This window comes from Ranitomeya imitator, chromosome 5 (genome assembly GCF_032444005.1).
Source record: "Ranitomeya imitator isolate aRanImi1 chromosome 5, aRanImi1.pri, whole genome shotgun sequence".
NCBI lineage: Eukaryota > Metazoa > Chordata > Amphibia > Anura > Dendrobatidae > Ranitomeya > Ranitomeya imitator.
This window is the reverse complement of record NC_091286.1, coordinates 695335499-695457361: the sequence shown is the minus strand read 5'-3', so window position 1 is coordinate 695457361 and position 121863 is coordinate 695335499. Positions and strand designations below refer to the sequence as shown.

General features: G+C 44.9%; 2 protein-coding genes across 6 annotated transcripts; both read right to left on the bottom strand.

Annotated features, from left to right (window-relative positions):
- Positions 1–22435: 22435 nt before the first annotated feature.
- LOC138638833 (fucolectin-4-like) lies at positions 22436–67011 on the bottom strand. Of its 4 annotated transcripts, XM_069728485.1 has the most exons (5): positions 66510–66945; positions 35433–35505; positions 35310–35336; positions 23297–23582; positions 22436–22877 (listed from the first exon to the last, which is right to left on the bottom strand). In XM_069728485.1, exons 2-5 carry the CDS (start codon positions 35491–35493, stop codon positions 22712–22714), a joined length of 540 nt encoding a protein of 179 aa, XP_069584586.1. In that variant the 5' UTR covers positions 35494–35505; positions 66510–66945; the 3' UTR covers positions 22436–22711. The 4 variants fall into 4 exon arrangements, with proteins under 4 accessions (XP_069584586.1, XP_069584583.1, XP_069584587.1 ...); XM_069728482.1 differs by having other exon boundaries at positions 35310–35505; positions 66510–67011; XM_069728486.1 differs by lacking the exon at positions 35310–35336 and having other exon boundaries at positions 66510–67004.
- Positions 67012–76412: 9401 nt separating this feature from the next.
- Positions 76413–94784, bottom strand: LOC138638834 (fucolectin-5-like). Of its 2 annotated transcripts, XM_069728488.1 has the most exons (5): positions 94627–94751; positions 93903–94066; positions 86069–86141; positions 78361–78643; positions 76413–76682 (listed from the first exon to the last, which is right to left on the bottom strand). In XM_069728488.1, exons 3-5 carry the CDS (start codon positions 86124–86126, stop codon positions 76535–76537), a joined length of 489 nt encoding a protein of 162 aa, XP_069584589.1. In that variant the 5' UTR covers positions 86127–86141; positions 93903–94066; positions 94627–94751; the 3' UTR covers positions 76413–76534. The 2 variants fall into 2 exon arrangements, with proteins under 2 accessions (XP_069584589.1, XP_069584588.1); XM_069728487.1 differs by lacking the exon at positions 93903–94066 and having other exon boundaries at positions 94627–94784.
- Between the last annotated feature and the right edge of the window lie 27079 nt (positions 94785–121863).

The window sequence follows — 121863 nt, the reverse complement described above, 5'->3', positions numbered from 1 at the left end:
GCCCTCATGAGTATCCATCCTGCCCCATATGATCTCCCCATCCTGCCCCATCTGTCTCCATCGTATCCATCCTGTCCCATGATCCAATCCTGCCCCATGTCTTTCATTCTGCCCCGTGTGTCCAATCATGCCCCGTATCTTCATTCTGCCCATGCCTCAAGTCCTGCCCCCAGTGTGTCCAGCAATCTGCCCCAGTGTGTCCAGCACATTACCCCCAGTGTGTCCAGTAACCTGCCCCAGTATGTCCAATATATTGCCCCAGTGTCCAGCAATCTGCCCCAGTGTGTCCAGCATTGCCCCCAGACAGTGTGTCCAGCAATCTGCCCCAGTATGTCAAGCATATTGCCCCAGTGTGTCCAGTATTGCCCCTGGACAGTGTGTCCAGCAATCTGCCCCAGTGTGTCCAGCATATTACCCCCAGTGTGTCCAGCATATTACCCCCAGTGTGTCCAGCAATCTGCCCCAGTGTCCAGCATTGCCCCAGTGTGTCCAGCAATCTGCCCCAGTGTCCAGCATTGCCCCAGTGTGTCCAGCACTCTGCCCCAGGGTGTCCAGCAATCTGTTCCAGGGTATCCAGCATTTCCCCAGGTGTGTCCAGCATTGCCCCAGTGTGTCCAGCAATCTGCCCCAGTGTGTCCAGCATTGCCCCAGTGTGTCCAGCATTGCCCCCAGTGTGTCCAGCGATCTGCCCCAGTGTCCAGCATTGCCCCAGTGTGTCCAGCAATCTGCCCCAGTGTCCAGCATTGCCCCAGTGTGTCCAGCAATCTGCCCCAGTGTGTCCAGAAATCTGCCCCAGTGTCCAGCATTGCCCCAGTGTGTCCAGAAATCTGCCCCAGTGTGTCCAGAAATCTGCCCCAGGGTCTCCAACATTGCCCCAGTGTGTCCAGACATCTGCCCCAAGGTCTCCATCATTGCCCCAGTGTGTCCTGAAATCTGCCCCAGTGTGTCCAGAAATCTGTCCCAGGGTCTCCAGCATTGCCCCAGTGTCCAGAAATCTGCCCCAGTGTGTCCAGCATATTACCCCCAGTGTGTCCAGCAACCTGCCCCAGTATGTCCAATATATTGCCCCAGTGTGTCCAGCAATCTGCCCCAGTGTGTCCAGCAATCTGCCCCAGTATGTCAAGCATTTTGCCCCAGTGTGTCCAGTATTGCCCCTGGACAGTGTGTCCAGCAATCTGCCCCAATGTGTCCAGCATATTACCCCCAGTGTGTCCAGCAATCTGCCCCAGTGTCCAGCTTTGCCCCAGTGTGTCCAGCAATCTGCCCCAGTGTCCAGCATTGCCCCAGTGTGTCCAGCACTCTGCCCCAGGGTGTCCAGCTTTGCCCCAGGTGTGTCCAGCATTGCCTGTTATGATGCGGTGGTCTAGGAGCAACATGGAACGAGCTCTGAGGGAAGTGGTAACTGTACTGACCGCAGACCCTAAGCTCAACACAACACTAGAAGCAGCAGTGGAATGCTCCTAACTCTCCCTAGGCATCTCATCACAGCCTAAGAGCTAACTACCCCTGAAGACAGAAGCAGAAAAACTATCTTGCCTCAGAGAAAATCCCCAAAGGATAGATTAGCCCCCCACAAATAATGACTGTGAGTGGAGTGGAAAAAGACATACACAGAATGAAACCAGGATGAGCACAGGAGGCCAGTCTAGCTTGATAGATAGGACAGGATGGAACACTGTGCGGTCAGTATAAAACACTACAAAAATCCACGCAGAGTAAACAAAAAATCTCCACACCTGACTAAAGGTGTGGAGGGTCACTCTGCTTCCCAGAGCTTCCAGCAAGCCAGAAAATAATTCAAACTGAAAATGCTGGACAAACAAAGAAAGCACAGAATAGATAAGTCCACAAACTATGGACAGAAAAAGTAAGCAAAAACTTAGCTTTGCTGAACTGGTCAGGACAACAGGGAACTCCAAAGAGATGTGAATCCAACCAGGAACCATTTACAAGTGGCACTAGCTGAAGGAACAGCCAGGCTTAAATAGGCGAGAGAGGAGACGATAAGTGGAGGCAGCTGAATACAGCTAACTCCAAGGAGCAGCCATACCACTTGAAACCACAAGAGGGAGCCCAAGAGAAGAACTCACAAAATTGCCACTTACAACCACCGGAGGGAGCCCAGAAGCAGAGTTCACAACAGTACCCCCCCCCCTTGAGGAGGGGTCACCGAACCCTCACCAGAGCCCCCAGGCCGATCAGGACGAGCCAAATGAAAAGCACGAACCAAATCGGTGGCATGGACATCGGAGGCAACAACCCAAGAATTATCCTCCTGGCCTTACCCCTTCCACTTGACAAGATACTGAAGCCTCCGCCTCGAAAAACGAGAATCCAAAATCTTCTCAACCTCATATTCCAACTCCCCCTCAACCAACACCGGGGCAGGAGGGTCAACCGAGGGAACAACGGGCTCCACATATCTCCGTAACAAAGATCTACGGAAAACATTATGAATGGCAAAAGAGGCTGGAAGAGCCAAACGAAAAGACACCGGATTAATAATTTCAGAAATTTTATAAGGACCAATAAACCGAAGCTTAAACTTAGGGGAGGAAACCTTCATAGGAACATGACGAGAAGACAACCAAACCAAATCCCCCACACGAAGTCGGGGACCAACACACCGACGGCGGTTAGCAAAACGTTGAGCCCTTTCCTGAGACAACGTCAAATTGTCCACCACATGAGTCCAAATCTGCTGCAGCCTGTCCACCACAGAATCATCACCAGGACAATCAGAAGGCTCAACCTGCCCAGAAGAAAACGAGGATGAAAACCAAAATTACAAAAGAAAGGTGAAACCAAAGTAGCCGAACTAGCCCGATTATTAAGGGCAAACTCGGCCAACGGCAAGAAAGCCACCCAATCATCCTGATCAGCAGACACAAAGCATCTCAAATAGGTCTCCAAGGTCTGATTAGTTCGCTCAGTTTGGCCATTAGTCTGAGGATGAAACGCCGAAGAAAAAGACAAATCAATGCCCATCCTAGCACAAAAGGCCCGCCAAAATCTAGAGACAAACTGAGAACCTCTGTCAGAGACAATATTCTCCGGAATACCATGCAAACGAACCACATGCTGAAAAAATAATGGAACCAGATCCGAGGAGGAAGGCAACTTAGGCAAAGGTACCAGATGTGGACCATTTTAGAGAACCAGTCACAAACAACCCAGATAACAGACATCTTCTGGGAAACAGGAAGATCCGAAATAAAATCCATGGAAATATGCGTCCAGGGCCTCTCAGGGACCGGCAAAGGCAAAAGCAACCCACTAGCGCGGGAATAGCAAGGCTTGGCCCGGGCGCAAGTCCAACAGGACTGCACAAAAGCACGCACATCACGCGACAAGGAAGGCCACCAAAAGGACCTAGCAACCAAATCTCTGGTACCAAAAATCCCAGGATGACCAGCCAACACTGAACAATGAACCTCAGAAATAACCTTACTTGTCCATCTATCAGGAACGAACAGCTTCCCCACTGGACAGCGGTCAGGCCTATCAGCCTGAAATTCCTGAAGCACCCGCCGCAAATCAGGGGAGATAGCAGAAAGAATCACCCCCTCCTTAAGAATGCCAACCGGCTCAAGGACTCCAGGAGAATCAGGCGAAAAACTCCTAGAGAGGGCATCAGCCGTAACATTCTTAGATCCCGGAAGATACGAGACCACAAAATCAAAACTGGAGAAAAACAGGGACCATCGAGCCTGTCTAGGATTCAGCCGCTTGGCCGACTCGAGGTAAATCAGATTCTTATGATCGGTCAGGACCACCACGCGGTGTTTAGCACCCTCAAGCCAATGTCGCCACTCCTCAAACGCCCACTTCATAGCCAACAACTCCCGATTGCCGACATCATAATTGCGTTCCGCAGGCGAAAACTTTCTGGAAAAAAAAGCACACAGTTTCATCAAAGAACCATCAGATTCCCTCTGAGACAAAACAGCCCCTGCCCCAATCTCAGAAGCGTCGACCTCAACCTGAAAAGGAAGAGAAACATCCGGCTGACGCAAAACAGGGGCAGAAGTAAATCGGCGTTTAAGCTCCTGAAAGGCCTCAACAGCCGCAGAGGACCAATTCGTTACATCAGCGCCTTTCTTCGTCAAATCAGTAAGGGGCTTAACCACACTGGAAAAGTTGGCAATAACGGCGATAAAAATTAGCAAAGCCCAAAAATTTTTGAAGGCCCTTCACAGATGTGGGTTTGATCCAGTCATGAATAGCTTGGACCTTAACAGGATCCATTTCTATAGACGAGGGAGAAAAAATAAAACCCAAAAAAGAGACCTTCTGAACTCCGAATAGGCACTTAGACCCCTTCAGAAATAAAGCATTGTCACGAAAGATCTGGAACACCATCCTGACCTGCTTCACATGAGACTCCCAATCATCGGAAAAAAATCAAAATATCATCCAAATATACGACCATGAATTTATCAAGATAATTGCGGAAAATATCATGCATGAAAGACTGGAACACAGATGGAGCATTAGAGAGCCCGAATGGCATCACAAGATATTCAAAATGGCCTTCGGGCGTATTAAATGCAGTTTTCCATTCGTCACCCTGTTTAATACGAAAAAGATTATATGCCCCTCGGAGGTCAATCTTAGTAAACCACCTAGCCCCCTTAATCTGAGCAAACAAATCCGTAAGCAAGGGCAAGGGGTATTGGAATTTGACCGTGATTTTATTAAGAAGACGATAATCAATACAGGGTCTCAAGGAGCCATCCTTCTTAGCAACAAAAAAGAAACCTGCTCCCAAAGGTGACGAAGACGGCCGAATATGCCCCTTCTCCAAAGACTCCTTAACCTAACTCCGCATGGCGGCATGCTCCGGCACAGACAGATTGAAAAGTCGGCCCTTAGGGAACTTACAACCTTGAATCAAGTTAATGGCACAATCACAGTCCCTGTGCGGAGGACGGGAACTGGACTTGGGCTCATCAAATACATCCAGGAAATCTGACAAAAACTCAGGAACCTCAGGAGAGGGGGAAGAGGAAATTGACATCAAAGGAACGTCACTATGTACTGCTTGACAACCCCAACTAGTCACCGACATAGTTTTCCAATCCAGCACCGGATTATGTTCCTGTAACCATGGAAATCCTAGTACAACAACATCATGCAGGTTATGCAACACTAGAAAACGGCAATCTTCCTGATGTGCTGGAGCCATGTACATAGTCATCTGTGTCCAGTACTGAGGTTTATTCTTGGCCAGGGGTGTAGCATCAATACCCCTCAAGGGAATAGGGCTTTGCAAAGGCTGTAAGGAAAAACCACAGCGCCTGGTGAATTCTAAGTCCATTAAGTTCAGGGCAGCGCCTGAATCCACAAATGCCATGACAGAAAAGGACGACAATGAGCAAATCAGGGTTACAGATAAGAGAAATTTAGGCTGTACAGTACTAATGGTAACAGACCTAGCGACTCTCTTAGTACGCTTAGGGCAATCAGAGATAACATGAGCAGAATCACCACAGTAAAAACACAGCCTATTCTGACGTCTGAATTCCTGCCATTCTGCTCTAGTCAAAATCCTATCACATTGCATAGGTTCAGGACTTTGCTCAGAGGATACTGCCATATGGTGCACAGCTTTGCGCTCGCGCAGACGCCGATCGATCTAAATGGCTAGAGACATAGATTCGCTCAAACCGGCAGGCGTAGGAAAGCCCACCATAACATCTTTAAGGGTTTCAGAAAGACCTTTTCTGAAAATAGCAGCCAGAGCCTCTTCATTCCATTTAGTGAGCACAGACCATTTTCTAAATTTCTGGCAGTATAACTCTGCCTCTTCCTGACCTTGACACAGGGCTAACAGGGTTTTTTCTGCATGATCCACAGAATTAGGTTCGTCGTACAATAATCCGAGTGCTTGAAAAAATGCATCAACATTCAATAATGCCGGATCCTTTGCTTCAAGAGAAAAAGCCCAGTCTTGAGGGTCACCCCGCAGCAAGGATATAATGATTTTAACCTATTGAATGGGATCACCAGAAGAACGGGGTTTCAAAGCAAAAAACAATCTGCAGTTATTTTTAAAGTTCAAAAACTTGGATCTGTCCCCAAAAAACAAATCAGGAGTAGGAATTCTGGGCTCTAAAGCCGGAGTCTGGACAACATAGTCCTGGATGCTCTGTACTCTTGCAGCAAGTTGATCCACACGAGAAAACAAACCTGACTAAAGGTGTGGAGGGTCACTCTGCTTCCCAGACAGAAAATAATTCAAACTGAAAATGCTGGACAAACAAAGAAAGCACAGAATGGATAAGTCCACAAACTATGGACAGAAAAAGTAAGCAAAAACTTAGCTTTGCTGAACTGGTCAGGATAACAGGGAACTCCAAAGAGATGTGAATCCAACCAGGAACCATTTACAAGTGGCACTAGCTGAAGGAACAGCCAGGCTTAAATAAGCGAGAGAGGAGACGATAAGTGGAGGCACCTGAATACAGCTAACTCCAAGGAGCAGCCATACCACTTGAAACCACAAGAGGGAGCCCAAGAGCAGAATTCACAACAATTGCCCCAGTGTGTCCAGCAATCTACCACAGGGTCTCCAGCATTGCCCCAGGTGTGTCCAGCATTGCCCCAGTGTGTCCAGCAATCTGCCCCAGGGTCTCCAGCATTGCCCCAGTGTGTCCAGCATTGCCCCCAGTGTGTCCAGCATTGCCCCCAGTGTGTCCAGCATTGCCCCCAGTGTGTCCAGCATTGCTCCCAGTGTGTCCAGCAATCTGCCCCAGTGTCCAGCATTGCCCCAGTGTGTCCAGCAATCTGCCCCAGTGTCCAGCATTGCCCCTCTGTGACCAGAAATCTGCCCCAGGGTCTCCAGCATTGCCCCAGTGTGTCCAGCATTGCCCCCAGTGTGTCCAGCATTGCCCCCAGTGTGTCCAGCAATCTTCCCCAGCGTGTCCAGCAATCTGCCCCAGCGTCCGGCATTGCCCCAGTGTCCAGAAATCTGCCCCTGTGTCTCCAGCATTGCCCCATTGTGTCCAGACATCTGTCCCAGTTTGTCCAGAAATCTGCCTCAGGGTCTCCAGCATTGCCCCAGTGTGTCCAGAAATCTGCCCCAGGGTCTCCAGCATTGCCCCAGTGTGTCCAGAAATCTGCCCCAGTGTGTCCAGAAATCTGCCCCAGGGTCTCCAGCATTGCCCCAGTGTGTCCAGAAATCTGCCCCAGTGTGTCCAGAAATCTGCCCCCGGGTCTCCAGCATTTTCCCAGTGTGTCAAGCATATTACCCCCAGACAGACAAGAGTCAGATATAAAGAAGAAAAAAAAAGTAAAATCCTCACCTCTCCCGTTCCCAGCGCAGGTCCGGTGCATTCAGCGTCTCTCCGGCTCTGCAACGCTCAGGACAGAGAGGCTGAGCGCGCAGTGATGACGTCACCGCACCCTCTGCCCTGAGACGTCGCAGAGTCAGAGGGAGCTGAAGACGCTGCAGCTGCAGCTACCACGCAGCCGCAGGAACCAGGAGAGGTGAGTATTAGAAGAAGGGGGGCCCAATGCCAGCGCTGTAGAAGGGGGGCCCAATGCCAGCGCTGGCATCGGGGAGGGGGGCCCTGATCGTGGCGGCGGTCGGCGCCGCCCGAATATTTAAAGGGCCCACGTCTCATTGTGCCGCCCGGGGTGGCCCGCACCCCCCTCCCTACACCACTGCCAGTATTAAATCAGATAGACAGGGTGAACAGCAGTGTGAGCAGCCTCTCCTTACCTCAGCATCCCTGGTATCTCCAGTATTAGACCAGATAGACAGGGTGGACAGCAGTGTGAGCAACCTCTTCTTACCTCAGCACCCCTGGTATCATAGTTATTAAGGTTGAAGGAAGACTATAAGTCCATCTAGTTCAACCCATAGCCTAACCTAACATGCCCTAACATGTTGATCCAGAGGAAGGCAAAAAAAACCCCATGTGGCAAAGAGTAAGCTCCACATTGGGGAAAAAAATTCCTTCCCGACTCCACATACGGCAATCAGACTAGTTCCCTGGATCAACGCCCTATCAAGGAATCTAGTGTATATACCCTGTAACATTATACTTTTCCAGAAAGGTATCCAGCCCCCTCTTAAATTTAAGTAATGAATCACTCATTACAACATCATACGGCAGAGAGTTCCATAGTCTCACTGCTCTTACAGTAAAGAATCCGCGTCTGTTATTATGCTTAAACCTTTTTTCCTCCAAACGCAGAGGATGCCCCCTTGTCCCTGTTTCAGGTCTATGATTAAAAAGATCATCAGAAAGGTCTTTGTACTGTCCCCTCATATATTTATACATTAAAATAAGATCACCCCTTAGTCTTCGTTTTTTCCAAACTAAATAGCCCCAAGTGTAATAACCTATCTTGGTATTGCAGACCCCCCAGTCCTCTAATAACCTTGGTCGCTCTTCTCTGCACCCGCTCCAGTTCAGCTATGTCTTTCTTAAACACCGGAGACCAGAACTGTGCACAGTATTCTAAGTGTGGTCGAACTAGTGACTTGTATAGAGGTAAAATTATATTCTCCTCATGAGCATCTATGCCTCTTTTAATGCATCCCATTATTTTATTTGCCTTTGTAGCAGCTGCCTGACACTGGCCCCTGAATATGAGTTTGTCATCCACCCAGGTCTTTTTCATTGATGGTTTTGCCCAGAGTTTTAGAATTAAGCACATAATTATACATCTTATTACTTCTACCCAAGTGCATGACCTTACATTTTTCCCCATTAAAGCTCATTTGCCATTTATCAGCCCAAGCTTCTAGTTTACATAAATCATCCTGTAATATAAAATTGTCCTCCTCTGTATTGATTACCCTGCAGAGTTTAGTGTCATCTGCAAATATTGAAATTCTACTCTGAATGCCCCCTACAAGGTCATTAATAAATATGTTAAAAAGAAGAGGGCCCAATACTGACCCCTGTGGTACCCCACTGCTAACCGCGACCCAGTCTGAGTGTGCTCCATTAATAACCACTCTTTGTTTCCTATCCCTGAGCCAGCTCTCAACCCACTTGCACATATTTTCCCCTATCCCCATTATTCTCATTTTATGTATCAACCTTTTGTGTACTGGTATCTCCAGTATTAGACCAGATAGACAGGATGGACAGCAGTGTGAGCAGCCTCTTCTTACCTCAGCACCCCTGGTATCTCCAGTATTAGACCAGATAGACAGGGTGGACAGCAGTGTGAGCAGCCTCTTCTTACCTCAGCACCCCTGGTATCTCCAGTATTAGACCAGATAGACAGGGTGGACAGCAGTGTGAGCAGCCTCTTCTTACCTCAGCATCCCTGGTATCTCCAGTATTAGACCAAATAGACAGGGAGGACAGCAGTGTGAGCAGCCTCTTCTTACCTCAGCACCCCTGGTATCTCCAGTATTAGACCAGATAGACAGGGTGGACAGCAGTGTGAGCAGCCTCTTCTTACCTCAGCCCCCCTGGTATCTCCAGTATTAGACCAGATAGACAGGGTGGACAGCTGTGTGTGGAGCCTCTTCTTACCTCAGCCCCCCTGGAATCTCCAGCATTAGATCAGAGAGACAGGGTGGACAGCAGTGTGTGGAGCCTCTTCTTACCTCAGCACCCCTGGTATCTCCAGTATGAGATCAGACACGGTGGACAGCAGTGTGAGCAGCCTCTTCTTACCTCAGCACCCCTGGTATCTCCAGTATTAGATCAGATAGACAGGGTGGACAGCTGTGTGTGGAGCCTCTTCTTACCTCAGCATCCCTGGTATCTCCAGTATGAGATCAGACACGGTGGACAGCAGTGTGAACAGTCAATACTTACGTTATAATTTTTTATATTTTTATATCTACAGTATTACATCGGATAGGAAGGGTGGACAGCAGTGTGAGCGACCTATTCTTATCTCAGCACCCCTGGTATCTCCAGTATTAGATCAGAGAGACAGGGTGGACAGCAGTGTGTGTGGCCTCTGCTTTATTCAACATTGCTGTTATTTCCAGTATTAGATCTGATAGACAGGGTGGACAGCAGTGTGAGGAGCCTCTTCTTACCTCAGCACCCCTGATATCTCCAGCATTAGATCAGACATACGGTGTGTACAGCAGTGTGTGTGGCCTCTGCTTTATTCAACATTGCTGTTATTTCCAGTATTAGATCTGATAGACAGGTTGTACAGCAGTGTGAGCAGCCTCTTCTTACCTCAGCATTTCTGGTATCTCCAGTAATAGCACAGATAAACAGCGTTGACAGCAATGTTAGTTATAATTTTTTGGTATTATTGGTTTTATATATCATGTTAATGAAATTTGAGCAATAACGATTGAAACATTTGCTACATCTAAACACACATTGGCACCTTTGGGTTGAAAAAGAAATCATGACTGTGACATAAGAATGTTATATGACATGAAGGACATGGTTAATAATGTATTATTATATATAATTATTTTATAATCACCCATGATATTTGTATACTCATAATAATTAAATTTGATATTACTGATTGCGATGATATGGTGTGATATTATTGGTTAGTAAATGATTGCTAGAGATAAGCGAGCAGGAAAATGCTTGAATGGTCATTACTTGAACAGAGCAATTCCTAATACATTTTCATATCTAGTAACGAGTATAATGGGAGTCAATGGGAAAGCCGAGCCGAGACTCTACAAAGAGGTCTAGGGGGCAGTGAAAATGTTCAAATGGATGGAAAAGGTGCTGAATGGATGGAGAACAGCATGGGGGAGACTCCTGGAAGCATCTCTGACCCCCAGATCTCTGCTGAGAACAATGGGGTCAAACTTTTACTCCACTTTTAACCCCTTCACGACATGTGCCGTAACATGTACTGCACAAGTTGTGTTCCTCCCTTTGATGTGGTCTCCGACGCTGAGCTCACATGTTTCCACACCACAAGATCGTATCCATATACCAAAATGGTATCAGTAAAAACATCAGCTCAGCATGCAAAAAATAAGCCCCAGATCACGAAAAATGGAGGCGCTATGGGTCTCGGAAAATGACGTTTTTTTAAACAAACTTTGGATTATTTTTTCATCATTTAAATAAAAAACAATCTATACATGTTTAGTATCAATGAACGCGTAATGACCTGGAGAATCATGTTGGCAGGTTAGTTTTAGCATTTGGTGAACATGGTAAATAAATTAAAAAAACAGTTGTGTATTTGCGTTTTTTTTTTTTTGCAATTCCACCGCATTTGGAATAACCCCAGACTACTCGCTGCCAACACCAGTCTTTTATTCAGGCTGACTGGAGGCCTGATTTCTGTTTCTGGTTACAAGCCTTGGAGACCCGCTCCTTATCATTGGGGGTAGTTTTTAGTGAGGCCTTCCTCCACCTCTCATCATTCTCCACCACTAGATCACCAGGGTTCACGTGTTCCGTGTTGCTACAGACAGTCAATTTTTTGGCAAGTGTGTTTGTGATCCCAATTAAATATTTTTAAAAAATTTGCTCCCCATGGGGAAATGTTTGTCAGCCCATGCATTTAGTGTATGGGCATTACGAGTCTAGGAGACCCGCTCCTTTGCAATGGGACAGTTTTTTTATGAGGCCCTCCTCCATGTTTCTTCCAAGGGGGATTGGGGTGTGTGCAAATTTGTGTCAAGGCGGCTCCTGCATTCAATGCATAAGGAAACAGTATGGCAGGACCAACTGAACAATGTGAAGCGGCTTTTCCTGTGGCCTCCAGTACCTGGGTTCAAAGGCTTATTGTGGTGCATATGACTTGATAGCAGGGCAGACCCTGCATTCAATGCAACATTTTTCCAGGAAGCCCTCCTGTACCTCTCGCAAAAGGGGTTTTGGGGTGAAATGTAATTGTTGGCAGCCCAGCCACTCACTTCAAAGGCAATAACAGCATAGGAGACCCACTGTTTAATAATGGCCGTTTAAGAATATTAATGCTGCCTGATGCCCCTCTGAAAATAGGCTTTGAGACTTCAAGACAGAGTCCCACTTTCATAAATGAAACAAGATGGGTCTCCTTATGTGTCACACACCACAGGGCCAGCTAGGGGGGTTACATGTTACAATGACATTTCCCAGTGAATGCATTTGTATTGGTTGAAAGCAATGTAAAAGTTGAAAAATGCATCAAAAATGCTGCGTTTGAACATAGCCCAAGTGGTGGAGGAACATTTTGGTCTGGGGTTAATTATTTTGCCTTATATACAAGTCAACACCCTGGAAAGGATGTACCTTAGCATATTTCCCAGCAAAATCCATTTTGGTTTTGTTTTTGTATGTTTTTTGGTGCACCTGTAAAAATGGCGTGAAACTCTGACAACATTGCTTACAGCTGTGACCTTGGAGACAGAAATGCTTCCAGGGGCGATCCCCATGATGTTCCCGTGTCATTTGAGCAGTGTTTTCATCATTTTCAGATGTTTTTAGACCTTAAAAGGACCCCTGGGGGGGAATCGAGGTAAAAATACATGGGTTTCCCATAGACTTACATTGGGCTTGTTGCTTGGGTCGAGTACCCGAGTATTCCAACATGCTCGATCCGAGCAATGAGCACCTGAGCATTTAAGTGCTCGCTCATCACTAGTTGGTTCAATTAAACTCTCAAAATGGCCAGAAAAAGAACTTTCATGTGAAACACGACAGTCTATTCTTGTTCTTAGAAATGAAGGCTATTCCATGCGAGAAATTGACAAGAAACTGAAGATTTCCTACAACGGTGTGTACTACTCCCTACAGAGGAGAGCACAAACAGGCTCTAACCAGAGTAGAAAGAGAAGTGTGAGCCCCGCTGCACAACTGAGCAACAAGACAAGTACATTAGAGTCTGTAGTTTGAAAAAATTGACGACTCACATGTCCTCAACTGGCAGCTTCATTAAATAGTACACGCAAAATGCCAGTGTCAACATCTATAGTGAAGAGGCGACTCCGGGATGCTGGCCTTCAGGGCAGAGTGGCAAAGAAAAAGCCATATCTGAGACTAGCTAATAATAGGAAAAGATTAATATGGGCAAAACAACACATACATTGGACAGAGAAAGCTAGGAAAAAAGTGTTATGGACAGACGAATCCAAGTTTGAGGTATTTGGATCACACAGAAGAACATTTGTGAGATGCAGAACAACTGAAAAGATGCTGGAAGAGAGTCTGACGCCATCTGTCAAGCATGGTGGAGGCAATGTGATGGTCTGGGGTTGATTTGGTGCTGGTAAAGTGAGAGATTTGTACAAGGTAAAAGGGATTTTGAATAAGGGAGGCTATCACTCCATTTTACAACGCCATGCCATACCCTGTGGACAGCGCTTGATTGGAGCCAATTTCATCCTACAACAGAACAGTGACCCAAAGCACACCTCCAAATTATGCAAGAACTTTTTTAGGGAAGAAGCCGGCAGCTGGTATCTATCTGTAATGGAGTGGCCAGCGCAGTCACCAGATCTCAGCCCCATTGAGCTGTTGTGGGAGCAGCTTGACCGTATGGTGCAAAACGTGCCCATGAGGCCAAACCAACTTGTAGGAGGAGCTTCTGGAAGCATGGGGGGAAATGTCTCCAGATTACGTCAGTAGATTAACTGCTAGAATGCCGAAGGTCTGCAATGCTGGAATTGCTGCAAAGGGAGCATTCTGTGATGAAAGCAAAGTTTGAATGAGAAAATTATTTCAAATTAAAATCTTTTTTTTGAACCTTGTCAATGTCTGGACTAGATTTTACATTCATTTGGCAACTCATTTGATTAATAAAAGTATGAGTTATCATAGAAAACACAAAATTGTCTGGGTGACCCTAAACTTTTGAACGGTAGTGTATAGTGAGTTGTTTAGGATAGAACATAAGATAATTATGTCATGATATGTACTTTTGCCCTGTCCTGTATTTGAATAATATGCCATTTGATGTATGTAACTGTTCTCTGGTTTCTATTAGCTGTAATTTATGTATTTTCTTGGCTGGGAGTTCACCTATAACAATGTCTCCTTCCCCCAATACTTGCAGCCCTAAGCTCTAATGTAATTAAGCTTTGTCAACATCACTAGTGGAGGAATAGCCATTCTTCCTCACAGCAGGTGGCTAGTCAAATGTACATATTACATAGACTGCCTGGAGCCCACCAGTCTAGAATCTTGGAGTACTGTGTCCAGTTTTGGGCACCGGTGCTCAGGAAGGATATAATGGAACTAGAGAGAGTACAAAGGAGGGCAACAAAATTAATAAAGGGGATGGGAGAACTACAATACCCAGATAGATTAGCGAAATTAGGATTATTTAGTCTAGAAAAAAGACGACTGAGGGGCGATCTAATAACCATGTATAAGTATATAAGGGGACAATACAAATATCTCGCTGAGGATCTGTTTATACCAAGGAAGGTGACGGGCACAAGGGGGCATTCTTTGCGTCTGGAGGAGAGAAGGTTTTTCCACCAACATAGAAGAGGATTCTTTACTGTTAGGGCAGTGAGAATCTGGAATTGCTTGCCTGAGGAGGTGGTGATGGCGAACTCAGTCGAGGGGTTCAAGAGAGGCCTGGATGTCTTCCTGGAGCAGAACAATATTGTATCATACAATTATTAGGTTCTGTAGAAGGACGTAGATCTGGGTATTTATTATGATGGAATATAGGCTGAACTGGATGGACAAATGTCTTTTTTCGGCCTTACTAACTATGTTACTATGTTACTATGACCCAACCATTGAATAGAAGGTGTAACCCCTACCCCCTTCATGGGCGGATCCCAGGAGCTCAGACAATCCATTCTTATTTTGAGATCAGATGTGAGTTGATCCTTGAAGGAGAAGGAGTGGGGATTCTTAGCTGAGGCAAGACCCCACGCCCATCTGGGACTGCGGAAGCGAATGGGGCGAGACTTGAGCTGAGGACATATCTCGTCGTTCGTGAGATTGTTTTGGGATCCCTTGGACTAATTGTGGACTATTGCTTTGTTACCTGGCACAAGGATTATCGGGAGGTGCCCCCGAACCTGTTCCATTGGACTAATTGTGGACTCTGTAGATCTACCTGCATGTGTTGTTCCAGCGTTCTTGATAATAAATCTGTTGAATCATCCCTCGGCCTGTTGTCCCTTCTTGCTCTGCCGTACACCCCGTCACAAACTGGTGGCAAGCAGTGGGATCAGAGCAGAAGGAATGGAGGACAACGGCCCATTAACATCGAGAACCAGCACCACAGAGTACAAGAACTGGAGTTTGGGGAGCCTACAATCAAAGGCCCGGGAAGTAGGAGTCCGTTTTAAAGGCTTATTGAGGCTTTGGAAGGAGTTCGCCTGCAAGATGACGCTGAGGAAGGATCCTCACAGCAAATGGAGGAAAGAAGGCAGCCGGAGGTAAATACCCAAAAAAGTCAGTGGGTTGTGTGGTACGAGGAGGAGTTGGCATTGCTGGGAGAAGAGGTCACCATAGACTATAAGATGGAGGCCATTCACAGAGCTCAGGAGAGGGAGGCCATTCACAGAGCCGAGGAGAGGGAGAGGGAGGCCATTCACAGAGCCGAGGACAGAGCTCAGGAGATGGCATTGCTGGAGAGGCAGATCGCTTTGGAAGCAGCTAGAAGCTTCAGACAGACTCTAACCCCAGCACCCACCATGAGGGAACTCCCCAGAGTGTCCCGCAAAGACTTCAAGCCCTTTAATGAGGCTGCAGGCGACATTGAGGGCTTCTTCCAGGACTTTGAGCATCAGTGTCGATTAATGGAAGTCCCGGAAAGGGACCGAGTCCGACATCTGATGGGGCTCTTAGAGGGTGGAGCTGCCGCAGCCTATAGAGCTATGGACCCTCAGGGGAACTGTGAGTATGCGGAGATTAAACGGACTATTCTAGAACATTATGCTGTTACCCCAGACACTTACAGGACTCAGTTCCGTACTTTAGCCTGTGATGAGGAAGTGTCTTTCAAGATGTATGCCCACAGACTCAAACAGATATGTCATCGCTGGCTGGAGGCAGATGAGGCCTTAACCTGGGAGACCTTCCTCCAGGTTATCCTAAAAGAGCAGTTTTACTTCAAGTGCCCTGCTGAGATCCGGGAATGGGTGCGTGAGAGGAGGCCAGCCACTGTGGAGGAAGCTGCAGCTCTAGCTGATGAGGCTCTCACCATCAAGCCTCAGTGGAGGGTTCTGTTGGAGGATGGAGAGAGGCCTACCAGCTCCACAACACCGGTGGCCCCCTGTTCTTCTGTCCCCATTGTTCCCCGTTCCTCTAAGCCACCACCTCATGCTGATACCCGTGTAAATGTGCCTCCAGTTGCTTCTACTGCGTTTTCTGGAATACGACAAGGAGAGGAAGTAGCAGAGCGCAAGTGTTATGGTTGTGGGCATCTGGGGCATCTGCAGGCCTCATGCCCAGCCATCTCATGGAGAAGTCGTCCTCAAACCCCTACAGCACCTTCAGGTGGAAGCCGGCCTCCAGGTTCCCTTACCCCTCGCCCAAGAGGACGCCTTGGATGGAGTGAGACCCAGCAGAGATGCTATCGATGTGGACAGCCGGGGCATCTGCAAGCCTCCTGCCCAGCTGTTCAAATGAGGATTAATCCTGTACCCAGTCGTATTATTAATTATGTACACCCAAGTGCCATGGAGGACGACGTGTCACCACTACGTGAGGACTGGCCTAGTGCCTCACCCACCCATGTTGCACCACTAGGAGTTTATGGTGTGCGACCCGCAGCTATGACGACTTCTGCTCATCGAGGTAAGCACTTGCAGGAGGTCGTGCTGGATGGACAGAGACTTATTGGATTTTGTCACTCAGGGGCTTTCCTCACACTGGCTGATCCCCGAGTGGTTCGGCCTGAGGCAATCCATCGAGGACCTGGGATGGTCATTGAACTGGCTGGTGGACAATGGAGGACTATTCCCACAGCCACTGTGGATCTGAACTTTGGTTTTGGGGTCAGGCGATGTATTGTTGGGGTGATGGGTGGTCTGCCTGCAGATGTTCTCCTGGGCAATGATGTGGGAGAGCTACGATGCCAATTTGTGGCTGCATGAAGCCACATGTAAGTTACGCTCTGCCTGTGTGTACTTAACCAGCGACCTGTAGAGGTCCCTGGTACGTACACAAATTGGGAGGGGAAGGGATTGTCATGATATGTACTTTTGCCCTGTCCTGTATTTGAATAATATGCCATTTGATGTATGTAACTGTTCTCTGGTTTCTATTAGCTGTAATTTATGTATTTTCTTGGCTGGGAGTTCACCTGTAACAATGTCTCCTTCCCCCAATACTTGCAGCCCTAAGCTCTAATGTAATTAAGCTTTGTCAACACCACTAGTGGAGGAATAGCCATTCTTCCTCACAGCAGGTGGCTAGTCAAATGTACATATTACATAGACTGCCTGGAGCCCACCAGTCTAGAATCTTCTGGTGGACCCAACCATTGAATAGAAGGTGTAACCCCTACCCCTTCATGGGCGGATCCCAGGAGCTCAGACAATCCATTCTTATTTTGAGATCAGATGTGAGTTGATCCCTGAAGGAGTGGGGATTCTTAGCTAAGGCAAGACCCCACGCCCATCTAGGACTGCGGAAGCGAATGGGGCGAGACTTGAGCTGAGGACATATCTCGTCGTTCGTGAGATTGTTTTGGGATCCCTTGGACTAATTGTGGACTATTGCTTTGTTACCTGGCACAAGGATTATCAGGAGGTGCCCCCGAACCTGTTCCCTTGGACTAATTGTAGACTCTGTAGATCTACCTGCATGTGTTGTTCCAGCGTTCTTGATAATAAATCTGTTGAATCATCCCTCAGCCTGTTGTCCCTTCTTGCTCTGCCGTACACCCCGTCACAAATTATAATAGGTTCAATCTACAGGATAGAATATAGTTAATGTATAGAACTAGTGTGTAACAATTATAGTGGTACACTCAGGAATCTCTTGGCTTGAGACAAATAAGGCAGCTGAACCAAAGTGCAGTGTAAAGTCTGTATTATACAAAATAAAACACAGGTGCAAGGCGTGAGAAAGTTCAAACACAGCAAACAAGATGATATCAGGAGAAGTGCCTTAGCAGCTCTGCTGCAAGCAAAGTCAGTGTTTATATGCACAAACATGGATGCAGCATGTGCACAACAGTTCAAGTAAATAGCAAACAAGGTCCTTCTTAGGAGTAGTTCATTTGCAGCTCTGCTGTGGGCAAAGTCTTATGGGTGTAGCACCCTCTGTGGTGAAGCAGATAATAAGGCCATGTTCACACAGTGCGTTTTTTACCGCGGAAACGCAGCGGTTTTGCCGCTGCGGTTCCGCAGCTGTTTTCCATGCAGGGTACAGTACACTGTACCCTATGGAAAACAGGACCCACTGTGCACATGATCCTGAATTAAAAAAAAAAAAACGCACTGATTAGCTGCGGTAAAAAAGAAGTACCATGTCACTTCTTTTTGTAAAACTGCAGCGGTTCTGCACCCATAGACCTCCATTGTGAGGTGAAAGCCGCAGTAAAACCCGCAGATGAAAAAAATATCTGCGGGTTTTACTTCGGTTTGTGGTGCAGAACCGCTGCAGTGTGGCTGCCCCCCCGTGCCCCAATCCCACCCCCCCATGCTCCGATGCCACCCCCCGTGCTCCGATGCCCCCCCCCGTGCCCCCATCTCCCCCCCTTATACTTACCCGGTCCCGTTGTCTGTCCGGCCGTCTTCTCCCTGGGCGCCGCCATCTTGCAAAATGGCGGGCGCATGCGCAGTGCGCCCGCCGAATCTGCCGGCCGGCAGATTCGTTACAAAGTGCATTTTGATCACTGAGATATAACCTATCTCAGTGATCAAAATAAAAAAAAAATAGTAAATGACCCCCCCCTTTGTCACCCCCATAGGTAGGGACAATAAAGATTTTTTTTTTTCCACTAATGTTAGAATAGGGTTAGGGTTAGGGGTAGGGTTAGGGGTAGGGGTAGGGTTAGGGGTAGGGTTAGGGGTAGGGTTAGGGGTAGGGTTAGGGTTAGGGGTAGGGTTAGGGGTAGGGTTAGGGGTAGGGTTAGGGTATTTTCATCCATTTTAACCCTAAAAAACTTCCTAGAAAACACACAGGCTCTGGCTAGAAAACTGCATCAAAAAACGCATCAAAAAACGCATCAAAAAACGCATCAAAAAAGCACCAAAAAAGGACCTGCGTTTTCTGCCAAGAGCTGCGGTTTCAGTCCTGAAAAAAAAAAGGATGGAAATCAGGAACGTGTGAACATACCCTAAGACACAGTTCATACTAGGTTTGGCAGTCACTAGAAAAGAGTCCAGAAGCAGTGCAGAGCTTCGAGTCCAGAAACAGTCAAACTGGAAGCGGATACCAAACTAGATTGGCTGTAGCCGGCAGGAGCCCAAAGTCTGGTATAGCGGCTGCCGGGCACATTTTACCTTTGGCATACAGGGGAAGATGGAAAGGGACCTGCCAAGACGGAAGGTAATGGATCCCGGGTGCACTGCCGAATGTGAAGGGAGATCCCTTGGCCTAACAGAGCCAGTGGGCGAAGGGATGCTCAAGGACAAATGGTAGGGCTGAACATCTGTTGTGATAAGTATGGAATATAAAGTGTTGTACCCTACCCCACGTGTTACAACTTGATGAACTCGAACATTTGCTTATTGTAAAGAACTTGGTGTCCCCTAAATTGTGTGCAGTGGCTCCTGAAGTTGAAGGCCTGGAGACAGAGAAGGCCTGTGGCCTACAAGTGAGTGTTATGCACCTCACACCTGACAGCACACTGTGACTGGGACACTGTTTTCCTGTAAAGAACCAGAGCAAAACCGGACAGCCACTTGGCCATGTCTACCGCTCTTGCTCAATTTACAGAGATCCAACCATTTGACTGTTGGGGCTGAAAAGATGTATGATGTCACAAAGATACAGAGTTCCGTGGAGACCAAAAAACCAACCAATGCGTTTCGGGGAAGCTCCTTTTGCCTTTTTCAGGGTATCTTACACAGGTTCAACAGGAGAGTATTTTATAGTCTGTAGTTACATCCCCTTCCAGCGAGAATCCTCAAGTAGCAAAGGAGAAACAAACTAACAGGAGAACATTGAGCATTCCAGAATGGATTTCATAGATGAATCATATTTGACATTAATAACTAAACATGGGTGTATAAATGACCCAAAAATCAGGGGAAAGGAAAAAGTAAGAAAAAAATAAAGAATGATAAATGAGAAACATATTTGATTGCTGTGCTGTGTTTTAATACTTTTTATTAGGTTAAAAATCTATAGATACATATGTGGAAAGTAAAACCTTCTTACCTCTGCACCCCTGGTATCTCCAGTATTAGATAAGATATACAGATAGGACAGCAGTGTGAGCAGCCTCTTCTTACCTCAGCACCTCTGGTATCTCCATTAATAGACAAGATGGACAGTGTGTGAAGCAGTGTGAGCAGCCTCTTCTTACCTCAGCACCTCTGGCATTACCATTATTAAATCAAGCAGGGTGGACAGCAGAGTGAGCAGCCTCTTTTTAACTAAGCACCTCTGCTATTTCCATTATTAGATCAAACAGCATAGACAGCAGAGTAAGCAGCCTCTTTTTACCTCAGCACCTCTGGTATCTCCAGTATTAGATCAGATAGACAGGGTGTACTGCAGTGTGAGCAGCCATTTCTTACCTCATCACCTCTAGTATCTCTATTATTAGATTAAACAGGGTGGACAGCAGAGTGAGCAACCGCTTCTCACCTCACCACTTTTGGTATCTCCAGTATTAGATCAAACAGGGTGGACTGCAGAGTGAACAGCCTCTTTTTACCTCAGCACCCCTGGTATCTCCAGTATTAGATCAAACAGGGTGGACAAAAGAGTGAGCAGCCTCTTCTTACCCCAGCACCTCTGGTATCACCATTATTAGATTAAACAGGGTGGACAGCAGAGTGAGCAACCACTTCTCACCTCACCACTTTTGGTATCTCCAGTATTAGATCAAACAGGGTGGACTGCAGAGTGAACAGCCTCTTTTTACCTCAGCACCCCTGGTATCTCCAGTATTAGATCAAACAGGGTGGACAGAAGAGTGAGCAGCCTCTTCTTACCCCAGCACCTCTGGTATCTCCATTATTAGATCAAACAGGGTGGACAGCAGAGTGAGCAGCTTCTTCTTACCTCAACACCTTTAGTATCTCCAGTAATAGATCAGATCGACAGGATGGACAGCAGTGTGAGCAGCCTCTTCTTACCTCAGCACCCCTGGTATCTCCAGGATTAGGTCAGATATTCAGGGTAGACAGCAGTGTGAGCAGCCTCTTCTTACCTCAGCACCCCTGGTATCTCCAGGATTAGGTCAGATATTCAGGGTAGACAGCAATGTGAGCAGCCTCTTCTTACCTCAGCACCCCTGGTATCTCCAGTATTAGATCAGATAGACATGATGGACAGCAGTGTCACCTGCCTCTTCTTACCTCAGCACCCCTGGTATCTCCAGTATTAGATCAGATATTCAGGGTTGACAGCAGTGTGAGCAGCCTCTTCTATCCTAGGCACCCCTGGTATCTCCAGTATTAAATCAGATAGACATGATGGACAGCAGTGTCACCTGCCTTTTCTTACCTCAGCACCTCTGGTATCTCCAGGATTAGGTCAGATATTCAGGGTAGACAGCAGTGTGAGCAGCCTCTTCTATCCTAGGCACCTCTGGTATCTCCAGTATTTGATCGGATAGAGTGGACAGCAGTGTGAGCAGCTTCTACTAACCTCGGTAACTCGGGACTAGTTTCCACATCGCCTTTTTGTAGCCCACTCCTTCTAGCTGTCTAGAGGAATTGCACCTCCCTCAGATCTGTCTTTGCTACACCAGGTACTCACTGATAATGAAAGAAATCTTCTTGCAATCGTTGCCTCTATCTCTGCACCCTATAAAGGATAATTTACATTAGGACTTGTTCTTGAACGTATTAACCCTTCAATTCTTCTGCCTCTGCACACACTCTCCAACTTGTGGCCTTCTAAACAATAAAACGTCCTATTTCTTCACTATGTCCTTCCTAACTGCCTCAAAAACAGGAACTAGCTTCCCGTGTGCCCATGTAACTCCTCCCAACTTGGGCTGGCTTCTGTTAGCCCTGGCCTATACTAACTAAAGTGCTGCTGCATACAGTATGTACAATTACAAGCATGAAACTTGTCATTGCAAAGCATTAAATCTGCAGAGAGGGTGTCAGGACAACTTCTCCACCTTTACACATCTGCCTGATCCCTGTAAAAGTGAAGACCCGCAGCAGAGGAAAACTTTATAACACAGCATAAGCTGAGCAGTGCCTATAAGTTCATGAGAAATCCCCAATATATGGGCACCACATGTGGCCACACCACTCTTGCTGGCGTTTCTCCTCAATGGTCACAGTCCCAAGCTGTGGCTATAAATCCCACTCCATTACGTGAAAATGTGATGAAGAACTCATAACATGTACTGTTGCGTGTATGAAGGATCAGAATGGCCAAAATTTATGACATGAGGATAAATGTAGAAAATAAAAACCCCACACTCCGATAGATCATTTTAATTGTTAAGCAATTCAAAATAAACCCAAGTAATGCTTGGGTCTCACATTACCTTTGTCAGATAAACCATGGTGCAAAATTATCAAAAGATTTGTCCTAACAAATCCTGTATATGATATTAATAGCAAACCAACATATCAGAAGGGTGCACTGATTCAGAAAAGAGAAGACATTTTCAATCAGGTCATAGTGTCTCTCGGGAAGGCTATTTTACGCCGTTTCTCTGCCGATACTGGACAGAGCGGTCTTGTTCTTCTTCATTATGTATAACAGCGATAATTAACAGGAGTTGCGAAAACCTCAACCTCACAGAAGCTCAGAAATCCCGTAATTCCAGGTCTTATGATGTTCACGTATCGCCCTATCATGCCTTCACATTGGAAGGTCTGACTAGCGGCCAGCGGGATTGTTGTAATTGTCACACATCTATGGAGAAACACAGATTATTACACAGACATCCAGGTCAGTTTCTTTTTTCAAACCATTTCAAGTAATTGCTTCTGCAAATATGCCATTTTCTGCTTGAAAAACTGTTCCACAGTGATGAACACCAGGTGTCTCCCTTCTGTCTAGCTTGCAATTTACTGCCTGTTGTCAAGTCCAATCAGTCTGATCAGTGACATCAAGACAGATCCTTCCTGGTCCTTAAAAGAGGAGGTGATTCAGATCAGACCAGCATACCACTGAACAATGAGGAGCGTTGCATGCTGGAAAGAGAGGCTAAGGAAGTGCCAGTACCAATTCCTCACCTTCTGTGTGTAACTAGACAATGAGATTACTACACAATTTGGAAGGCTTTATGCTACCTTAAATATATATCTTGCTGTCCTCTGTAGATTGCTTACCTGGGGTTGTTATTCCCATTATTAGCCAACGAGTCTCCAATAAGAATTTCGGCTCCACTTATCATTTCCGGACAGCAGTCGCCTCGGATGGTGATTGTTATGTGTGATATTCTGTATGCTTCCAATAGATCCACTCTCCACCAAGGTGACGGCTCAGATTTAGTAGAAAAGCAAGATCCGTGGTGGTAGAGAGAATCCACATTTCCATCAATGGCATTAATGGAGGCACTTAGGATTTCAAAATTTGTAGACTGTGTTGACCGTCCCCGAAGGGCCACATTCTGCACTGTAATTCAATGAAAAAAAATAAATAAATAAACTGAGCAACTGATGTACAGTACAGACCAAAAGTTTGGACACACCTCATTTTAAGATTTTTCTGTATTTTCATGACTATGAAAATTGTACATTCACACTGAAGGCATCAAAACTATGAATTAACACATGTGGAATTATATACGTAACAAAAAAGTGTGAAACAACTGAAATTCTGTCTTATATTCTAGGTTCTTCAAAGTAGCCACCTTTTGCTTTGATAACTGCTTTGCACACTCTTGGCATTCTCTTGATGAGCTTCAAGAGGTAGTCACCGGAAATGGTCTTCAAACAATCTTGAAGGACTTCCCCGAGATTCTTAGCACTTGTTGGCCCTTTTGCCTTCACTCTGCGGTCCAGCTCAACCCAAACCATCTGGATTGGGTTCAGGTCTGGTGAGTGTGGAGGCCAGATCATCTGGTGTAGCACCCCATTGTAACATAGTAACATAGTAAGGCCGAAAAAAGACATTTGTCCATCCAGTTCAGCCTATATTCCATCATAATAAATACCCAGATCTACGTCCTTCTACAGAACCTAATAATTGTATGATACAATATTGTTCTGCTCCAGGAAGACATCCAGGCCTCTCTTGAACCCCTCGACTGAGTTCGCCATCACCACCTCCTCAGGCAAGCAATTCCAGATTCTCACTGCCCTAACAGTAAAGAATCCTCTTCTATGTTGGTGGAAAAACCTTCTCTCCTCCAGATGCAAAGAATGCCCCCTTGTGCCCGTCACCTTCCTTGGTATAAACAGATCCTCAGCGAGATATTTGTATTGTCCCCTTATATACTTATACATGGTTATTAGATCGCCCCTCAGTCGTCTTTTTTCTAGACTAAATAATCCTAATTTCGCTAATCTATCTGGGTATTGTAGTTCTCCCATCCCCTTTATTAATTTTGTTGCCCTCCTTTGTACTCTCTCTAGTTCCATTATATCCTTCATGAGCACCGGTGCCCAAAACTGGACACAGTACTCCATGTGCGGTCTAACTAGGGATTTGTACAGAGGCAGTATAATGCTCTCATCATGTGTATCCAGACCTCTTTTAATGCACCCCATGATCCTGTTTGCCTTGGCAGCTGCTGCCTGGCACTGGCTGCTCCAGGTAAGTTTATCATTAACTAGGATCCCCAAGTCCTTCTCCCTGTCAGATTTACACAGTGGTTTCCCGTTCAGTGTGTAATGGTGATATTGATTCCCTCTTCCCATGTGTATAACCTTACATTTATCATTGTTAAACCTCATCTGCCACCTTTCAGCCCAAGTTTCCAACTTATCCAGATCCATCTGTAGCAGAATACTATCTTCTCTTGTATTAACTGCTTTACATAGTTTTGTATCATCTGCAAATATCGATATTTTACTGTGTAAACCTTCTACCAGATCATTAATGAATATGTTGAAGAGAACAGGTCCCAATACTGACCCCTGCGGTACCCCACTGGTCACAGCGACCCAGTTAGAGACTATACCATTTATAACCACCCTCTGCTTTCTATCACTAAGCCAGTTACTAACCCATTTACACACATTTTCCCCCAGACCAAGCATTCTCATTTTGTGTACCAACCTCTTGTGCGGCACGGTATCAAACGCTTTGGAAAAATCGAGATATACCACGTCCAATGACTCACCGTGGTCCAGTCTATAGCTTACCTCTTCATAAAAACTGATTAGATTGGTTTGACAGGAGCGATTTCTCATAAACCCATGCTGATATGGAGTTAAACAGTTATTCTCATTGAGATAATCCAGAATAACATCCCTCAGAAACCCTTCAAATATTTTACCAACAATAGAGGTTAGACTTCCTGGCCTATAATTTCCAGGTTCACTTTTAGAGCCCTTTTTGAATATTGGCACCACATTTGCTATGCGCCAGTCCTGCGGAACAGACCCTGTCGCTATAGAGTCCCTAAAAATAAGAAATAATGGTTTATCTATTACATTACTTAGTTCTCTTAGTACTCGTGGGTGTATGCCATCCGGACCCGGAGATTTATCTATTTTAATCTTATTTAGCCGGTTTTGCACCTCTTCTTGGGTTAGATTGGTGACCCTTAATATAGGGTTTTCATTGTTTCTTGGGATTTCACCTAGCATTTCCTCTAAACAAAATCCTCTAAACTGCATGCTCGCAAACGCCAGAAGCCTGACAAACAAGATGGAAGAACTAGAAGCAGAAATATCTACAGGTAACTTTGTTACCTATGTTACTATGTTTTGTTCCAATCTCCTCACTGTGGATTGTTTTAGAAATGTTCTTACCTCCCTTCTGAGTATGTTTTCCTGGGTCGTCTTTGTTCGAGTCTAATGTTTTTCTTCCCGTCCCCTCTTCTTCTAGTTTAACGCCCTCCTGATGAGTGTAGCGAGTCTTCTGGCGAATGTGTGTTTCCCAGGTTTGTTGAGGTGTAGTCCGTCTCTGGCGAGGAGTCCATCATACCAGTAATTCACACCGTGGTCCAGGAATCCAAATCCTTGTTGTCTGCACCATCGTCTTAGCCAGTTGTTTGCATCAAGGATCCTGTTCCATCTCCTGGTGCCATGCCCGTCTACTGGAAGGATAGAAGAAAAAACTACCTGTGCATCCAGTTCCTTTACTTTCTTCCCCAACTCTTCAAAGTCCTTGCAGATTGTCGGTAGGTCCTTCCTTGCCGTGTCATTGGTGCCAACATGTATCAGAAGAAATGGGTGGACGTCCTTGGAGCTGAAGAGCTTTGGTATCCTATCGGTCACATCCTTGATCATCGCACCTGGAAGGCAGCATACTTCTCTTGCAGTTATGTCCGGTCTGCAGATGGCTGCTTCGGTGCCTCTCAGTAGTGAGTCTCCCACCACCACCACTCTTCGTTGCTTCTTGGCTGTACTTTTTGCTGTCACTTGTTGCTGTGTGCCCTTTTCTTTTTTGCTTGCTGGTATTGCTTCATTCTTAGGTGTGCCATCTTCATCCTCTACAAAGATTTGATATCGGTTCTTCAGTTGTGTGGTTGGTGATTTCTCCATGGTCTTCTTGCTTCTTTTGGTCACATGCTTCCACTCATCTGCTTTTGGAGGTTCTCTGACACTTTTTTCACCTTCTGTGACCAGTAGAGATGCTTCTGTTCTGTCTAGAAAGTCTTCATTCTCTTTGATGAGTTTCAAAGTTGCTATTCTTTCTTCCAGACCCTGCACCTTTTCTTCTAAAAGGGCCACTAGTCTACACTTCTGACAGGTGAAATTTGATTCTTCTTCTGGTCGGTCTGTGAACATGTAGCACATGCTGCAGCTCACCATGTAGGTTGTCACATCTGCCATGTTGCTCCTAGATCCTGCTGACTTGCTGTGTGTTTTCCTTCTTGTGTAATCTACTCAGCCAAGCTCTCTTGCAATAATGTCCTACAGGCAAAAATTTGGTTTGGTGATGCTTTCGAAGCAGCTGGTCCCGGCTGTACCCAACGATCTTCTAGCTTAGGGAGACTTCGCTTCTCCCAGAAGGCACCTGGAATATGCAAATTAGCCTCCTGAAGCTTGAATCCCTGGTTCCATCACTCTCCTTCTTGGTCAAATAGCCCTTACACAGCCTGGAGGTGTGTTTGGGGTCATTGTCCTGTTGAAAAATAAATGATGTTCCAACTAAACGCAAACCGGATGGAATAGCATGCCGCTGCAAGATGCTGTGGTAGCCATTCTGGTTCAGTATGCCTTCAATTTTGAATAAATCCCCAACAGTGTCACCAGCAAAGCACCCCCACACCATCACACCTCCTCCTCCATGCTTCACGGTGGGAACCAGGCATGTAGAGTGTCATGATCCCAATTTCAGGGGATCACTAAAGGACAAGCACAGATACAAACAAGCTCTAGGGCGATGGAACCTGAGCTGACCGCGACCCTGAACCTAACACACAAATAAAAGTAGCCGGGGAACGTGCCTACGATGATCCTAGACGTCTCGCCCAAAAACAGAACTCACAACAGTACCCCCCCCTTGAGGAGGGGTCACCGAACCCTCACGAGAACCACCAGGGCGACCAGGATGAGCCCTATGAAAAGCGCGAACCAAATCATCAGCATGAACATCCGAGGCAACCACCCAAGAATTATCCTCCTGACCATAACCCTTCCACTTGACCAAATACTGGAGTTTCCGTCTGGAAACACGAGAATCCAAGATCTTCTCCACAACATACTCCAATTCTCCCTCCACCAGCACTGGAGCAGGAGGCTCAAGCGAAGGAACAACAGGTACCTCATACTTCCGCAACAACGACCGATGGAACACATTATGAATAGCAAACGATGCCGGGAGATCCAAACGAAACGACACAGGGTTAAGAATTTCCAAGATCCTATAGGGACCGATGAACCGAGGCTTGAACTTAGGAGAAGAGACCTTCATAGGAACAAAACGAGAAGACAACCACACCAAGTCCCCAACAAGAAGTCGAGGACCCACGCGGCGACGGCGATTAGCAAACTGCTGAGCCTTCTCCTGGGACAACTTCAAATTGTCCACCACATGACTCCAAATCCGATGCAACCTATCCACCACCATGTCCACTCCAGGACAATCAGAAGGTTCCACCTGACCAGAGGAAAAACGAGGATGAAACCCCGAATTACAAAAGAAAGGAGAAACCAAGGTAGCAGAACTAGCCCGATTATTAAGGGCAAACTCGGCCAGCGGCAAAAAGGTAACCCAGTCATCCTGATCAGCAGAAACAAAACACCTTAAATAAGTTTCCAAGGTCTGATTAGTTCGTTCAGTCTGGCCATTCGTCTGAGGATGGAATGCAGACGAAAAGGACAAATCAATGCCCATCTTAGCACAGAACGTCCGCCAAAATCTAGACACAAACTGGGATCCCCTGTCAGAAACGATGTTCTCAGGAATCCCATGCAAACGAACCACATTCTGAAAAAACAGAGGGACCAACTCGGAGGAGGAAGGCAACTTAGGCAAGGGTACCAGATGAACCATTTTAGAAAAGCGATCACACACAACCCAGATGACGGACATTTTTTGAGAGACAGGGAGATCCGAAATAAAGTCCATGGAAATGTGCGTCCAAGGCCTCTTCGGGATAGGCAAAGGTGACAACAATCCACTGGCCCGAGAACAGCAAGGCTTAGCCCGAGCACAAACCTCACAAGACTGCACAAAAGAACGCACATCCCTCGACAATGAAGGCCACCAAAAAGACCTGGCCACCAAGTCTCTAGTACCAAATATTCCAGGATGACCTGCCAACGCAGAAGAATGGACCTCGGAGAGGACTCTACTGGTCCAATTATCCGGAACAAACAGTCTCTCAGGCGGACAACGATCAGGTTTACCCGCCTGAAACTCCTGCAAAGCACGTCGCAAGTCTGGAGAGACAGCAGACAAAATCACCCCATCCCTAAGGATACCAGAGGGCTCAGAATTTCCAAGGGAGTCAGGCACAAAACTCCTAGAAAGAGCATCCGCCTTCACATTCTTTGAACCTGGCAGGTATGAAACCACAAAATTGAAACGAGAGAAAAACAGTGACCAACGAGCCTGTCTAGGATTCAGACGCCTGGCAGACTCAAGGTAAATCAAATTTTTGTGATCAGTCAAAACCACCACACGATGTCTAGCACCCTCTAGCCAATGACGCCACTCTTCAAATGCCCACTTCATGGCCAAAAGTTCCCGATTACCAACATCATAATTCCGCTCAGCCGGCGAAAACTTTCTAGAAAAAAACGCGCATGGCTTCATCACTGAGCCATCGGAGCTTCTCTGTGACAAAACCGCCCCCGCACCAATATCGGAAGCATCAACCTCAACCTGAAAAGGGAGCGAAACATCAGGCTGACGCAACACAGGAGCAGAAGAAAACCGGCGCTTAAGTTCCTGAAAGGCCTCCACAGCCGCAGGAGACCAATTAGCAACATCAGCACCCTTCTTAGTCAAATCCGTCAAAGGCTTAACAACACTAGAAAAATTAGTTATAAAACGACGATAGAAATTAGCAAAGCCCAAGAACTTCTGTAGACTCTTAAGAGATGTAGGCTGCGTCCAGTCACAAATAGCCTGAACCTTGACGGGATCCATCTCAATAGTAGAAGGGGAAAAAATATACCCCAAGAAAGAAATCTTCTGGACTCCAAAGAGACACTTTGAGCCTTTTACAAACAAGGAATTGGCCCGCAGGACCTGAAACACCTTCCTGACCTGCTGAACATGAGACTCCCAGTCATCAGAAAAAACCAAAATATCATCCAAATACACAATCATAAATTTATCCAGATATTCACGGAAAATATCGTGCATAAAGGACTGGAAGACTGAAGGAGCATTAGAAAGTCCAAAAGGCATTACCAAATACTCAAAATGGCCCTCAGGCGTATTAAATGCGGTTTTCCACTCATCACCTTGCTTTATTCGTATGAGATTATACGCACCCCGAAGATCAATCTTAGTGAACCATTTAGCCCCCTTAATGCGAGCAAACAAATCAGTCAACAATGGCAAAGGATACTGATATTTTACGGTAATCTTATTCAAAAGACGATAATCTATACAAGGCCTCAAGGAACCATCTTTTTTGGCCACGAAAAAAAAACCTGCTCCCAAAGGGGACAAAGATGGACGGATATGTCCCTTTTCCAAGGACTCCTTAACATAATCCCGCATAGCAGTATGCTCTGGCACTGACAGATTGAACAAACGACCTTTAGGAAATTTACTGCCTGGAATTAAATTTATAGCACAATCGCAATCCCTATGAGGAGGAAGCGAACTGAGCTTAGGCTCCTCAAAAACATCCCGATAGTCAGACAAAAACACAGGAATCTCAGAAGGAGTAGATGAAGCGATAGAAATCGGAGGTGCATCATCATGAACCCCCTGACAACCCCAGCTTAACACAGACATTGATTTCCAGTCAAGGACTGGATTATGAGTTTGTAACCATGGCAGACCAAGCACTAGGACATCATGCAAATTATACAGTACCAGGAAGCGAATCACCTCCTGATGAACAGGAGTCATACGCATGGTCACTTGTGTCCAGTACTGAGGTTTATTCATAGCCAAAGGTGTAGAGTCAATTCCCTTCAAAGGAATAGGGACTTCCAGAGGCTCCAGACTAAACCCACAGCGATTGGCAAATGACCAATCCATAAGACTCAGGGCAGCGCCTGAATCCACATAGGCATCGACGGAAATGGATGATAATGAACAAATCAGAGTCACAGACAGAATGAACTTAGACTGTAAAGTACTAATGGCAACAGACTTATCAACCTTTTTTGTGCGTTTAGAGCATGCTGATATAACATGAGCTGAATCACCACAATAAAAGCACAACCTTTTTTTCCGCCTATAATTTTGCCGTTCACTTCTGGACTGAATTCTATCACATTGCATTATCTCAGGTGACGGTTCAGATGACACCGCCAAATGATGCACAGGTTTGCGCTCCCGTAAACGCCGATCAATCTGAATAGCCATAGTCATAGACTCATTCAGACCAGTAGGCGCAGGGAACCCCACCATAACATCTTTAATGGCCTCAGAAAGGCCATCTCTGAACTTTGCAGCCAGGGCGCACTCATTCCACTGAGTAAGCACCGACCACTTCCGAAATTTTTGACAATAAATTTCTGCTTCATCTTGCCCCTGAGAGAGGGCCAACAAAGCTTTTTCAGCCTGAATCTCTTGGTTAGGTTCCTCATAGAGCAAACCCAATGCCAGAAAAAACGCATCCGCATTAAGCAACGCAGGGTCCCCTGGTGCCAATGCAAATGCCCAATCCTGAGGGTCACCCCGCAGGAAAGATATAATTATCTTGACTTGCTGAGCAGGGTCTCCAGAGGAGCGAGATTTCAAAGAAAGAAACAACTTGCAATTGTTCCTAAAATTCAGAAAACGAAATCTATCTCCAGAAAAAAACTCTGGGACAAGAATTCTAGGTTCAGACATAGGAGCATGTACAACAAAATCCTGTATATTTTGAACCTTAGCGGCAAGATTATTCAGGCTGGAAGCCAAACTCTGGACGTCCATGATAAACAGCTGGGATCAGAGCCATTCAAAGATTAAGAGGAGGAGGAAGTAGCCAGGCTGCAATAAGGCTAAGCAGCAAACTCTGAGGGGAAAAAAAAAAAAAAAAACTTCCTCAGACTACTTATCCTCCTACTTCAGCCAATACAATTAACACTTTGTGGGCCGGTTATACTGTCATGATCCCAATGGCAGGGGATCACTAAAGGACAAGCACAGAAACAAACAAGCTCTAGGGCGATGGAACCTGAGCTGACTGTGACCCTGAACCTAACACACAAATAAAAGTAGCCGGGGAACGTGCCTACGATGATCCTAGACGTCTCGCTCCAGCCGAAGATCTAACTTCCCCTATTAGAAGAAACACAGACCTCTCTTGCCTCCAGAGAAACACCCCACAGAAATAGCAGCCCCCCACATATAATGACGGTGAAATGAGAGGAAAGCACATACGCAGTATGAAAACAGTTTCAGCAAAATGAGGCCCACTAAAGCTAGATAGCAGAGGATACAAAAGTGATCTGCGTGGTCAGCGAAAAACCCTTCAAAAAACCATCCTGAAATTACTTGAACTCATGTGCCAACTTATGGTACATGAGGAGCAATTTCAGCCCACTAGAGCAACCAGCAGCAAAGAATCAAATATCTGCAGGCTGGACTAAAAACCAAATTAAGCAAAACACCAAAACAGGAAAATCCAAACTTAGCTTGACCAGAAGGTTCTAGGAGCAGGGAGCAGAGGTAACAAGACACACTGGATACATTGATAACCGGCGAGGAAATGCCAGCAAAGCCAGGTTAAATAGGAAACTCCCATATCCTGATGGAACAGGTGGAACCCAGAGACCCAGGAAAGACAAGTCACCCAGTACCATCAGTAACCACCAGAGGGAGCCCAAAAACAGAACTCACAACAGTAGAGTCCATCCATTCATCTTTTCTGCGTCGCACAAAGACACGGTGGTTGGAACCAAAGATCTCAAATTTGGACTCATCAGACCAAAGCACAGATTTCCACTGGTCTAATGTCCATTCCTTGTGTTCTTTAGCCCAAACAAGTCTTTTCTGCTTGTTACCTGTCCTTAGCAGTGGTTTCCTAGCAGCTATTTTACCATGAAGGCCTGCTGCACAAAGTCTCCTCCTAACAGTTATTGTAGAGATGTGTCTGCTGCTAGAACTGTGTGGCATTGACCTGGTCTCTAATCTGAGCTGCTGTTAACCTGCGATTTCTGAGGCTGGTGACTCGGATAAACTTATCCTCAGAAGCAGAGTTGACTCTTGGTCTTCCTTTCCTGGGGCGGTCCTCATGTGAGCCAGTTTCTTTGTAGCACTTGATGGTTTTTGCCACTGCACTTGGGGACACTTTCAAAGTTTTCCCAATTTTTCGGACTAACTGACCTTCATTTCTTAAAGTAATGATGGCCACTCGTTTTTCTTTACTTAGCTGCTTTTTTCTTGCCATAATACAAATTCTAACAGTCTATTCAGTAGGACTATCAGCTGTGTATCCACCAGACTTCTGCACAACACAACTGATGGTCCCAACCCCATTTATAAGGCAAGAAATCCCACTTATTAAACCTGACAGGGCACACCTGTGAAGTGAAAACCATTCCCGGTGACTACCTCTTGAAGCTCATCAAAAGAATGTCAAGAGTGTTCAAAGCATCAACCTAGAATATAAGAGATAATTTCAGTTGTTTCACACTTATTTGTTAAGTATATAATTCCACGTGTGTTAATTCATAGTTTTGATGCCTTCAGTGTGAATGTACAATTTTCATAGTCATGAAAATATAGAAAAATCTTTAAATGAGAAGGTGTGTCCAAACTTTTGGTCTGTACTGTAGATGTAAAACTGGATGAGAATGACATAAAAACAGGAGGACCTAATTGTTGGAGTGAGGAAGGAAGAGTCTTTCACTGCTTCATACAGATGACAGGTGGCGTTAGCAGAGCCCTTACATCCCTGTAACCCTTGCTTGACCCATTATTTGGGTTGCACTAAGTCAGCAAATGGTAACTTGATTACTTGCTGATTGTTTGGGGTCCCACTTATAGGATCCCCACTAATTCATTGCCACAGGAGAATGGAGCAATGGTGTAGCATGGGACTGCTGGAGACAGACGAGGACAGCATCAGGTTATCTCCATCAGGCAATGAATAGAGTGGTTGTGACAGTACTCCATCTCCACTCGAAAAGGCACAGTAAAGACCTGCTCTCAGAATCTGTGGGGTCCGAGCACTCTAATTCTCAGTGATCAGAGAGTTTTCACCTATCATGTGGAGACCTACCCAAAACCTGATATCTCCATGCTCACAGGAACCCTGGAAGCTGAATTTCGGGGAGATGTTGATGGGATTCTCATTCTGTGGCGTTTCTTTACCTGTCACTTTGCAATCTCTAATCTCCTTTCCTTGAAATCTTATAGAGGTCTAGGAAGCTGAGACATGAGGAGCTGATCGATGGGGTTCTCACAACGTCTAGCTGCCGCCTGAATGACTCAGAGGACATATTTTGAGCTTCATCTTACCAAACAAAAATACCCAAGAAGAAAGGCCAAGAACTAAGAGGGATAATCCCAGCAAATATAAAAAACCGATAAAAAATGGAAGTGGAACATCCAAATCACTATGATAAACTTTACTGATACAATCAGAACAATAGAACTCTGTATATATGGTTAGATATCTTAATGCTGCTATGTATCCATTGTATATAGGGAGAGTGCAGTACTCAAGTTATCCCACTAGAGCGGGGCATTTTAGCACACTTGGTTTAGTATGACAAATAGTTAACATAGGAGGTGCCGACTGTGGGCTAAGATAGAAATCTTCCTGCTTTTAGTTATTAGGGCCAGGGAGCCCAGGCAGCCCAGAATGGCCAGGGAGCCCAAACAGTCCGGACGAGCTTTCGAGCCCTTGAACAGCATAGTGACTCCGCAACGTTGAATAAGCTAGGAGCCCATCCGTCCAGGGTCTTTAGTGGCCAGAAGCTACAGGAGAAGGCTGCTGCAGAAGTCACAGCAGGATAGAAAAGCAGGCCGTTCCAAGATGTGGCAGCTTTCTACATGGGTGGATGCCCATATGTCTGTTGTGAAACGGACAGGGGAATTCCTCAACTGAGTTAAGCCGTACAGGCTGCGGTACCGAGTGTAACGGTACGACCCGGGAGCATACCCAGAGATGTGAGGAGGAGCACATGGAGAGTGAAGGATGTGCACTGTGTGGAATCCCAGGTCAATGCTGTAGCTGATCTGGACATGCTGCGTACGGAATCAAATAAAGTTGATCATTTAAAGTTGGAACTGGACTCTGTCTCTTTACGCACTAATGAGAAGGAAGAAGTTTCCCTGCGACTCAGAGAGGACCCTGGGCGCCAGGCAAGTCAGACAGTGGAACTATGTGTATTTGGTGTTGGTGGCCAGGGCGCACTAAAGCAGACATCTATGCGGGCCATGACTATGGCCCTGGCTGCCGCTTACATAAGCTTTGTGCAACAATGATGACATTGATGGGGATGCCAGCAGGTTGGAAGTACGTACAACAACAACTATTTTTGGTAGCTATGAAAGAGAAACTCAGGGACTTTGTGTGTGCAGTTGGTTTTTGCTATAACATTATTTTGATGAACGGTCTGATTACAGTAGCGAGAAGTGAAGGACTGAACTCACAAGTCTTGGATCTTGCCTTCAAGATGCCTGAGAAAACAGAAGATGGTACAAAAGACAAGCTCTGCCAGAATTCGTCTTTTTCGTCCCCCCGACTCATCATTTTATTGTTATTACAGAACTCACAGTGATCTGTGCCACTGGACACGGAAATCCATAAGAAGACGAAGATGAGGAACAACATCATTATTCCGCAACACTGGAAAACAAGCAAAATAATTACATTAGGATCAATGGAAGATGAACTTGAATCGAATAGATTGTTGGAGCCTTACCACCACCCGGAGCCGGAACACTCTTCTCCAACTTAAAATTCATACAAGGAAAACTAGAAGTCTTCAAATTGCTAAATTATGTCACCAGTAAAGAGTACCTCTACTTTCACAAGAAATCGAAAATAGTGTAGGACTCTGCATTTTCCTTAAATCAGTTTATTAGTGATTTTTGCAGATAACCCGCTTCAAGGACCTCCCGAACTCTGTGCTTCTGACAATGATGATTTAGGAAATTGATTATACTACAGAGTTCTGCACTGCAATCACTTTCTTGTGAAAGTTCCTCTTAATCAGGAATGGTGACATTTTGTACATGCGCTACAGAAATTGACATGCTACAACTCATAAACCAGCACCGCGGGGAAGCTTGCGCAGCGGTAAATAGAAGCACAGTTGACATGGGATTTTTATAAATCCATCCACTGTACTTGTAATGTAGAATGCAGTGCAAATGCGCCGCTCCCAAAGCGCTACCATTCCTGATCGTGGGCACATAATGCTGAGTTAGAGTATACGCAGGTACATGCAAACAGAATGAACAGTTATATGGGAGAAAAATACAATGTGATTAACCCTTTCTATGCATTAATCAATAAAATGGCAGTGTTGTGCCAGTACTTTAGTAATTGCCTATGCCGAGCATTTTTCACATGTCTCTTACAAAAGAAGCCTTTTGTCCTAACTAACCAGACCTCTATAAGTCTATTTATATATGAGCATATATATTCAGAGAAAACATAATACAGGTACAGTACAGACCAAAAGTTTGGACACACCCTCTCATTTTAACCCCTTTACCCCCAAGGGTGGTTTGCACGTTATGGACCGGGCCAATTTTTACAATTCTGACCACTGTCCCTTTATGAGGTTATAACTCTGGAACGATTCAATGGATCCCGGTGATTCTGACTTTGTTTTCTCGTGACATATAGTACTTCATGATAGTGGTAACATTTCTTTGATATTACCTGTGTTTATTTGTGAAAAAGACGGAAACATGGCGAAAATTTTGAAAATTTCGCAATTTTCCAATTTTGAATTTTTATGCAATTAAATCACAGAGATATGTCACACAAAATACTTAATAAGTAACATTTCCCACATGTCTACTTTACATCAGCACAATTTTGGAACCAAAATTTTTTTTTGTTAGGGAGTTATAAGGGTTAAAAGTTGACCAGCAATTTCTCATTTTTACAACACCATTTTATTTTAGGGACCACATCTCATTTGAAGTCATTTTGAGGGGTCTATATGATAGAAAATACCCAAGTGTGACACCATTCTAAAAACTGCACCCCTCAAGGTTCTCAAAACCACATTCAAGAAGTTTATTAACCCTTCAGGTGTTTCACAGGAATTTTTGGAATGTTTAAATAAAAATGAACATTTAACTTTTTTTCACAAAAAAATTACTTCAGCTCCAATTTGTTTTATTTTGCCAAGAGTAACAGGAGAAAATGGACCCCAAACCTTGTTGTACAATTTGTCCTGAGTACGCCGATACCCCATAAGTGGAGATAAACCACTGTTTGGGCGCATGACAGGGCTTGGAAGTGAAGGAGCGCCGATTGACCTTTCAATGCAAAATTGATAGGAATTGAGATGGGACGCCATGTTGCGTTTGAAGAGCCACTGATGTGCCTAAACATTGAAACCCCCCACAAGTGACACCATTTTGGAAAGTAGACCCCCTAAGGAACTTATCTGGATGTGTGGTGAGCACTTTGACCCACCAAGTGCTTCACAGAAGTTTATAATGCAGAACCGTAAAAATAAAAAATAATTTTTGTGAAAAAAAAGATCTTTTCTCCCCCAATTTTTTATTTTCCCAATGGTAAGAGAAGAAATTGGAACCAAAAAGTTGTTGTACAATTTGTCCTGAGTACGCTGATACCCCATATGTGGGGGGGAACCACCGTTCGGGCGCATGGGAAGGCTCGGAAGGGAAGGAGCGCCATTTGAAATACAGACTTAGATGGAATGGTCTGCAGGCGTCACATTGCGTTTGCAGAGCCCCTAATGTACCTAAACAGTAGAAACCCCCCACAAGTGACCCCATATTGGAAACTAGACCCCCAAAGGAACTTATCTAGATGTGTTGTGAGAACTTTGAGCCCCCAAGTGTTTCACTACAGTTTCTAACGCAGAGCCGTGAAAAAAAAAAATTCCCCCCAAAATTATTTTTTAGCCCCCAGTTTTGTATTTTCTCAAGGGTAACAGGAGAAATTGGACCCCAAAATTTGTTGTCCAATTTGTCCTGAGTACGCTGATGCCCCATGCGTGGGGAAGAACCACCGTTTGGGCGCATGGGAGGGCTCGGAAGGGAAGGAGCGCCATTTGCAATGCAGACTTAGATGGAATGGTCTGCAGGCGTCACATTGCGTTTGCAGAGCCCCTAATGTACCTAAACAGTAGAAACCCCCCACAAGTGACCCCATATTGGAAACTAGACCCCCCCCACGAACTTATCTAGATGTGTTGTGAGAACTTTGAGCCCCCAAGTGTTTCACTACAGTTTATAACGCAGAGCCGTGAAAATTAAAAAATCTTTTTTTTCCCACAAAACTTATTTTTTAGCCCCCAGTTTTGTATTTTCCCAAGGGTAACAGGAGAAATTGGACCCCAAAAGTTGTTGTCCAATTTGTCCTGAGTACGCTGATACCCCATATGTTGGGGTAAACTCCTGTTTGGGCACACGGGAGAGCTTGGAAGGGAAGGAGCACTGTTTTACTTTTTCAACGCAGAATTGGCTGGAATTGAGATCGGACGCAATGTCGCGTTTGGAGAGCCCTGATGTGTCTAAACAGTGGAAACCCCCCAATTATAACTGAAACCCTAATCCAAACACACCCCTAACCCTAATTCCAACGGTAACCCTAACCACACCTCTAACCCAGACACACCCCTAACCCTATTCCCAACCGCAAATGTAATCCAAACCCTAACCCTAACTTTAGCCCCATCCCTAACTGTAGACTTAACCCTAACTGTAGCCTTAACCCTAACTGTAGCCTTAACCCTAACTGTAGCCTTAACCCTAGCCCTAACCCTAGCCCTAACCATAACCCTAGCCCTAACCCTAGCCCTAACCCTAGCCCTAACCCTAGCCCTAGTCCTAACCCTAACCCTAGCCCTAACCCTAGCCCTAACCCTAACCCTAACCCTAGCCCTAACCCTAATGGGAAAATGGAAATAAATACATTTTTTAAATTTTTTTTATTTTTCCCTAACTAAGGGGGTAATGAAGGGGGGTTTGATTTACTTTTATAGCGGCTTTTTTAGCGGATTTTTATGATTGGCAGCCGTCACTCACTGAAAGACGCTTTTTATTGCAAAAAATATTTTTTGCGTTACCACATTTTGAAAGCTATAATTTTTCCATATTTGAGTCCACAGAGTCATGTGAGGTCTTGTTTTTTGCGGGACGAGTTGACGTTTTTATTGGTAACACTTTCGGGCATGTGAAATTTTTTTATCTCTTTTTATTCCGATTTTTGTGAGGCAGAATTAGCAAAAACCAGCTATTCATGAATTTCTTTTGGGGGAGGCGTTTATACCGTTCCGCGTTTGGTAAAATTGATAAAGCAGTTTTATTCTTCGGGTCAGTACGATTACAGCGACACCTCATTTATATCATTTTTTTATGTTTTGGCGCTTTTATACGATAAAAACTATTTTATATAAAAAATAATTATTTTTGCATCGCTTTATTCTGAGGACTATAACTTTTTAATTTTTTTGCTGATGTTGCTGTATGGCGGCTCGTTTTTTGCGGGACAAGGTGACACTTTCAGCGGTACCATGGTTATTTATATCTGTCTTTTTGATCACGTGTTATTCCACTTTTTGTTCGGCGGTATGATAATAAAGCGTAGTTTTTTGCATCGTTTTTTTTTTTTTTTCTTACGGTGTTTACTGAAGGGGTTAACTAGTGGGCCAGTTTTATAGGTCGATTCGTTACGGAAGCGGCAATACTAAATATGTGTACTTTTATTGTTTTGTTTTTTTTATTTAGATAAAGAAATGTATTTATGGGAATAATATTTTTTCTTTTTTTTTCATTATTTAGGATTTTTTTTTTTTTTTTACACACTTGTACAATTTTTTTTTAACTTTTTTACTTTGTCCCAGGGGGGGACAATACAGATCTGTCAAACAGCGCTGCAGCGTTACCAAGTGCCTGCTCTGAGCAGGCACTTGGTAAGCCACCTCCCTACCTGCAGGACCCGGATCCGCGGCCATCTTGGATCCGGGACTTGCTGCAGGGAGGAGGTAAGAGACCCCCGGAGCAACACGATCACATCGCGTTGCTGCGGGGGTCTCAGGGAAGCCCGCAGGGAGCCCTGTTATGTTTGCTAATGACAGTTGTTATGAAGGCAATCCAGAAACACAGTGTGCTTAGCGATCAGAGCGCACACAGTGATCTGACAAATACCCAAAAATACAAGAACGAGATCTGAGACGTGGAAACTCTGTAGACTGCACACCTGATCCTATCCTAAACACAACTAAAAGCGGCTGTGGATTGCGCCTAACAACTACCTAGGCAACTCGGCACAGCCTAAGAAACTAGCTAGCCTGAAGATAGAAAAATAGGCCTGACTTGCCCCAGAGAAATTCCCCAAAGGAAAAGGCAGCCCCCCACATATAATGACTGTGAGTAAGATGAAAAGACAAAACGTAGGGATGAAATAGATTCAGCAAAGTGGGGCCCGATATTCTAGGACAGAGCGAGGACAGTAAAGCGAACTTTGCAGTCTACAAAAAACCCTAAAGCAAAACCACGCAAAGGGGGCAAAAAAAACCCACCGTGCCGAACTAACGGCACGGCGGTACACCCTTTGCATCTCAGAGCTTCCAGCAAAACAAAAGACAAGCTGGACAGAAAAAAAGCAACAAAAAAGCAAAAGCACTTAGCTATACAGAGCAGCAGGTCACAGGAACAATCAGGAGAAGCTCAGATCCTACACTGAAACATTGACAAGGAGCAAGGATAGCAGCATCAGGCGGAGTTAAGTAATGAAGCAGTTAACGAGCTCACCAGAACACCTGAGGGAGGAAGCTCAGTAGCTGCAGTACCACTTGTGACCACAGGAGTGAATTCAGCCACAGAATTCACAACAGTACCCCCCCCCTTGAGGAGGGGTCACCGAACCCTCACCAGAGCCCCCAGGCCGACCAGGATGAGCCGCATGAAAGGCACGAACAAGATCGGAAGCATGAACATCAGAGGCAAAAACCCAGGAATTATCTTCCTGAGCATAACCCTTCCATTTAACCAGATACTGGAGTTTCCGTCTAGAAACACGAGAATCCAAAATCTTCTCCACAATATACTCCAATTCCCCCTCCACCAAAACCGGGGCAGGAGGCTCAACAGATGGAACCATAGGTGCCACGTATCTCCGCAACAACGACCTATGGAATACATTATGTATGGAAAAGGAGTCTGGGAGGGTCAAACGAAAAGACACAGGATTGAGAACCTCAGAAATCCTATACGGACCAATAAAACGAGGTTTAAATTTAGGAGAGGAAACCTTCATAGGAATATGACGAGAAGATAACCAAACCAGATCCCCAACACGAAGTCGGGGACCCACACGGCGTCTGCGATTAGCGAAAAGTTGAGCTTTCTCCTGGGACAAGATCAAATTGTCCACTACCTGAGTCCAGATCTGCTGCAACCTATCCACCACAGAATCCACACCAGGACAGTCCGAAGACTCAACCTGTCCTGAAGAGAAACGAGGATGGAACCCAGAATTGCAAAAAAATGGAGAAACCAAGGTAGCCGAGCTGGCCCGATTATTAAGGGCGAACTCAGCCAACGGCAAAAAGGACACCCAATCATCCTGGTCTGCAGAAACAAAACATCTCAGATATGTTTCCAAGGTCTGATTGGTTCGTTCGGTCTGGCCATTAGTCTGAGGATGGAAAGCCGAGGAAAAGGATAGGTCAATGCCCATCCTACCACAAAAGGCTCGCCAAAACCTTGAAACAAACTGGGAACCTCTGTCAGAAACAATATTCTCAGGAATGCCATGCAACCGAACCACATGCTGAAAGAACAAAGGTACCAAATCAGAGGAGGAAGGCAATTTAGCCAAGGGCACCAGATGGACCATTTTAGAAAAGCGATCACAGACCACCCAAATGACTGACATCTTTTGAGAAACGGGAAGGTCAGAAATGAAATCCATCGAAATATGTGTCCAAGGCCTCTTTTGGACCGGCAAGGGCAAAAGCAACCCACTGGCACGAGAACAGCAGGGCTTAGCCCTAGCACAAATCCCACAGGACTGCACAAAAGTACGTACATCCCGTGACAGAGATGGCCACTAGAAGGATCTAGCCACTAACTCTCTGGTACCAAAGATTCCAGGATGACCAGCCAACACCGAACAATGAAGTTCAGAGATAAGTTTATTAGTCCACCTATCAAGGACGAACAGTTTCTCTGCTGGACAACGATCAGGTTTATTCGCCTGAAATTTTGCAGCACTCGCCGCAAATCAGGGGAGATGGCAGACACAATGACTCCTTCCTTGAGGATACCCGCTGGCTCAGATAAACCCGGAGAGTCGGGCACAAAACTCCTAGACAGAGCATCCGCCTTCACATTTTTAGAGCCCGGAAGGTACGAAATCACAATGTCGAAGCGGGCAAAAAATAACGACCAACGGGCCTGTCTAGGATTCAAGCGCTTGGCAGACTCGAGATAAGTCAAGTTCTTATGATCAGTCAATACCACCACGCGATGCTTAGCTCCTTCAAGCCAATGACGCCACTCCTCGAATGCCCACTTCATGGCCAGCAACTCTCGATTGCCCACATCATAATTACGCTCAGCGGGCGAAAACTTCCTGGAAAAGAAAGCACATGGTTTCATCACTGAGCAATCAGAACCTCTCTGTGACAAAACCGCCCCTGCTCCAATCTCAGAAGCATCAACCTCGACCTGGAACGGAAGAGAAACATCTGGCTGACACAACACAGGGGCAGAACAAAAACGACGCTTCAACTCCTGAAAAGCTTCCACAGCAGCAGAAGACCAATTAACCAAATCAGCACCCTTCTTGGTCAAATCGGTCAATGGTTTGGCAATGCTAGAAAAATTACAGATGAAGCGACGATAAAAATTCGCAAAGCCCAGGAACTTTTGCAGACTTTTCAGAGATGTCGGCTGAATCCAATCCTGGATGGCTTGGACCTTAACTGGATCCATCTCGATAGTAGAAGGGGTAAAGATGAACCCCAAAAATGAAACTTTCTGCACACCGAAGAGACACTTTGATCCCTTCACAAACAAAGAGTTAGCGCGCAGGACCTGAAAAACCATTCTGACCTGCTTCACATGAGACTCCCAATCATCTGAGAAGATCAAAATGTCATCCAAGTAAACAATCAGGAATTTATCCAGATACTCACGGAAGATGTCATGCATAAAAGACTGAAACACAGATGGAGCATTGGCAAGTCCGAACGGCATCACCAGATACTCAAAATGACCCTCGGGCGTATTGAATGCAGTTTTCCATTCATCTCCTTGCCTGATTCTCACCAGATTATACGCACCACGAAGATCTATCTTAGTGAACCAACTAGCCCCCTTAATCCGAGCAAACAAGTCCCCTAAAGTCCACTTTAAGGGAGGATATTAGCGAAGGGAATGAGGATGTCGAGTCCATATGGGTTGAAATTCATGGAGGGAAAAATGGTAACAAAATTCTCATTGGGGTCTGTTACAAACCCCCAAATATAACAGAAAGCATGGAAAGTCTACTTCTAAAGCAGATAGATGAAGCTGCAACCCATAATGAGGTCCTGGTTATGGGGGACTTTAACTACCCGGATATTAACTGGGAAACAGAAACCTGTGAAACCCATAAAGGCAACAGGTTTCTGCTAATAACCAAGAAAAATTATCTTTCACAATTGGTGCAGAATCCAACCAGAGGAGCAGCACTTTTAGACCTAATACTATCTAATAGACCTGACAGAATAACAAATCTGCAGGTGGTTGGGCATTTAGGAAATAGCGACCACAATATTGTGCAGTTTCACCTGTCTTTCACTAGGGGGACTTGTCAGGGAGTCACAAAAACATTGAACTTTAGGAAGGCAAAGTTTGAACAGCTTAGAGATGCCCTTAATCTGGTAGACTGGGACAATATCCTCAGAAATGAGAATACAGATAATAAATGGGAAATGTTTAAGAACATCCTAAATAGGCAGTGTAAGCGGTTTATACCTTGTGGGAATAAAAGGACTAGAAATAGGAAAAACCCAATGTGGCTAAACAAAGAAGTAAGACAGGCAATTAACAGTAAAAAGAAAGCATTTGCACTACTAAAGCAGGATGGCACCATTGAAGCTCTAAAAAACTATAGGGAGAAAAATACTTTATCTAAAAAACTAATTAAAGCTGCCAAAAAGGAAACAGAGAAGCACATTGCTAAGGAGAGTAAAACTAATCCCAAACTGTTCTTCAACTATATCAATAGTAAAAGAATAAAAACTGAAAATGTAGGCCCCTTAAAAAATAGTGAGGAAAGAATGGTTGTAGATGACGAGGAAAAAGCTAACATATTAAACACCTTCTTCTCCACGGTATTCACGGTGGAAAATGAAATGCTAGGTGAAATCCCAAGAAACAATGAAAACCCTATATTAAGGGTCACCAATCTAACCCAAGAAGAGGTGCGAAACCGGCTAAATATGATTAAAATAGATAAATCTCCGGGTCCGGATGGCATACACCCACGAGTACTAAGAGAACTAAGTAATGTAATAGATAAACCATTATTTCTTATTTTTAGTGACTCTATAGCGACAGGGTCTGTTCCGCAGGACTGGCGCATAGCAAATGTGGTGCCAATATTCAAAAAGGGCTCTAAAAGTGAACCTGGAAATTATAGGCCAGTAAGTCTAACCTCTACGATACGATACGATACACTTTATTGATCCCGTGGGAAATTATGGTATCACAGCAGCACAACTTAAATCATAAAAATCATAAAGGAATTCCATAGTTGACATGACAGTTTGTTGACAGAAGAACATTATACATTAGAATAGGTCATACACAACGAGTGAACTGAAATGTAGAGAAATAAGTAGACATTCACCTTGGTGGTTTAACCCTAATGTTATTGTTGTACATTCCCATGGCAGTTGGCACAAACGATTTCCTATATTTTTCCTTCTTACACCTCAGAAGTATTAGCCGGTTGCTGAAGGTGCTCTTCTGTCTCATGAATAGCTCATATAATGGATGTGCATTATTGTTCATAATTGTCATACACTTTTTCAGAGTTCTTTTCTCCACTACCTCCCCAAAAGAGTCCAGATTGTAGCCCACAGCAGAACTTGCCTTCTTAATAATCTTATTCAGCTTATTAGCATCAGAGGCCCGCACACTACTACCCCAGCACGTGATTGCAAAAAAGATGGCACTTGCCACCACAGATTGGTAGAACATTTCTAACATTTTGCTACACACATTAAAAGACCTCAGTTTCCTTAGGAAATACAGTCTGCTCATCCCCTTCTTGTAGACAAACTCTGAGTGGCATCTCCAGTCCAGTTTGCTATCCAAATGGACCCCCAAATATTTGTAACTCTCCACCTGCTCTACCTCCTGACCAGCAATAGTGATCGGTAAGCATTCCAACTTTATCCTGCTATAGTTGGCCACCAACTCCTTGGTTTTCTTAACATTTAGCTGCAGATAGTTACCATTGCACCAATCCACGAAATTCGACACCACCCTTCTATATTCCTCATCCCCCTGATCTCCCCTAATGCATCCCACAACCACAGAGTCATCCGAAAATTTTTGAAGATGGCAAAGTTCAGATTTGTACTGAAAGTCTGAAGTATACAGTGTGAATAGAAAGGGCGCAAGCACCGTTCCCTGGGGGGCACCTACACTGCTCAATAATCTGCTTGACACCACTGCTCCCATCTGTACAAACTGTGGCCAATCTGATAGGTAGTCAGTTATCCAATTTCTCATCCCCTCCTCCACCTTCATATCAGTCATCTTGTTGTGTAGTAAAAGTGGCTGCAGGGAGTTAAATGCACTCGAGAAATCGAAGAACATCGCTCGCACCGTGGCTCCGTCATTCTCCAGAAATGAATGTACCCTATGTAACAGAGAGAGAATAGCATCATCCACCCCCAGTCTATGTCGGTGAGCAAACTGAAGGGGATCAATAAAAGCATTGACCCTTGGTCTTAAGTGAGCAAGCACTAATCTTTCCAAGGCCTTCATAGCATGAGATGTTAAGGCTACAGGACGATAGTCATTTAGGGTTGCAGGAGAAGTCGTCTTGGGTACCGGCACCAGACAGGAAGTTCTCTATTGTTGGTAAAATATTTGAAGGGTTTCTGAGGGATGTTATTCTGGATTATCTCAATGAGAATAACTGTTTAACTCCATATCAGCATGGGTTTATGAGAAATCGCTCCTGTCAAACCAATCTAATCAGTTTTTATGAAGAGGTAAGCTATAGGCTGGACCACGGTGAGTCATTGGACGTGGTATATCTCGATTTTTCCAAAGCGTTTGATACCGTGCCGCACAAGAGGTTGGTACACAAAATGAGAATGCTTGGTCTGGGGGAAAATGTGTGTAAATGGGTTAGTAACTGGCTTAGTGATAGAAAGCAGAGGGTGGTTATAAATGGTATAGTCTCTAACTGGGTCGCTGTGACCAGTGGGGTACCGCAGGGGTCAGTATTGGGACCTGTTCTCTTCAACATATTCATTAATGATCTGGTAGAAGGTTTACACAGTAAAATATCGATATTTGCAGATGATACAAAACTATGTAAAGCAGTTAATACAAGAGAAGATAGTATTCTGCTACAGATGGATCTGGATAAGTTGGAAACTTGGGCTGAAAGGTGGCAGATGAGGTTTAACAATGATAAATGTAAGGTTATACACATGGGAAGAGGGAATCAATATCACCATTACACACTGAACGGGAAACCACTGGGTAAATCTGACAGGGAGAAGGACTTGGGGATCCTAGTTAATGATAAACTTACCTGGAGCAGCCAGTGCCAGGCAGCAGCTGCCAAGGCAAACAGGATCATGGGGTGCATTAAAAGAGGTCTGGATACACATGATGAGAGCATTATACTGCCTCTGTACAAATCCCTAGTTAGACCGCACATGGAGTACTGTGTCCAGTTTTGGGCACCGGTGCTCAGGAAGGATATAATGGAACTAGAGAGAGTACAAAGGAGGGCAACAAAATTAATAAAGGGGATGGGAGAACTACAATACCCAGATAGATTAGCGAAATTAGGATTATTTAGTCTAGAAAAAAGACGACTGAGGGGCGATCTAATAACCATGTATAAGTATATAAGGGGACAATACAAATATCTCGCTGAGGATCTGTTTATACCAAGGAAGGTGACGGGCACAAGGGGGCATTCTTTGCGTCTGGAGGAGAGAAGGTTTTTCCACCAACATAGAAGAGGATTCTTTACTGTTAGGGCAGTGAGAATCTGGAATTGCTTGCCTGAGGAGGTGGTGATGGCGAACTCAGTCGAGGGGTTCAAGAGAGGCCTGGATGTCTTCCTGGAGCAGAACAATATTGTATCATACAATTATTAGGTTCTGTAGAAGGACGTAGATCTGGGTATTTATTATGATGGAATATAGGCTGAACTGGATGGACAAATGTCTTTTTTCGGCCTTACTAACTATGTTACTATGTTACTATGTAAGTCAGATAACAATGGCAAGGGATACTGAAATTTAACAGTGATCTTATTAAGAAGGCGGTAATCAATACACGGTCTCAGCGAACCATCCTTCTTGGCTACAAAGAAGAACCCTGCTCCCAGTGGTGATGACGATGGGCGAATATGTCCCTTCTCCAGGGATTCCTTCACATAACTGCGCATAGCGGCGTGTTCGGGCACGGATAAATTAAATAATCGACCTTTAGGGAATTTACTACCAGGAATCAAATTGATAGCACAATCACAATCCCTATGCGGAGGTAGAGCATCGGACTTGGGCTCTTCAAATACATCCTGATAATCAGACAAGAACTCTGGGACCTCAGAAGGGGTGGATGACGAAATCGACAAAAATGGAACATCACCATGTACCCCCTGACAACCCCAGCTGGATACCGACATGGAATTCCAATCCAATACTGGATTATGGGTTTGTAGGCATGGCAACCCCAACACGACCACATCATGCAGATTATGCAACACCAGAAAGCGAATAACTTCCTGATGTGCAGGAGCCATGCACATGGTCAGCTGGGCCCAGTATTGAGGTTTATTCTTGGCCAAAGGTGTAGCATCAATTCCTCTCAATGGAATAGGACACCGCAAAGGCTCCAAGAAAAACCCACAACGTTTAGCATAATCCAAATCCATCAGATTCAGGGCAGCGCCCGAATCCACAAACGCCATGACAGAAAACGACGACAAAGAGCATATCAAGGTAATGGACAGAAGGAATTTGGACTGTACAGTACCAATGACGGCAGACCTAGCGAACCGCTTAGTGCGCTTAGGACAATCAGAAATAGCATGAGTGGAATCACCACAGTAGAAACACAGACCATTCAGACGTCTGTATTCCTGCCGTTCAACTCTAGTCATAGTCCTATCGCACTGCATAGGCTCAGGTTTAACCTCAGGCAGTACCGCCAAATGGTGCACAGATTTACGCTCGCGCAAGCGTCGACCGATCTGAATGGCCAAAGACAAAGACTCATTCAAACCAGCAGGCATAGGAAATCCCACCATGACATCCTTAAGAGCCTCAGAGAGACCCTTTCTGAACAAAGCTGCCAGCGCAGATTCATTCCACTGAGTGAGTACTGACCATTTCCTAAATTTCTGACAATATACTTCTATATCATCCTGACCCTGGCACAAAGCCAGCAAATTTTTCTCAGCCTGATCCACTGAATTAGGCTCATCGTACAGCAATCCGAGTGCCAGGAAAAACGCATCGACACTACTCAATGCAGGGTCTCCTGGCGCAAGAGAAAATGCCCAGTCTTGAGGGTCGCCGCGCAAAAAAGAAATAATAATCAAAACCTGTTGAATAGGATTACCAGAAGAATGAGGTTTCAAGGCCAGAAATAGCTTACAATTATTTTTGAAACTTAGAAACTTAGTTCTATCTCCAAAAAACAAATCAGGAATAGGAATTCTTGGTTCTAACATAGATTTCTGATCAATAGTATCTTGAAATTTTTGTAATTTATAATGAGATTATCCATTGAAGAGCACAGACCCTGAATATCCATGTCCACACCTGTGTCCAGAATCACCCAAATGTCTAGGGGAAAAAAAAAGTGAACACAGAGCAGAAAAAAAAAAAAAAAATGATGTCAGAACTTTTTCTTTCCCTCTATTGAGAATCATTAGTTGGTCTCCTTGTACTGTTATGTTTGCTAATGACAGGTGTTATGAAGGCAATCCAGAAACACAGTGTGCTTAGCGATCAGAGCGCACACAGTGATCTGACAAATACCCAAAAATACAAGAACGAGCTCTGAGACGTGGAAACTCTGTAGACTGCACACCTGATCCTATCCTAAACACAACTAAAAGCGGCTGTGGATTGCGCCTAACAACTACCTAGGCAACTCGGCACAGCCTAAGAAACTAGCTAGCCTGAAGATAGAAAAATAGGCCTGACTTGCCCCAGAGAAATTCCCCAAAGGAAAAGGCAGCCCCCCACATATAATGACTGTGAGTAAGATGAAAAGACAAAACGTAGACAAAACTATAGGCTGAACTGGATGGACAAATGTCTTTTTTCGGCCTTACTAACTATGTTACTATGTTACTATGTTACTATGTAGGGATGAAATAGATTCAGCAAAGTGGGGCCCGATATTCTAGGACAGAGCGAGGACAGTAAAGCGAACCTTGCAGTCTACAAAAAACCCTAAAGCAAAACCACGCAAAGGGGGCAAAAAAAAACCACCGTGCCGAACTAACGGCACGGCGGTACACCCTTTGCGTCTCAGAGCTTCCAGCAAAACAAAAGACAAGCTGGACAGAAAAAAAGCAACAAAAAAGCAAAAGCACTTAGCTATACAGAGCAGCAGGTCACAGGAACAATCAGGAGAAGCTCAGATCCAACACTGAAACATTGACAAGGAGCAAGGATAGCAGCATCAGGCGGAGTTAAGTAATGAAGCAGTTAACGAGCTCACCAGAACACCTGAGGGAGGAAGCTCAGAAGCTGCAGTACCACTTGTGACCACAGGAGTGAATTCAGCCACAGAATTCACAACAGAGCCCCCTCCCTGCGCGATGCTTCCCTGCACCGCCGGCACATCGCGATCATGTTTGATCGCGGTGTGCCGGGGGTTAATGTGCCGGGGGCGGTCTGTGACCGCTCCTGGCACATAGTGCCGGATGTCAGCTGCGATAAGCATGGACGGAATAGTATGTCTAATGGCAGAAAGGGGTTAAGATTGTTTTGTATTTTCATGACTATGAACATTGTACATTCACACTGAAGGCATCAAAACTATGATTTAACACATGTGGAATTATATACTTAGTAAAAAAAAGTGTGAAACAACTGAAATAATGTCTTATATTCTAGGTTCTTCAAAGTAGCCACCTTTTGCTTTGATGACTGTGAAGCGCCCCAGAGATCTGGTCGTTGCAGTATGACACTCTGCCACTAAGGGGAGTGATGGTACGTCTGATGGCACTGAAGGAATTCTCCTGACCAGGTATCACCAGAACACTTTACACTTCACACTCCGGCCACTAGGGGGAGAAAAAGGCTTTATTTATTGGGCCACTCCTCACACTGGTAAAACTAGGGGCTGGGGAGGAAGTTAGTCAGAAGCTGACTGGGTTGGATTCAGGCAACATCCCGTGGCAGGGGGTGTTGCAGGGAGAAGACACAGGGGGTCCCTGTCAGGCGTGGGAACCTGGCAGATGCCTAGCGAACAGAGCAGAACGTAACGGAACCGCGCCTGCACACCCCGCGGCGGTATCCTAAGAGAGAGACACGAAGGGAAGGATATTGTGGAACAGTGAGAAACGAGATCAAGCACAGAGGAGAGTCAGTAGGAGTCGTGCCGTGAGACCGAGGCAACATCCTACTGAGGCGCGTAGCCGGTGGCCGGAACACCGCGGGAGTAACTGACTCTAGGCCTTACTTCGAACTCCGCAGGACAGTTAATTATAGGTTGGCTGTCTACCTTAAATTTCCTACGAAGACATAGGGGGCAACGCGTGGAGAGGGGCGTCTCTAGGGTCCCGGAAGAGCTCCGAGCCTTCCCGTCATACGGGTGCGTCCTAGCCAAAACATACCTGGGGGACGAGAAACTAGTAACATCTGGAACAAGCGAGAGAGAATTAGAAAGAATGAACGAATGAGAACAGCAGTTGTGAGGACTATTCCGAATGCTCAGCAGGGTAGCACTACAACACACAGGCGCTAGTGGTGGGCACTGATTTCCACCTGCAAAGGGAACTCTGGATGTGCCCATCGGACCGGCCGGTCTCAGATAGCCCTGTTAAGCGTGCTCTGGATTGAGGATCCTGAAGTCTTCAGTAAAGAGGTAAAGAGACTGCAACCTTGTGTCCTCATTATTGACTGCACCTCACACCATCACCATCCACCTTACTGGGAAGCCCTGGGGACATACTTCACCTGTGGGAAGGTATACCATCCAGCTGCCATTCCATCACCCCAGCGGACCCCACAGCAGCGTCGGTCACCCTGACCGAACACCACAGGTGGCGTCACGAAACCTTGACAGACTCCTATCACCTTTTATTGGATGCCCCTTAGCAGGGTCACGGACCGGGTCTAGCCACCGTAACATAGTAACATAATTCTCTTGATGAGCTTCAAGAGGTAGTCACCGGGAATGGTTTTCACTTCACAGGTGTGCCCTGTCAGGTTTAATAAGTGGGATTTCTTGCCTTATAAATGGGGTTGGGACCATCAGTTGTGTTGTGCAGAAGTCTGATGGATACACAGCTGATAGTCCTACTGAATAGTACTATTACTGTTAGAATTTGTATTATGGCAAGAAAAAAAGCAGCTAAGTAAAGAAAAACAAGTGGCCATCATTGCTTTAAGAAATGAAGGTCAGTCAGTCCGAAAAATTGGGAAAAATTTGAAAGTGTCCCCAAATGCAGTGGCAAAAACCATCAAGCGCTACAAAGAAACTGGATCACATGAGGACCGCCCCAGGAAAGGAAGACCAAGAGTCAACTCTGCTTCTGAGGATAAGTTTATCCAAGTCACCAGCCTCAGAAATCGCAGGTTAACAGCAGCTCAGATTAGAGACCAGGTCAATGCCACACAGAGTTCTAGCAGCAGACACATCTCTACAACAACTGTTAGGAGGAGACTTTGTGCAGCAGGCCTTCATGGTAAAATAGCTGCTAGGAAACCACTGCTAAGGACAGGCAACAAGCAGAAGAGACTTGTTTGGGCTAAAGAACACAAGGAATGGACATTAGAGATCTTTGGTTCCAACCACCGTGTCTTTGAGCGACGCAGAAAAGGTGAACGGATGGACTCTACATGCCTGGTTTCCACCGTGAAGCATGGAGGAGGAGGTGTGATGGTGTGGGGGTGCTTTGCTGGTGACACTGTTGGGGATTTAATCAAAATTGAAGGCATAATGAACCAGCATGGCTACCACAGCATCTTGCAGCAGCATGCTATTCCATCCGGTTTGCGTTTAGTTGGACCATCATTTATTTTTCAACAGGACAATGACCTCAAACACACCTCCAGGCTGTATAAGGGCTATTTGACCAAGAAGGAGAGTGATGGGGGCTACGCCAGATGACCTGGCCTCCACAGTCACCAGACCTGAACCCAATTGAGATGGTTTGGGGTGAGCTGGACCGCAGAGTGAAGGCAAAAGGGCCAACAAGTGCTAAGCATCTCTGGGAACTCCTTCATGATTGTTGGAAGACCATTCCCGGTGACTACCTCTTGAAGCTCATCAAGAGAATGTCAAGAGTGTGCAAAGCAGTCATCAAAGCAAAAGGTGGCTACTTTGAAGAACCTAGAATATAAGACAGAATTTCAGTTGCTTCACACTTTTTTGTTAAGTATATAATTCCACATGTGTTAATTCATAGTTTTGATGCCTTCAGTGTGAATGTACAATTTTCATAGTCATGAAAATACAGAAAAATCTTTAAATGAGAAGGTGTGTCCAAACTTTTGGTCTGTACTGTACATCCTGAAACTAAAGTAGAAGGGTCCTTGCTGAGCTGAATCCCGGATACTCAGAAATGCTGTCTTGAAGCTCTTAGGGAATGCCGACCTCTCCAACATCAGGCTTCGCTAAGTCCTTAGAGATGAGGCCTCACATGGCCTAGCCCATAATGCTGGGTATTTGGCTATCCTCACCAAGTCAGCTCATGCCAAGCTGAACAATGTGTCTTGGATAGTGATGAGCCAGTACTAAAATGCTCGGAGGTCTGGAGGGGTCGAAAAATTGCTGAAAACAATGGAAACAGCCCCGAAATGGCATGGGAAAAGCATGAGGAAGACCCCTGGAAGCATCTCTGACACCGTCTTTTACGGACTGACAATAAAATATACAAAACCGCAGTTATAATGGATTTTACTGGAAAAAATGGTAAGAAACATTCCTTCCCGGATAATGAACTGTATATAAAGCAAATAAATAAGAGAAAAAATAATTCTCCTCCACACCTTGGGCTATGCTCACACGTAGTGTTTTTGCTGCATTTTTGCATGTTTGCATTGCTTTCAATGGTGAAAAAAAACATTAATCAGGAAATGTAATTTTATAATCTTACTACCTTATCTGATCATGTGGTGTGTGAGACATGATCAGACACACCCTGTTTAATGTATGAAGGAGGGACTCTGAAAATCACAATTTTTTTTTCAGGGCCATTAAGTGGCCCTTTCTATTGGCGGAAATCCATCAGGCAGCCCTTACTGTAATTTTTAAAGGCCTGCAGCCGGAGGCCTCAGTAAGCATTTTTGGAAGGCCAGCAGACAGCTATGTTTTGCATAGCGCTTTATTCCTACTGTAACTAAATCTATCCATCTGAGGTGGGCAAATTTTCTTTTTCGTATTAATACTGTAAAGTTTGAAACAAGGAGGGCCAGCAGCCGGTCCTCGCAATTTATAGAGGGACAGCAGGTGGCACCCACTATTTTTAGAGGTCCAGCAGGCAGGAGACCAAGATAGAGCTTTTTGGTAAAATACGTGATTCTACTGTTCACTACAAATGGAATGAGGAAAGAAAACACTACCTACAGTCAAATATGGTGGAGTTTCAAAGATATCTTGGGGTTGATTTGCTGCCTCTGGCCTTGACTGTGTGCAAGGCATCATGAAATGTTAAAATAGCAAAGTATTTTTGTGCTGCAATTTAGTGCTCAGTGTCAGAAAGCTGAGTTTTCATTATAGGTCATCGGTCTTCTGGCCGGACAATAACCCCAAATATACTTTACCCCTTAGTGACAGAGCCAATTTATTACTTAATGACCGAGCCAATTTTTACAATTCTGACCACTGTCCCTTTATGAGGTTATAACTCTGGAACGCTTTAACGGATCCCGCTGATTCTGAGACTGTTTTTTCATGACATATTGTACTTCATGTTAGTGGTAACATTTCTTCGATATTACTTGCGATTATTTATGAAAAAAATGGCAATATGGCGAAAAATTTTTAAATTTTGCAATTTTCAAACTTTGAATTTGTATGCCCTTAAATCAGAGAGATATGTCACACAAAATAGTTAATAAATAACATTTCCCACATGTCTACTTTACATCCGCACAATTTTGGAAGCAACATTTTTTTGTTAGGAAGTTATAAGGGTTAAAAGTTGACCAGCGATTTCTCATTTTTACAACAAAATTTACAAAACCATTTTTTTAGGGACCACCTCACATTTAAAGTCACTTTGAGGGGTGTACATGACAGAAAATACACAAACTTGACACCATTCTAAAAACTACACCCCTCAAAGTGCTCAAAACCACATTCAAGAAGTTTATTAACCCTTGACGTGCTTCACAGCAACTGAAACAATGTGGAAGGAAAAAATGAACATTTAACTTTTTTTTTGCAAACATTTTACTTCAGAACCAATTTTTTATATTTTCACAAGTGTAAAAAGAAAAAATAAACGACAAAATTTGTTGTGCAATTTCTCCTGAATACGCAGATACGCCATATGTGGGGGTAAACCACTGTTTGGGCGCACGGCAGGGCTTGGAAGAGAAGGAGCGCCGTTTGACTTTTTCAATACAGAATTGGCTGGAATTGAGATCGGACGCCATGTCGCATTTGGAGAGCCCCTGATGTGCCTAAACAGTAGAAACCCCCCACAAGTGACACCATTTTGGAAACTAGACACTTTAAGGAACTTGTCTAGATGTGTGGTGAGCACTTTAAACCCCCAGGTGCTTCACAGAAGTTTATAACGTAGAGCCGTGAAAATAAAAAATCGTATTTTTTCTACAAAAATGATCTTTTCACCCCCAAATTTTTATCTTCACAAGGGTAACAGGAGAAATTAAACCACAAAAGTTGTTGTGCAATTTGTCCTGAGTACACCAATACCCCATATGCTGGGGTAAGCTACAGTTTGGGCGCACGGCAGAGCTTGGAAGAGAAGGAGTTCTGTGTGACTTTTTCAATGCAGAATTGGCTGGAATTGAGATTGGACGCCATGTCGCGTTTGGAGAGCCCCTGATGTGCCTAAACAGTGGAAACCCCCCACAATTGACCCCATTTTGGAAACTAAACCCATTAAAGAACTTATCTAGATGTGTGGAGAGCACTTTGAAACCCCAAGTGCTTCACAGAAATTTATAACGTATAGCCGTGAAAATAAAAAATCCTTTTTTTTCCTCAAAAATTATTTTTTAGCTCACAATTTTTTATTTTCTCAAGGGTAACAGGGGAAATTGGACCCCAAAATTTGTTGTCCAGTTTGTCCTGAGTACGCTGATACCCCATATGTGGGGGGGGGGGAACCACTGTTTGGGCACACATCGGGGCTCAGAAGGGAAGTAGTGACGTTTTAAAATGCAGACTTTGATGCGTCTTCGGGCGTCATGTTGCATTTGCAGAGCCCCTGATGTGCCTAAATAGTAGAAACCCACAAGTGACCCCATTTTGTAAACTAGACCCCCAGAGAGCTCGTGTGGTGTGCACTATGTGATGTGTGGTGAGCACTATGAACCCCCAACTGCTTCACAGAAGTTTATAATGTAGAGCCATGAAAATAAAAAAAATCATAGAGTTTCCACAAAAATGATTTTTCACCCCCAGATTTTTACTTTCACAAGGGAAACTGAATACGCTGATACCCAATATGTAGGGGGGACGGCTGTTTGGGTGCATGGCAGAGCTCGGAAGGGAAGGCGCGCCGTTTTGGAATGCAGACTTTGATAGAATGGTGTGCGGGCGTTATGTTGCATTTGCAGAGCCCCTGATGTTCCTAAACAGTAGAAACCCCCCACAAGTGAACCCATTTTGGAAACTAGACCCCCCCCAAGGAACTTATCTAGATGTGTGGTGAGCACTTTGAACGCCCAAGTGCTTCACAGAAGTTTATAATGCAGAGTCGTGAAAATATATATATTTTTTTCCACAAAAATGATTTTTTTATCCCCCAATTTTTTATTTTCCCAAGGGTAACAGGAGAAATTGGACCCCAAAATTTGTTGTCCAATTTGTTCTCAGTACGCTGATATGTGGGGGGGAACCACTGTTTGGGCACACATCAATGCTCGGAAGGGAAATAGTGACGTTTTAAAATGTATACTTTGATGGAATGGTCTGCGGGTGTCATGTTGCATTTTAAGAGCCCCTGATGTACCTAAACAGTGGAAACCCCCCAATTCTAACTCCAACCATAACCCCAACACACCCCTAACGTTAATCCCAACCCAATCCATAACCCTAATCAAAACCCTAACCCAAAACACCCCTAACCCTAATCCCAACCCTAACCGTAATCAAATCCCTAAGCCCAACACACCCCTAATCATAATCTCAACCCTAACCTCAAACCGAACCCTAACCCCAACCCTAACCTTAACCCTAATCCCAAACCTAACCCAAATCCCAAATGTAACCCTAATGCCAACCCTAACCCTAATAGCAGCCCTAACCCTAATCTCAACTCTAACCCTAAATTTAGCCCCAACCCTAACCCTAACTTTAGCCCCAACCCTAGCCCTAACCCTAATTTTAGCACCAACCCTAACCCTAACTTTAGCCCCAACCCTAACTTTAGCCCCAACCCTAGCCCTAACCCTAACTTTAGCACCAACCCTAACCCTAGCCCTAACTTTAGCCCCAACCCTAACTTTTGGCACCAACCCTAACCCTAGCCCTAACCTTAACTTTAGCCCCAACCCTAACCCTAACTTTAGCTCCAACCCTAACACTAACTTTAGCCCCAACCCTAACCCTAGCCCTAACCCTAACCCTAACTTTAGCCCCAACCCTAGCCCTAACTTTAGCCCCAACCCTAACCCTAACCCTAGCCCTAACCCTAACCCCAATTGGAAAATAGAAATACATACTTTTTTTATTTTATTATCTTTTCCTAAATAAGGGGTGATAAAGGGGGGGTTATTTACTATTTTTTTTATTTTGATCACTGTGATAGGATCAAACAGTGACCAAAATAAAACAAGAGGAAGAATCTTCCTCTGCCGGCTGGTACATCATGGAGAAAGAAGATGACATCCAGGAGTGGACGCAGGAGGACCCAGGGACACCAGTAAGTATGACAGGGTCCCCGAATCCCGCTATTTCTCTGTCCTCTGATGTGCGATCACATCAGAGGACAGAGAATGACATGCCACTTCTTTTTTTTTTGTTTTTGCGGTCGCCCGTAAAGGGTTCATTACCGGCGATCGAAAAACAGGGGTCGGTAAAAACCAACCCCGATCATGTTCTTTGGGGTCTCGGCTACCGCCGGCAGCCGAGACCCCAAAGATCTGCCGGGTGCAGGCCGGCAGGCGCACTGCGCATGCGCCCGCCATTTTTTTTCGGAAAAAGATGGCGGCGCCCATCGGGAGCCACGAGGATCATCGGGGGAGATGGGTGAGTATCGGGGGGCTATCGGGGACCCCATTTCTCTGTCCTCTGATGTGCAATCACATCAGAGGACAGAGAAATTAAATGGGAAATCGCGTTTTTTTGGGGGGGGTTTTGCGGCCGCCAGTAAATGGTTATTTACCGGTGATCACAACCCGGGGGTCGATAAAAACCGACCCGAATCATGTTTTCTGGAGTCTCGGCTACCCCTGGCAGCCGAGACCCCAGACAAAATCCAACTCTGAGGGGCGCTATACACTTTTTCTACAGCGCCGTTAATTAACGGCGCTGTGGTTTAAGTACCCTTAACTGCCGTCGTTAAAAGGCATATCGGTGGTCGTTAAGGGGTTAAAGAAGGACCTAGAAATGGATGGAAACAAAGCGCTGGAGAGTTGAGAAGTGGTAATTCCAGCTCCAGTAGCGTGAAGTCTCTCACCACTACCTCTTACATACAGATGATACAGAGAAACTGCAAATGGACACATTAAATCAGTTAATATTTCCTGCTTTGATTAATTTCTCGTTCAGAACACCGTAAAAATAACTAAATTGGTTAATGAGTCCATGGAAAAAAGCTGCAGCAAGGCTTAGAATTTATAAGACAATAATCCCTGACGAGATGCCTGTCATAAGCTATTCCTACTGCAACACCTCACCTTAGACAAAATGCAGATAAGAGAAGTATTATTGCAGAATATATAAGGGATTGCATTGTCCCTGAAAAAAATTTTTCTTGTACGTGGCAGCAACAAACTCTGGAGTAACGCAAGTAACACTGCCAGCTTTGATGAATTTCTTAGTACAGATCACTGTAAGAAAACATGAATCGGTCAATGAATCCATGGAAAAAAGCAGCAGCAAGGATTAGAATTCATAACGCAATAATCCCTGACTAGATGCCTATCCTATGCTATCTCTACTGCCTCACCTCATGGTAGACAAATTGCAGATTGCAATTGCAGTATTATTATGACAGAATAGAATCTATTTTAATTAGCCCTGAAAAAATGGTTAGTTTAATATAGCAGCATCAAAGACTGTTATTTCATCAACCCTGCTGGGGAATATAGTCGAGCATTTCACATCTACTCAATCTGATATGGAGCAGACCAGGATCTTCTATATTTATTATACAAACTCTCCAGTCCCAGCTGTGAAATCCTGTATGCATTGTTAGAACTCTCTATGTGACGACCACCTGACAGCCCACAACAAGGCACTGGATTATATACTAATAGAACCCATCGGCTCTTCTGATTTCAAAAATTTTTCACTCAACTAAAAGGTGGATACTTAGAAAAGCATTTTTTTCCATTACTAAGGAGTGGTAAAGTCCATGCACTGAAAAGAATGCTAAAAATGGGAAGTAGGCACTCCAATAGCCCTTTGAAGAGACGTAGTGGAAGGTATCAGAAAATATTTTTTTCCCATTATTAAGGAGTGGGTATTCTAGACTGGTAATGCGCATGCACTAAGCGCTGAAAAACATTTACCCGAGGGGGGTATACATATATATAAAAGAATGTTCAAGGTAGGCCTCTAAAAATTGTTAATGTGGGCTTCATAAACACCCTTAAAAAATTTATAGCGAGGGTAGCATGATCACCCTGTTGATATGGTGGAGGAGGAGGAGGAGGATGACAAAAAAACCCACAAAATCCTGAAGCCTATACCCATGTTTGGGTGAGAAGGGGTGCATGGGAATAGACAAGAAAAAAAAAAACCAAATCACTGCATTAGAGTTTATGTTCCGCTGCTGTGATCTGGTGGAGTAGAGAAGTCTGGGCCAATCCAGCACTTGTTCATTTTGATAAGAGTCAGCCTGTCAGCATTTTCAGTTGACAGGCGGATGCTGCTATCAGTTATAATTCCACGAGCGGCACTAAAAACCCTCTCTGACAAAATGCGAGCAGCAGGGCAGGCCAGAACCTCCAAGGCATAGAGAACCAGTTCATGCCAAGTGTCCAGCTTGGATACCCAATAATTAAAAGGCACAGAGGAATCGCGGAGGATACTGGTATGGTCATTAAGGTATGCCTTCGGAATCTTCCATAACCTTTCCCTCCTTGTCAGAGCTCTGGGAGGGTCTGAGAAAACTGTCCCAGACCTTCGATAGTGTTCCCTTGCCTCTATTGCTCTATGCAATAGGAATATGCAATCTGGCTACTGTTGTACACAAAAACCCTTTGGGTGCGTAAATTAAGGTAGCTCTCTCTTTTTGATTTAGGATTTCAATACCCTATGTATTTTACCAAGGACTATGTGCAATATTAAATATTGAAATATGTCTGTACCTTATAATACATTTTCCTGTCTTTCGGCTTTATAAGCTTCACCTCTCTAATATACTACACGTGTCATATGATATATCAGCAGCAGGGTGCTATGTTGACCTGATTATAACACACATGGTACCTTACTGCTGAGTCCTCTGCACCCTATTGTTGTGAATGCCGCTCTTGGGCTCCCTCCGGTGGTTGTAAGTGGCACTTTTGTGAGTTCTGCTCTTGGGCTCCCTCTTGTGGTTTCTAGTGGTATGGCTGCTCCTTGGAGTTAGCTGTCAGCAGCTGCCTCCACTTATTGTCTCTTCTGCTCGGCTATTTAAGTCTGGCTCTATCTTCAGCCAGTGCCACTTGTAAATGGTTCCTGGTTGGATTCACATCTCTTTGGAGTTCCCTGTTATCCTGACCAGTTCAGCTAAGCTAAGTTTTTGCTTGCCCTTTTCTGTCCATAGATTGTGGACTTATCCATTCTGTGCTTTATATGTTTGTCCAGCTTATCAGTGTGAATTGGTTATGTCTTGCTGGAAGCTCTGGGAGGCAGATTTGCCCTCCACACCTTTAGTCAGGTGTGGAGATTTTTTGTAAACTCTGCGTGGATTTTTGTAGTGTTTTATACTGACCGCACAGTATTCCATCCTGTCCTATCTATTTAGTTAGACTGGCCTCCTGTGCTCATCCTGGTTTCATTCTGTGTATGTCTTTTCCCTCTCCACTCACAGTCATTATTTGTGGGGGGCTAATCTATCCTTTGGGGATTTTCTCTGAGGCAAGATAGCTTTCCTGCTTCTATCTTTAGGGGTAGTTAGCTCTTAGGCTGTGACGAGATGCCTAGGGAGAGTTAGGAGCATTCCACGGCTACTTCTAGTGTTGTGTTGAGCTTAGGGACTGCGGTCAGTACAGTTACCACTTCCTTTGGAGCTCGTTCCATGTTGCTCCTAGACCACCGTATCATAACACCTATACCTTTATTACAGGGTCATTTAGGTAGATGGAGGGATAGCCGTTGACGAGTGGGGGCGCCACTCAGGTGTCAACCTCCGCTCGTAGGAAGAGAGACATTAGCAGTATATTAGGGTGATTTTTTTCCCTACCCCCTCACAATGCAGACATTTAACTTGGCTGTTGAGGTCATGATTGTATATTTTTTGGTTATATATGCATAATGTTTTTAGCATTTAATATTAAAAGTTATGTTTTATATGATTTATCTTTATAAAACTGCGTACTGTATTTGGTGATCCAACGCGTGGTAACATCACACACCAGTCAGTGAGCTGGAAGTTGCAAATGCCACTGCAGCACAACCATGGTTGCAGCAGCTATAGCAGACTTGCTGAAATGGGCACACACGGCATACTTTCACAAGTAGATCAGGCAGATCTCGGTATGTTTTGAGAAACCAATGAACCACTAAGTTGAGCACATGGGCCGGGCATGGTACATGTGCAAGGTAGCCAAGCTTCAGAGCTGCCACCAGATTTCAGGCATTATCACACATGACCATGCCTGGTTGTAAGTTCAGGGGCGGGAGCCACCGATCAGTCTTATCTTTTAGACCTTTCAACAACTCTGCAGCAGTATGTGGTTTGTCACCTAAGCAGATTAGCTTCAGTAGAGCTTGTTGCCACTTGGCCGAGGCAGTGCTGCAGTGCTTCCAGCTGGCAACTGATGTTGATGTTTCTGAGATAGAGGGTGAGGAGGAGAAGGTGCAGAAACTGCTGTAGAAGTGGGGACAATCCTGATTGAGCCATGGCCCTCAATTCTCTGTGTCGATAGCACGTCTTCCTTTCCAGGGTCCATCTGGGTCCCAGCTTCCACAATGTTCACCCAATATGCCATCAGGGAAATGTAGAGTCCCTGGCCACAAGCACTTGTCCACATGTTTAAGTGGACCTTCCCAGTCACAGCATTGGTCGGGGCACGGCTGATGTTATGGGACATGTGCTTGTGTAAGGTGGGGCCAGCACACCGGGAGAAATAGTGGTGGTGAGGGACAGCTGCTGCCATGAGGTTGTGGAAAGGTTCTGTCTCCACAAGCCTAAACAGCAATATTTCCAGTGGCCATTTAGCATTGTAGCCTATGGGTGGGTGGTTGCGTATTTACGCTTGCTTTCCAAGGACTGGGGTAGGGACAACTGAGTGATGCGCTGGGAAAAGGATGTGGATGTGGTGGCTGACAGTAGTTGCAAATGTGCAATGACAGGTGCAGGGTGGGAGGCAATGGTGTCAGCTGCAGATACTGTTTCTGGACCCCGGAGTTCGGACAAAGTAGTTGGGTGCTATGCTTGCATGTGCCTAAGCATGCTGGTGGTGGTCAGGCTGGTAATTTTGCTGCCCCTGTTGATGCTGGCATGGCAGATGCTACAAATGGCCTTTTTTGCATTAACTGGACTGTCTTTAAAAAAGTGCCAGACTCAAGAACACCTAAACCTTGGCTTGGCAACTTCAGCCGTGTTGGTGCCCTGGAAACAGCTGCCCGCCTTGTGTCTCTGGCTACCCCACTGCCTCTTATTGCCTGTTGTGGTGCTGCAGATTTCTCCTCCTGTGAGCTGCTGACCTCGCACTGCATGTTACCATCCCAGGTTGGGATAGTGACTTCATCGTCCACCACCTTGTCTTCCACTTCTGCACCCTGGTCCTAGTGTTGACTTGTTGACTTAACAACGCCACTTGTTGGCAATGTCTCATCATCATCCAGCTCTTGCGACAGTATTTGCATTTTCCCACTGTTGCCTTCTTGTGAGCATTTCTGCTCAGATACTTGAACATCGCTACATGCAAAGTCCTCATGTTCCGCTTGAAACAGGTAGGGCATGAGGCCAGAATCTATAAATGGAAATATGAACAGCTCTTCGGAGTGTCCAAGTGTGGGATCACAGTCTCCAGGCACTTGGCATGGTGGCAGGAAGGAGGATCAGGGTGAGTATTATGTGGTCCAGACTCACAACTACTGAGACTGGACCGTGTGGAAGACAGGGTGGTGTTGCAAAGTGACTGGAAGCAGTATCTGCTATCCATCCAACAACCTTTTACACTAGTCTGGCTTCAAGAGTGGTATTCCGCCCCCCCTATAATGTAGGACAGAAAGCTAGATTGACATGTCGTGTGTTTGTTGTGCTCCTGTAACAAGGTGACCAGGGGTGGTAGTCCCAGCCGAGTCAACTAAGCCACAGTCAGTAGACACCCCGACACCTTACACAAAGAAAGGCAGACCAAACGTATTCCAGTCACCACTGCAGTCCAACAGGGATAACAATTTTTAATAACAGAGTTAAATAAAGTACAAACACTGGCTTCCTGCTCTCTCCCTAGGTCTATCCATGGCCGTACCCACAACAGCCATGGCGGCCAAAAGAGGCGGTAGACCCCCATTTCGGAATCTGGATGCTTAAAGTCCCTTTGGGTGGGGCCCTTACATGGTCCTGGTGCCTGTGTTCCAGTCTTTGTTTCAGGGCAACCGATTCTATTCCCCTCCTGGGGTCTGGCGATGCCCCAGCTGTTGGGAGTTCATGCAAAGTGACATACACTCCACTAGTTGGCAGAGAGGTGAGTGGGCTAAATGTCCGGCTAAGCAGCAGACCGGTAGTAGCACAGTGAAGCAATCACTAGACGACAGAGGAGTAGACAGAGAGCCAGGTAGACACCAGAGGTCAATGAAGTACAAAGGAGGGCAAAGCAAAACACAAAGTTGGAAGCGAGCCAAGGTCAGTAACCGGTCAGTAATAGAGATATCAGCAAGGAGAGGCTGAATCAAGTCAAAGACGAGAATAAGTCAAATACCGGGAAATCCCAACTCACAGAGAAATGAGAAGCAGACACGGGTCGGGAGAAGGTAAGCAGACATAGGAAGGGTCAGGTGAACAGAGCAGGACAGATCAAGAACTCTTCAGAGCCAGCTACTCACACCGAAGGCAAGAAATATAACTGGCACTACACACGGGTAGCAACACCGAGATATAGCACACCGGAAATGGGAGCGAAGCAGGGAAGGTTAACCCCTGACGTGATCAGACCGGGAAAGGAGAAACAAGGAAATCCCTGCCTGAATCATGACAGTAATGCTATTTGTAACCATAGTTTTTATGTGTGTTTTGAGGCTCAACTGTAGCATGATAAATGCTGTATAAAATGTCACTGTTGAAAAAAATTGCAGTATGCCAGCAAAATATGCCCACCTCAGATGAACGTATAACACTGCAGCATCAATATAGCAATGCGATTTGTAAAACAAATAATTTTTGGGGGTGTTATGAGGCACAGCTCTAGCGCGATAAATGCAGTATAAATTTTTACTACTGAAAACATTTGCAGTATTACTATTGCAGGAAATTCTGCCCACCTGCGATGGACTGTTTACACTGCAGTTTCAATATAGCAATGTGATTAAAATCCAACCAAGTCTGGCTGTAGCTTTTAACACATAACTGCCGCAGTATAAATGGTGTATAATATTTCCCTGCTCAGAACAATTTGCAGGATTAAGAGAAAAAAAAAGATTATTAGCCCTGAGAAGGGGTTTTGGTTTGAGTTGCAGCATGAAGGACATACAATTCACCCTATCCTGTCCTACCCTATTCCTTCAGCACAATCTCTGCATAAGAGCTGCTAACAGCAGTATTACTATTAATTATCATTAGCCCTAAGAAGGGCTGTTGTTGTACTTCACAGAAAAAGTATTGTGGTTGAATACCTGGCTAATACACAGCTACAATCCAGTGTGCCGAGCATGGTGTCATGGGTCTTATATAGACCTGATGAAGCTATGTGGTTAGCCAATCACAGTAATGCCACAACCAAGATGGCTATGACATTGCAGTGACTGGCAGACAATCTCCACATGTTCATTGGCTATCTACAAAACCCCAAATATGCGGGGTGGGGACTCGAGCTCCAGCTCGAACATTAAAATAACACTCGCCGAGTAGCGAGAATCCCGAGGGCACTGATGTTCGAGCGAGTGATGAGTATTGATGAGCATGCTTGCTCATCACTAGCCTAAAAGTCACCAACAACAGATCAAGAGTCACATCACTCTACCCAGAGCCAGCTTCTTTTCCTCTAGCAACTGTCACCAACTACCAAATCTCGGCGCTGCGAATACGGCCTCTCGCCATTGACCTCTACTGGCCATCACATCACATATCTTCAACAATACAGTAAACTGTGATTAACCCTTGCAGCTATTTTTGTGTGCTCAGTTCATTGATGGTGGAAGTTCTATGCTGAATACACCTGCCATTGCCACCTCTCCATGGTTACCCATTGCCACCTCTCCATGGTCAGTCATGGCCACCTCTCAATGGTCAGCCATGGCCACCTCTCCATGGTCAGCCATCGCCACCTCTCCATGGTCAGCCATTATCACCTCTCCACGGTCAGCCATCACCACCTCTCCATGGTCAACCATCTCTACCTCTCCATGTTCAGCCATCGCCACCTCTCCATGGTCAGCCATTATCACCTCTGCATGGTCAGCCATGGCCACCTCTCCATAGTCTGCTTTGGCCACCTCTCCATGGTCAGCATCGCCACCTCTCCATCGTCCGCCATGGCCACCTCTTCATGGTCAGCCATCGCCACCTCTCCATGTTCAGCCATCGCCAACTCTCCATGGCCTGCCTTGGCCACCTCTCTCTTGTCAGCCATTGCCACCTCTCCACGTTCAGCCATTGCCACCTCTCCATAGTCAGCCATGGCCACCTCTCCATAGTCTGCCTTGGCCACCTCTCCATGGTCAGCCATCGCCACCTCTCCATGGTCAGCTATCGCCACCTCTCCATGGCCTGCCTTGTCCACCTCTCTCTTGTCAGCCATTGCCACCTCTCCACGTTCAGCCATTGCCACCTCTCCATAGTCAGCCATGGCCACCTCTCCATAGTCTGCCTTGGCCACCTCTCCATGGTCAGCCATCGCCACCTCTCCATGGTCAGCTATCGCCACCTCTCCATGTTCAGCCATCGCCAACTCTCCATGGCCTGCCTTGGCCACCTCTCCATTGTCAGCCATTGCCACCTCTCCACGTTCAGCCATTGCCACCTCTCCACGTTCAGTCATTGCCACCTCTCCACGTTGAGTCATTGCCACCTCTCCATGGTCAGCCATAGTGTTCTCTTCAAGGTCAGCAGCACCTGGCATAACGGGCTGAGAGTTTCACTTACAAAAAGCCAAGTGGTAAATTTCATGCATATAAAACCAGAAGTAATGAATGCTACAGCTATGAGGAAGCCCAGACAGACACATGAATCTTAAGATTGTGAGTGTAAGTGTTACTGCATTGGACACAAGAAAATGATGCTGAGTTGTGTTGTTGATTTATGGTACAGAAGCATCATTTAACACATTAATTGTTATTAAGTGCAGACCACACTTTATAGCAGCGGAGAGTTAGGAAAAGTTCCAAAAAGTTATGGAAAGTTGGAAAAGTAAATTCAAATTCCAAACTTGCACTTGACAATTAGGACCACACATGCCGGTGTCCCTCTACTTTTCCATTGTGTTGACATTAAAGATAAAAGTAAAAACCATTTCTTACCCGTGGACACTGAGGTGCAGGTTATTTGCTCCTGTGATATATATTTGCGGATGACCACGAGTCTTGTCCAAGCAGATGCCCGAGTCGTCGCTTACTGCTCAACGCACCGGATCATGAAGTCTGAGGTATGTATAGGAAGAACGAAGTCGTTGTCACAATTTATTATCTGTTCTAACCAACTATGGATCCGCTCAGTGATGACCGCCATATACGGCACATGTAAAAAGCTCCAATAATCCTTCTATAGTCCTGAGGATATGTGATGGTCGGCACAGCGGGTCTGGAACGGCCGCAGCTTCTTGTTGTGATGTAATTGAATGTGGCGTCTCTCCAAGAAAAAAAGGGGTTTGGTTCCGTGTCGCCAGTTGGAAAAACAAAATAATAACCTGGTAGTAATGAGACCTATTAATGGCAGAAAAAAATAAAATAAATGATGTTATAGAGCGGCTTTCAGGACGTCTTAGGTCTCTTCCTCAGGTGTCAGGGATAACAAAGTATCTGAAGAAACACAAGTATCTGGTGACGGAGCAGCGGTGGAGCACGTGGTAGGTGGGATGATCACTGTCATGCAGTGTGACCTTTTTTCCCTTGGGTATTTGTAAATATTATGTATTATATGCTAGTAATATTCATTATTATAAACCTGTGGGATATTTGTACATTTAACTTTATCAGCTAAATAATTCTATCAAACATTTCATGTCCGTGCACACAGGCAATTATTGTACCTACTACTATGGGATCAGACTTGCGAAACTTCCATGATTAGCTCAGCTGATCTATAAATTGTCTACTAGTTATTCCCGTCAGTGAACGCCGCCGAAAAAAAAAAACCACAAACAAAAAAGCAAACCATGTTCTACCATCATACCGCTTGGAAAAAGTGGAATAAAACGCGATCAACAAGTCAAATGTAAATAAAAATGGTGCCGCTGAAAACGCCATCGTGTCCCGTAAGAAAACAACATCAGCGGAAAAATAAAACAAGTTATAACTCTCATAATAAGGCGATGCAAAAAATAATTATTTTTTCTATAAAAGTTTTTATTGTGTAAAAGCGGCAAAACATAAAAAAAAGATATAAATGAGGTATTGCTGTCATCATACTGACTCAAAGAATAAATCTGCCTTATCAATTTTACCACACGCGAAAAAAAAAAAAACAATTCCTGAATTGCTGGCTTTTGTACATTCTCTTTCCCAAAAATCAGAATAGAAAGCATACAAAAAATATTATGTGCCCGAAAGTGGTGCCATTAAAAACGTCAACTCGTCCCGCAAAAAAAAAAAGCCATGACATGACTCTGTCGGCCGAAATATGGAAAAATTATAGCTCTCAAAACATGGGGAATATGGGGGTGCAAAACCTTCTTCTTGCAAAAAGATGCGTTTTTTTAGTGTCTGACAGCAGCCAAACATAAAAACCCCGATATAAATCTGGTATCGCTGTAATCGCACCGACCCGAAGAATAAAGTCGCCTAATCACATACCGCATCAGGAACGTTGTTAAAAATAAATAAAACCAATAGGGTTGCATCCCCTAGCTGTCAGTTTTGCCTGGCTGGTTATTAAAAATACAGGGGGGGCCTACGTCAAATTTGTTTTTTATTAATTATTTATAGCACAATTGATGGGTCAATTGATGCCAATTTTCCTTGCGCCTGCCGCTGATTTAAGCTCTTTTGGCAGCTTTTTGTCCCCCCTGAAGGCGTTGTCTATGCTTTGGCCTCCCATTGAAGTCAATGCATTTCGGGTATGTTTGCTGAATCGTTCGATGAACATTGGGACATTTACCGAACCGAACCTTGGAAGGTTCTCTCATCTCGATTCCAGAGACGTATGAATGAGATTCAGGAACCAGGTTTTGGCATTTTTGACCAAGCACAGTTGACAATGTCCACCTCAGTAAAGCTTGAAGGCAATCTGATCTAGCTACGAGCCAGATAATGCAGATGGGTTCTGACTCTTCACTCTGCGAGCCACGGCCATCATGTGCCTTACCATCACCTGTATCACAGCCCTGAATGATGTCCTAAGGAAGGACACTAAGTTTACCAAATGTCACCAAGCTATAGGAAAGATGACTGCTAGACCTGTACTCACAGTGAAGCCCCTTCCATATCTGGCTGTCCCATTCAATGAGATATAATTCCTTTGTCCTCACTGTTGAGTTCATCCTATTTTCCCTATAAAGAACGAGCCAGTACTAGCATCCTATAATAAGGGTCCATGGTGATTAATATATGCAGTACGAGTTGACGAATCGGAAAGTACACAGTTCTCTATAACGACCTTGGGTCCAGGGCATATCCAGTATTGAGTGCAAAAACAGTTTTGCAAGAGGTACCCAATGTGGTCAAATGTTTTTTTTTCAACAGGAGAGCTTGAGAAGAACCATACACTGTAGAGAAAGGAAGAGGTGATGACCACATCTGTCTAGGCAGTGTGAAATCAGACGTTCTTTGCCTCCATGTAGGCCACCATACTTCTATCCAAGTTCCATGGGATAAAACTCTGACGAGACATGGTGTTTGTTTAATGGAATGTTGAGGTTGGTCCACCTGGCAGCCACAGGAGTCCATTGTAGGATGACCTGGTTTAGATTGCCTCTCAGGGTATATATAGTTTGTGGACATGATGTATATTTCAGTTACCTACTAGGGTGACAGGAACTTGCACCTTGGTCAGACTTCAGCCAGGAGAATGGTGAACAAAAGGGAAGTAACACACAAAGCACAAACTGTATTTAAGGAACACTGAATGGTTACGTAAAACCAAACCCTTCACACATGAACCCTGGGAAGAGAGAGTTTAGCTCCCAGTACTGTGAAATATGCGCATAATATTAGAAAATTATCTCAAGGGATAAAGGAACCAGAGTAACCCGACTGGTTAAGCCGGTTTAACCCATCCAGCTGAATTAATAGTGTTGGAGATTGGATCTCAATGACTTTTTTTTTCTATTTTTTTTTTCTCGGGGAACCACTTTAACCTGACTTTTTCTTGATAATATAATTCACATTGATCCATTTTGTTAAAGGGATAGAAAATAAAATACTAAGCTTTCTGGCTTTAAAACATGTCTTACTTTGGAGCATTTTTTACATACCATAGTAACATAGTAACATAGTAACATAGTTGGTAAGGCCGAAAAAAGACATTTGTCCATCCAGTTCAGCCTATATTCCATCATAATAAATCCCCAGATCTACGTCCTTCTACAGAACCTAATAATTGTATGATACAATATTGTTCTGCTCCAGGAAGACATCCAGGCCTCTCTTGAACCCCTCGACTGAGTTCGCCATCACCACCTCCTCAGGCAAGCAATTCCAGATTCTCACTGCCCTAACAGTAAAGAATCCTCTTCTATGTTGGTGGAAAAACCTTCTCTCCTCCAGACGCAAAGAATGCCCCCTTGTGCCCGTCACCTTCCTTGGTATAAACAGATCCTCAGCGAGATATTTGTATTGTCCCCTTATATACTTATACATGGTTATTAGATCGCCCCTCAGTCGTCTTTTTTCTAGACTAAATAATCCTAATTTCGCTAATCTATCTGGGTATTGTAGTTCTCCCATCCCCTTTATTAATTTTGTTGCCCTCCTTTGTACTCTCTCTAGTTCCATTATATCCTTCCTGAGCACCGGTGCCCAAAACTGGACACAGTATTCCATGTGCGGTCTAACTAGGGATTTGTACAGAGGCAGTATAATGCTCTCATCATGTGTATCCAGACCTCTTTTAATGCACCCCATGATCCTGTTTGCCTTGGCAGCTGCTGCCTGGCACTGGCTGCTCCAGGTAAGTTTATCATTAACTAGGATCCCCAAGTCCTTCTCCCTGTCAGATTTACCCAGTGGTTTCCCGTTCAGTGTGTAATGGTGACATTGATTCCTTCTTCCCATGTGTATAACCTTACATTTATCATTGTTAAACCTCATCTGCCACCTTTCAGCCCAAGTTTCCAACTTATCCAGATCCATCTGTAGCAGAATACTATCTTCTCTTGTATTAACTGCTTTACATAGTTTTGTATCATCTGCAAATATCGATATTTTACTGTGTAAACCTTCTACCAGATCATTAATGAATATGTTGAAGAGAACAGGTCCCAATACTGACCCCTGCGGTACCCCACTGGTCACAGCGACCCAGTTAGAGACTATACCATTTATAACCACCCTCTGCTTTCTATCACTAAGCCAGTTACTAACCCATTTACACACATTTTCCCCCAGACCAAGCATTCTCATTTTGTGTACCAACCTCTTGTGCGGCACGGTATCAAACGCTTTGGAAAAATCGAGATATACCACGTCCAATGACTCACCGTGGTCCAGTCTATAGCTTACCTCTTCATAAAAACTGATTAGATTGGTTTGACAGGAGCGATTTCTCATAAACCCATGCTGATATGGAGTTAAACAGTTATTCTCATTGAGATAATCCAGAATAACATCCCTCAGAAACCCTTCAAATATTTTACCAACAATAGAGGTTAGACTTACTGGCCTATAATTTCCAGGTTCACTTTTAGAGCCCTTTTTGAATATTGGCACCACATTTGCTATCTGGTTAAAACTTTTGTACAATGAGTATTAATTGTAGATTGTTATGAGGAGTGATCGTATGATTGCAAAAAAAAACTCAAGTTATTTATTCCCAAGACAATTAACTGAATCCCACCAAAAAAAATCATTTCCACTGAATTTTAACCCTTCCACAAAGTAATCGGCTTACATCAGTTAAGTGATCTTCTTGTTAGATCAGAAGAAAGTGTGAACAAGGACAAGGCAGCTGATATTACTCTGTTATGCTGATTTAACCATAAAAGCAGACGATATCCTTAGGCCTCATTCACACTTCAATATTTTTCTTGTATGAGAGACCCAGTTTAATCAGTGATTTTGATCAGAGTTTCATCCGAGTTTCATCAGATGTGGGGGTATGCTTGGTCACCCGATCTTAACCGTGGCACACATAAATGGAAGATAATGGTCATCTAACTAGCTCTCTTTGCGTCTAGTGAAGTGAATATTGCATTCCGTGGGTGGAAGAACGCATATATTACACTAGACGGTGGCCCGATTCTAGCGCATCGGGTATTCTAGAATATGTATGTATGTATGTACGACGCGCTTAGCACAGCCAAGTAGTATATAGCACAGCCACATAGTATATGACACAGCCACATAGTATATAGCACAGCTACATAGTATATAGCACAGCCACGTAGTATATAGCAGCCACATAGTATATAGCAGCCACATAGTATATAGCAGCCACATAGTATATAGCACAGCCCACATAACACAGACAGCCACGTAGTATATAGCACAACCACGTAGTATATAGCAGCCACAAAGTATATTGCAGCCACGTAGTATATAGCACAGCCCACGTAATATATAGCACAGCCCACGTAGTATATAACACTGCCCACGTAGTATATAGCAGCCAGGCAGTATATAACACAGCCCACGCAGTATATAACACAGCCCACGTAGTATATAACACAGCCCACGCATTATATAACACAGCCCATGTAGTATATAACACCCATCGGGTATTCTAGAATATGTATGTACAACGCGCTTAGCACAGCCACGTAGTATATAGCACAGACACGTAGTATAGAGCACAGCCACGTAGTGTATAGCACAGCCACGTAGTATATAGCAGCCACATAGTATATAGCAGCCACATAGTATATAGCACAGCCCACGTAACACAGACAGCCATGTAGTATATAGCACAGCCACATAGTATATAGCAGCCACATAGTATATAGCAGCCACGTAGTATATAGCACAGCCCACGTAATATATAGCACAGCCCACGCAGTATATAACACAGGCCACGCAGTATATAACACAGCCCACATAGTATATAACACTGCCCACGTAGTATATAGCGCGCAAGGCAGTATATAACACAGCCCACGCAGTATATATCACAGCCCACGTAGTATATAACACAGCCCACGCATTATGTAACACAGCCCATGCAGTATATAACTCAGCCCACGCAGTATATAACTCAGCCCACGCAGTATATAACTCAGCCCACGTAGTATGTAGCAGAGCGATAAGTCATCTGGGTAATTTCGCAATGCATCTCTGGGAATGAGATACGAATATACTATTAAATTCAAAATGTGAAAACTTCTTAATTTACAGAATTTTTTCCACACCTGCATAAAGCTTTTGCTCTTTTATTACTACTACTACTATTACTACTACTCTTTTATTACTTGCCTAGCCCCTGATTTTGGCAAGTTTGTCAGGACTGTCAGTACCATGGCATGACTCTGCAAAGGTAACCGTATGTGGATTTCGTCCGCGCTGTCCAAATGATGAGATTCCGGAAAGTTATTAAAGTTTATCAGTGGTTTATTCTACACGTTTCAAGGTTTTTTTTGCAACCTCTTCTTCAGGAAATACCACATGAAACATACATAGGTGGAGCATTCAATACACACAGGTTTCAAAGGAAAAAAAAAAACAGACACCAAGCAGTCAGATGACACATGTCAAAGTTCAAAGTTAGCAGACCATACGCTGTTATTTGCATCAAAGGTCGTAGCAATAAATAGAAGCCGTTCTTGTATTGAGTCTATTTTAAACACAAGGAGAAAAAAATATAGGGAAAATTAAAAAAAACAAATCTATCCTGGGCAAGATAAGTCCATCTCTGACACGAACTCCAAAAGATAATCCTCAGCTCCCTCCAGATCCGCCGCCCGACAATTCCACCACTCGGCCATACTAACAAGCTCCTGCCTATTGGCGCTTGTGTCTCCCGTCTTCCTCACAATACTAGTATCATGGCGTGGGTAGAGCAATGTGGTGACCACCCCCTCCGGACCACATGGCGGCTAAGCTACTGACATGTGTATTTCCATATCTTCTCATATGGTGCGTTATTACAGGATGTCAATACTTTGATGGTTTTCTTTGCCATGAAGCTATGGCTCATCCATTACTTGGCTGCCAGAATTCATATACACGGTATGGAAAGTATAAAGTGACCGTCTAACCTTGGCATATAACCTATGATATCTTATAGTTACTGTTGTGAGGGAACAAATTCCATTTTGTGTCTTTGGTATCCATGTTGTCTTATAACACAGTCAAATAACACTGATAGGCGGAGACGCTTCATATTTCTATTCACGCCCCTGAAGATCCTATTTGCTACCAATGTCATAGGGAACTTTTCCTTTGTCTGTGACACTATTTAAGTAGCTTGCATGTGCGAATAAAGCAGAAATCCTGAGTACGCCATACAAGGCTGTGCAGTATTGATTTTCAGCGCACTTGGAAAACAAATCTTATAATTTGGAGTTCAAAAGGCATACAAGAGAGTGGATTTCGCACACACTGTAAAGGCGCTTTGTTAGGCGGTGTAATGTAGCAATAAACCACTATAATGTAAAAATTTAATGGGGTTATCCTGCGCTTTGCAGTGCATCATCTACACTTGAATACATCAGAAGACGTGGAGCCTGTTGGCCTCTTCCTAGGTCTCATGTACACTGTCAACACTTAGCTTGCACTTCTGTGTGGTGATATCACAATTAATCTGAATTATCCAGACATATTATTTCAGTAGGCCCAGGAACATGAGCTGGAGTTCATGTGAGAATGACTGTTGACCCTTAAGGTACCGTCACACTTTAGCGACGCTGCAGCGATACCGACAACGATCCGGATCGCTGCAGCGTCGCTGTTTGGTCGCTGGAGAGCTGTCACACAGACAGCTCTCCAGCGACCAACGATCCCGAGGTCCCCGGTAACCAGGGTAAACATCGGGTTACTAAGCGCAGGGCCGCGCTTAGTAACCCGATGTTTACCCTGGTTGCCATCGTTAAAGTAAAAAAACTAACGCTACATACTTACCTACCGCTGTCTGTCCCCGGCGCTCTGCTTCTCTGCTCTGGCTGTGAGCGGCAGGCAGCCGGAAAGCAGAGCGGTGACGTCACCGCTCTGCTTTCCGGCCGCTGTGCTCACAGCCAGACCAGAGAAGCAGAGCGCCGGGGACAGACAGCGGTAGGTAAGTATGTAGCGTTAGTTTTTTTACTTTTAGGATGGTAACCAGGGTAAACATCAGGTTACTAAGCGCGGCCCTGCGCTTAGTAACCCGATGTTTACCCTGGTTACCAGCGACGACATCGCTGAATCGGCGTCACACACGCCGATTCAGCAATGTCAGCGGGACCTCAACGATCAAAAAATGGCCCAGGCCATTCCGACACGACCAGCGATCTCACAACAGGGGCCTGATCGCTGGTACGTGTCACACATAGCGAGATCGCTACTGAGATCGCTGTTGCGTCACAAAACTTGTGACTCAGCAGCGATCTCGCTATGTGTGACGGGGCCTTTATTGTCATTGAATTACGGTGCACTGGCTGCCATTCGTTGATTAGCTATTGTATCTGTCCTTGCATTGCAGTCCTAGTATTGTTCTACTGTCTGTGGGAAACAAAGGCACAATGTTTGAATGTTTGTTAATAAGTTGATGACCCATTGGTGCTCTGCAATATGAAGGACAATCTGTGCATGTTGTTTGAACACTCCAGCAGTGAGGGATGGCCTCCTACCACCTTCCCCCAAGCCTGTTGTGAAATGGCTGAATGAGAAGTTGCGACCTATAAAAAGGAGGGTCCTCCTGTGTTCAGAGAGCCTACATTACAGTAACCATGGCATTATGGCTCCAACTGAAAAAATACGCAGCTGCCTCATTGACCATCACTGAACCCTCAAAAATGTTTAGAGAATCCAGGTTGGGACAATCAAGTCACCTGGCCTCGTGCATTAATGGGCTGTGAGCTTCCTAAGATTGTCGTTACCTCCTCACTGTGGGGGCCCGCCAAAAGTGGGGGACCACTGGTGGGGGTATTCGGCATTGGAAGCAGCTCTAATCCCGACGAGTCAGCGGAAGGGTGAGACTCAGTAATTTGCACCATTTTGGCTATTTGCTGGGACTGTTCCATATGTTATTGTGTGTTGGTGGTTCAATATTTATTGCCACACTGTTTTACCCTCACCCTGTGTTGTCTGCGTAGTGTTCTACCCATGGGGAGAGAGTGCAGGCATTTAGTGGTATGAGCCCCGGTATGAGCCCTGGTAAAAGCAGTCTTCTAAAAGACAGCTGGGCCAGCGGACGAGAGCACCCACTAACCCTGTATCTCTACATTCTGCTTCATCCTTCACCAATGTGATATGCCACCACCAGCCTTAGATCACTAGGCACTGCTCCTAATAGCCAGTTTCCTACTCCACACTGATGAGGGGCAAATACCCCGAAACAGCTGTCTGTGGATGGATACCATGTTTTGGCATAGGTGGTTTTCCTTTTTGGATGCTGCCCTTCCCGTGGTTGTTCCTTCCCGGTGAAAGACCTGGCTATTTATTGCTTGCGTTGAGAAACACGTGACGGTGTCTCCGCGGCTTTTCTACATGTATTTGCATATTTCCCATAAGGGATGGGAGCAGTATTCTGGATCACTGCGTTGAGAAACACGTGATGCTGTCTCCGCGGTGTTGGATGTTTTGATCTCCCCGAGGTCATTCATCCTTATGTTTAGATGAAATGATGACAGCCATTGTCTGAGCCTCTGGCAGATACAGCAGAAAAAGGCCCCTGTGCAAGAATAATATGTAGGAACTTTGCAGCCCAAGAACTTCTAAAAATACAAAACTGCATCTGCATTGGAGGTAGAAATGACTCCCGTACCTGTTGGGCCCCTGTGTGGCCACACAGGATGCACTAATGATATGTCCGCTCCTGGACTGAACTTTCCTTTATAACAAACCACTAAACATGAACTAGGCATCCTGATCATGGAAACTCATCCTGTGAACTCCAGGAAGGAAAGAATTGGAAATCATGCATTATAAATGTGAATGCCTTTTTATTTCATGATATTTTGAACTTGTATACATGTACATTTATTGTAGATTACTACTATGTTGTTATTAATATTTTACTTCCGATTATCGCCACACGTTCTACTTCAATAATCTGCTCCAAAAACCTTAACTTCGCACAGGGAAAGATACTCCGACCTTCCACGCAAAACGACGTTGACATATCTCCCGACCATATTGTTGCATTGGAAGGTTTGAGAACCTCCACGTGGAATTCCCGTCACCACTGCACACCTGTAATGGGAACCATGATGGGTTGGCGTTATTCCATACAATGGTATATTCATATGGAAGAGGGCACTGGGCCTGACTGTTAAGGACATAGCTTGAATTCAAGCTCTTAAATTCCAAGTAAGATAAACTGCCAGAACAGAGAAGTGAAGACAAGGGAGAAGACTGGAGAGAACAGAAGTGTCTGATTGTGAGAAAGGAGCATGGATGGGTGTGGGGGAACAGAGGAGATGAAAAAAGACAGAAAGGTGTGGAGAGAACAGAGGGGTGTGGATGAAATAGAGGGCGTGCAGGAGGAGATAGGAGTCTGGAGAGCAGAATAGAGTCTGGGTGAGGACACAGAGCTGTGGAGACAACTGAAGAGTCTGGAGGACTGAAGGGTCTGGAGAGGACATAGGAGCTCTTGAAATAGAAAAAGTGTATGTAGAGAACAGAGAAGTCTGGAGGACACTGTAGTCAGGAGGAGACAGTGATCTGCAGAGGACAGAGAAGTCTGGAGATGACAGAGATGTTTGGAGAGAGAAGAAGGTTCTGGAAGAGATAGAGAAGTCTGGAGCAGACATAGGCATCTGGAGAACACTGGGGTCTGGATAGGACAGAGGAGTCTGGAGAAGACCGAGGGTTGTAGAGTGTATAGAAGAGTCTACAGAGGAAAGTGGAGTATGGAGCTAACAGAGGAGGTTGGGGGGTGTCTGGAGGGCGCTTAGGACTGAGTCTACAGTAGACAAAGTAGTCTAGAGATGACAGAGGAGTCTGGAGGAGCTATGGGTCTGGAGAGGACAGAGGAGTCTGGAGAAGACCGAGGGTTGTAGAGTGTATAGAAGAGTCTACAGAGGAAAGTATAGTATGGAGCTAACAGAGGAGGTTGGGGGGTGTCTGGAGGGCGCTTAGGACTGAGTCTACAGTAGACAAAGTAGTCTAGAGATGAAGAGGAGTCTGGAGGAGCTATGGGTCTGGAGAGGACAGAGGAGTCTGGAGAAGACCGAGGGTTGTAGAGTGTATAGAAGAGTATACAGAGGAAAGTATAGTATGGAGCTAACAGAGGAGGTTGGGGGGTGTCTGGAGGGCGCTTAGGACTGAGTCTACAGTAGACAAAGTAGTCTAGAGATAACAGAGGAGTCTGGAGGAGCTATGGGTCTGGAGAGGACAGAGGAGTCTGGAGAAGACCGAGGGTTGTAGAGTGTATAGAAGAGTCTACAGAGGAAAGTATAGTATGGAGCTAACAGAGGAGGTTGGGGGGTGTCTGGAGGGAGCTAAGGACTGAGTCTACAGTAGACAAAGTAGTCTAGAGATGACAGAGGAGTCTGGAGGAGCTATGGGTCTGGAGAGGACAGAGGAGTCTGGAGAAGACCGAGGGTTGTAGAGTGTATAGAAGAGTCTACAGAGGAAAGTGGAGTATGGAGCTAACAGAGGAGGTTGGGGGGTGTCTGGAGGGCGCTTAGGACTAAGTCTACAGTAGACAAAGTAGTCTAGAGATGACAGAGGAGTCTGGAGGAGCTATGGGTCAGGAGAGGACAGAGGAGTCTTGGCAACCTGCTGGTCGTATTTCTCTTGACTGCTATAGATAAAACAAATATATTCCTGGATTTATAACATGACGTGGTGAGCTCCGGATACTTATCACCTTGTGAGGTATATAACACATTTTGGTAAATGAGAATCTGGAGTCGCTCGTTCTCACCTTGGATTATTGTTCCCTACATTGGCCAATGAGTCTCCAACAAGGATTTCTGCCCCGTTCAGCTGTTCTTCACAGCAGTCCTTCCGCGTAGTGATGGTGATGTTCTTAATTCTGTAAGAACTCAGCAAATCCACCCTCCACCAGGGAGACACTTCATTGTCTGTGTGGGAACAGGTGTCCTGGTTTCCATCTATTGCGCTTGTTGCCATAGATAGGTAGCCAAAGGTCAGATCCGTTAAAATCGAAGACTGAGTGGCTCGACCATGAAGTGCGAGGTTCGTATCTAACAAGAGAAGGTGAAACATGGAAGATTGAGCGGGTTATACCAGTAATCTGCACACAAACAGCACCGCAATGAACATCTGACTGCTTCTTAAAGGGATTTTTACGTTCTTCTTTCTGAGTCCATAAAGAGATTGTACACTAATTTTACATTCAAATTTGCTGTCGAAATTGCGGCAGCGCTGCAGAAAATAACAAAGACTGAGAACAGCGGTGGAGACTCAGCACTGAACCAGGGGAGGGGGAGTAAAGCTCAGGGTTTTTTTTTTCTTTTAAACAAACTGCAGCCAGGGACAGGGGTTTTCCGAAACTGAAAAAATCCCTTTACGCCATAGCTGCATTCTACATACGGTGTTTTCAGCTTCACGTGAGTAAAAATCTCTCAGCTTCCCACGTCTCCTTTGTGTATGCAGAATTTCCCATGATCATGTGCATGGAGAGGGTGATTGGGTGGTTATGTGCCACCTCTAACTATAATATAGGATGTACACCAAATAGAACCTATAATAATTAAGGGTCAAAAAATAAAGTCTAGCAATCCGAAGAGAGGAAATGGATCCTTTGTAATTGTGTGGCTGAAAACAATAACAAAACTTTATTTACTAAAAATTAATTCTAATAAAATGACATAAAAGCCCGGAGTTGTGCTGAAGCAGAGAACAAGAAGTATAAAGTGCAGATGTGCAAAACAGGTACATAGTACCAATAGATAGGGAATCACACAAAAGTATAACCCTGACTATGGGGCTAGGCGCTCACCATAGGTATGCAGTAGATGGCGCTATAACACCCATTTCAATAGTCCCAGCTGATAATCTCAAAATCAAAGCCCCCCACCTCATCTGCTGGACACTGACTCATCATTACATGTTGCCATCATCTCCTTTATCTCGTCTGATCACAAATTGGAGCGTTCATTGTACCATATGTTTTGCACACTAGGGTAGCCTATACCAGCTCTACCCGTCCCCAACATTCACCCATAGACATGATTTATTTTTTCCATCTAAATGTCTAACGAGAGGGCTTAGTAGAGGAGTACACTGACAACTAATGCACGAGCGGGGATGCTGTCATGATCCAGACCGGGTTTTGAGTCCTATCTTCCCTTTCTCTGGTCTGCACATGCCAGGGGTTAACTTTCTCAGCCTCAGTCCGGTCTCAGGTTTGCTATTTATCTCCGCTGTGTCTTGCAGACCATGCCAGTTATAGTTTCTGCCTACGGTGTCTGTAGCTGACTCCATTTGCCCTGATTTGTCCAGCTGCTTGTTTAAGGAACCTGTGGCTGTTTATCCCCTCTTCCCTTCCCGACTCAGTGTTTCCCTTTTGTGTCTTGATTCTCTGGTTTTGACTCGGCTTGGACCTTGACCTGTGGTTTTGTCTCCTGTCTTTTGGCATATCCTCTCCTGATCGGTACTGACCCCTTTGGCTTGTTGTTGACTCTGTGTTTGCTTATTCTTTTTGTACTGCTCTACAGTCTTATATCGACCCGGCTTGTTTTGACTATTCTGCTGCCACCTGGTGGTGGTCTCACCGCTGCATTGAAGGTCTGGTCTTGCTGCGTGGAGTCCTTCCTCCACTCTATTGCCACCTAGTGGAGCTTGCATTTACCTGCATTGCAGCGGTGTGTGTTGTGAATTCTGTGGCTGAATTCACTCCTGTGGTCACAAGTGGTACTGCAGCTTCTGGGCTTCCTCCCTCAGGTGTTCTGGTGAGCTCGTTGGCTGCCTTGTTATTTAACTCCACCTGATTCTGTCTTCCTTGCTCCTTGTCAATGTTCCAGTGTTGGATCTGAGCTTCTGGATCTTTCCTGTGGCCTGCTGCTCTGCTTAGATAAGTGCTTCTTTGCTTTTGTTGCTGTTTTTTCTGTCCAGCTTGTCTATTCGTTTTTGCTGGAAGCTCTGAGATGCAAAGGGTGTACCGCCGTGCCGTTAGTTCGGCACGGTGGGTCTTTTTGCCCCCTTTGCGTGGTTTTTTGCTTTAGGGTTTTTTGTAGACTGCAAAGTTCTCTTTGCTATCCTCGCTCTATCTAGAATATCGGGCCTCACTTTGCTGAATCTATTTCATCCCTACGTTTTGTCTTTTCATCTTGCTAACAGTCATTATATGTGGGGGGCTGCCTTTTCCTTTGGGGTATTTCTCTGAGGCAAGTCAGGCTTGTATTTCTATCTTCAGGCTAGTCAGTTCCTCAGGCTGTGCCGAGTTGCATAGGTAGTGTCAGGCGCTATCCACAGCTGCCTTTAGTTGTGTTTAGGATAGGTTCACGTATTGCGGTCTACAGAGATTCCACGTCTCAGAGCTCGTTCTATTGTTTTTGGGTTATTGTCAGATCACTGTATGTGCTCTGATTGCTGGCACACTGTGTTACTGGATTGCCTTCATAACAGTACAAGGAGCCAACCTAATGATTCTCAATAGAGGGAAAAAAGAAGTTCTGACATCATTTTTTTTTTCTCAGCTCTGTGTTCAGTCTTTTTTTTCCCCTAGACATTAGGGTGCTTCAGGACACAGCTGTGGACATGGATATTCAGGCTCTGTGCTCTTCAATGGATAATCTCGTTATAAATGTACAAAAGATTCAAGATACAATTGATCAGAAATCTATGCTAGAACCAAGAATTCCTATTCCTGATTTGTTTTTTGGTGATAGAACTAAGTTTCTGAGCTTCAAAAATAATTGTAAGCTATTTCTGGCCTTGAAACCTCATTCTTCTGGTAATTCAGTTCAACAGGTTTTGATTATTATTTCTTTTTTGCGCGGCGACCCTCAGGACTGGGCATTTTCTCTTGCGCCGGGAGACCCTGCATTGAGTGGTGTCGATGCGTTTTTACTGGCGCTCGGATTGCTGTACGATGAGCCTAATTCAGTGGATCAGGCTGAGAAAAATTTGCTGGCTTTGTGCCAGGGTCAGGATGATATAGAAGTATATTGTCAGAAATTTAGGAAGTGGTCAGTACTCACTTTGTGGAATGAATCTGCGCTGGCAGCTTTGTTCAGAAAGGGTCTCTCTGAGGCTCTTAAGGATGTCATGGTGGGTTTTCCTATGACTGCTGGTTTGAATGAGTCTATGTCTTTGGCCATTCAGATCGGTCGTCGCTTGCGCAAGCGTAAATCTGTGCACCATTTGGCGGTATTGTCTGAGATTAAACCTGAGCCTATGCAGTGCGATAGGACTATGACCAGAGTTGAACGGCAAGAACACAGACGTCTGAATGGTCTGTGTTTCTACTGTGGTGATTCCACTCATGCTATTTCTGATTGTCCTAAGCGCACTAAGCGGTTCGATAGGTCTGCCGTCATTGGTACTGTACAGTCCAAATTCCTTCTGTCCATTACCTTGATATGCTCTTTGTCATCGTATTCTGTCATGGCGTTTGTGGATTCAGGCGCTGCCCTGAATCTGATGGATTTGGATTATGCTAAACGTTGTGGGTTTTTCTTGGAGCCTTTGCGGTGTCCTATTCCTTTGAGAGGAATTGATGCTACACCTTTGGCCAAGAATAAGCCTCAGTACTGTACCCAGCTGACCATGTGCATGACTCCTGCACATCAGGAAGTTATTCGATTTCTGAATACACCTATCCAGCTTGTCTATTCGTTTTTGCTGGAAGCTCTGAGACGCAAAGGGTGTACCGCCGTGCCGTTAGTTCGGCACGGTGGGTCTTTTTGCCCCCTTTGCGTGGTTTTTTGCTTTAGGGTTTTTTGTAGACTGCAAAGTTCTCTTTGCTATCCTCGCTCTATCTAGAATATCGGGCCTCACTTTGCTGAATCTATTTCATCCCTACGTTTTGTCTTTTCATCTTGCTAACAGTCATTATATGTGGGGGGCTGCCTTTTCCTTTGGGGTATTTCTCTGAGGCAAGTCAGGCTTGTATTTCTATCTTCAGGCTAGTGAGCTCCTCAGGCTGTGCCGAGTTGCATAGGTAGTGTCAGGCGCAATCCACAGCTGCCTTTAGTTGTGTTTAGGATAGGTTCAGGTATTGCGGTCTACAGAGATTCCACGTCTCAGAGCTCGTTCTATTGTTTTTGGGTTATTGTCAGATCACTGTATGTGCTCTGATTGCTGGCACACTGTGTTACTGGATTGCCTTCATAACAGGTGTGACAGGTGCCATCTCTTTTATTTAGGGTGCCAACCTTCGCAAGTAGGAAGGGATGCTGCAGGCTCTAGTCTCAGGGATAGTGCACCTCTCCTTATAGTGAGCTTTTTGGATGCTGCATCATTTCCTGCACTTTGCTAATTCTACATACATACATTTACCTAGGCAGACTTTTATCACTGACATCACTGTCTGTAATGACCATTTTCCCCTAGCTGGGGCTATTACAGCATTAGGGTTGGTGCCATTGTTATGTCCCATGAATGAGACATTTTACAGACTGTCCTGTTCAATTTACATGCTGTATTGCAGTTTCTCATATTGTTTATTGTTGCTATGTGTTCCTGGGTTTTGCATAGCTGATATCCTCCCTTTACATGAAGTTTGTCCCTTCTGTCTCCCTCTCCTGGTTGTCATGTCACTTCCTTCTTCTCCCTGTGTCTCAGTCTCCATCTTGGCTTCATTAGAGGCACATGTGCTTTCAGCTTGTCTCAAGAAAGCCTTTTTTACTTGCTGCTGTTTGTATGCATTCAACAAGAATTCTTAAAGAAATCAAAGTCTTTTCTGGATTCTTCATAACATGTGTGCCTGCAGCTGAGCTAAGCTATCTGCGAACGTCGCCAATTGTAAGTAAGGTGAAGAGATTCAGCATCTCACAGAGACATATTTGCAGCCACAGGCCCCAAGGACACAATAGCCCTTATCTATTATTTTCCTGTCATGCTTAGCACTGTCCCATATTATAAAGGGTCCTCTTGTTATATATAGCGTTGTCCCTCATTACATAGCATTGCTTTCTGTCATGCTTAGCGCCTTCCCATATTATAAAGGGTCCTCTTGTTATATATAGCGTTGTCCCTCATTACATAGCATTGCTTTCTGTCATGCTTAGCGCCTTCCCATATTATATAGCGTCCTTTTGTTATATATAGTGTTGTCCCTTATTAAATAGCATTGCTTTTTTGCCATGCTTAGCGCCATCCCATATTATAAAGGGTCCTCTTGTTATATATTGCGCTGTCTGTTATACAAAGCATTGCTTTCTGTTATGTATAGCACTGCCCCATATTACCTAGTGTCTTCTTGTTATACATAACGCTATCCATGATTACATATCATTATTTTCTGTTATGTATAGCACCTTCTGTATTATATAGCATCCTATTGTTATGTACAGTGGGTACGAAAAGTATTCAGACCCCTTTAAATTTTTCACTCTCTTTCATTACAGCCATTTGGTTAAATTCAAAAAAGTTAATTTTTTCCTCATTAATGTACACTCTGCACCCCATCTTGACTGAAAGAAAACAGAAATGTAGAAATTTTTGCAAACTTATTAAAAAAGAAAAACTGAAATATCACATGGTCATAAGTCCTCAGCCCCTTTGTTCAGTATTGAGTAGACACACCGTTTTGAGCTAGTACGGCCGTGAGTCTTCTTGAGAATGATGCAACAAGTTTTTCACTCCTGGATTTGGGGATCCTCGGCCATTCGTCCTTGCAGATCCTCTCCAGTTCCGTCAGGTTGGATGTTGAACGTTGGTGGACGCCATTTTCAGGTTTCTCCAGAGATGCTCCATTGGGTTTAGGTCAGGGCTCTAGCTGGGCCGGTCAAGAATGGTCACAGAGTTGTCCTGAGCCACTCCTTTGTCCATCTTCATCTCATCAGACCAGAGAATCTTATTTCTCATAGTCTGGGAGTCCTCCATGTGTTTTTTTCGCAAACTCTATGCGAGATTTCATATGTTTTGCACTGAGGAGAGGTTTCCGTCAGACCACTCTGCCCTAAAGGCCTGACTGGTGGAGGGCTGCAGTGATAGTTAACTTTGTGAAACTTTCTGCCATCACCCTACTGCATCTCTGGAGATCAGCCACAGTGATCTTGGGTTTCTTCTTTACCTCTCACCAAGACTCTTCTCCCACGATTGCTCAGTTTGGCTGGACGGCCAGGTCTAGGAAGATCTCTGGTGGTCGCAAACTTCTTCCATTTAAGGATTATGGAGGCCACTCTGCTCTTAGGAACCTTGAGTGCTGTGGAAATTCTGTTGTAACCTTGGCCAGATCTGTGCTTTGCCACAATTCTGTCTCTGAGCTCCTCGGCCAGTTCCTTTGACCTCATGATTCTGATTTGGTCTGACATGCACTGTGAGGTCTTACAGTGGGTATGGAAAGTATTCAAACCCTTTTAAATTTCTCACACCCCATCTTGAGGGAAAAAACAGTAATGTAGTACTTTTTGCAAATTTCTTAAAAAAAGAAAAGCTGAAATATCACATGGTGATAAGTCTTCAGCCCCTTTGCTCAGACACTCCTATGTAAGTCACGTGCTGTCCATTTCCTTGTGATCCTCCTTGAGATGGTTCTTCTCCTTCATTGGAGGCCAGCCGTGTGTAATTAAGCTGATAGGACTTGATTTGGAGCGGCGCACACCTGTCTATATAAGACCTCACAGCTCACAGTGCATGTCAGACCAAATGAGAATCATGAGGCCAAAGGAACTGGCCAAGGAGCTCAGAGACAGGAGTTAATGAGCCATGTCTGGATGATTAAACAGCTATAGAGTGGGAAGAGTCCAGAGGATAAATGCCCATAGAGCATTTGGTGTGGGGTGGGCCCGGAGGTGAAAGCTCTGGAGCTGTATTGTCACATAAAGGAAAACTAAACCTTGTGCTGTTTGTTCATGGCAATATCACGTAGCAACAAGGACTGTGCCATACGTTATGTTTTATTTTTCCTGTTAGGCCGGGAAGGCCATGTTTGTTCTGCTACCTTTGCCCTGGTTTATACAATACTCTTAATAAACCAGGGGAAGATTTAAAGAGACAGTGTTCCTGTGTCTACCTCTATATGCAGCCGAGTGGTGCCGATCTACCACAATATACTGTATACATATATATTTTTGTTGTTGTTGTTGCCTAAAATACAAAGGAAATGTGTCATCTGTAACTTTAGGCCTTTTAGAGATCACTTGCTTAATTGTTTAATAACAGTAATTTTGACCAAACTTTTACAAGCCACTGTATTACGTGCGAGTCCATACATCTCATAATGCCACAGCATCGCTGCATATAGCAAAAATCATGGTCTCCTGCAAACTTTAGCAGTAGGTCCCAGCTGTAATACACAGCCGTCACCTGCCAGCTCCATACACCCACTTCCGACTTGCACCCTACATGTACGGCAGAAGTCGTGAAGGGGTTAAAACACACAATCAATGTAAATGTCGAAGACAGTACAGAAGTTAGTAGAAAAGCGAAGATCTTCCAGAACTTGTCTCTTTCTTCCCCCCATTCTGTTATCATCTTACAATTATTACACAACTCACATATTTCTGTGTCGGCGAACACGGAAATCCACAAGACGACGAAGGTGAGGAAGAACATGATTATTCCGCCAGACTGTAAAACAAGCAAAAAAATTACATTAAGATCAATAGAAGATGAATGTGAATCAGACGGCGGGGTGTAAGGATTACAGGAGCCTGACCACCACCCGGAGCCGGGACACCGCTCTACTGAAACGCCCCAACGTACAGACCATACAAGGAAAACTAGAAGTCTTCACGATGTTACATTGTGCCGTGCCGCCATTATCACGTTTCGGAACAGTTTGTCGTCTCTGTGGGGTTTTTTTCTCCTCTGGTTCTGTGAGCCATAACTCTGTTTTTCAGCTGACATCGCCTTATGAGGGCTTATTTTTTTTGTGGGTCGAATGTATTAGAAGACTGGGAAAAAAAATCCAAATACGGTGAAATGGAAAAAAATAAACGGCAATTGTAGCATTGTGTTTTAAGAGGGGCTTTCATTTTTATGGCATCTATTTTGTGGTAAAAAATGATTTTCCAGGTCAGTACGGTTATAGCGACACTAAACATGTAGTTCTGTTTTTTTTTCAGAAATTTGGAAATTTATAAACAAAACATTTTGGCTGAGACCAGTATTTTTTTTTTTTTTTCCATCAACATACGAGGGCTTGTTTTCTGCACGCCGAACTGATGTTTTCAATTATATTTTTTAGGGAGCATGTGACATTGAGATCACTTAAGGTACCTTCACACATAACGATATTGTTAACGATATCGTTGCATTTTGTGACGTAGCAACGATATCGTTAATGAAATCGTTATGTGTGACAGCGACCAACGATCAGGCCCCTGCTGGGAGATCGTTGGTCGCTGAATAAAGTCCAGAACTTTATTTCGTCGCTGGATCTCCTCCTGACATCGCTGGATCGGCGTGTGTGACACCGATCCAGCGATGTCTTCACTGGTAACCAGGGTAAACATCGGGTAACTAAGCGCAGGGCCGCGCTTAGTAACCCGATGTTTACCCTGGTTACCATCCTAAAAGTAAAAAAAAACAAACAGTACATACTTACCTACAGCCGTCTGTCCTCCAGCGCTGTGCTCTGCACTCCTCCTGTACTGGCTGTGAGCGCCGGTCAGCCAGAAAGCAGAGCGGTGACGTCACCGCTCTGCTTTCCGGCCGCTGTGCTCACAGCCAGTACAGGAGGAGTGCAGAGCACAGCGCTGGAGGACAGACGGCTGTAGGTAAGTATGTACTGTTTGTTTTTTTTTACTTTTAGGATGGTAACCAGGGTAAACATCGGGTTACTAAGCGCGGCCCTGCGCTTAGTTACCCGATGTTTACCCTGGTTACCGGCATCGTTGGTCGCTGGAGAGCTGTCTGTGTGACAGCTCTCCAGCGACCAAACAGCGATGCTGTAGCGATCCGGATCGTTGTCGGTATCGCTGCAGCGTCGCTTAATGTGAAGGGGCCTTTACATTGCAGTTTATTAGGAAAATGGAGCATTAAAAAACTGCAATTCTGGCACTTTGACTTTAATTCTCTTTACGGTATTTACTTTATGGATTTCTACTTTTTTTATGTGATAAATCGGACTTTTACAGATGTGGTGATGCCAACAATAGTTTATTATTATTATTATTATTATTATTATTATTATTATTATATTTTGTTTTTTCTTTATCATTAAAAGTAGAAAAAGGGGATGATACTATTTTTTTCTTTCTTTTTTTCATTTTATATACAGTACAGACCAAAAGTTTGGACATTCTTTCTCATTTAAAGATTTTTCTGTATTTTCATGACTATGAAAATTGTACATTCACACTGAAAGCATCAAAACTATGAATTAACACATGTGGAATTATATACTTAACAAAAAAGTGTGAAACAGCTGAAAATATGTTTTATATTCTCGGTTCTTCAAAGTAGCCACCTGTCATGATCCCAATGGCAGGGGATCACAAAAGGACAAGCACAAAAGCAGAACAAGCTCTAGGGTGATGGAACCTGAGCTGACCGCGAAACTGAACCTAACACACAACTAGCTGTAGCCGGGGAACGTGCCTACGATGATTCTAGACGTCTCGCGCCAGCCGAAGAACTAACTTCCCCTATTAGAAGAAACACAGACCTCTCTTGCCTCCAGAGAAACACCCCACAGAAATAGCAGCCCCCCACATGTAATAACGGTGAAATGAGAGGAAAGCACATACGTAGTTATGAAAACAGATTCAGCAAAATGAGGCCCGCTAAAGCTAGATAGCAGAGGATACAAAAGTGAACTGCGCGGTCAGCGAAAAACCCTTAAAAAAAAAACATCCTGAAATTACTTGAACTCATGTGCCAACTCATGGAACATGAGGAGTAATTTCAGCCCACAAGAGCAACCAGCAAAAAGAAATCACATATCTGCAAGCTGGACAAGACAAAAATAAAGCAAAACGTGGAACAGGAAAATCAAAACTTAGCTTGTCCTGAAGATTACAGAAGCGGGTAGCAGAGGTAAAAAGACACACTGATTACATTGATAGCCGGCGAGGAAATGACAAGAAAGCCAGGCTAAATAGGAAACTCCCATATCCTGATGGAACAGGTGGACACCAGAGACCGCAGAGAACACAAGTCACCCAGTACCACCAGTAACCACCAGAGGGAGCCCAAAAACAGAACTCACAACAGTACCCCCCCCCCTTGAGGAGGGGTCACCGAACCCTCACGAGAACCACCAGGGCGACCAGGATGAGCCCTATGAAATGCACGGACCAAATCGGCAGCATGAACATCAGAGGCAACCACCCAAGAATTATCCTCCTGACCATAACCCTTCCACTTGACCAAATACTGGAGCTTCCGTCTGGAAACACGAGAATCCAAGATCTTCTCCACAACATACTCCAATTCTCCCTCCACCAGCACCGGAGCAGGAGGCTCAAGCGAAGGAACAACAGGTACCTCATACTTCCGCAACAACGACCGATGGAACACATTATGAATAGCAAACGATGCCGGGAGATCCAAACGAAACGACACAGGGTTAAGAATTTCCAAGATCCTATAGGGACCGATGAACCGAGGCTTGAACTTAGGAGCAGAGACCCTCATAGGAACAAAACGAGAAGACAACCACACCAAGTCCCCAACACGAAGACGAGGACCCATGCGGCGACGGCGATTAGCAAAATGCTGAGCTCTCTCCTGGGACAACTTCAAATTGTCCACCACATGACTCCAAATCTGATGCAACCTATCCACCACCATGTCCACTCCAGGACAATCAGAAGGCTCCACCTGACCAGAGGAAAAACGAGGATGAAACCCCGAATTACAAAAGAAAGGAGAAACTAAGGTAGCAGAACTAGCCCGATTATTAAGGGCAAATTCGGCAAGGGGCAAAAAGGTAACCCAGTCATCTTGATCAGCAGAAACAAAACACCTTAAATAAGTTTCTAAGGTCTGATTAGTTTGTTCAGTCTGGCCATTCGTCTGGGGATGGAATGCAGACGAAAAGGACAAATCAATGCCCATTTTAGCACAGAACGTCCGCCAAAATCTAGACACAAACTGGGATCCCCTGTCAGAAACGATGTTCTCCGGAATCCCATGCAAACGAACCACGTTCTGAAAAAACAGAGGGACCAACTCAGAGGAGGAAGGTAACTTAGGCAAGGGTACAAGATGAACCATCTTAGAAAAGCGGTCACACACAACCCAGATGACGGACATTTTTTGAGAGACAGGAAGATCCGAAATAAAGTCCATGGAAATGTGCGTCCAAGGCCTCTTTGGGATAGGCAAAGGTGACAACAATCCACTGGCCCGAGAACAGCAAGGCTTAGCCCGAGCGCAAACTTCACAAGACTGCACAAAAGAACGCACATCCCTCGACAAAAAAAAAGACCACCAAAAAGACCTGGCCACCAAGTCTCTAGTACCAAATATTCCAGGATGACCTGCCAACGCAGAAGAATGGACCTCGGAGATGACTCTACTGGTCCAATTATCCGGAACAAACAGTCTTTCAGGCGGACAACGATCAGGTTTATCCGCCTGAAACTCCTGCAAAGCACGTCGCAAGTCTGGAGAGACAGCCGACAAAATCACCCCATCCCTAAGGATACCAGTAGGCTCAGAATTTCCAGGGGAGTCAGGCACAAAACTCCTAGAAAGAGCATCCGCCTTCACATTCTTTGAACCTGGCAGGTATGAAACCACAAAATTGAAACGGGAGAAAAACAGTGACCAACGAGCCTGTCTAGGATTCAGACGCTTGGCAGACTCAACGTACATCAGATTTTTGTGATCAGTAAAGACCACCACACGATGTCTAGCACGCTCAAGCCAATGACGCCACTCCTCAAATGCCCACTTCATGGCCAAAAGCTCCCGATTACCAACATCATAATTCCGTTCAGCGGGCGAAAATTTTCTAGAAAAGAATGCACATGGCTTCATCACTGAGCCATTGGAGCTTCTCTGCGACAAAACCGCCCCCGCTCCAATCTCGGAAGCATCAACCTCAACCTGAAAAGGAAGCGACGCATCTGGCTGACGCAACACAGGAGCAGAAGAAAACTGGCGCTTAAGTTCCTGAAAGGCCTCCACAGCCGCAGGAGACCAATCCGCAACATCAGCACCCTTCTTAGTCAAATCCGTCAAAGGTTTAACAACACTAGAAAAATTAGCTATGAAACGACGATAAAAATTAGCAAAGCCCAAGAACTTCTGTAGACTCTTAAGAGATGTAGGCTGCGTCCAGTCACAAATAGCCTGAACCTTGACGGGATCCATCTCAATAGTAGAAGGGGAAAAAATATACCCCAAAAAAGAAATCTTCTGGACTCCAAAGAGACACTTTGAACCCTTTACAAACAAAGAATTGGCCCGCAGGACCTGAAACACCTTCCTGACCTGCTGAACATGGGACTCCCAGTCATCAGAAAAAACCAAAACATCATCCAAATACACGATCATAAATTTATCCAGATATTCACGGAAAATATAGTGCATAAAGGACTGGTAGACAGAAGGAGCATTAGAAAGTCCAAAAGGCATCACCAAATACTCGAAATGGCCCTCAGGCGTATTAAATGCGGTTTTCCACTCATCACCCTGCTTTATCCGCACAAGATTATACGCACCCCGAAGATCAATCTTAGTGAACCATCTAGCCCCCTTAATGCGAGCGAACAAATCAGTCAACAATGGCAAAGGATACTGATATTTGACTGTAATCTTATTCAAAAGACGATAATCTATACAAGGCCTCAAGGAACCATCTTTCTTGGCCACGAAAAAAAAACCTGCTCCCGTAAACGCCGATCAATCTGAATAGCCATAGTCATGGACTCATTCAGACCTGTAGGCGCCGGGAACCCCACCATAACATCTTTAATGGCCTCAGAAAGGCCATCTCTGAATTTTGCAGCCAGAGCGCGCTCATTCCACTGAGTAAGCACCGACCATTTCCGAAATTTCTGACAATATATTTCTGCTTCATCTTGCCCCTGAGAGAGAGCCAATAAAGCTTTTTCAGCCTGAATCCCTAGGTTAGGTTCCTCATAGAGCAAACCCAATGCCAGAAAAAACGCATCCACATTAAGCAACGCAGGATCCCCTGGTGCCAATGCAAATGCCCAATTCTGAGGGTCACCCCGCAGGAAAGATATAATAATCTTGACCTGCTGAGCAGGGTCTCCAGAGGAATGAGATTTCAATGAAAGAAACAACTTGCAATTGTTCCTAAAATTCAGAAAACTAGATCTATCTCCAGAAAAAAACTCTGGGATAGGAATTTTAGGTTCAGACATAGGAGCATGTACAACAAAATCTTGTATATTTTGAACCTTAGCAGCAAGATTATTCAGGCTGGAAGCCAAACTCTGGACGTCCATGATAAACAGCTGAGGTCAGAGCCATTCAAGGATTAAGAGGAGGATAGAAGCAGCCAGGCTGCAATTAAGGCTAGACAGCAACCTCAGGGAGAGGAAAAAAAAAAAAAAAAAAAAAACTTCCTCAGACTACTTTTCCTCCTACTTCAGCCAATACGATTGCCACTTTCGGGCCGGCTATACTGTCATGATCCCAATGGCAGGGGATCACAAAAGGACAAGCACAAAAGCAGAACAAGCTCTAGGGTGATGGAACCTGAGCTGACCGCGAAACTGAACCTAACACACAACCAGCTGTAGCCGGGGAACGTGCCTACGATGATTCTAGACGTCTCGCGCCAGCCGAAGAACTAACTTCCCCTATTAGAAGAAACAAAGACCTCTCTTGCCTCCAGAGAAACACCCCACAGAAATAGCAGCCCCCCACATGTAATAACGGTGAAATGAGAGGAAAGCACATACGTAGTTATGAAAACAGATTCAGCAAAATGAGGCCCGCTAAAGCTAGATAGCAGAGGATACAAAAGTGAACTGCGCGGTCAGCGAAAAACCCTTAAAAAAAAACATCCTGAAATTACTTGAACTCATGTGCCAACTCATGGAACATGAGGAGTAATTTCAGCCCACAAGAGCAACCAGCAAAAAGAAATCACATATCTGCAAGCTGGACAAGACAAAAATAAAGCAAAACGTGGAACAGGAAAATCAAAACTTAGCTTGTCCTGAAGATTACAGAAGCGGGTAGCAGAGGTAAAAAGACACACTGATTACATTGATAGCCGGCGAGGAAATGACAAGAAAGCCAGGCTAAATAGGAAACTCCCATATCCTGATGGAACAGGTGGACACCAGAGACCGCAGAGAACACAAGTCACCCAGTACCACCAGTAACCACCAGAGGGAGCCCAAAAACAGAACTCACAACAGCCACCTTGTGCTTTGATGACTGCTTTGCACACTCTTGGCATTCTCTTGATGAGCTTCAAGAGGTATCCACCAGACTTCTGCACAACACAACTGATGGTCCCAACCCCATTTATAAGGCAAGAAATCCCACTTATTAAACCTGACAGGGCACACCTGTGAAGTGAACACCATTTCCCGTGACTACCTCTTGAAGCTCATCAAGAGAATGCCAAGAGTGTGCAAAGCAGTCATCAAAGCACAAGGTGGCTACTTTGAAGAACCTAGAATATAAGACATATTTTCAGTTGTTTCACACTTTTTTGTTAAGTATATAATTCCACATGTGTTAATTCATAGTTTTGATGCCTTCAGTGTGAATGTACAATTTTCATAGTCATGAAAATATAGAAAAATCTTTAAATGAGAAGGTGTGTCCAAACTTTTGGTCTGTACTGTATATATTTATATATACTGTGTGTATATACAGTATATATAAATATATATTTATTTATTTTTTCATTAGCTGAAAAAAAACCTCCAACTCCTGAGCCCATACACCAGTCCCTGACATATGAGGTGCTATTATGCCACATTTTGATATGGCGTTATAGGTCTAATACGGTTTTGTATAAGACCGCAGCGTCTGCCCCTGAGGATGCCTTGTTTGAGTATTCCAGCATGCAATGGGGATTCTCAAACGAAGTGTCATCAAAAAGGGAATAGCAAAATAAAAAAATAGAAAAATAGAAAAGCAGTTAGATAGTCTCCTTAGGGAAGGACAGGAAATTTTTTTAATTCACGTATAATATTAGAAAATGCTTTTTATGACATTAAATAGAAAAGGATTTTGGAGGAAAATTATTTTGGATTAGGAATACCCCTTTTAAATCCACTAAAGTAACTTACAAATAAGATTAAATTATTTTTTTTTAAAAATATGATAAAATTTAATTAAAAACATATAAAAATGCGAATCTCTCCACTTTCCCCCCAGTACTGTGTCTGGCATTGTTGCATCCATAAAAGTACGATCTGTCAAAATATAAAACTAATTTACCCGATTGTTAAAAAGTGTAAAAATACCAAAATTGCTGTTTTTTTGGATCACCACAATGCTGCAAAAAAGTAGTAAGAAGCAATGAAAATGTCATATCTGCTCCAAAATGGAATCAATAAAAATGTTGTCTCGCCCCACAACAAGGAAGCCTCACACAGCTCCACCTAATGAAAAATGAAAAGTTACAGGTCTCAGAAAACGGCAACACAACACAATTTTTTTTTTACAAATTCAAAAACGTTTTTCACCTCTAGAATAGTAAAAAAAAAATTAACAAGGTTGATATTTCCATAATTGGACTTCAATGTTCACTGTAAAACAATTCATAAGAACCAACGTCAATACAGAAGCTTGGATTTTTTTCACAATTTAACCATACGTTGGTTTTTTTCCCCCTATTTTAAGGACACTGCGAAATTCAAAACTAAAACTCTTCCTGCACAAAACAATCCCTCATATGTCTGTGGACAGAAGAATAATAAAAGCTATGACTCCCTGAAGAAGGGGAGGAAAAAACAAAAACGCAAAAAAATGGAAATTGACAATGTCGTTCTCTTCGGTAGTGGAAAGTTTGGAAAAGTTTAGAAAAGTTGGAAAAATTGATATTGCAAACATGATCCTGCCCATTAGGACTACACATGCCTGGTGTCGCTCTAGTTTTCCATTGTAGTAATCCTGTAAATGAATAAAGCACAATTAATATAGAGATAAAATAATTTCTTACCCGTGGACTCTAAAGTGACTAGTGTTAGGTCCCAGCAGTCGCCTGAATACGGTCTGGTGGATGTCGCTGGCCAGGAGCAACCCGCGGAGTGTGAAGGCAGCACTTCTCAGTCTCCCTTATTTATAGAAATAACAATGTAGGTGTGACTATTCATTATGTTTTAATCAATCACGTACCTGCAGGTTAACGAGATAAACCGTACACAGATACAGGCACAGCACACATAAAGTACCGGAAGCTTACACAATCCGTACCAGTAACACCTGTAGTGCCACATGCAAGATCCCAGAGATCCATCCACCTACACTATTAATTCTGGGTCCAACCAGTCGGGCCACTCTGGCTTCCAATCGCCCCTAGGGAAAGCATTATGTTGTAATAGTATCAGTTTCTCAATGTCATATAGTTTATGTGGATTTTAAACAAATAGTTCTAAGAGCCTTGGTATCGAAACACATAATGTCCATCGAGGATTAACTTCTCTAATCATTAAAATATATCTTTATTTCTAATACATCATAATATAAGTATGAAATAAGGTGCCTCGTGCCAAGAAGAGATGCAGTAAGACGAAAAACTCTCAATGGGCAATAATAATAACTACTGCACAATGGCTGCCTCGGAGATCTGGCACAGGTGTACAGTGTAAATATAAAAAGTCTGGACAGTGATGCAGGGTTCAATATGTAAGAGTTGATCGTTCAACAATAGTAGATATGGTAAGCAATTGTTTTACCTAGCATAAGAGTGCTGGTGGCATCCGCAGATGAGATAGTACTGCGTCCCTCCACCCCGACGCGTGTTTCGCCTTGCTTCTTTCGGGGCCGTGTCTAGGTGAGAGAGCGCCATTGCTATATAAAAGGCCACTTGGAAATTCACAAATCATGATGGAGACCGTGCCCTTTCTAAGTACATACCAATCAAGCGATAGCACTTGAATCTGACGAGTGCATGCGGATACTGTGGCGAATCGGGACAACAGAGGAGGCAGCCCCCACAGTTCCAGACCCAGCACAAGACAGATACCCCCGGTCCGGTACTTCTTACAGAGGTGTAAGGCCCTCATTTGTTTAAATGAGAACACTCCTGGTTGGGTGTCCATATGCTGTATTGGGTGAAGTGGAAGACCTGTCGGTCCCTATTACACTATTTCTACAGTGGTGAAATTGATGCCACTCTTGTGGTGTCTGCCAATAATTTTTGGAAATGTGAACACTCCTGGTTGGGTCTCCTTCATGCGTGTTGCCTGTAGTAGTACATTTCAAAAACCTGACCTGCACATCCAAACATAGACTGAGTGTGAACAGGTGCTGAACCCAGAGTCGCCAACTCGTATATAGTTAAATAAATAGGGCAGCACACTGCAGCGCCAAAACATGCAAACTTGAAAAAACGAAATTTGAACTGCATCACTGCACTAGAAATATGAAAAATGAGAGCTTTTAGCGCACAAAAATGGCCAATTTTATGTGTACCTCGTAGCCACGTTAAGGCATCTCTCTTATACGAGGTCCTACGTTTGACCTACCTCACTGAGAATAAACGTCTCCATCTGAATGGGTACATGTAAAAACCTCTTCTTGGACTCAAATTCTCTCTCTATGTGGAGGGGTATTGGACCTACTATAATTAAAACACCTGAAGCTAGGAGGCAGGGAGTGCACGATCAGAAGGCTAGAGAATACATTTCAAAAACCTGACCTGCACATCCAAACATAGACTGAGTGTGAACAGGTGCTGAACCCAGAGTCGCCAACTCGTATATAGTTAAATAAATAGGGCAGCACACTGCAGCGCCAAAACATGCAAACTTGAAAAAACGAAATTTGAACTGCATCACTGCACTAGAAATATGAAAAATGAGAGCTTTTAGCGCACAAAAATGGCCAATTTTATGTGTACCTCGTAGCCACGTTAAGGCATCTCTCTTATACCAGGTCCTACGTTTGACCTACCTCACTGAGAATAAACGTCTCCATCTGAATGGGTACATGTAAAAACCTCTTCTTGGACTCAAATTCTCTCTCTATGTAGAGGGGTATTGGACCTACTATAATTAAAACACCTGAAGCTAGGAGGCAGGGAGTGCACGATCAGAAGGCTAGAGAATACATTTCAAAAACCTGACCTGCACATCCAAACATAGACTGAGTGTGAACAGGTGCTGAACCCAGAGTCGCCAACTCGTATATAGTTAAATAAATAGGGCAGCACACTGCAGCGCCAAAACATGCAAACTTGAAAAAACGAAATTTGAACTGCATCACTACACTAGAAATATGAAAAATGAGAGCAGATGGAGACGTTTATTCTCAGTGAGGTAGGTCAAATGTAGGACCTCGTATAAGAGAGATGCCTTAACGTGGCTACGAGGTACACATAAAATTGGCCATTTTTGTGCGCTAAAAGCTCTCATTTTTCATATTTCTAGTGCAGTGATGCAGTTCAAATTTCGTTTTTTCAAGTTTGCATGTTTTGGCGCTGCAGTGTGCTGCCCTATTTATTTAACTATATACGAGTTGGCGACTCTGGGTTCAGCACCTGTTCACACTCAGTCTATGTTTGGATGTGCAGGTCAGGTTTTTGAAATGTATTCTCTAGCCTTCTGATCGTGCACTCCCTGCCTCCTAGCTTCAGGTGTTTTAATTATAGTAGGTCCAATACCCCTCCACATAGAGAGAGAATTTGAGTCCAAGAAGAGGTTTTTACATGTACCCATTCAGATGGAGACGTTTATTCTCAGTGAGGTAGGTCAAACGTAGGACCTAGTATAAGAGAGATGCCTTAACGTGGCTATGAGGTACACATAAAATTGGCCATTTTTGTGCGCTAAAAGCTCTCATTTTTCATATTTCTAGTGCAGTGATGCAGTTCAAATTTCGTTTTTTCAAGTTTGCATGTTTTGGCGCTGCAGTGTGCTGCCCTATTTATTTAACTATATACGAGTTGGCGACTCTGGGTTCAGCACCTGTTCACACTCAGTCTATGTTTGGATGTGCAGGTCAGGTTTTTGAAATGTATTCTCTAGCCTTCTGATCGTGCACTCCCTGCCTCCTAGCTTCAGGTGTTTTAATTATAGTAGGTCCAATACCCCTCCACATAGAGAGAGAATTTGAGTCCAAGAAGAGGTTTCACATGTACCCATTCAGATGGAGACGTTTATTCTCAGTGAGGTAGGTCAAACGTAGGACCTCGTATAAGAGAGATGCCTTAACGTGGCTACGAGGTACACATAAAATTGGCCATTTTTGTGCGCTAAAAGCTCTCATTTTTCATATTTCTAGTGCAGTGATGCAGTTCAAATTTCGTTTTTTCAAGTTTGCCTGTAGTAGTAGGCCTCCAAGACCATCAGATCTCTACTTCGTTGGACTCAGCTACCCTTGTTAGTATCCTTACATTTTTCTGACAATGATAGTCTACAAAACTGATATTTGTGCCACCTGAGTGTGGCTCAGCATGAAAGCAGGGAGAGGTGTTACATGTGATATCAGGGCTCCCAGTACAGGAGGTCTACACAGATCCCTCACCCACCTCGTCTTCATTTGAAGTTCAATTGAAAGCTGTAAATGCTGTCCCAGACCCCGATACCTCATGCCGGGCTGATGGCTGCAGTTCTTTGCTAAAATTAGTACTGTGAGTGAATTGTGGTCCTTCTCCTGGTGTCTGTCCCTCATTTGATGTGTTTTCACAGCATTTAGGGCCGTTATAAGGAGTTGTGCATGCGTTTGTTTTTGCCTCCCATTGACCTGAATGGCATTCGATAATGTTCGGCAAATATTTGATGAATTAATCAGCGAATATTGCAAATTCAGAGATCATAATCCAAACCAAACATAAATATGAAATATTCGCTCAATTCTACTCTGCACCAGGCTGTTAGGGCAATGTGCCCAGGCTGTTGGGCAACTCTGCACCAGTCTATTAGGGCAATGTTCATCTGGCTGCTAGTGCAATGTGCACCAGGCTGTTAGAGCAATGTTACCAGACTGTTAGGGCAATGTGCAACATGCTGCTAAGGCAATGTTCATCTGGCTGTTAGGGCACTCTGCACCAGGTGTTAGGTCATGCTAAACAAGGCTGTTAGGGCACTCTGCACCAGGCTGAGAATTGTATTGCAGCAAAACCCTTGATCTGGCATGTCACAGGGTCCTTCTCCGATACCACACAATCAACAGAGCAAGACAATAGTGAACAATTCCAAAAGCTTTAGGCAAAAACACGAAAGGTCCATATACGATCCACCACACAAAGGATAAAATAGTCCAGAACACGAACGCAGTTCAGTAACCGGATAAATGTCCAAGGAGCTGAGAGTCCAAAAATCCAGCAGAGGATAAAAAATGGTCCATATGCTTCCCCTTCTCTCTGACGTGCTGTGTTCACATCATCATTCCACACAAGACTGATCTGTGTCTCACCTCCCTGATATTTACAAGTCTCCCTCCTCATTCACAGGTTGCGGGGTTGGGTCGCAGGGGCTCATTGTATCAACAAGCTAGTTCAATATGTCATTAGCATATTAGCAAACAACATTAGTCACTGACCCTGTGGAGAGATAACAGTACAGGACTATGGGGGCTGATATCAGATGGCAAATAACAACTCATCCTACAAGAGAACACCATGATAATTCCTCAACCATGAATCTGCAAAAACCCTAGTCCATGCCCTCATCATCTCTCGCCTTGACTACTGCAACCTCCTGCTCTGTGGCCTCCCCGCTAACACTCTCGCACCCCTCCAATCTATTCTAAACTCTGCTGCCCGACTAATCCACCTGTCCCCCCGCTATTCCCCGGCCTCTCCCCTCTGTCAATCCCTTCACTGGCTCCCCATTGCCCAGAGACTCCACTACAAAACCCTAACCATGACGTACAAAGCCATCCACAACCTGTCTCCTCCATACATCTGTGACCTCGTCTCCCGGTACTTACCTACCCGCAACCTCCGATCCTCACAAGATCTCCTACTCTACTCCCCTCTTATCTCCTCTTCCCACAATCGTATACAAGATTTCTCTCGCGTATCACCCCTACTCTGGAACCCTCTACCACAACACATCAGACTCTCGCCTACCATCGAAACCTTCAAAAAGAACCTGAAGACCCACCTCTTCAGACAAGCCTACAACCTGCAGCTACCACCGATCGACCAAACCGCTGCATGACCATCTCTACCCTCACCTACTGTATTCTCACCCATCCCTTGTAGATTGTGAGCCCTCGCGGGCAGGGTCCTCATTCCTCCTGTACCAGTTATGACTTGTATTGTTTAAGATTATTGTACTTGTTTTCATTATGTATACCCCTCCTCACATGTAAAGCGCCATGGAATAAATGGCGCTATAACAATAAATAATAATAATAATAATAATAATCAGTAAAATATAAATATACACAAAATGATACCCACATAACATATCCCACCATCACAACCTCTCTCCCTCATGATAAGTGAGCACACTATGAGGTCTACACAGACCTCTGGCCTGCTCACTTTAGTCCACATTGCTCAATAGTTTATAGCTCCTTGTACAGTGGCAGGGGTTGCAATACTCAGGAGCACTTGTCTATAAATTCCCGGGCCCTGGCTTTATGGTCATACCAGGCTTTTTGACTGGACTGGGCCGTTCGCTGATGTTCATTAGCCAAGGTAGCTAGCTGGGTGAGACAGTCTCTGAACTCTAGAAAGTAGGGAATGATGGGCGTTCCGGTATCTGCGATATCTCCCTCCAATTGTTCTTTCAGAAGAGTGAGAGGCCCACGGACCTTCTTCTCCCACAAAATGACTTTGTAACTCCCCAATGTCATTTCCAAGGAGGATATCTGCAGGAAGACCTCCCATAACTCCAATCCAACACACTTTTTCTCCAAAACCATAATCCAAACGTACCAAAGCTTGCTGTATATATTTGCTGACACCCCCCACCAGGACAATGGGAATTCCCGGGCCCTGGTGAATTGCCTCAGGTCGAACCACACGGGGGTCAGCGATAGTCAGGAATGCCCCCGTGTCTCTAAATCCCGACACTTTGTATCCATCAATTAAGACATCCTGCAGATGGCAATGCCGTTGCTCTGTATTTCTGATGGACTAAGGCCGGAGTCCATATACTCCAGGAGGAGTATCTATGGTGCCGTGGTCGGTGGTCCACTCTGGTGGGGTGGTGGTAGCTCTTCCTCAGGCGGGATGGAGTGCACAAAATGTACTGGAAGAGGTGGGGCTGCGTGGGGCTCCCTCTGAATCCTTGAGGGACAGCCAGACTGCAAATGTCCAGGTTGCCCACACCCATAACATCTCCTCTCTGTTATACCCTCAGGTCATGGTCAGAACTGTTGGGGCCCAGGATTGTGAGGCTTGATTGTCATTGGCTTGCGACTAGGTGGAAGGGCAGATATAATCGGAGGGGTACAGGGTGTGCGAGAAGGCCGTGGTTCATTGTCCAGAAGCCTCCTCCATTGCGGTCGGATAGTAAGGGCTTCACCTGCCAGGGCTGCAGCTCTATCCGTGGTGCACAGTGTGTGCTCCCGGACCCATTCCCGTACCTCTGCGGGGCACATGGCAAGAAATTGTTCTATAAGGAACGCCTGTATAAGATCTTCCACAGTAAAGGCGTTTTCTGCTTCCAGCCATCTCCGACATGCCTGGGACATCTTATGTGCATACATCCTAAACGATCCCCCCGTGGTGCATTGGAGGTCTCGGTACTTGGCCCTATATGAGTCTGGGGTAATAGCATGGTAATCCAGGATAGTCTGCTTTACAATGTTATAATCCCGATTCCGCTGTGAGTCAATGGTTCGGTAAGCCTCCGCCAGGCTACCGTTCAGGAGTCCCACTAACAAATGCATCCAGCCAGAGTGGGGCACCTCAATCACAGCACACTGCTGCTCAAAGTCCTTGAAGAACCCCTCCACATCTCTGGAAGCCTCATGAAATGGCTTGAACTCTGTCCAGGTGATCCAAACTGTTGTGAATTCTGTTGTCGGGCTCACTTCAGCTGGTTCTGTCCATGGACTTCCTCTGGTGGGTGTTTCTGAGTTTCCTTCCACAGGTGACGAGGTTAATTCGTTAGCTGGCTGCTCTATTTAGCTCCACTTGGATCTTTGCTCCATGCCACCTGTCAATGTTCCAGTATTGGTCTAGTTCACTCCTGGATTGTTCTTGTGACCTGTCTTCCCAGCAGAAGTTAAGTTCCTGCTTGTTTTTCTTTGGTTTGCTATTTTTCTGTCCAGCTTGCTATTTTTATTGTTGTCTTGCTTGCTGGAAGCTCTGGGACGCAGAGGGAGCACCTCCGCACCGTGAGTCGGTGCGGAGGGTCTTTTTGCGCCCTCTGCGTGGTCTTTTCGTAGGTTTTTGTGCTGACCGCAAAGCAATCTTTCCTATCCTCAGTCTGTTCAGTAAGTCGGGCCTCACTTTGCTAAATCTATTTTATCTCTGTGTTTGTATTTTCATCTTTACTCACAGTCATTATATGTGGGGGGCTTGTTATGACCTGGTGGTCAGGACAATAATGGACCTGGTGGATAAGAGCACACGGAATGACCTGATAGTTACTGATAATAAGGACGAGCTCTGGGACGTGGGAACTCTGCTGACCGCAATCCCTAAACCTATCAAACACACTAGAAATAGCCGTGGATTGTGCCTAACGCTCCCTATGCAACTCGGCACAGCCTAAGAAACTAGCTAGCCCTGAAGATAGAAAAATAAAGCCTACCTTGCCTCAGAGAAATTCCCCAAAGGAAAAGGCAGCCCCCCACATATAATGACTGTGAGTAAAGATGAAAATACAAACACAGAGATGAAATAGATTTAGCAAAGTGAGGCCCGACTTACTGAACAGACCGAGGATAGGAAAGGTTACTTTGCGGTCAGCACAAAAACCTACAAAAAGACCATGCAGAGGGCGCAAAAAGACCCTCCGCACCGACTCACGGTGCGGAGGCGCTCCCTCTGCGTCCCAGAGCTTCCAGCAAGCAAGACAACAAATTAAATAGCAAGCTGGACAGAAAAATAGCAAACCAAAGAAATACAAGCTGGAACTTAGCTTCAGATGGGAAGACAGGTCACAAGAACGATCCAGGAGTGAACTAGACAAATACTGGAACATTGACAGGTGGCATGGAGCAAAGATCTAAGTGGAGTTAAATAGAGCAGCAGCTAACGAATTAACCTCGTCACCTGTGGAAGGAAACTCAGAAACACCCACCAGAGGAAGTCCATGGACAGAACCAGCCGAAGTACCATTCATGACCACAGGAGGGAGCCCGACAACAGAATTCACAACAGTACCCCCCCCTTGAGGAGGGGTCACCGAACCCTCACCAGAGCCCCCAGGCCGACCAGGATGAGCCAAATGAAAGGCACGAACCAGATCGGCAGCATGGACATCAGAGGCAAAAACCCAGGAATTATCTTCCTGACCATAACCCTTCCACTTGACCAGGTACTGGAGTTTCCGTCTCGAAACACGAGAATCCAAAATCTTCTCCACCACATACTCCAACTCCCCCTCAACTAACACCGGGGCAGGAGGATCAACGGATGGAACCACAGGCGCCACGTATCTTCGCAATAACGACCTATGGAACACATTATGGATGGCAAAAGAAGCAGGAAGGGCCAAACGAAATGACACAGGATTGATAACCTCAGAAATCTTATACGGACCAATGAAACGAGGTTTAAACTTAGGAGAGGAAACCTTCATAGGAACATAACGAGACGACAACCAAACCAAATCCCCAACACGAAGTCGGGGACCCACACAGCGCCGGCGGTTAGCGAAACGTTGAGCCTTCTCCTGAGACAATGTCAAATTGTCCACCACATGAGTCCAAATCTGCTGCAACCTATCCACCACAGTATCTACACCAGGACAGTCTGAAGACTCAACCTGCCCTGAAGAGAAACGAGGATGGAAACCAGAATTGCAGAAAAACGGCGAAACCAAAGTAGCCGAGCTGGCCCGATTATTAAGGGCGAACTCAGCCAACGGCAAAAAGGACACCCAATCATCTTGATCAGCAGAAACAAAGCATCTCAGATATGTTTCCAAAGTTTGATTAGTTCGTTCGGTTTGGCCATTTGTCTGAGGATGGAAAGCCGAGGAAAAAGACAAATCAATGCCCATCCTAGCACAAAAGGATCGCCAAAACCTTGAAACAAACTGGGAACCTCTGTCAGAAACGATGTTCTCCGGGATACCATGTAAACGAACCACATGCTGGAAAAATAATGGCACCAAATCAGAGGAGGAAGGCAATTTAGACAAAGGTACCAAATGGACCATCTTAGAAAAGCGATCACAAACCACCAAAATGACCGACATCTTTTGAGAGACGGGGAGATCCGAAATAAAATCCATAGAAATATGCGTCCAGGGCCTCTTCGGGACCGGCAAGGGCAAAAGCAACCCACTGGCACGAGAACAGCAGGGCTTAGCCCGAGCACAAGTTCCACAGGACTGCACAAAATAACGCACATCCCGCGACAAAGACGGCCACCAAAAGGATCTAGGCACCAAATCTCTGGTACCAAAGATTCCAGGATGGCCAGCCAACACTGAACAATGAATCTCAGAGATAACTCTACTAGTCCATCTATCAGGGACAAACAGTTTCTCTGCTGGGCAACGGTCAGGTCTATCAGCCTGAAATTTTTGCAGCATCCGCCGCAAATCAGGGGAGATAGCAGACAAAATTACCCCCTCTTTGAGAATACCCACCGGCTCAGGAATACCCGGAGAGTCAGGCACAAAACTCCTTGACAGGGCATCAGCCTTCACATTCTTAGAGCCCGGACGGTACGAAACCACAAAATCAAAACGGGAGAAAAATAACGACCATCGAGCCTGTCTCGGATTCAACCGTTTGGCAGACTCAAGATAAGTCGAAAATTCTTGTGATCTGTCAAGACCACCACGCGATGCTTGGCTCCTTCCAGCCAATGACGCCACTCCTCGAATGCCCACTTCATGGCCAACAATTCACGATTACCAACATCATAGTTATGCTCAGCAGGTGAAAACTTTCTAGAAAAGAAAGCACATGGCTTCATCACCGAGCCATCAGAACTTCTTTGCGACAAAACAGCCCCTGCTCCAATCTCAGAAGCATCAACCTCAACCTGAAACGGAAGCAAAACATCTGGCTGGCACAACACAGGGGCACAAGAAAAACGACGCTTCAACTCCTGAAAAGCCTCTACAGCCGCAGAAGACCAATTGACCACATCAGCACCCTTCTTGGTCAAATCAGTCAACGGTTTAGCAACAGTAGAAAAATTAGCGATGAAGCGCCGATAAAAATGAGCAAAGCCCAGGAACTTTTGCAGGCTCTTCACAGATGTCGGCTGAGTCCAATCGTAAATGGCCTGGACTTTAACAGGGTCCATCTCGATAGTAGAAGGGGAAAAAATGAACCCCAAAAATGAAACCTTCTGAACTCCAAAGAGACACTTTGACCCCTTCACAAACAAGGAATTTGCACGAAGGACCTGGAACACCATTCTGACCTGCTTCACATGAGACTCCCAATCATTCAAAAAGACCAAAAGATCATCCAAATACACAATCAGGAATTTATCCAGGTACTCTCGGAAGATGTCATGCATAAAGGACTGAAATACTGATGGAGCATTGGAAAGCCCGAATGACATAACCAGGTACTCAAAATGGCCCTCGGGCGTATTAAATGCTGTTTTCCATTCATCGCCTTGTTTAATACGCACAAGATTATACACCCCTCGAAGATCTATCTTGGTGAACCAACTAGCCCCTTTAATACGAGCAAACAAATCAGACAGCAGCGGCAAAGGATACTGAAATTTGACTGTAATTTTATTAAGAAGGCGGTAATCAATACAAGGTCTCAAAGAACCATCCTTCGTGGCCACAAAAAAGAACCCTGCTCCTAACGGTGATGATGACGGGCGAATATGGCCTTTCTCCAAGGATTCCTTTATATAACTCCGCATAGCGGCGTGTTCTGGCACAGATAAATTGAACAATCGGCCCTTAGGAAACTTACTACCAGGAATCAAATTAATTGCACAATCGCAATCCCTATGAGGAGGTAGGGCACTGGCTTTGGGCTCATCAAATACATCCCGATAATCCGACAAAAACTCTGGAACTTCAGAAGGAGTGGAAGATGAAATAGACAAAAATGGAACATCACCATGTACCCCCTGGCAACCCCAGCTGGACAAAGACATAGATTTCCAGTCCAATACTGGATTATGAACCTGTAGCCATGGCAACCCCAAAACGACCACATCATGCAGATTATGCAACACCAGAAAGCGGATATCCTCCTGATGTGCAGGAGCCATGCACATGGTCAATTGGGTCCAATACTGAGGCTTATTCTTGGCCAAAGGCGTAGCATCAATTCCTCTCAATGGAATAGGATACTGCAAGGGCTCCAAGAAAAAACCACAGCGCCTAGCATACTCCAAGTCCATCAAATTCAGGGCAGCGCCTGAATCCACAAATGCCATAACAGAATAGGATGACAAAGAGCAAATCAGAGTAACAGACAATAGAAATTTAGACTGTACCGTACCAATGGTGGCAGACCTAGCGAACCGCTTAGTGCGCTTAGGACAATCGGAGATAGCATGAGTGGAATCACCACAGTAAAAACATAGCCCATTCCGACGTCTGTGTTATTGCTGTTCAGCTCTGGTCAAAGTCCTATCACATTGCATAGGCTCAGGCCCATGCTCAGATAGTACCGCCAAATGGTGCACAGCTTTACGCTCACGCAAGCGTCGATCGATCTGAATGGCCAAGGACATAGACTCATTCAGACCAGCAGGCATGGGAAACCCCACCATGACATCCTTAAGGGCTTCAGAGAGACCCTTTCTGAAGATTGCTGCCAGGGCACATTCATTCCACTGAGTGAGCACAGACCACTTTCTAAACTTCTGACAATATATCTCCGCTTCATCCTGACCCTGACACAGAGCCAGCAAGATTTTCTCTGCCTGATCCACTGAATTAGGTTCGTCATAAAGCAATCCAAGCGCCAGGAAAAACGCATCAACATCACGCAATGCCGGATCTCCTGGCGCAAGGGAAAATGCCCAGTCTTGAGGGTCACCACGTAACAAAGAAATAATAATCTTTACTTGTTGAACAGGGTCACCAGAGGAGCGAGGTTTCAAGGCAAGAAACAATTTACAATTATTTTTGAAATTCAAGAACTTAGATCTATCACCAAAAAACAAATCAAGAATTGGAATCCTAGGCTCTGACATCGGATTCTGAACCACAAAATCTTGAATGTTTTGTATCCTTGTAGTGAGATTATCCATCCAAGAGGACAGACCTTGAATGTCCATGTTTACACCAGTGTCCTGAACCACTCAGAGGTAAAGGGGAAAAGAGAGACAAAACACACTGCAAAGAAAAAAAAATGGTCTCAGAACTTCTCTTATCCCTCTATTGAGATGCATTAGTACTTTTGGCCACCTGTACTGTTATGACCTGGTGGTCAGGACAATAATGGACCTGGTGGTTAAGAGCACACAGAACGACCTGATAGTTACTGATAATAAGGACGAGCTCTGGGACGTGGGAACTCTGCTGACCGAAAACCCTAAACCTATCAAACACACTAGAAATAGCCGTGGATTGCGCCTAACGCTCCCTATGCAACTCGGCACAGCCTAAGAAACTAGCTAGCCCTGAAGATAGAAAAATAAATAAGGCTACCTTGCCTCAGAGAAATTCCCCAAAGGAAAAGGCAGCCCCCCACATATAATGACTGTGAGTAAAGATGAAAATACAAACACAGAGATTAAATAGATTTAGCAAAGTGAGGCCCGACTTACTGAACAGACCGAGGATAGGAAAGGTTACTTTGCGGTCAGCACAAAAACTTACAAAAAGACCATGCAGAGGGCGCAAAAAGACCCTCCGCACCGACTCACGGTGCGGAGGCGCTCCCTCTGCGTCCCAGAGCTTCCAGCAAGCAAGACAACAAATTAAATAGCAAGCTGGACAGAAAAATAGCAAACCAAAGAAATACAAGCTGGAACTTAGCTTCAGATGGGAAGACAGGTCACAAGAACGATCCAGGAGTGAACTAGACCAATACTGGAACATTGACAGGTGGCATGGAGCAAAGATCTAAGTGGAGTTAAATAGAGCAGCAGCTAACGAATTAACCTCGTCACCTGTGGAAGGAAACTCAGAAACACCCACCAGAGGAAGTCCATGGACAGAACCAGCCGAAGTACCATTCATGACCACAGGAGGGAGCCCGACAACAGAATTCACAACAGGGGCTGCCTTTTCCTTTGGGGAATTTCTCTGAGGCAAGGTAGGCTTTATTTTTCTATCTTCAGGGCTAGCTAGTTCCTTAGGCTGTGCCGAGTTGCATAGGGAGCGTTAGGAGCAATCCACGGCTATTTCTAGTGTGTGTGATAGGATTAGGGATTGCGGTCAGCAGAGTTCCCACATCCCAGAGCTCGTCCTTATTATCAGTAACTATCAGGTCATTCCGTGTGCTCTTAACCACCAGGTCCATTATTGTCCTGACCACCAGGTCATAACACCGTACAGGCTCCCGGATCGTTGGGTTTACATTCCACATTGCGTTACTCCCTCTTTCAAGCTCCATTGCTTCTTGTCTCCGCTGTGCCCGGCAGGCAGCCTCCTTCTTGTACTCCTGAGAGACGCCAGGGCCAAGAATCGCCATCTCTTCTTTGTACCACACCACCCACTGGCTTTTTGGGGTGGGGGTCCTCATCTCCAGTGCTCGTCTTTCATAGTAACATAGTAACATAGTTAGTAAGGCCGAAAAAAGACATTTGTCCATCCAGTTCAGCCTATATTCCATCATAATAAATACCCAGATCTACGTCCTTCTACAGAACCTAATAATTGTATGATACAATATTGTTCTGCTCCAGGAAGACATCCAGGCCTCTCTTGAACCCCTCGACTGAGTTCGCCATCACCACCTCCTCAGGCAAGCAATTCCAGATTCTCACTGCCCTAACAGTAAAGAATCCTCTTCTATGTTGGTGGAAAAACCTTCTCTCCTCCAGACGCAAAGAATGCCCCCTTGTGCCCGTCACCTTCCTTGGTATAAACAGATCCTCAGCGAGATATTTGTATTGTCCCCTTATATACTTATACATGGTTATTAGATCGCCCCTCAGTCGTCTTTTTTCTAGACTAAATAATCCTAATTTCGCTAATCTATCTGGGTATTGTAGTTCTCCCATCCCCTTTATTAATTTTGTTGCCCTCCTTTGTACTCTCTCTAGTTCCATTATATCCTTCCTGAGCACCGGTGCCCAAAACTGGACACAGTACTCCATGTGCGGTCTAACTAGGGATTTGTACAGAGGCAGTATAATGCTCTCATCATGTGTATCCAGACATATGGGAGGAGGTGTCCGGGCTGGCACCCACCAGTAGGTCAATTAAGTCCTCTTTAGTCAGTCCCTGGTAGTTCAGGCCCAGGTCTCTGGCTCTCTCCTGTAAACTGGATACAGTCCAATTTCTGTACTCACTCTGTGATTGATTCTCCATTAGGTTACGCTCTGTTGATCCCACTGCTTGCCACCAGTTGTCACGGGGTCCTTCTCCGGTATCACACAATCAACAGAGCTAGAGTATAGTAAACAATTCCAAGACCTTTATTTAGGCTTAAATATGAAAGGTCCATATACGATCCACCACACAAAGGATAAAAAAGTCCAGAACCCGAATGCAGTTCAGTAAGAGGATAAAAGTCAAACAATCCAGCAGACAGAGGATCACATAGTCCATATACTCTTCTTTCTCTCTGAGGTGCTGTGAACACATCATAGTTTCACACAACACTCATCTGTGTCTCACCTTCCTGATATTTACAAGTCCCTCTCCTCATTCACAGGTCAGGAGGGGGAAGGTCTCAGGGGCTCATCGTTTCAACAATCTAGGTCAATATGTCAATAGCATATTAGCAAACAATACTGTGGGGGCTGATATCAGATGGCAGCAACAGCCATTCATCAATTAGCAAATAACTCCTTCTACAAGAGAACACCATGAAAAATAAGTAAAATAGAAATACACACAAAAATGATACCCACATAGCATATCACACCATCACACAGCCTTACTTGTATGGAAGAGACTTTACAATTGTTACAGACCACAACCACCCACATGGCTGAACCGCGTATCAGGGGACAATGGAAGATTGCTGCGGTGGAGCTTACAACCCTACAGCTTCTCCATCCAATACAAGCGGGGAAGCCAACACCAGACAGCCGATGGACTGTCTCGACAAGAAGAACCATAGGCTCCCCAGGCCGACCTACCCCTGCCACTGTACAAGGAACTATAAATGATTGAGCAATGTGGACTAAAGTGAGCAGGCCAGAGGTCTGTGTAGACCTCATGGCATGCCCACTTATCATGGGGGGGGGAGGTTGTGATGGTGTGATATGCTATGTGGGTATCATTTTTGTGTATATTTATATTTCACTTATTTTCATCATGTTCCCCTGTAGGATTAGTTATTTGCTAATTGATGAATGGCTGTTGCTGCCATCTGATATCAGCCCCCACAGTACTGTATTGTTTGCTAATATGCTAATGACATATTGACCTAGCTTGTTGAAACAATGAGCCCCTGAGACCTTCCCCCTACTGACCTGTGAATGAGGAGGGGGACTATTAAAATATCAGAGTGGTGAGACACAATCTCAGATCTTGTGTGTAACTATGATGTGAACACAGCACCTCAGAGAGAAAGAAGAATATATGGACTGTTATGCTCTGTCTGCTGGATTGTTGGACTCTCATCTCCTCGGGCTTTTATCCTCTTACTGAACTGCATTCAGGTTCTGGACTATTTAATCCTTTGTGTGGTGGATTGTTTATGGATTTTATTTTTGTCTAAATAAAGGTTTTTGGATTGTTCACTCTTCTCTTGCTCTGCTGATTGTGTGATACCAGAGAAGGACCCCGTGACAGTAGGCAATGTTTACAAAGTATTAACCCCTCTCTGACCTTGGACGTACTATCCCGTCGAGGTGACCTGGGCCTATCTAAAACATTAGACTCGTACAAAGACGACCCAGGAAAACATACTCAGAAGGGAGGTAAGAACATTTCTAAAACAATCCACAGTGAGGAGATTGGAACAAAACAAAATCCTCTAAACTGCATGCTCGCAAACGCCAGAAGCCTGACAAACAAGATGGAAGAACTAGAAGCAGAAATATCTACAGGTAACTTTGACATAGTGGGAATAACCGAGACATGGTTAGATGAAAGCTATGACTGGGCAGTTAACTTACAGGGTTACAGTCTGTTTAGAAAGGATCGTAAAAATCGGAGAGGAGGAGGGGTTTGTCTCTATGTAAAGTCTTGTCTAAAGTCCACTTTAAGGGAGGATATTAGCGAAGGGAATGAAGATGTCGAGTCCATATGGGTTGAAATTCATGGAGGGAAAAATGGTAACAAAATTCTCATTGGGGTCTGTTACAAACCCCCAAATATAACAGAAAGCATGGAAAGTCTACTTCTAAAGCAGATAGATGAAGCTGCAACCCATAATGAGGTCCTGGTTATGGGGGACTTTAACTACCCGGATATTAACTGGGAAACAGAAACCTGTGAAACCCATAAAGGCAACAGGTTTCTGCTAATAACCAAGAAAAATTATCTTTCACAATTGGTGCAGAATCCAACCAGAGGAGCAGCACTTTTAGACCTAATACTATCTAATAGACCTGACAGAATAACAAATCTGCAGGTGGTTGGGCATCTAGGAAATAGCGACCACAATATTGTGCAGTTTCACCTGTCTTTCACTAGGGGGACTTGTCAGGGAGTCACAAAAACACTGAACTTTAGGAAGGCAAAGTTTGACCAGCTTAGAGATGCCCTTAATCTGGTAGACTGGGACAATATCCTCAGAAATGAGAATACAGATAATAAATGGGAAATGTTTAAGAACATCCTAAATAGGCAGTGTAAGCGGTTTATACCTTGTGGGAATAAAAGGACTAGAAATAGGAAAAACCCAATGTGGCTAAACAAAGAAGTAAGACAGGCAATTAACAGTAAAAAGAAAGCATTTGCACTACTAAAGCAGGATGGCACCATTGAAGCTCTAAAAAACTATAGGGAGAAAAATACTTTATCTAAAAAACTAATTAAAGCTGCCAAAAAGGAAACAGAGAAGCACATTGCTAAGGAGAGTAAAACTAATCCCAAACTGTTCTTCAACTATATCAATAGTAAAAGAATAAAAACTGAAAATGTAGGCCCCTTAAAAAATGGTGAGGAAAGAATGGTTGTAGATGACGAGGAAAAAGCTAACATATTAAACACCTTCTTCTCCACGGTATTCACGGTGGAAAATGAAATGCTAGGTGAAATCCCAAGAAACAATGAAAACCCTATATTAAGGGTCACCAATCTAACCCAAGAAGAGGTGCGAAACCGGCTAAATAAGATTAAAATAGATAAATCTCCGGGTCCGGATGGCATACACCCACGAGTACTAAGAGAACTAAGTAATGTAATAGATAAACCATTATTTCTTATTTTTAGGGACTCTATAGCGACAGGGTCTGTTCCGCAGGACTGGCGCATAGCAAATGTGGTGCCAATATTCAAAAAGGGCTCTAAAAGTGAACCTGGAAATTATAGGCCAGTAAGTCTAACCTCTATTGTTGGTAAAATATTTGAAGGGTTTCTGAGGGATGTTATTCTGGATTATCTCAATGAGAATAACTGTTTAACTCCATATCAGCATGGGTTTATGAGAAATCGCTCCTGTCAAACCAATCTAATCAATTTTTATGAAGAGGTAAGCTATAGGCTGGACCACGGTGAGTCATTGGACGTGGTATATCTCGATTTTTCCAAAGCGTTTGATACCGTGCCGCACAAGAGGTTGGTACACAAAATGAGAATGCTTGGTCTGGGGGAAAATGTGTGTAAATGGGTTAGTAACTGGCTTAGTGATAGAAAGCAGAGGGTGGTTATAAATGGTATAGTCTCTAACTGGGTCGCTGTGACCAGTGGGGTACCGCAGGGGTCAGTATTGGGACCTGTTCTCTTCAACATATTCATTAATGATCTGGTAGAAGGTTTACACAGTAAAATATCGATATTTGCAGATGATACAAAACTATGTAAAGCAGTTAATACAAGAGAAGATAGTATTCTGCTACAGATGGATCTGGATAAGTTGGAAACTTGGGCTGAAAGGTGGCAGATGAGGTTTAACAATGATAAATGTAAGGTTATACACATGGGAAGAAGGAATCAATATCACCATTACACACTGAACGGGAAACCACTGGGTAAATCTGACAGGGAGAAGGACTTGGGGATCCTAGTTAATGATAAACTTACCTGGAGCAGCCAGTGCCAGGCAGCAGCTGCCAAGGCAAACAGGATCATGGGGTGCATTAAAAGAGGTCTGGATACACATGATGAGAGCATTATACTGCCTCTGTACAAATCCCTAGTTAGACCGCACATGGAGTACTGTGTCCAGTTTTGGGCACCGGTGCTCAGGAAGGATATAATGGAACTAGAGAGAGTACAAACGAGGGCAACAAAATTAATAAAGGGGATGGGAGAACTACAATACCCAGATAGATTAGCGAAATTAGGATTATTTAGTCTAGAAAAAAGACGACTGAGGGGCGATCTAATAACCATGTATAAGTATATAAGGGGACAATACAAATATCTCGCTGAGGATCTGTTTATACCAAGGAAGGTGACGGGCACAAGGGGGCATTCTTTGCGTCTGGAGGAGAGAAGGTTTTTCCACCAACATAGAAGAGGATTCTTTACTGTTAGGGCAGTGAGAATCTGGAATTGCTTGCCTGAGGAGGTGGTGATGGCGAACTCAGTCGAGGGGTTCAAGAGAGGCCTGGATGTCTTCCTGGAGCAGAACAATATTGTATCATACAATTATTAGGTTCTGTAAAAGGACGTAGATCTGGGGATTTATTATGACGGAATATAGGCTGAACTGGATGGACAAATGTCTTTTTTCGGCCTTACTAACTATGTTACTATGTTACTATGTTACTATCTGACCCTCAACGGGATAGTAAGTCATAGCGATCGGCCGCACTCACGGGGGGAGCGCGGCCGATCGCGGCCGGGTGTCAGCTGCCTATCGCAGCTGACATCCGGCGCTATGTGCCAGGAGCGGTCACGGACCGCCCCCGGCACATTAACCCCCGGCACACCGCAATCAAACATGATCGCGGTGTGATGGCGGTATAGGGAAGCATCGCGCAGGGAGGGGGCTCCCTGCGGGCTTCCCTGAGACCCCCGCAGCAACGCGATGTAATCGCGTTGCTGCAAGGGTCTCTTACCTCCTTCTCCTTGCAGGCGCGGATCCAAGATGGCCGCGGCATCCGGGTCCTGCAGGGAGGGAGGTGGCACTGTGAAGCCAAAAGCTGTGCATGTCAGATCGCTGATCTGCCACCGTGCACAGCAAAGTGTCAGATCAGCGATCTTACACTATAACATGATGCCCCCCCTGGGGCAATGTTATAGTGTAAAAAAATATATTCCAATGTGTAAAAAAATTTTTAAAAAATTCCAAAAAAATCCCCCCCCCCCAAAAAAAATACATTTCTTTATTTAAATAAAAAAAAAATAAAAGTACACATATTTAGTATCGCCGCGTCCGTAACGACCCCACCTATAAAACTGTATCACTAGTTAACCCCTTCAGTGAACACCGTAAAAAAAAAAAACCGATGCAAAAACAACGCTTTATTTTCATACCGCCAAACAAAAAGTGGAATATCACGCGATCAAAAAGACAGATGTAAATAAACATGGTACCGCTGAAAACGTCATCTTGTCCCGCAAAAAACGAGCCACACACGGCATCATTAGCAAAAAAATAAAAAAGTTATAGTCCTCAGAATAAAGCGATGCAAAAATAATTATTTTTTCTATAAAATAGTTTTTATCGTATAAAAGCGCCAAAACATAAAAAATGGTATAAATGAGGTATCGCTGTAATCGTACTGACCCGAAGAATAAAACTGCTTTATCAATTTTACCAAACGTGGAACGATATAAACGCCTCCCCCAAAAGAAATTCATGAATTGCTGGTTTTTGGTCATTCTGCCTCACAAAAATCGGAATAAAAAGCGATCAAAAAAGTCACGTGCCCGAAAATGTTACCAATAAAAACGTTAACTCGTCCCGCAAAAAACAAGACCTCACATGATTCTGTGGACCAAAATATGGAAAAATTATAGCTCTCAAAATGTGGTAACGCAAAAAATATTTTTTGCAATAAAAAGCGTCTTTCAGTGTATGACGGCTGCCAATCATAAAAATCCGCTAAATAACCCGCTATAAAAGTAAATCAAACCCCCCTTCATCACTCCCTTAGTTAGGGAAAAATAAAAAAAATAAAAAATGTATTTATTTCCATTTTCCCATTAGTGTTAGGGTTGGGGTTAGGGTTAGGGCTAGGGTTAGGGTTAGGGTTAGAGCTAGGGTTAGGGTTAGGGCTAAGGTTAGGGCTAGGGTTAGGTTTAGGGCTAGGGTTAGGGTTAAGGCTACAGTTAGGGTTGGGGCTAAAGTTAGGGTTAGGGTTGGGGCTAAAGTTTGGGTTAGGGTTTGGATTACATTTACGGTTGGGAATAGGGTTGGTATTAGGGTTAGGGGTGTGTCTGGGTTAGGGGTGTGGTTAGGGTTACCGTTGGGATTAGGGTTAGGGGTGTGTTTGGATTAGGGTTCCAGTTATAATTGGGGGGTTTCCACTGTTTAGGCACATCAGGGGCTCTCCAAACGCGACATGGCGTCCGATCTCAATTCCAGCCAATTCTGTGTTGAAAAAGTAAAACAGTGCTCCTTCCCTTCCGAGCTCTCCTGGGTGCCCAAACAGGGGTTTACCCCAACATATGGGGTATCAGCATACTCAGGACAAATTGGACAACAACTTTTGGGGTCCAATTTCTCCTGTTACCCTTGGGAAAATACAAAACTGGGGGCTAAAAAATAATTTTTGTGGGAAAAAAAGAGTTTTTATTTTCTCGGCTCTGCGTTATAGACTGTAGTGAAACACTTGGGGGTTTAAAGTTCTCACAACACATCTAGATGAGTTCCTTAGGGGGTTTAGTTTCCAATATGGGGTCACTTGTGGGGGTTTCTACTGTTTAGGTACATTAGGGGCTCTGCAAACGCAATGTGACGCCTGCAGACCAATCCATCTAAGTCTGCTTTCCAAATGATGCTCCTTCCCTTCCGAGCTCTGCCATGCGCTCAAACGGTGGTTCCCCCTACATATGGGGTATCAGCGTACTCAGAACAAATTGGACAACAACTTTTGGGGTCCAATTTCTCCTGTTACCCTCGGGAAAATACAAAACTGGGGGCTAAAAAATAATTTTTGTGGGAAAACATTTTTGTTTTATTTTTACGGCTCTGCATTATAAACTTCTGTGAAGCCATTGGTTGGTCAAAGTGCTCACCACACATCCACATAAGTTCCTTAGGGGGTCTACTTTCCAAAATAGTGTCACTTGTGGAGGGTTTCTACTGTTTAGGTACATTATGAGCTCTGCAAATGCAATGTGACGTGTTTTGACCTGGTGGTTAGGAGCACCCGGAATGACCTGATAGTTAAACCTCATACAGGACGAGCTCTGGGATGTGGGAACTCTGCTGACCGCAAGCCCTAATCCTATCACACACACTACAAATAGCCGTGGAGCGCTCCTGACCAGACCTAGGCACCTCGTCACAGCCTAAGAACTATCTAGCCCTAGAGATGGAAAATAAAGCCTACCTTGCCTCAGAGAAATTCCCCAAAGGTAAAGGAAGCCCCCCACATATATTGACTGTGAGTAAAGATGAAAGTCACAAACGCAGAAATGAAACAGGTTTCAGCAAAGGGAGGCCAGACTTACTAAATAGACTGAGGATAGGAAAGGTAACTTTGCGATCAGCACAAAAACCTACAAAAGACCACGCAGAGTGTGCAAAAAAGACCTCCGAACCGACTCACGGTGCGGAGGCGCTCCCTCTGCATCCCAGAGCTTCCAGCTAGCAAGACAAAATCATGACAACCAGCTGGACAAGAAAACAAAGAACAAATAATGACTATCAGGAACTTAGCTTCTGCAGGAGAAGGCAGGTCACCAGAGAGATCCAGGAGCGAACTGAACAAATGCAAAAACATTGACAGCTGGCATGGAGTAACGATCTGAGAGGAGTTAAATAGAGCAGCCAACCAAAGGATAAACCACGTCACCTGTGTAAGGAACCTCAGAAGCCGCAGCTTCACTCATAGCCACCAGAGGGAGCCCATAGACAGAACTCGCCGAAGTACCATTCACGACCACAGGAGGGAGCTCGACAACAGAATTCACAACAGTACCCCCCCCTTGAGGAGGGGTCACCGAACCCTCACTAGAGCCCCCAGGCCGACCAGGATGAGCCAGATGAAAGGCACGAACAAGATCGGCAGCATGAACATCAGAGGCAAAAACCCAGGAATTATCTTCCTGACCATAACCCTTCCACTTGACCAGGTACTGAAGTTTCCGTCTCGAAATACGAGAATCCAAAATCTTCTCCACCACATACTCCAACTCCCCCTCAACCAACACCGGGGCAGGGGGATCAACGGAGGGAACGATAGGCGCCACGTATCTCCGCAACAACGACCTATGGAACACATTATGGATGGCAAAAGAAGCTGGAAGGTCCAAACGAAATGACACAGGATTAAGAACCTCAGAAATCCTATACGGACCAATGAAACGAGGCTTAAACTTAGGAGAGGAAACCTTCATAGGAACGTGACGAGATGACAACCAAACCAAATCCCCAACACGAAGTCGGGGACCAACACAACGCCGGCGGTTAGCGAAACGTTGAGCATTCTCCTGGGACAATGTCAAATTGTCCACCACATGAGTCCAAATCCGCTGCAACCTGTCCACCACCGCATCCACACCAGGACAGTCAGAAGGCTCAACCTGCCCTGAAGAGAAACGAGGATGGAAACCAGAATTACAGAAAAAAGGAGAAACTAAAGTAGCCGAGCTGGCCCGATTATTGAGGGCTAACTCAGCCAAAGGCAAGAAGGACACCCAATCATCCTGATCAGCAGAAACAAAGCATCTCAGATATGTCTCCAAAGTCTGATTAGTTCGTTCGGTTTGGCCATTAGTCTGAGGATGGAAAGCCGAAGAAAAAGACAAATCAATGCCCATCTTAGCGCAAAAGGAACGCCAAAACCTCGAAACAAACTGGGAACCTCTGTCCGAGACGATGTTCTCTGGAATGCCATGCAAACGAACCACATGCTGGAAAAACAATGGCACCAAATCAGAGGAGGAAGCCAATTTAGATAAGGGTACCAAATGGACCATCTTAGAGAAGCGATCACAAACCACCCAAATGACCGATATCCTTTGAGAAACAGGGAGATCTGAAATAAAATCCATGGAAATATGCGTCCAGGGCCTCTTCGGGATCGGCAAGGGCAAAAGCAACCCACTGGCACGAGAACAGCAGGGCTTAGCCCGAGCACAAGTCCCACAGGACTGCACAAAAGAACGCACATCCCGTGACAAAGAAGGCCACCAAAAGGATCTAGCCACCAAATCTCTGGTACCAAAGATTCCAGGATGACCAGCCAACACTAAACAATGAATCTCAGAGATAACTCTACTAGTCCATCTATCAGGGACAAACAGTTGCTCTGTAGGACAACGGTCAGGTCTATCAGCCTGAAACTTTTGCAGCACACGCCGCAAATCAGGGGAAATGGCAGACAAAATTACCCCTTCTTTAAGAATACCCGCCGGCTCCGGAACACCCGGAGAGTCAGGCACAAAACTCCTTGACAGGGCGTCAGCCTTCACATTCTTAGATGCTGGAAGGTATGAAACCACAAAATCAAAACGGGAGAAAAAGAGCGACCATCGAGCCTGTCTAGGATTCAACCGTTTGGCAGACTCGAGATAAGTTAAATTCTTGTGATCCGTCAAGACCACCACGCGATGTTTAGCTCCTTCAAGCCAATGTCGCCACTCCTCGAATGCCCACTTCATGGCCAACAACTCCCGATTGCCCACATCATAATTGCGCTCAGCAGGCGAGAATTTTCTAGAAAAGAAGGCACAGGGTTTCATCACCGAGCCATAAGAACTTCTTTGCAACAAAACAGCCCTTGCTCCAATTTCAGAAGCATCAACCTGAACCTGAAAAGGGAGCGAAACATCTGGTTGGCACAACACAGGGGCAGAAGCAAAACGTCGCTTCATCTCCTGAAAAGCCTCTACAGCCGCAGAGGACCAATTGACCACATCAGCACCTTTCTTGGTCAAATCAGTCAACACTGGAAAAATTAGCGATGAAGCGACGATAAAAATTAGCAAAGCCCAGGAACTTCTGCAAGCTCTTCACAGATGTCGGCTGAGTCCAATCGTGAATGGCCTGAACTTTAACAGGGTCCATCTCGATAGTAGAAGGGGAAAAAATGAAACCCAAAAATGAAACCTTCTGAACACCAAAGAGACACTTTGACCCCTTCACAAACAAGGAATTCGCACGAAGGACCTGGAACACCATTCTGACCTGCTTCACATGAGACTCCCAATCATCCGAAAAGACCAAAATGTCATCCAAATATACAATCATGAATCTATCCAGGTACTCTCGGAAGATGTCATGCATAAAGGACTGAAACACAGATGGAGCATTAGAAAGCCCGAATGGCATAACCAGGAACTCAAAATGGCCCTCGGGCGTATTAAATGCCGTTTTCCTTTCATCACCCTGTTTAATTCGCGCAAGATTATACGCACCATGCAGATCTATCTTGGTGAACCAACTAGCCCCCTTAATCCGAGCAAATAAATCAGACAGCAGCGGCAAAGGATACTAACAGTGGGCCTGATTTCTTGCCAATTCTCCCATAAATAAATAAAAAATAGTGGGAGATTAAGATTGGCAATTTTGCCTCAGTGCCAGTGCTGTGTGTGGCATCTGTCTCTAATTTTGTGCCACATTAAACCTAGTGTGTAATACTGGGCCAGATTTCTTTTAAATTCTCCCAGGAAAAAAAAATAGTGGGAGATTAAGATTGGCAATTCTGCCTCAGTGCCAGTCGTGTGTGGCATCTGTCTTTTATTTTGTGCCACAGAAAACCTAGTGTGTAATACTGGACCAGATTTTTTAAAAATTCTCCCAGAAAAAAAAATAGTGGGAGATTAAGATTGGCATTTCTGCCTCAGTGCCAGTCTAGTGTGTGCCACCTGTCTCTCATTTTGTGCCACATGAAACCTAGTGTGTAATACTGGGCCATATTTTTGGACAATTCTCCCAGAAAAAAAAAGTGGGAGATTAAGATTGGCATTTCTGCTTCAGTGCCACTCCTGTGTGTGCCATCTCTCTCATTTTGTGCCACATTAAACCTAGTGTGTAACACTGGGCCAGATTTTTTGACAATTCTCCCAGGAAAAAAAAATAGTGGGAGATTAAGATTGGCAATTCTGCCTCATTGCCAGTGCTGTGTGTGCCACCTGTCTCTAATTTTGTGCCACAGAACATATACTGTATAAGAGTGGGCCACATTTCTTCAGTATTCTCCCAGAAAAACTAAAAAGGGGGAGATTTTTATTGGTAGTGTCTGCATCAGCGTCAGTCCTGTTAGTGGTGGAGCGCCCCCGGACACAGGGCCACAAGTCACTCGGTACCGGTCCCTTCTCCTTCTGTTCTGCGGTTGTCACGGTGGCTGGACCCGGTCGTGACCCTGCTAAGGGGCGTCCAGTGGAAATGGTAGTACAGTCTGTCAGGGGTTCGTGACGCCCCCTGTGGTGTTCGGTCAGGGTGACCGACGCTGCTGTGGGGTCCGCTGGGGTGATGGAGTAGCAGCTGGATGGTATACCTTCCCACAGGTGAAGTGAATCCCCAGGGCTTCCCAGTAAGGTGGATGGTGATGGTGTGAGGTGCAGGCAATAACGAGGACACAAGGTTGCAGTCTCTTTACCTTTTACTGAAGGCTTTAGTACACTCAGTCCAGAGCACGTTCAACTGGGCTATCAGAGACCGGCCGGTCCGATGGGCACATCCAGAGTTTCCCTCGCAGATGGAAATCGTTGCCTACCAATAGCACCTGTGTGTTGTAGTCCTACCCTGCTGAGCATTCGGAATAGTCCTCACAACTGCTGTTCTCCTTCGTTCGTTCTCTACAGCTCTCCCTATCTCTCGTTCTTTGGTTCCAGATGTTGCTAGTTTCTAACGTCCCCCAGATAAAGTATGGCTAGGACGCCACCCGTTTGACGGGAAGGCTTGGAGGTCTTCCGGGACCCTAGAGACGCCCCTCTCCCAATGTTGCCCCCTATGTCTTCGTAGGTGTAAAAGGTAGACAGCCAACCTATGATTAACTGTCCAGCGGAGTTTGAAGTAAGGCCTGAAGTCAGTTACTCCTACGGTGATCCGGCCACCGACTACGCACCTCAGTAAGATGTTGCCTTCCTCTCTCGGCACGACTCTTACTGGCTCTCCTTTGTGCTGATCTCGTTTACACTGTTCCACAATATTCTTCCCTTCTTGTCTCTTCCTTAGGATACCGCCGCAAGGTGTGCAGGCGCGGTTCCGTAACGTTCTGTTCTGTCGCTAGGCACCTGCCAGGTTCCCACTCCTGACAGGGACCCCCCTGTGTCTTCTCCCTGCAACACCCCCTGCCACGGGATGTTGCCTGGTTCCAACCCAGTTAGCTTCTGACTAACTTCCTCCCTAGCCCCTAGTTTTACCAGTGTGAGGAGTGGCCCAATAAATAAAGCCTTTTGCTCCCCCTAGTGGCCGGAGTGTGAAGTGTAATGTGTTCTGGTGATACCTGGTCAGGAGAACTCTTTAGTGCCATCGGACGTACCGCTACTCGCCTTGGGGCCATACTGCAACGACCAGGTCTCTGGGGCGCTGCAGTAGCATATCTGTCTGCCACTGAAGCTGTGTACTGTTACTGTATATATTGGGCCTGATTTTCCCTGCAGTCTCATCCACCTATAAAGGGATATATAAATCCAATAGAAGTTTGAGTTCACCTTCTAACTGGTTTTACAGTAACAAATACCGTTAGTTTGGTTACGTTTTTCAAACAATGAGGAAGTCTGGTGGAAGAGGTCGTGGCCGTGGGCGGTCATTGCCAGCTGGTAATGATGGTAGTAGTGGTGGAGCATCAGGTGGTCGTGCCAAA

Excerpts from the sequence above, each read along its gene's own strand:
- LOC138638833 (XM_069728482.1), bottom strand. The coding sequence starts at position 35,493 with ATGATGTTGTTCCTCATCTTCGTCTTCTTATGGATTTCCGTGTCCAGT. Across the intron at positions 23,583-35,309 it reads GAAGGCAAGATCCAAGACTT|TGCAGAATGTGGCCCTTCGG; the intron begins GTGAGTTCAGTC and ends ATTGAATTACAG. Across the intron at positions 22,878-23,296 it reads AATGGGAATAACAACCCCAG|ATGTGTGACAATTACAACAA; the intron begins GTAAGCAATCTA and ends GTTTCTCCATAG.
- LOC138638834 (XM_069728487.1), bottom strand. The coding sequence starts at position 86,126 with ATGTTCTTCCTCACCTTCGTCGTCTTGTGGATTTCCGTGTTCGCCGAC. Across the intron at positions 78,644-86,068 it reads GTTCGCCGACACAGAAATAT|ATACGAACCTCGCACTTCAT; the intron begins GTGAGTTGTGTA and ends TTCTCTTGTTAG. Across the intron at positions 76,683-78,360 it reads GTAGGGAACAATAATCCAAG|GTGTGCAGTGGTGACGGGAA; the intron begins GTGAGAACGAGC and ends TTCCCATTACAG.